The sequence below is a fragment of the Schistocerca nitens genome, chromosome 8 (genome assembly GCF_023898315.1).
Source record: "Schistocerca nitens isolate TAMUIC-IGC-003100 chromosome 8, iqSchNite1.1, whole genome shotgun sequence".
Taxonomy (NCBI): domain Eukaryota; kingdom Metazoa; phylum Arthropoda; class Insecta; order Orthoptera; family Acrididae; genus Schistocerca; species Schistocerca nitens.
Window position 1 is genome coordinate 315,099,536 of NC_064621.1, and position 144,179 is coordinate 315,243,714.

A 144,179-nucleotide genomic window follows, 5' to 3' on the forward strand; every position below is an offset into this window, starting at 1 on the left:
TGCATAGTGACAGGAGGTGAAGATCTTCACGCTCTGCAATTCTGTGTGTTCCTCTCACCAGTCATAAAAAAATTAGCTTCGTCTGTCCAATGGATGGTCCAAGGCCAGCCCTCGTTTAGTTCAACCCTTGCTAGAAAGTGGAGAGCGAAGTCAACACGTCGATGTGCGTCCTGTGATGCAAGCTGCTAGGTGATATGGATCTTGTACGGAAGCACCTTCCGTGAAGTGGACCACGGGATGTTCAACTGTCATGACACAGCAAGGGCACTAACTGACACTCGGGAACTGTACGCAGCGTTGTCTGCCGTAGCAACAACGATTTCATCAGCCACCTGTGGTGCAACAGGTCGTCGGCCTCTTCCTGGAGCGACGCCCAGTTCTCCAGTTGATTCGAACTTCTTCATCATGCTCCGCACACGAGGTGGAGAAAGCGGACCCTTCCATAATCCCTTCATCCATCGATATTCAGGAAGTGCAGCTGCTGCATTTCTGTTGTTTTTGTAACTTCACCATCAATGCCCTGCTCCTTTAGTATAAGCTAATGTTGACACATCAACAAATGTACAGCGACTGGTCAGGTGTGCGGGATTATGAATCACGATGGATGATCACGGTACCTGGTGGCCGTAGTTGCAACTGGACGGTGCCGCCGTGACACATGGAAATCATGAACCCCATACTTTGGACATTAATACTACCAGGTTTAGTACTCGTTCAGTAATTAGTTTTCGTGTTATAAAGTGTTAAGGGAAAGCTTAATTATAACCACCCTATACATTGAGGTGCTATATTCAGAAGTAAAAACCAAAAATGTAGATCTATAACACGCAAAGGACAGGGTACAATATATTATAATTACCGCCAAAAAGCATTCGTCAGATACGCTTAAAATACCCGGCAAACGAACATGAAGAATACCGTAGATTATGGTGTACAAACCCCCAAGAATAACCGCACAGAAAAATTCTTCAAAGGTGTATCTATCTGTATAACTCATGCAATGTGCGTCATCTGTCACTTCAGCGTAGAAAAAGTCCACGCTCACAAGCTGTACACATTGCAACATACTCTGTAAAGGGTGCAAAGTGCTGGCGCCGCACTGACACAATGATGGAATCAGAAGCCACTGATGGTGGCAGTAAGTGGTGCCGAACGCAGGTACAAAGTCACCAATGAAAAATCATAGTAGAAATAGGAAGAAATTCTCATAAGCGAACTACAAACAGGTGAAATAGGAAATAACTCTCATATGAATATTGTAAAGTACAAGAGGCATTGAGTTCAAGTATGCCAATGTAGTACAATTACACAGAAAAGTCTTAGAAACAAGAAAAACCAATGCAGCAGAGGTGCGTAAAACAACAAACAGGGTCGGGAAGCTCACACCAATAAAAAGTTAGAATAAAAAGAAAAATTACTTCATCGTAAGAGAAATCTTCCTAATTACTTTTGAAAGTATGAACTGCGGCTCGAATTAGAAAATACATGAGCGGGAACGCCTGTCAGTAAAGCAATTTCAAAAATTTATGCAGAATGATGTAAATTAACTCTTCTGTGAATAACCTATAGTTTTAGCACATTTACATATCATGGGTCGATTGGACACGTTATGTCTAATTGGAAAATTTAAACAAAAAATGCATTTTATAGATATTACCATGCACAAATATTTTGTTTTAAAGTATATCAGTATAAATATAGGACATCTGTGATAATTTCTAACACATCTATTAAATTAAAAGGAGTACATTTTTTATCCTGAAGAATTTTTATTAAATAAATTACATTATAAAAGCTGAACCATAAGCCACTAGTATTATCACAAACTGTTGTCAGATTGGCGGTTATGGTACTCATAAAGTGTCTAGGGATAGTTCTCATTTCGCAAAATCCGACTATCATTATAGATTCATTACAAACATAAAAAAACTAAAACTAAACCTTCCCCCAAAAAAGCCATGAAGGCCCAACGGTAACTGCCGGCCGAAGTGGCCGAGCGGTTCTCGGCGCTTCAGTCTGGTACCCCGCGACCGCTACGGTCGCAGGTTCGAATCCTGCCTCGGGCATGGATGTGTGTGATGTCCTCAGGTTAGTTAGGTTTAAGTAGTTCTAAGTTCTAGGGGACTGATGACCTCAGATGTTAAGTCCCATAGTGCTCAGAGCCATTTGAAACATTTTGAACCCAACGGTAACGACCGGGTGCCGTGTCATCCTCAGCCCGCAGGCGTCACTGGATGCAGATGAGGAGGAGCATGTGGTCAGCACACCGCTCTCCCGGCCATTTTGGCAGACCACGAGACGGGAGCCGCTACGTCTCAATCAAGTAGCACCTTAATCTGCCTTTCAAGGGCTGAGTGCACCCCGTTTGCCAACAGCACTCGGCAGACAGGATGGTCACCCATCCAAGTGCTTGCCCAACCCAACAGTGTTCAACTTCAGTGACCTGACGGGAACCGGTGTTACCTCTGCGGCAACCTATTTTAAGTTAAAGGGCAGAACGTGTAATCTGTACGTAAAAACATGGGTATTCATCTAAATGCCTGGTATTCTTGACAGCAGCATACAGCATTAAACGGGGTCTTAAGCCTAACGTAGGATTTCAGCCTCGCCAGGCTCATCGCCAATCTTCTGCAGAACCGAAGATTCTTCGTAGACCTCCAAGGATAGCGTAGCCGGTGACGGTTAAAGAGAGATGGCCTTCCCCAGAGAAGTGTATAGGCTCCAGTTCTGTTAAATATATTTTCTAACGATCAACCCATAGTCGCCAGCTGCAGGACTTACTTGTATTCTGATCTCGAACTGGAAACTGAAAGCACAAACTTCGGTTCAACAGAAATCACCCTAAAGAGTGCATTTTAAGATCTGTCAAAATACTACAGAATAAACCAGCTTAAACCAAGCCTATCAAGAACACAAGTGTTTTTCATCTAAGAACTAGGGAAACCACCGTCAAGTTAAAGATAGAAGGACCAGGGGTTAAACTCGAAAACGTGACACTCCAAAATACCTAAGATTAACACTTGACAGACCTGCACTCGGAATAGTTAGTTTGCAATCGTTAAACTTCAGCATTAAACTTGCGCAAAATTTTTATTTTTCGTGAAAGGTAACTTAAGGTATTGGTGTACTGCGGTTCAAGTCCTTGCTCGTACATTTTTTAGTTCAATGGTAACAATTTTGAATCTGTGATAAGTGTTACACTAAATTGAATCAACGAAGTTTTGTTAAATCTTTGAAACAACGTGAGTAGTGAAACTTTATTTCACCACCAATTCCTGCTTGCATTTATTTGAACTTTTGGGCTAGTGCCTTTAGGGTTAATTCGGCTCCTAGACATTAGCGTAGACAACTATCAGAAATCCAGCCACGCATTCAGAGGCCCCATGAACAGTGAAATTAGCCTGAATTATAATTTATTTTTCATGCAGGGGGACGTGGATTCTAAATTGCTAAAAGTCACAGAACAGTGATTTTATAAGATCAACTAGTTGGAATCTAATTTGTACTCAACAACAATGTATCTGTCATGTCGTATCTCCCTCCTTAACGATTAAAACTGTATTTGTGTCATATATATATATATATATATATATATATATATATATATATATATATATATACTATGTGACAAACCCGGCGTTGCCTATGTATTCATTTTGCCAATATTCTATTAGAAACGAGAAGAAAAAATGAACTATATGAGATCGAACATCATTTGTGAAAGACAACTGCCATTTGACTGTACAACACATTTTACGTCACCATGTATGTTTCGGCCTTAGGCCATTAATGTTTGTGTCAGTGGCTACTTGGACACAGTGTAGCAAAGTTTAAAACCTGAGATGTGGTCATGTATTTTATTCCACAAACGTATCAATTGTAACACTTGATAATGTTCTAAGGCCGAAATCTAGATTGTGAAATAAAACTTGTTGTACAGTCAAATGGCGGTTATATCTTAGAACGTTTTATATGACCGTGGCTCCTTACGAAAGGAAACTCATCAATAATTCATTTGCATCTATGTGTGAAAAAAACTTTTGAAACAATTATGAAACGTCATACAAACAAATATGCATCATGTTCAAATGTGTAAGTACAGCTGTTTCACGTGTCAAGAACGCGATTTTGTAGACGTCTGTATGGCAACGATTCTTCATAGCTATATAGATGGCTTTTGTTTCTGTCTACATTGTTTGCACTCAGCAGCTGAAACCTGTCGAAAGCGCTGCCAGGTGTCAGTGATTTTCTTGAATCGACAGTAGGAGTGTCTTAGTAGTAAAATTACTGTATTAAAACTTCATACATGATGCGGCATTCTTCCACTCGTGATACTGTTTATGACATCATATCATTTGAACTTTGTGTCATACAATGATATAATTTTCTAGGTACATTCTGCACCATATATGGATACCGTTTGCGAAATTTATTTCTAATACAGTTAGTAAAAAGAATTAATAAATTTAAACTTCATGCATGGTGCGGCAGTTTTTCAAGCAACTCATTGTTTATGACGTCATGTCTCCTAAACTATGTGCCGTATAATGATATAATTTAGCACTTGCATTCAGTCGTATATGTGGATACTGTCTGTAAAATGTGTCACGCATACAGTTGGTACGACAGAAGGAACATGTTATAACGTCATGCCTTATGGAGTACTTTTACTGCATGAACAGCAAAAAAGTAAGAAGAGGTAATCTTCTTCTTTCACCATTTTATCTGGTTTATTGGGAAGAAAAAAATTAGCAAAAGTTTCAAGTTACACGTAAAGTTTGTTACAAGTCGCTAAGTGCTTTCATCCTAAGGTAATCGATCAGTAGATGGAAATTTACGCGTGAGGGCGTATACTGCTTCTTCATCTCCAACCCCATCCGTTTGATAGATAGGTAGTGCTTCCCCTCACACCGATTGTCATCTGACTGTTAGGAATGTGAGTACCAAGTTCGGCTGAAGTAGATATAGTGGCTGAGAATGAGATACGGATAAACACACTCACACACTATAAGTGTTTTTAAGCTCAGCTAGGGACCGCGATAGTTGAACTTATTTCGCTGATATGCTTGTTTTAATCTCCAAAGGTCGCTTCATGGTCTTGCTGTGGTTTTCCATGTATTGCGTTTTTTTATAAGGAAGTTTCAATCCACCTTAGGCTGCCAAGGAATTACTAGCTTCTTCTCTGGTCCTTAAAAACGTCGCGAGACCATTTGCATGAATTAAACATCGTAAATGCACTTTAGTTTCCTGTAGCAGCCAGTGATTATTGCTTTATTTATCTTTCTCGTGATCTGATAATACTTACTAGAAGAAAAATGACTAACAATGGGTACAGTCCGTCTACCTGTAGGACTCCTGATTTTATAACAAAAGGTTCAGACATTTCACCTTGTCTCCTTTAGTTAGTATTACTTTCCAGGGGTGGGAAACTATTATTGTCATGTCAGGATTCAGGTAATAACAGAGTAACAGTTCTGTGATGCTAAAATGATATTCGTGTGTTACTTAATTTTCACAGTAATTTAATTCGAGACTTTGTGGGTGGTGGCAGGGCGGTCGGAGTATGACGAACAGATGGTAGTGATTTCCTAGCCTAGAGGTATTATCTAAAATTTTTTGCTGGTTGTAATTTCACTTAACTCAAGACTCGGTAATTTTAGCCGATATCGAGTATTCCGTTGTAAGGGTGACCTTGTGCTATCTTGTAACTGACCTTTGCTCATGAAAACGCCAGAGGTTTCACAGAATGAGTTCTGGACAACTATAAGATGCCAGTGTCTGGTAAACTAACATAACTAAGTAGCCTGCCAAAAACTTTGACAAATGAGGAGAGTTAAGTTGTGTCTGAAAACTAAAGGTCTCTGCGTAATCGCTCATTTTCGTCGAATCTCTATGTTTTAAATAAACCTCCAGAGCAAGAGCTGTGCCGCACTTGAAACGGAGCTATTCTGCACCCATGAGGTCTTTCTTTTGCTTGTACGGTCAGTCTTAGCGATTGAGCGTCATATTGAGACAGTTTATCTGTGTAGTACTAAAGCCACTAGAAAGCAAACAAAATATTGCTCAATCCTCGGAGAGACAGCTAATGATCCATTTGCTCTCTACCTTTGATAACCACACCACCCGGAATTAGGATTGCAGCTCGTAATTACATTCGCATCCGAACCACCGAAGCCTCACTGACGTCGTCGAGGTTATCTGCCATATTCTACTGCCATGTGCCATAATTTGGCAGGATCTCTCGCTCGCCCTTAACTGTATGATTTATTTCTTCCTTTTTTTAGTATCGTGTGGTTACTCATGGGCACAGTTTTTCTTAATTCGTCGAGAGTTGTCTTGCGGTCCAGTAGTAACTCTCTGTATCCTGCCGTCTTTGTCATATGTTTTGTTTCAGCGTATTTTTAGGTGGTTCAAATGTGAAAGCTTCGTTATTAATGTCTTTGTTGATATTTTGTTGAAATACACATATTTAACTGTGTCTGTAGTCGAATATTTAAAAAAATGGTTCAAATGGCTCTGAGCACTATGGGACTTAACTGCTGAGGTCATCAGTCCCCTAGAACTTAGAACTACGTACTTAACTTAGAACTACGTACTTAAACCTAACTAACATAAGGACATCACACACATCCATGCCCGAGGCAGAATTCGAACCTGCGACCGTAGCGGTCGCGCGGTTCGAGACTGTAGTGCCTAGAGCCGCTCTGTCACTCCGGCCGTCAGTCGATTATTACTTTAGTAGTGTGGTGCTACCCACTTACATCCTTCGTCTAACGTCACACCTGATCTAATCAACTGTGTGAATTGTCAAATCACGCCTGTGCACATTAGGCCAACCCACTTCAAATCTGGACGATTCAGAAATAGGGAGAGTTATGCGTTCCGACTCCAGGCCCGCGAAATTCCAGGTGTGTTTGTGATATTTATAACCAGTGTAATGACGTATACTGACTTGAAACTAGACATTACTGATACCGTGCGAAATCTTCCGCTACGAAGTTTCCTGTGCGTGACTAAATTTCTGTACATGGTACTCTTACTACCTTAATAGTATGGCTGACGAGTTCCTTTCTTAGTGGACGGTCGTTTTTCTATCATGCGTCAGTGAGACATCACCACGGGAAGACAATTACTGTGCAATAATGGCCAATGTTCTGCAAACAATGACCGGAGCAGTCATCAGTCAGTATAGTTTTGAAGCAAAAAAAATGGTTCAAATGGCTCTGAGCACTATGGGACTCAACTGCTGTGGTTATCAGTCTCCTAGAACTTAGAACTACTTAAACCTAACTAACCTAAGGACATCACACACATCCATGCCCGAGACAGGATTCGAACCTGCGACCGTAGCAGTCGCACGGCTCCGGACTGCGCGCCTAGAACCGCGAGACCACCGCGGCCGGCAGTTTTGAAGCACAGATACGACATAACCAAAGCTATTCTGTTGCCGATTGGTCGGCTTCACTGAGATTTTAGGAGCAAATATTACCGTAAGAAAACGGCGCATGACGTATCATGTTCTGACACCTTCGGATCAACACGTCTCGAGATTTCAGATAATGACTATTATTAAAGATAAACAAATGCCATTTGAGATAACGGATCTGATTTTCGACATATATCACAGTGAACAACAGCGACAGTGAATCTACTCATAGCGATAATGAGGCACGCGACGAATGTGAATACAATTTCTATCGGAAAATGTAAAATATTACATAAAACGTTTCAGTAAGGCAATTTCTTCTAAATAGTTATCATGTTTGAAGTTTTACTCGAATTAGCTAAATTTAGAATTACTGATCAGCCAAGCTGGATCCGATATTCTGAATTTTGTAATTTCGAGACTGGATTTGTAAATCTAAAAACAACGGTTTTGTAGGGTCTTATATCCATTTTCTATTATGTCCAGTTTTAGAAGCGGATTGGCTCATTTTGCTGAAGTAGGAAATGAATTTGATACTTAAGGGGTGACCAAGGCAGGGTATATGGAGGTCGGTAGGTTCCCAAGTCACACAGCTGCGAACGCGGTTGGACCTTTTCACAGTACAATTTTGGTAAACATTTTTGGACTACACTTTGACTATTGTTCAGTCTTGATCACACCACATAAATGTTGTGATCAAGACTGAACTTTAGTCAATATATAACATTTCACAGTAAGTAATAATGGGACTTAAATAATCATCTCAAACGAATCTAGTTACACAAGTGAATCTTTCGTTGGTTTGCAAGCGTTTGTCTGCAATCCTGGTACACAGTCAAGTACGAAAGTACCGTAGCACGCCACATGTATCATACCAAAACATAATAGGGTAGGCCACTGATAAAGTTCAGTGGCATGAGATAATTCGTTTTCGGCAGCAGTGGCAATGTTCGTCGTGTGTCAGGCCAACACGGATGGTAAAAATGTTCTCAGTCCCCTAGCAGTGTCCATCTATACTGAGACACTGTCCCAGGACGCGGACGTGTACCTGGAAAGAAAATTCGAATTATTTGCGATGTGATAGTTAAAACTTTACTCCTTGCAAAGTGTTCCTTAATGTAGTTAAAAAGTAACAGCTGAACCTCAACAATATACTCCGATGCAACTTGTACTCTATGTACACTAAGACTAGCACTATTTAATAATTCCCGAATTCTGTCACGAGATCCAGAATAACTGTTTTCGCACGTCGAAACGGAATGAATAGGTGTCCAGACCTCTAATAATACTATTTTAAAACAACTAATTCCGCTAGGTGTTTTTCCGAGATAGTTACTAATTTTCGAGTGGCTGTTCAAATAGAGACGGGACACACTGTTTCCCATGTCTGCACATATCTATTAGCGTATAAACTGTTAGGAGAATCATATTAGTAACAAGCTAACTAGCTTATGGATATTGTCAATTTACTCTTCGTATCGCAACCACGGTATTTTAGAAAAAAATTACAGTGTAATAACGATCTGCAGACCTTAGGTAATCAATCGAAGTCGGTTATCATCAAGTTGTTGTTATACTGTATTACGATAATGCCCATTAAAATTCGTAACGATATCAATCGATAGTACGGATGATCTCAATAAATTCTTATATCACAAGTTTATAAAATATTACACCCGTCGCATATTCATTTCTTAGCTTTTCTGGCTCTCATACTGTGTACTAGAACTTACTGAGTTGCCTTTATCTGCAAGCAGATGTGTTATTCTTGTAAGTTATGAACAAACCACAAATCTTTAACGGTGTCGTATTTCTTCTTTCATTAATGTTCCGAAATTTGTAAATTTCAAGAAATAGTCTCAACCTGAGAAATGTATTTCGTTAAACGAGGTACTTGCGCTAAACAGATGTTCTATCGACGTACATTGAAATAAATGATGTAATGAGAGAATCTTTTGAAAACATGGACCCAGCTGACTGTTGAAATATTGATCGTACACGTGAAACTATGTGGGTTTTTCAATTATGTTGCGAGTACAAAAGATTATTGCGTCTAGTATCGAAGGAGTACGGAGCTCAAGTGAGAACACATAAAGTTTATGGTAATATTTCTCCAGAGACACGGGAGTATAATTTTCGGGAAACACAAAGTATTATTCTACTCCGAACTCTGAACTGGTCTTCTCACTTCCAGTTAAACGAGATAAACTGATTACGGATGTGACAGCGAAAAAGGGAGACAGAGAAGCTTTTCGCTACATGGTGGCGTAAGTTACAAAATGTCAGAGGAAGTGCGACAGGACTCAGATTTAATAGCCATTGAGATTGGCTACGCTTTCAATATAACTTCATTTGGACGCAATTTAAAGATGAACAACTTCCTACATAAAAATGTTCTGCCCGAAAGACTGACTACAATCGCGCGCAATCAAAATGATACGATGGAAGAAATTGCTAAAAGCTTTTAGCGAAATTTGACAGCTGAAAGAGTCAGAGTGGCAACATTTTCCTCTCAGTAGCTGGCAATGCTCCTATATAGACAGGTTTCTTTTGCTGAAAGAATCTTACTCAATTAAGAGGTAACATTAAGTGCACTATTTTGCACAGCTACTTAACTCTTCACGACCCTGACGTTCTCCGCTCCCGACTCTCTCTCTCTCTCTCTCTCTCTGTCTCTCTCTCTCTCTCTCACTCTTTCTCTCTTGATGGCGATATTACGATTGTAATATCGCCATATTTCTATACATACCTCCACGTGGTGAAATTTCTTAGTGTGTGATTGGTGCTATAGATTATGTGTATACATATGAATAAGAAGTGCATCATACAGTTTACGCTGCTGCAAGATCAGAAGCAGTCTGCACTTCAACATAACGGCGCGGATGTTTCATCGTCACCACTATCCCAAAGAAATTTAATCAGCTTGGGAAACAAATGCGTAAGGTAATGTAAAACGCATCCTGATGTGAACTAGCCGTCTGGATTTGGATCCGTCGGTTCAAAAGCGGTAACGGTGCTATTTAAACAAATAAGTAACATTTTAAAAAGTGGCTCACACCTGTCATCGTCTATGTAAGAGTCAACCTATATTTGGCACTAAGACACGGGCTCAGAATGTCACTTTTAGACCAAGTAGCATAATATTTCCCTCTTACTCAGGAAATTTCAAGGAAGAAATACATTTCATTTCCTGCTGACGTTAGTGTAGAGTACGATATTAAATATCTTGCCTTTTATCCTTCTTGTTAACGGGACTGACTTCATTGAAGATATCTTTGAGCACAAGAAAATTGTTTTCCCACGTGATACCCCAAATTTAAGAGTACATTATAGTTTAACACACGCTGTAATTTGCAAATATTTTTGAAAGGAAAGCGTTACATGTTTTACGTAGTTGTCGAATGCAAACAGTATGTTAAGATGTTAATGACTGCTACGTGTTGCGACTTCTCGAGTGTTTGCCTTTTACATCTCAGAGGGTCGTATATTTATTAAATTTACGGAGTAGTATTTATATGCCATCTTTCTTTGAATCATTACGTAATTATTTAAGTTCCATTTGCTGACTGTACGACTTCACCAACCGTTGACAAGTAAGTAGTTATAAACTATTTCATTTTCATGGCCACTTCAACGTTAAAAATCACGAACACTTGTTGACTCTTCCTCTGTCGATGGAATTGCATGAGTGCTAGCACGAAAACTACGAGGTGCTATCCAAAATTTTCGGGACTGGTGCTGCCATCTGTTGAAAACCTTACTTTGGACTAATGGTCACCATCACCCTCGAAGTAGTTCCCATCCGCACGTACACATCGGTCCCACTGCTTCTGCCACTGGTCAAACGTTTTCTGGAATGTTCTTTCCTTTGAGTGTGTTTATCACCGCCATCGATGCTTCTTGCATGCTCTCTAGAGTGTCGAACCGACGACCTTCAGCTTCAGTCTTAGTTTTTGCAAGTACGTGAAGTCGCAAGGTGCCAAATCTGGCGAGTACGGTGGGTGGGGTACAACCACCACGTGTTTTTTTGCCAAAAAAGTCCTTGTGAGCAAGGACGTGTGACAGGGCGCGTTGTCCTGATGCAGCAGCCAGTTCCCTTTACGACATAGTTCGGGCCGACGTCGCCGCACGTTTTCACTGAGCCGTCGCAAAAGTCACAGTAGTACGCAGAGTTCACTGTTTGGTTTGGGTGGGACCAATACTTTGTGCACAATTCCCTTGGTATCAAAGAAAACGATCATGCTCTTCACTTTGCTCTTCAACTGTCTCGCTTTTTTTGGTCTTGGAGAGACCGGGCTCTTCCACTGCGACTACTTTTGTTTTGTCTCTGAGATATCCTTTGTCCCCAAACACTTATTGAATCATTGCAAGGGTCTGCGTAGCACTTCTCGCGAGATTCGCACAGAATTTGATACACACGCGCTGTTCTGTTCGCGGATCCAACGTAAAATCGCCATACACCAAACACAGTATTACGTAAATCACTGTGTACATGCAACACATCTTCCCAGCTGAATGCCACTCCGCGCACTGACTCATCACATACGTAGCTCTCGCCACCTAGAGGTGCAAAGATATACTAATACAACTTTCCATATGGCAGCACCAGTCCCGAAAATTTAAAAAAAATTAGTACACGATGAAAGACGATGTGTATTTTGATCCGATGAGGCGTATGCCACCTAGATGGTAGTAGGTACACTCATAATTAATGGTTTCAATTAGGGCTGTTACTTTTGAAAATATTGGGAATCCGATAAATCGATGTTTAAAACAGATCATTGGAATTCGCTATATCGAGAAAACGTATCGACAGAAAGACAGAAAAATATCGACGGAGCGGCATATAAAAATATCGGTTGCACGTTGTAAATATACTGCCGGTTTTAGAGCTGAATATTTAATTACTGGTTTCTTAGTAGATATTCTTTACATCAACAAGCTGGCAGCCTGCATATTATACTTAGAGCAGGAACTGAAAGGAAATCATTGTAAGTTCACAACTGACAATAACTACTTTCCTAAAAATGATAACTGACTTAAATGGCACAATGATAGGTTCGTCGTTCTATTTCATCAAATATCTGATTTGTCCGGAAACTACATGTCAACTTCCTTGGTTTTTATTCCTGTAAATGCCAGCGACTTAGCAGTTGGGGTGTCAAAATGTCATGGTGAGGTGAAACATCGCAGTTTCTGTTGGTAGAGTCGAACACCGATTACGTCAGCATTGCCCTCAGACGTCTTAGCCCATCGCAGAGACCAGTCTGGTCATTTACATTATTGTTCATTTTCAGACCCTGAATTTTAAGGATTCAGACGTGAAGAAATAGCGCACTAGTTGATTTTTTTTAACGCAACTTGTGTGCTGTTTCTTCACATTGGAAATTTTATTCTTCTATTTCCACTGCCATCCCCCTTCCGTTCATTCGGATTTCTTCTTTGTGCCACCTACAATTGCTCCACAGAGTCCAAGAGAAATACTGGACGCGATGAAAGCTCAAAAACTAGTAAGACTTCTTCATACAGTGACGTAAATTCATGTTCTACTACAATTTCAAAACAGCAACTGCAAATATTTACCATAATTGTAAAAATTATATAATATAAATTAAAAATATCGGCACTAGATATTGCCATTTCGATACCAATATATCGGGAAAAAATGCTGCTATGTATCAATAACTTTTGGGGAAAATGCACCGATACATCGATATATGATCGACAGCCCTGGTTTCGATGTCGGCCGCCAATAGATAGCTAGTGGCATAGATGTCCTTTAGGGATGCTAACAGCTAGAAGGCTCGGTGTGGTGCAAACGTTTTAAGCAGGCGGGGAACCATGCGGAGACGCTCTCGTGCTCCCTATAGCCAATTGAGCGACTTTGAAAGGGATCAAACTTTGATCTCCCAACTGACGAGGTGATCCTGTCGAAGAACTGCCATACAAGTAGGATGTGTGGCGTCAGCTGTGCAACGATGCTCTTATTAGCGATCATGTGAACATTCTCACATTCTACACGAGTTTCTGGACGTCCACGCCAGGATCTTCCTATTGTAAGGGCCACAGTGGCAGATCATACAGCTACCACAGTAGCGATTAGACGGCCTGTGAGCCCAAATGCGTCAACAAAAACTCTTGTGAACTGGTTATTAGCACGATACTACGGTCACGCACACATGTAGCCCGTCTTCCACTCCCTCGACAGCATCGACGTTCATGGCTCGGGTGGTCCTGGATGAAGCGATGAAGCACCGTGGTCTCCAGCAGTGAAAGCACATTCTGCTTGCATGAAAATGACAGTTGTTTGGGTGTACGACGTAGACATGGTGAGCGCTACCCCTTAGACGGCGTCTGTCCATGACCCACTGGTCCCACTAGAAGCCATATGATGTGAGGTGAGAAGCTACAACTCTTGTTTATCATTGGTGTTTATTGAGAGGACGTCAACCGCGTGGCAAGCGCTGAATGTTGTTAGAATATTTCTTTTGCTGTTCTTCCTACGTGATGGTGATATTCCAAAAGGATAATGCACGCCCATACATTGTTCTTGAAACTCAATGTGCTCTGCAAGACGTGCTGCAACTTCCCTGGCCAACACGATCTCGGGATTTGTTTGAAATCGAGTATGTGAAGGGTATGGTGGGACTCATCAGCCAACAACTCTTACAGAACTACGTGAATAGGTCGATCAGCTGTAGAATAACGTATGCCAGGATTATATTCACCATCTGTAGGATCGACCGACAGAGTCAGCACCAGTCATTGCCGCCTGTGGAACGTGCACCACTCGCCAGTAAGACTTTCTGCATGGGGAAATACCTGCTACCTTACAACAGCTTGTGCTACTGATCTGTAAATGTAATCAGAAAATGTACTCTATATGCACCATTTGCAACAACAAAACTTGAGTGAACTGTAAACCACTGAAGATGCGTACTTTTTTTTGCCAGCATTGTGAACACCAGTGACTAGCAAAATGGTGCTAGTGATGCTCTGTAGATCGGCAGAATTTCACAACAAAGAGAAATTACATTTGTTACATTCAAATCTGTAGTAAGTCGTTTGTGTTGAAATTTAACATTAAGAATATCATGAGTAAATGTGGAGACACAGAAACTTACAGTTTTTAGATGGTGACAAAAGTTAGCCTTTGGATATGAAAACTTCGACCAAGCTGATACTACAGCGACTGCTTTCATGTGAGTAACGAATTATCCATGGCTTAACTACATTCAGCTGCACAAAGTGACAGATACCCGTATAAGTAACGAACTGCCGTAATGCTCTACTTGATTTTTGTGATAGATGTCTCACGTACTGGCGATAATTACCACCGAGAAAGAGCAAAGAGAACATAAAGAAACAGCATAAAAATCATCATCGGGAAGGAATTAATGAAAACCAACTTGCGTGCAGATTATTTAGTGAAAGGTTTTACGCCGTTGACTGACTGTACTCTGATTGACAAGTGGAGTTGAAAGAGCCACCTAATTCGCAACTTTTAATTGATTCTTTGTTAATTACAAGTGAAAGCCTCTGTTTAAGTGAGTTGTACTGCGGAATATTTTTTTTAGAATCTCATTAGGTAAAGTGAAGGCCGCAGAATTTTCGATAATTGTTGACGTAGGGAAAAATCTCAATAAGAATTCTGCTGCTTATCGTAGAACTGGCTCTTTATAATTCAGAGTATAACGAAGTTTGTATTACATCTGAATTCGGAGCCGTAATATGAATTATTCAATATACAGCCCGTTTACGGGACCGACTTGTATTGGCAATCAGCGGCAGGTCTGTTTAAGTTCTCTGCGGAGTTTCTTTCCACGTGCAGGAGATCTCCTCTTTCGAGGAAAAACTCTGCAATATTTCGATACACATTAGAATTTGAGGCCCCTTTTGCGTGGAAAGTACATTACTGGTAAGGGAGTCCCAGAGCTCCAGGAAAGATATGTAACGAAGCATTTCCGCTCATAAAACCTACCACGATAGAAAAAGTTATTAATATTTTGGAACATTGCCACATTAAAATGGTTTCAATTAATGTGGATGTCCTTTACAAAATTTAGTTTTACAGATAAAATGTAAGAGGTTCATTATACTCGATTATAACTGCAAAATCGATAAAAACGTTGACTTTTATATTACACCCGTTCGTGGCCCTTTTTCATTCCATAATCATTTGACTTTTTGGTAAAAAGAATCTCGAGGAGATAAAATCAAGTGACGTGCCATATGGCACGTTTTAGAGAAGTGTAATGTTGGTCACTTATGTTGATAGACGGATGGGAAAAACTAACCGGTTAAAACCGCTACCAGTGCTTTAGTTCTGAATAAGCGGTACTTTTAGTTTTTTTTTTTCACGCTCGGTTGCAACAGATTTTTTTCATTTCGTACTAGTAATCGCATAGAAGAATAAGTGTATCAAATTTGTCATTAGTGTAATGATAAAATTTTTATATTTTAAGAAAACTGTTCTTGCAAACAAATACCGTTTATTCGCAAAAGTTCCGCTGTTCGAAACAGTGAGTGGTTATAGAACTTGGGAGACGTGATCAGCCCTATTTTTATAGGAAGGCCTACAATCAGAAAGTAGAAACCAACACCAGACAGAATTTAAGGAACCATGCATCTGTGGCGGTGTGTGTGTTCCATTAGGCTGTATTCATGTACATACAATACGCAAGATTTGCCCCCACCTGGTCTACTAGCAGTTTCTCGCTGTCATCCTCTGGCATCAGTTATGTTACAGAATGCTATCATTCCTAATTTGGAAGTATTTTACCAAATATGGTAGCAATGAACTACAATGTTCCACTTGCTTAAAAAAGATTAAAACGAAAGGAGGCATTACAAACCTGAGACATCTATAATGAGGAAACGACCACGATGTTCCTTGGAAGAGAGGGTAAATCTAATTTTATTGATGAGCTATAAACTGGGGATAATAACTGAATCCTTAATTCTGTAGTTGCTTCAGGTGAAAAACTAATACCATTCAGGAGTGATGATGCAGGTCATCAAGTTGTTACCTTTCGTTCTCGTTGTTGACACGCCCGTCTCTTTCACCATCACAGACTTTGTTGGACACAGTGAGATGGATTTCTGTGGCAGCCTCCACCCATGGCGATAGTGATCTCCTACTCCTTCACCGGCACTAAAATTTTGTACTTTTGTTCGAAGTCTGCTGTTATTACCAGAAGTAACAGAATTCAAAAAATCGAAAATCGGTTATTTCAGTAATCAATTATTTTGAGCGGTTTTAACTGTCAGGCTAAAGAGAAGGTGAAAAGAAAGGGTATAGCCGAAAACCGGTTACTTAAGAGATCACAACCAGTCTTACCTTGCAACATTATTTCACAACCTTGTAGGTTCCATGGTGGTGGAACTAAATAATAACGTCACGGCGGAACATTTTCCCTTCTTTTACCCACTCCAGTGTACTAATCTTTTCAGTTTCACACACAACCGACTTAAAACCCACATGAGACTTTCTGCAGGCTCCTAAAAAGATTCCTCTCGCCACTGAGACCGTGGTTTCCAGTACCAACAAGCACAAATTTCAATCATCTAGCACGGTGTCTGTGGCGAAGTGTGAGTATAGCACCTCACGGCCTGATGTCGATGAAGCAGTGTTTTACAGGAACAATAGCAGTGAAGTAGTTTAGGTTGGTTGGTTGGCTTGAAAGAGCAGAGATTAGTGAACAAAAGGTCATTGTAGCGAGGCCCAAAACCATATCAACCAAAACCATTAAAAATAAACGCAAAACATATCTATTAAAACAGCACATAAATATTCGCTTGATGCCTTCCTAAGAGAGAGTCTCCATTCCTTCCAAGCTAATTATGTAAGCGTAGACCATATATGGCTCAAATTCAAAGATACAGTATCGACAGCAATAGATAGATTCATAAGGCATAAGTTAATAAGAGACGGGACTGATCCACCAAGGTACACGAAACACGTCAGAACACTGTTGCAGAAGCAACGAAAAACGCATGCCAAATTCAGAAGAACGCAAAATCCGCAAGACTGGCTAAGTTTCACGGAAGCTCTAAATTTAGTGCGGACATCAATGGGAGATGCTTTTAATAGTTTCCAAAATGAAATATGGTCTCAAAATATGGTAGAAAACCTAAGGAGATTCAGGTCGTATGTAAAGTACACTAGTGGCAAAAAAACAGTCAATACCGTCACTGCACGATAGCGATGGAAATGTTACCGATGATGGTGCCACTAAAGTGGAGCTACTAAATACAGTTTTCCGTAATTCCTTCACGAAAGAAGATGAAGTAAATATTTCAGAATTTGAAACCAGAACAGCTGTTAGCGTGAGTGACAAAAATGGAGATATCTTAGGTGTTGTGAAACAACTCAGATCACTTAAGAAAGGCAAGTCTTTAGGTCCAGATGGCATACCAATCAGGTTCATCTCAGAGTATGCAGACACAATAGCGCCTTTCTTAGCAATCATATACAACCGCTCACTTGACGAAACGTCAGTTCCTAAAGACTGGAAAGTAGCACAGGTCGCACCAATATTCAAGAAAAGAAATAGGAGTAACCCATTGAGTTACAGACCCACATCACTGACCCCAATTTGCAGTAGGATTTTGGAGCATATACTGTACTCGAACATTATGAATCACCTTGAAGAAAATGACTTATTTATACACAACCAACACGGATTCAGAAAATATCGTTGTTGTGCAACACAGCAAGCTCTTTATTCTCATGAAATCATGAGTGCTGTCGACAAGGGATCTGAGATCGATTCCATATTTCTAGATTTGCAGAAAGTTATTGATACCGTTCCTGACAAGTGACTGTTAATCAAATTGCGTGCATATGGAGTATCGTCTCAGTTGTGTGACTGGATTCGTGATTTCCTCTAAGAGCGATCACAGTTCGTAGTGATAGACGGTAAATTGTCGAGTAGAGCAGAAGTGATATCTGGCGTTCTGCAAGGTAGTGTCATAGACTCTCCGTTGGTCCTGATTTATATAAATGATCTAGGTGATCATCTGAGCAGCCCCCTTGGATTGTTTGCAGATGACGCTGTAATTTACCGTCTTGTTAAATTATCAGACGATCAATTCCAATTACAAAAGGACGTAGAGAGAATTTCTGTGTGGTGCGAAAAGTGGTAATTAGCACTAAGCAGAGAAAAGTGCGAGGTCATCCACATGGATACTAAAAGCAATCCGATAAATTTAGGGTAGACGATAAGTCGCACAAATCTCAGGGCTGTCAGTTCGACTAAATATCTAGGAATTACAATTACGAGCAACTTAAATTGGGAAGACCACATAGGTAATATTGGGGGGAAGGCGACAAAGACTGCAGACTGCGCTTTGTTGGAAGAACACTTAGAAGATGCGACAAACCCAATGAAGGGACAGCCTACATTACACATGTCCGTTCTATGCTGGAATAGTGCTGCGCGGTATGGCATCCTTAACAGGTGGGATTGACGGAGAACATCGAAAAAGTACAAATAAGGGCAGCTCGTTTCGTGTTATCGCGCAATAGGGGTGAGAGTGTCAGTGAGATGATATGCAAGTTGGGGTGGGAGTCACTGAAACAAAGGTGGTGTTCTTTGCGGCGAGATCAACTTACGAAATTTCAATCACCAACTTTCTCTTCCGAACGCGTAAATATTTTGTTGACACCCACCTACGTTGGGAGAAATGATCACCATAATAAAATAAGGGAAATCAGAACTCGAACGGAAATATTTAGGCGTTCCTTTTTCACCGGCGCCATTCGAGACTGAAATGGTAGAGAAGTAGAATGAAAATTATTCGATGAACCCTCTGCCAGGCACTTAAGTGTGAATTGCAGGGTAACCATGTAGTTGTAGAAAGAGGGGGGAGGGGGCAGGGAAGGGGACAAATCTGTTAGATCGTCGGTCCCTTATTCCGAATAAAACTATGTCCCAAGTGTGAGAATAAAACAAGCGCGACTGACAACACAAAACGGAGAGAAAGAGAAAACCACAAGAAAGACGGAAGAGAAACAAACACTTAAATGGACAAAAGGGGACAACGAAACCACAGAACCACAAGAAACAGGTAGAAAAGATTAAAACGACAAAACAGATTACCATGGCTGGCTGGCCATGACACGCGACGCACTCACGCACGCGGCAGTCCGCTGCTCGACTCGCTGCGGCTCACTTCGTTACCGTCGCTTGCGCACGCCAACGCCACTAGCCCAACGCCATGCCGAGAAGCCGGAATGGAGGAAGAGGCAAGATTGCTGCTGCTGTGGAGCTCCTGTTAAACGCAGTCGGGAGCAACGGTTGCGGCAAAAAGACGAAGATGCGGAAGCCTGTGACACAATTACAGTGCTATAAGTGTCAAAAGCTTGGACACATAGCCAAGGAATGCGACAGTGTGGTTGCGTGTGTTAAGTGCGGGAAACCGAACGACACGCGCAACTGCACCAAACCAAGGGGTACTGCCGCGCTGTGCGTAAATTGCGGTCGCTCGCACGCCGCAAACGCGCGCAGCTGCAGCTATCTGAAGACATGGAAGCAGCGGAAGTTGGCCACTACACACGATGAGGTGCCCCAACAAGAAGAAAAGGTAAACACCCCGCCCTCCTACCTTAGTAGGGGAAGCGGGCTGCGCCACCAAGACGACGTGGACGCCTTCCACCAAGCACTGCGGGAAGCCAACGTGGACGCAATCACTGCGCTCAAATCCGCCATGGCGGAGGAGAGAGCGGCCCTGAGAGCGGAGCTAGAAGAGACGTGTCAGGAAGTGACTCAACTAAGGGTCGCCTTGTACCTCGCGTTCCGTACGACGCCGGACATGGCACCGACCCCCACCAGTACGGCGGTTAACGCGGCTACACAAACGACTGCCTATCTGGCCGTCGCGGCAACGCAGGTTGCTAGGGAGGTGGTCATACAGTCGGGGAAAACCACCGACAACAAGGAGACGGCACCCTCGGAAGCAGTCGTCACTCCTGTCTCTGCGGAAACGCAGACGACACAGGAAATGCTGATGGAGACCAGGGGAGAAGAAGAAGACGAGCCATTCGAGTGCCTCCCCCTCCCCAACAAGAACTGTGCGAGGGAGGTGCTCACCAAGATCGCCGATTCCCTGCGAGACGGTAGCTAACCCTATCATGATCATCCTTACCCTTTTACGGTAGACAACATCCCTCCCCTTCCTCACAAACCTTATCGTTTCCACTAGGGGGTGCGAACCCTTGAACCAGAAGCTGCACGGGAGGGAACTCGTCAGGCGTGCAGATCTGGAGCTCATAAACAAGCACCCGATCTTCACGGACGAGGACCGGCTGTGCATGACTGAGCAAGCAGTCAAGTACATCCAGACACAGACGCCACCAGTGGACTACTCTCGCCTGAAGAAAATAGAATTCGGGCAGCCAGGAAGCAGTAAGAAGAAGAAGAACAAGAAGCCGCCGGAATCAGCCGGCAGATAAGTTCCTGCATTCACAGAAACCAGAGGCCAGACCAACAAGCGAAGAAAAACATACCCTACAGAGAGGACTTCAGGAGGAACAGCTCAAACAGTTTAAACTCCGTTACCTCGGGCCAAGGCAGGCCCGTCAATATAGTGAGTGAGTGAGTGAGTGGCTGGCCATGACAATAAAAAGGAGAAGCCAGCCACTCTACAACGCATTAAAACCTCCACCCCAAAAGCACTAGGGAGGAGGACACACAGGGACAAAGGACATGCGCTAAAGCTTAGATCAAATGATAAAACCCACTCTCACGATTTCGTGCACGGCAGTCAAAGTGCGAGAATGCTGCGGAATATGGGCCGTTGTCAACCGGGCGCCGCACCGACACTGTGGCGGGTCTTCACGGCAGAGGAGGTAGCCGTGCGTTGGCCAACCATGGCCAACGCTGAGCTGGCAGAAAACCACAGAGTCCCTGCGAGAGGCCCGCATGGAGGACTGTCACATATTGGTAGTCTCCTTAATGGTACGCAGTTTGTTGTGCGTCATGAGATTATGCCATTCCTTCTCCCAAAGCCGTAAAACCTGGCGGCGTAAAAACGAATGCAGGTCAGTTACTTGAATGCCGAACTCCATAAGTGGTTTCCGTGTGCCCTGTTTACTGAGCCCGTCAACAAGTTCGTTGCCTATGTTTCCGACGTGTCCTGGGGTCCACACTAACACCACTGAACGACTGGGCTGTTCCAGAGCATGGATGGATTACTGGATGGTCGCTACCAAACGATGAACACACTGCAGCCAACGGGCAAGGAATGCTGTTTAGTATGTCCTCCATGGGCATACACGAAGCTGACGTGACCATCAGTCATCGAGCCGTCGGTGTAAACAACTTCATGGCCACGGTACAAGTCAAGAAACGAGATGAAGCGACAACGGAGAGACGTGGGGTGAAATGAGTCCTTGGGCCATGTGATAGGTCCAGGCGAAACCGCTGCCTAGGTGTACACTATGGAGGTGTACACAAATGGACCTCGAGTATTGGTAGTAAAGGCAAGGACAAGTGGGAGGAGGCGCACATGGAGTATCTGGGTGCAGTGTACGTCTGCAGTCTCGACATGGGGCTCTGGAATTACAGTCGGAAGACATGTTCCCGAACTTCCAGCACTTAAAGCACCGCATAGGGGGTGGGACGAATGGTTTAACGTCACAGCGGTAAACCATCAACTTGATATTTTCAGGAAATGAATCACATTCAGAGGCCAAGATGAAGGCACCGGTAGCTACCCAGTTGTCTCTGGGTCCCCTGTAAACGCGCCCGATGAAATGAACACCCCGCCGTTCTAAATTGGTGCGGAGTTTGTCGTCAGACTGCAAGAGGAGATCGCGTTGGAAAATGATCTCCTGGACCATGTGGAGGCTTTTATAGGGAGCGACGGAAACAGGAATATCACTCAACTTGTCACAGGCGAAAACGCTCGAGATTTGGCTGGGGATATTGTCTGGATCAATACAGCGCCGTTTCGCATCTTGGACAGCTCTGTCACTTCTCCAAACTTATCCTCAAGATGTTCAACAAAGCATTCAGACTTCGTAGGGAGAAAGAAGTCCCCATCATTTATGTTACATACTAAAAACCGAGGTGATTATGGCTCTCTGCGTCCTGTAGCCCTATGTTCCTCCCATTGTGCAGCGAGGGAGAGAAACGATTTAAGGTCATACCTGTCAGTATTGTATTCGATCTTGCCCTTCTTAGAGACTGCTGGTGCCGTACTGTCACCAGCAAGAGATGACTTCGTCCGCTTCGTTGCGCGTTATGCGCCCTGATACCACTCACTCCGATCACAGACTCTCCCCACGGGCGCCACCCAGCCATAGCAAAGGCCACCTGACATGATGGCCGTTTCCGGGAGTTCTGATGTCCCAGGAAGACAAGCCCCTATTCCTTGGCATACGTGGTGAGTTTACAGCTCAGGCATCTGCAGTGCGACACCTGTCTTGTCAGAGGGCTACCACCAAATGGATACATGACGGCCCCAGCACAACGGACTGGCTACCATGTTGGGATATTGGGCGCAGCAATATCCAATAATGTCATGGGGGCAAAAGAGGACAGGACACAACGGAAGAAGATGATATACCCTGGAAAGTGTCCTCGCACAAACAATTGAATCGCAGGTGGACAAGAGATTCAGGAGATCGAATCTAAGGGCACCACTTACGGCGTCGTTCCCCAAATGGCCCGCATTACCGTAGAATTTTGAAAGTGGCACGTCAAAGTATAGAGTAAGACCTGAATTCATACAGCTGAAAAGTGTGAGACTCATTTCAGTCGCCTCTTATGACAGGCAGGAAAACTTAGGGCCTGTTGTAGCCCCCGAACTCGCAGGGGGAGGCTGAAGTAGCTTACTGAAAGGGCCTATAGTGATTATAGGTAATTCATTAACCGAAAATATCAAATCGAAGTCGTGCAAGATGCTGCGCTTTAGCTGAAGAAACTTGTCTTCTTTAATATAAGGTGTCGGGTGGACCTCCCTCCTGCCAGAACGCTACACACTCAGTCGACTACGTATTTCAAAGTCTTTTTTAAGCTACGGACAAAAAAAGGACATTGGTACTAGTGCAAATAGTGCCGGCTTTGCAAAATAAATTCATATCAGGGAAGGGATTACCTAAACAGATTCCATGTTAAAGAAGATTCACTTCATTCCGTAATTTATTGGTTATGATTCTTACGTAAGTAAAGATTACAAGTAAATAACACTTATATTCAAATAGAGTAACTATACACATGGAAAGCATTTAATTTGCATTAAAAAGATTTTAAAATAATTGCGAATGAGTAGCAGGTTGAGAGGGATTGAGACAAATTTTTGCTACATTGGTCACACTAATTCAATTTCATCTGTAGCACAGAAATACTTGCATACACCGTGCTGTGAGTACAGGACAGGCATCGATGGATGCAAGAGAAGTTGGTATCACGCAACGGGTATTGTAATGAGTAATCACTTCGGTCAACGAACGTAATATAGAGAATGAAAACCGCGCTGACAGTCAATCACCTCTCAGTTCTTGTCAGTAATTTCTGTAGCCACTATATGATTTTTGAAAATGTTTGCGTCAGAAACGAGTTGATCTCTACAGGATTTTGTGGACGAGAATGTGGCTTGTTGCACGTGCTCCAGCTGAACGAAGAAATTAAAGGAAGGTTTATGAAATAAATCGTGTAAGGTACCACACGAAGTTAGTTAATGGAAAAAGAATTCTCTTTAACAACAAGGGACTGATGGCATAAAATACAAAGAGACATGGAAAACTGTCAAACAGTCGCCAGAACTTTGAAAAACCCCCATCTCGACACATGCGCCTCCACAGCAGAGAAGAATCTAGTACCCGAAAAAAATAAGATGGCCGTTGAATAAATAACGAAATTCCATTTTCATCGTGTGCCATTTTCAGCTGAAAAAAGTACGGAATTTGTTGTGGAACCTCGTCGAATATTCCGCTTCAGTAAAACTGGAAATTTGTGGTAAGGTCTTATGGGACTAAACTGCTCAGGTCATCGGTCCCTAAGCCTACACACTATTTAATCTAACTTTAACTAACCTACTCTAAGGACGACACATGATCCATGCCCGAGGAGGCACTCGAACCTCCGACGGGGAGCCGCGAGGACCATGAGAAGACACCTGAGGCTGCGCAGCTACCCCGTGCGGCCTCCGCTTCAGCCCCTAGACGGAGCGAGATGGCGCAGTGGTTAGCTCACTGGACTAGCATTCAGGGGGAATGACGGTTCAAACCCGCGTCGGCCTTTCTGATTTATTTTTTCCGTGATTTCCCTAAATCGCTTCAGACAAATCCCGGGATGGTTCCTTTGAAAGGGCACGGCTGACTTCCATCCCCATTCCTCTCTTATCCGATGGGACCACTAACCGCGCTGTTCGATTGCATCCAAAAATCCAGGCGGCTCTATAAGTAGTCTTGAACTTGGCGTCCTTAATGGATGTACGTTCCTAGTATAGAGCTGTCATTAAGTATTTTTTTTTTTTACTGTACACCAAAGAATCTCTGATACTCCTAGAGAGTTGGCAAGAGCACGGTGACTCGTCGAGAGGCGACTGTCATTGCAAGAAGGTCGCTCAAACCTGTCCCATCTCCCGCGTGCCGGCCGGCCGCGCACAGCTCTGGAATGTGCGAACACACATTCGAGGTGATAGACGGTTCACAACCACACACGTCGCTGCACAACTGAACGTCTCTGTTGGTAGTGTTGACGCACTCGTGGATCACTTGGGGTACTGAAAGGTGCTTGTTCACTGAGTTCATCTCCGCCTAAAACAAAAAAAGCAACGAAAGAGCCACTGTGCGGTATTGCTTGTGCGTTTCGAGGGTGATAGTGACACTTTTTGTCGAACGTCTTCACTGGCGATGGAACATGGTTCACGACTTAGAACCGGAAACAAAACGGCAACCTGTGGAGTAGCCCCACACCACTTCTCCGCCAATGAAAAAAATTCAAAGCCGCGCTCTCACCCGGTAAGGTCATGGTAACGTCATTCTGGGCCTCTGAAGGGGTTATTCTATTTGATGCCCTCCCTCACGGCGCGACGATCATCTGAGAAGAACGTTGTGCTACTCTCAGAAAAGTGACGAGAGATCTTCAGCGTCTTCATCGCCTTCACCATAACAATGCAAGGCAGCAGACAAGAATGGGTACCCGAGAGAATCTCACAAAACTTTATTGGACTGTTTTTCCATATCCCCTCGCCACCAACAACCCGTGCCCCGCCCAATGAAAGATTCACTCCGCAGGAAGCTATACGAGGATGAATAGGAGATTACAGATGCAGCAAGATGTTGGCTCCGACGTCGACCAGTAGAGTGGTACCATGCGGGCCTACAGGACGTGCCAGTAAGTTAGCGAAATGCTGTCGTATCGAACGGTATGTTGAAAATTAGTGTTTTATAGCCAAAAGAGTGGGGAATAATACGGTGTACTGAAATTCTGCATATAACGAACCTGCTTCCAGAAAAGAAAAGGTGCTGCGTAACGCTCAGATCACTGTAAGTTGAGATATAAACATCAACTCGTTGCAAACCCCGAGTGTGAAGCATTGCGTCAGCCCTATAACAGAAAGACTCTAGAAGCTCACCGAATCACGTGGTACGCCTACACAAAGACACATTTACAAACGGATGTAAAAATCACAATACAATCGCCAAAAATTAATAGTGCCGTACTATTAAAGTGAAATTCTACCGTAAAGAATTGAAAAGTCAGCTGATGCCTGAATGAAACTACATCATCGTAACTCCTGTTCAAACCAAGCGTCGGAGAGAAGCAGCACTTACTCTAGTAATCTGTGGTCTACGCCAAGCCAACATCCAAAGTGACGACAGATTTCTTACTCTCTGTCTTCCGTGCGCCTCAACGAAAAAAAAGCGCATCCAATAGGTCACGCAATGGCCAAATGAGACAGGTGGCCTGTTAGCACCCTATCAGTTTCAGAGGAGGTCGCCGTCGTGAACCCCCGATATACTCCAGAACACAGGCAAAATATGAACACGAACATCTACTCGTTACATTGCGTGACTTACAATAATTTCTCCAAAATGAAATGTGCAAGAGACGCACCTAATTACCCTAAAGTAAATATTATGTAAAGGAGGTAACTAACTGTCATTCCAGCTACTTCTGATATTCTTCCTGTTCCCTAGAACTGGTAGTAATAACGTCACTTATGGAAATTCGATTAAGGTATCTTTGGATTAGACGGTGCATGCTACCTACTGTTAATGTCTTATGTATCTGAACGAAATAATGGAAAGTGAATTATGCCTCCAGAGGTTACACATTCATTGAATAGAAGCTTACTGATATGGGGGCAAAATCCTCTAAGACAGCTATAGATTTTCACTCCATATACATCACTGCATCACTGTTTTTATACTTTCAGATCGTCTTTTCAATTATTCTTTTCTCATAATTAAAAAAGAAAAATCTAGAAAACATTTACTGTCTATATCGCATTCGTATTATGACTGACCACCATCTAAGCATAGTTTTGAAATAGTACGTTTTAAATTCCTGATTATTCAGTTTCGTATTGAAAGTGTCACACATGCAGACATGAACAAAGCTACACAGACATTGTAGAGTTTGCCAGTACAGTGTGAAATAACTCTTATTTTACCACGAGTGTTCGAAGATGGTTGCTTAGTCAGCTGAAATTAATAATCACACTTAATCTATATGTATACATGAAAGGCTTACATGTGAACGAACTGAGAGACTTTTTCTTGGTGGTGGTGATAGACAACCCTTGGTGTACGGCTGTTAGTAAGGGAGTTCGGTCGCGGGGCGTGACAATGAGTGTGGCTAACAAAAGCCCGCAAAATAAGGACCAATAAATACTCCAACGATAAACGATATCCTCTATGACTCATGAACATTACCGTACATTTGACATTGTGTTTGTTGTTTCTTCGTCCGACATAATACTATGCTTCAGACATTAATAACGATGTGTAGTTACCTTTTTGTCAATCATACTTTACCGATGACCACCAGAGACACCAAGAAAGAATCCCAGATAGACTCAAAGATAAAAATACTCTTAAGTAACAAATGAATAACGATCGAATCACCTAATCAACATATTCAAGACTTCTCTACAATGAATAGTTGCAGGTAACTATAAGATTATCAATGTTGTTGATAAACAACGAGTAGGTGGACATGAAGAAAGATTTTGATGGACATCAGGTTAATGCAGTAGCAATAGTATTTGTAGACAGCGAATACAGCCATCGCGATCTTATTATCAACGCCGCAGCAATGAACTGCGAAGCGTTGCTGAAACATCGTAATTATGATATTTTTCAGTGGTGTTCTTGTGGTCTTCAGTCCGAAGACTGGTTTGTTGCAGCTCTCCATGGTATTCGCTTATGTGAAAACCTCAACATCACCAAGTAATTACTGATACTTAAATACTGTAGTCATCTTTTTGACTGCCTCGACGATTGTTACTCTCCACACACACACAAACACACACACACACACACACACACACACACACACTTCCCTGCAATGGTAAATTTCTGATCCCTTTATATCTCAGAATGTATTGTACCAACTGATCCCTTCTAGTCAGGTTGTGCCACAAATTTCGTTTTCCGTAATTCTAGTCAGTACCTCCTCATTAGTTACGTAGCATCAATTCTCTCATTGTTTAAGCTAATTATGGTCCATCTTTGCTTCTATGCATGGCTGTTCTCAAGAGAGAAAAAATCAGAAAAATCTTCTAAAGACAAATCTACATTCGATGTTTACGATTTTCTCTTCTTCAGAAACATTTTTCTTGCCATTGCCGGTCTACATCATACATCCTCTCTATTTCAGCCATCACCAGTATTTTGCCATCCACGTATCAAAACTCATCTACTACTTTACTTCCTAATCTAATTATCATGGCATCACCTGATTTAATTTGACTACATTCCATTATCCACGTCTTGTTTTGCTGATACTTGTATTCTCGTTTCAAGATACTGTCCATTCTGTTTATCAGGTCTTCCAAGTACTTTGCTGCTTTGACAGAATTACAATCTCATTGGCAAATCTCAAAAATTTTATATTTTTTCCATGATTTTTTATTCCTACTCAAGATTTTCCCTTGGTTTCCTTTACTGCTTCCTCAGTGTAGAGATCCGATAACATCGGGGATAGACCACAACTCTGCCTCATTCCCTTCTTCCACTGCTCCCCTTTGATGGCCCTAAACTCATAACTGCTGTCTGGTTTCTTAACAAGTTGTAAGTAGCCTTTCGCTCCCTGTGTTTTACACCTGCTATCTCCAAAATTTCAAACAGTGTATTCCAGTCAACATTGTCAAAACTCTGTGTCTACAAATGTTACAAATGTAGGTTTGCCTTCCTAAACCTATTCTATGAAATAAGCCGTAGCGTCAGTATCGCTTCGCGTGTTCCTTCATCTCTCCATAATCTGAACTGGTCCATTGCGAGGCCGGCATCTGTCAGTTTTTCCATTCTTCAGTAAGGGCTCCGTGTAAGTATTTTGCAACCATGACTCAATAAAGTGATTAATTGGTAATTTTCAACCGTGTCTCCATTTTCTGTCATTGGAATTGACATTACTACTTTCCTCTGAAATCATAGGATATTTCACCTATCTCATACAGTTTGCACACCAGACGGAATAATTTTGTCATGGCTGGCTCTCCCAAGGCTATCAATAACTCACAGCATGTCACCATCTCACTGTCTTGTTTCAACTTGGGTCTTTCAGTGCTCTGTCAAATTTTTCTTTCAATATTACACTTGTCATCTCATTCTCACTTACATCCTCCTCCCTTTCTACATTATTGCTTTCGTGTTAATCTCCCTTTGTATTCTCATTCCGCCTTTCAGCCTTCCCTTCTTTGGTTGGGACTGGTTTCCCATCTCAGTTCTTCATATTCATACAGGTGTTTCTAATTTCTCCAAAGGCCTCTTTAATCTTCCTGTAGCAAGAATTTATCTTCCTCCAGACAAATAAGTTCCCAGATCGTTGCATTTGTCCTCTAGCTTAGCCATTTTACACTTCCTGTCAACTTAGTTCTTTAGACTTTTATATTCCCTTTCAGCTGCTTCATTTCCTGCATTTTTAAACTTTCTCCTTTCATCAATCAAATTCAGTATCTCTTGTGTGATCAAAGGATTTCTACTTGGGAGGTCTTTCTACCTAGCTGATCCTCTGCTGCCTTCATTACATCACCTCTTAAAGCCACCCATCCGTCTCCAATCCTGTTCCTTTCTCCCTGTTCTAGTCATTCATTGCCTAATGCTCGCTTTGAAACTTTTAGAAACCTCTCGTTCTTTCGACTTATTCAGGTCCCATCACATTAGTTTCCTACCTTTCTGCAGTTTCTTAAACTTTAATCTACAGTTCATAAACAATAAATAGTGGTCACAGTCCACCTCTGCCCCCTGGAAATGTCTTACGATACAAAATCTGTATCTAAAATCTCTGTCTTACGATTACATAATTGATCTGAAAACCGGTGTCTCGAAGTATCCTCCACGTATACAGCCTTCCTTTATGATTCTTAAACCAAGTCTTTGCGAAGATTACACTACGTTCTTACTAAAATCTACCAGGCAGACTCCTCTTTCATTTCTTTCCCCCAGTCGCTATTCCCTTACTATTTCTCCTTCCATTAACCATACAGTAGAGCTGCACATCCTCGAAAAAAATTACAGCTGGAGTTACCCCTTGCTTTCAGCCACGCGCACTACCAAGCCGTTTTGGTTGATTTTACAAGGTCAGATCAGTCAATCATCCAGACTGTTGTACCTGCGCCTACTGAAATGGTGCTACCCATCAGGAGGAACCACTTGTTTATCTGGCCTCTCAACATACTATCAAATTCCAGGCCCCCACTAAAATTATATGTTTGTCCCCTTAACTATCTGAACAATTCCTTTTAGCTCCTCTTGCATTGCTTCAATCTGTTCATCATCTGCGGAGCTACTTGGCATATATACTTTCAATGCTGTCGTGGGCTTTAACTTTGCGAATCTTGGCTCCAATATTGTGTTCACTTGCTGTTCATAGTAGCTTACAGGAAGTCCTTGTTTCTTATTCATTATTGAAGCTAGACCAGCAATTACCGATATTTGATTTCGTACTTAGAATCCTGTATTCATCTGACCACCAACGGCGTTGCCTCTATGGCAACACCGATTCCTGTCAGTTCACCGAAGTTAAGCGCTGTCGGGCTTGGTAAGCACTTAAAAGGGAGAGTACCCGGTTGCTGAGCGTTGTTGACAAGCGAGAGACACCCCTCCCCCCCCCCCCCCACACACACATACACACACACAGAGAGAGAGAGAGTTATCTTCACCTGGCGAGAAGTCATGTTCTTCTTGCCACCGAACTTCACTAATTCCCAATATATCTGACTTCATCTTATGCATTTTCTTTTTAAACTTTCTAACATACCTGTGCGACTAAGGGACCAACATTCTACGCTCCGACCCGCAGAACGCCAATTATGTTTCTCCTGATGACGACACCGTCTTGAGCGTTCCCCGCCTTGAGTTCCAAATGGGGGACTATCTTATCCAAAAAAATATCATCATTTAGCCATAGAGTAAAGCTGCACACCATCGGGAAAAATTACAGCTGTAGTTCCTCCTTGCTTTCAGTCATTCGTAGCACCATCATAGCTAGGCCGCTTTGGTAGATGTTACAAGGCCAGATCAGTGAATCATCCAGACTGTTTCTCGTGGAACTACTGAAAAGGCTGCTGCCCGTCTTCAGGAACCACACATGTATCTCGCCTCCAAACAGATACCTCTCCGTTGTAATTGAAAGTAAAGAAAGGATATATATGCCGCTGAGGCATGCAAGCCACCCTACCGACGGCAAGGCCCATGGTTCATAGGCTAATAATTTGACAGTGTGAACATGATTACCACTTCAACATACAACAAGCCAAGCGAACTACAGGCGTCAAAAGGAAGATAAAAGTGTCATCGGTGGAATTCTATGCCTACCGGCTTATTGTTGGAGAAGTTGAATACAAACCCAATGTAAACTGTCAAACTATACCAACAATTTATCGTACATATGTAAAAACTGAGACAGATTTTAATTTATTCGCCATAATCAATGGAAGTTGCGCTCGAATGAATATATTCATTTACGCGACGCCTTGATGAGTACTGGAAATGTGGAGAAAATGGGAAAATTTATCTTCTTGCAGTCCACTTTCACAAATAAGGGCAGAATGCGATGACATACGTCAGAAAACACGGTCGATCTGATTTATTTACCGCATTTACGAGAAAAATTTTCTTGACGGGAAATAAAACATGAATTGTAATACGGGCTGGCGGTCAAAGAACAACACTTTTTTATTGGTCGAGTATTTCGTCAAAAACGGAAAAAATCTTTTGAACCAGTCGTCAAGTATCAAACATTTTGCGCAGTTATCTACTAGACGTATTCCAATGAATGACAGACACGAGAACTCCCACCTTCCCATGCCTTAATTTGGCTTCAAGACGAACTAAACCCTTGTCAGACAGATACCATCATCCATGAAACCTCCTGGCAGATTAAAACTGTGTGCCAGGCCGAGACTCGAACTCGGGACCTTTGCCTTTCGCGGGCAAGTGCTCTACCAGCTGAGCTATCCAAGCACGACTCACGCCCCGTCCTCACAGCTTTACTTCTGCCAGTACCTCGTCTCCTACCTTCCAAACCTTACAGAAGCTCTCCTGCGAACCTTGCAGAACTAGCACTCCTGAAAGAAAGGATATAGCGGATACATGGCTTAGCCACTGCCTGGGGGATGTTTCCAGAATGAGATTTTCACTCTGCAGTGGAGTGTGCGCTGATATGAAACTTCCTGGCAGATTAAAACTGTGTGCCAAGCCGAGTCTCGGCCAGGAAGTTTCATATCAGCGCACACTCCGCTGCAGAGTGATAATCTGATTCTGAAATTTCCGAATCCTAAGAAGAACTCCACAAAATAGTTACGATATTTATGAGTCATTTATGATTCAGTTACTGATAACAACATTTCACCTGACATTTAACAAGTGATTCTATTTAATTCGATTAATGTACCTGGAATGCGGTTGCACTGTCTCAAAATGAAGACTGGGTCGCCAGTAATTTCATTGCATAATCCAAATTCACCAAAACTGTGCAAAGTCATACGACTCTTCATTTCACAACTACACACTAACATCAAGGGAACGAGTGCAGTTAATTGAAAACAAAACGGGAAGACGGTTTTTATACCACGAATACCCTTATCATCTGGGTTGCCCTTCACCTTAACACAGCTGCAATATCCTGTTAAATTACCATACAACATGACCAATAACAAAGCTCAAGGGCAAACATTCAAATAATGCGGCGTAAATTTAATGGAATCATGTTTCTCTCACGGACGATTGTATGTAGCGTGGTCACGAGTTCGATCTCCTATAGATTTGTTCCGTTGCAGTCGAAACAGGTAACCTAAAAATATAGTCTGTAAGCTAGTCTTGTGAAAACGAGATAGTGTAATTATGCATATGTAATGAAAAGTAAATGCCTAATGAAGTAAAGTAATTGCCACTCCTTCCCATCTTCATTTAAATACTATTATTAGGACAGCATTATTATACTAGCTTTGGCCTCGTGGTGGTATCTGTAGTGGACTGTTAAGGCAGCCAGTCCACAGTGACGGGTAGCCGAAAGGGCACACGTACACACACGCCGACTGGCGCGAAGTCTGGAACAGGATTCGTAATGAATGTGATAAAGAAAAGAACGTAGCTACTAGAACACTTAACTTTTATATCGTCCTGTGGTATACAGCATTCTTGATGATACAAGTGAGACTATCTTGAGATACATGCAATGGTACAAATGGCGCCTTGCTAGGTCGTAGCCATTAACTTAGCTGAAGGCTATTCTAACTGTCGCTCGGCAAATGAGAGAAAGGCTTCGTCAGTGTAGTCGCTAGCAACGTCGTCGTACAACTGGGGCGAGTGCTAGTACGTCTCTCGAGACCTGCCTTGTGGTGGCGCTCGGTCTGCGATCCTGACAGTGGCGACACGCGGGTCTGACATGTACTAATGGACCGCGGCCGATTTAAGCTATCACCTAGCAAGTGTGGTGTCTGGCGGTGACACCACAGTATCTGCTGTTAAATAAGCCTGATAACTTAATGTCAGTAGGGATGGAACAGGGTGACGATTGTATTGTCTAGTATATTTACTAATACGGTAAAGTTCAAAGGTCACAAAATATACTGTTTTCTAACTGAACTAAGTGTTCCACATCGCGCATTATATTGAGATATCAGCCAACCACAATAACCCACTTCCAACACCTACAATATGAATTAAAACTATGAGTGAAACACTTTAATGGCTCTATCACCATAACAGTGCATCGTGAATGAAACAATGAAGATATTTTCACACCTATAGTAAAGTTTGTCATTTATTATTCAGCCTTACCTAGGAGTCATCCCATGTAGGCTTTCACGGCCGGCGTCTTTATCAGTAAACACTTCCGGGCTAAGTTGCCGTGGTCGATCTGTAGAAATTCTATGTTCTCCGTAGTTGAGAACGAAACGTCAGGGAGAAGAATTTCTACAGATCGACCACGGCAACTTAGCCCGGAAGTGATTACTTACCTAGGAGTATTTATTGCTCCATAATGCGCGGATTTTTGCCCACCACACTCACTCAAGACAATGCAATGTGACGAAACCATCTTACTAAAGAATAACCACATACATAATATCCAAAAAGAGATATACCTTAGTATGCATCTCTTATCTAAAATGGCACTCATGCCTTGTCCGATGCCGTATATTATGACGTGGGTAATGCCGTGTTTCTCAGTTTTATAATGAACGCAATCTTAATTTTAAGAAAGCTATATTTGATTGTTTTTACTGTGACAATATCAGATGTAACTTTCCTCTTCTAAGCGACATTCGTGTTTACCAGTATTAAATGGAGGCATATTAGACCCTAACGTCTGTATGAAACTATAGTTTCACTATTCCTTTTCTTTTATGGCATGATGATACATCTGCTTGGTTAAATTTATATTATGTCAGCTTTTTTGTTGCTTCGACGTTCATCACACCCGCCAAATGAGATACCTTTATTCGTATAGCAGTATGTTTATTATACAATACAGTGCAGGATATCCGTATGAGGTTGGGCTAAAACGAAATTGAGTTGATATAAATGAAAGCATGCAAAGATGTAGGTAAACTACAATTCAACTCAAACCTAGGTATCTCACTGTACGATAGAAAACGGTAAGAATTTCCAAACCTAAGTATCTCAATGTACGATAGAAAACAGAAAGAATGTTTTTTTCTGGAAAAATCTGAGTTATCATCCAAGCACACCCTTTTGTGACTCAAGGTTTCCTGAGCATCTCCCACCCTTAGGTTTCCTCACAGCGAATCTGTTCCATCTTACGTTGATCTGCATAACAAAGTAGTAGGGCAGTGACAGTTCTAAGACAAAGTGGCTAACTTTTCTTATATGTCCAGGTCACCAGGGCGCAGCCACAGCCAATAGCAAGCTTTCGTCTCATCGTTCATTGTATAGTAGCAATCAGTACAGAGATGTGAATTGACAGAATATAGTTTCCCGAGTCACAGTATTTGTTTGAATACGGTGCTTTATTCATAACCAGAAAATAATAATCCTAAGCTGCAGCTTTATACACAGAAAACTCACGACAGGTAAACATATCAAAACGCATAGCAGCAAAGTTTTCATTTGAGGGGATGCCATCTGAGATGAAATTAATGTTATTTAATGTGCATTCAGTCTTAACGTCAGGGTCAACAAACGTGTCATTAGGTGTAAGATGTTGAATCACGAGTGGTGGTTTTCGAAAGTATTTAGTATACTGATACCAAAGCTATGTTATCCACAGGTGAGTGGCTGCAACTATGTAAGACATCAATCGCCGTCTTGATCCAAGGAAATGCCTACACTCCATCCTTCATACTGGGTGATCATACGATCTTTGAAGTCGACTTTTCACAAACAATTAAACTGCATAACGAGAGATACAGCATCCATATACAAGGGGATATTTGTAAGACTCTAGTGTACATCCGTTACACAATTCCTTATGTTGTAGACTAACGACTACTTATGTCCTTCTCGCTTCCACGCCAGGGTTCCCGGGTTCGATTCCCGGCGGGGTCAGCGATTTTCTCTGCCTCGTGATGTCTGGGTGTAGTGTACTGTCCTTAGGTTAGTTAGGTTTAAGTAGTTCTGAGTTCTAGGGGACTGATGACCATAGATGTTAAGTCCCATAGTGCTCAGAGCCACTTATGTCCTCTAATTCTACAAGAAAATGCGGAACAATCTACTCGAGCTAGCATGCCATGGTGGAATGATCACCTAACTTTACGCTTAATATTGTGTATAAAAGCAGGTTAATATGTGGGAAGCAACAATGTCAGATGTAGCAATAGAACTAAACTCATATTTAATTATGTTCATTACTCTGTTATAATGAAGCACATATAAATAAAAAAGCTATAAAATCCCCTGATTGCTAATGCAACAACACAGTCCTTGCCATGCCAAGTGGACAAATGATCCTAGTTACGAAAGCCTTATAGTATCTGCTACTCCTGCACTGAACACAAGAAGAAGAAGTGATCCCTACTTCCTAATGACATATGTGCTGTAATTATGAGATCGTCTGGCAGCAGGTAGGCCAGTGTAGTTCTGTCTCTATACACGTAGTGACATTCTCCTCTGATCATATTTATATACTCTTGAAACCATTATTTCAGCCTAAATACTGGCTGTTACAAAAGATTTTGCTCTGCTTCGACAGAGAAACCTACGAAACATTCAACGAGACCGATGATATACCACCTCTGGTCATTGAAAAAACAAGAAAATTGAATGAGGGCGGAGGAAGATGAACCTTTGAGGAGACTCTATTTACAAGGTAGCATACCAATATGTAACTGTGTCTGTATACTGCAGACAAGCACAATTTCAGTAAGATGCAATGCAGTCATATCAGGCGAATTATGCACAGTCCAAACAAATGTCAGTGAGCTGACAAAAAATTTGACGCAATCAACACACGGCTAATAGAATTTCACTTAACTATCAAGGTTGCCCCCCCATGAACCATGGACCTTGCCGTTGGTGGGGAGGCTTGCGTGCCTCAACGATACAGATAGCCGTACCATAGGTGCAACCACAATGGAGGGGTATCTGTTGAGAGGTCAGACAAACGTGTGGTTCCTGAAGAGGTGCAGCAGCCTTTTCAGTAGTTGCAGGGGCAACAGTCTGGATGATTGACTGATTTGGCCTTGTAACACTAACCAAAACGGGCTTGCTCTGCTGGTACTGCGAACGGCTGAAAGCAAGAGGAAACTACAGCCGTAATTTCTCCCGAGGGCATTCAGCTTTACTGTATAGTTAAATGATGATGGCGTCCTCTTGGGTAAAATATTCCGGAGGTCAAATAGTCCCCCATTCGAATCTCTGGGCGGGGACTACTCAAGAGGACGTCGTTATCAGGAGAAAGAAAACTGATGTTCTACGGATCGGAGTGTGTAATGTCAGATCCCTTAATCGGGCAGGTAGGTTAGAAAATTTAAAACGGGAAATGGATAGGTTAATGTTAGATATAGTGGGAATTAGTGAAGATCGCTGGCAGGAGGAACAAGACTTCTGGTCAGGTGAATACAGGGTTATAAATACAAAATCAAATAGTGGTAATGCAGAGTGGGTTTAATAATGAATAAAAAAAATAGGAGTGCGTGTAAGCTACTACAAACAGCATAGTGAACGTATTATTGTGGCCAAGATAGACACGAAGCCCACGCCTACTACAGTAGTACAAGTTAAAACTGCCAACTAGCTCTGCAGATGAAGAAATTGCAGAAATGTATGATGATATAAAAGAAATTATTCAGGTAGTGAACGGAGACGAAAATTTAATAGTCATGGGTGACTGGAATTTAAGAGTAGGAAAAGGGAGAGTAGGAAGCATAGTAGGTGAATATGGATGGGGGGTAAGAAATGAAAGAGGAAGCCGTCTTGTAGAATTTTGCACAGAGCATAACTTAATCACAGCTAACACTTGGTTCAAGAATCATAAAAGAAGGTTGTATTCATGGAAGATTCCTGGAGATACTAAAAGGTATCAGATAGATTATATAATGGTAAGACAGAGATTTAGGAACCAGGTTTTAAATTGTAAGACATTTCCAGCGGCAGATGTGGAATCTGACCACAATCTATTCGTTATGAACTGTAGATTAAAACTGAAGAAATTGCAAAAAGGTGGGAATTTAAAGCGATGGGACCTGAATAAACTGACTAAACCAGAGGTTGTACAGAGTTTCAGGGAGAGCATAAGAGAACAATTGACAGGAATGGGGGAAAAATACAGTAGAAGAAGAATGGGTAACTCTGAGGGATGAAGTAGTGAAGGCAACAGAGGAACAAGTAGGTAAAAAGGCGATAGCTAGTAGAAATCCTTGAGCAACAGAAGAAATATTGAATTTAATTGATGAAAGGAGAAAATATAAAAATTCAGTAAATGAAGCAAGCAAAAAGGAATACAAACATCTCAAAACGGAGGTTGACAGGAAGTGCAAAATGGCTAAGCAGGCATGGCTAGAGGACAAATGTAAGGATGTAGAGGCTTATCTCACTAGCGGTAAGATAGATACTGCCTACAGGAAAATTAAAGAGACCTTTGGAGAAAGGAGAACCACTTGTATGAATATCAAGAGCTCAGATGAAAACCCAGTTCTAAGCAAAGAAGGGAAAGCAGAAAGGTGGAAGGAATATATAGTGGGTCTATACTTGAGGACAATATTATGGATATGGAAGGGGATGTAGATGAAGATCAAATGGGAGATACGATACTGCGTGATGAGTTTGACAGAGCACTGGAAGACCTGAGTCGAAACAATGCCCCAGGAGTAGACAACATTCCATTAGAACTACTGACCTTGGGAGAGCCAGTCATGACAAAACTCTACCATCTGGTGAGCAAGATGTATGAGACAGGCAAAATACCCTCAGACTTCAAGAAGAATATAATAACTCCAATCCCAAAGAAAGCAGGTGTTGACAGATGTGAAAATTACCGAACTATCAGTTTAATAAGTCACAGCTGCAAAATACTAACGCGAATTCTTTACAGACGAATGGAAAAACTAGCAGAAGCTGACCTCGGTGAAGATCAGTTTGGATTCCGTAGAAATATTGGAACACGTGAGGCAATACTGACCTTACGACTTATCTTACAAGGGAACCTCCCCACCGCACCCCCCTCGGATTTAGTTATAAGTTGGCACAGTGGATAGGCCTTGAGAAACTGAACACAGATCAATCGAGAAAACAGGAAGAAGTTGTGTGGTAATATGAAAAAATAAGCAAAATATACAAACTGAGTAGTCCATGGGCAACATAGGCAACATCAGTGACGTTGTGAGCACAGGAGTGCCGTGGTCCTGTGGTTAGCGTGAGCAGCTGCGGAGTGAGCGGTTCTTGGTTCAAGTCTTCCCTCAAGCGAAAGTTTTCCTTACTTTGTTTTTGCAAAGTTATGATCTGTCCCTTCGTTCATTGACGTCTCTGTTCACTGTAATAAGTTTAGTGTCTGTGTGTTGCGACCGCACCGCACAACCGTGCGATTAGTAGACGAAAGGACGTGCCTCTCCAATGAGAACCGAAAACATTTGATCGCAAGGTCATAGGTCAACCGATTCCTCCACAGGAAAACACGTCTGACATATTCTGTACGACACTGGCGACGGCATGTGCATCACATGACAGGAATATGTTGTCGACCCAAATAACTTGTACACTTGGCGAATGGGTAAAAAGATTCTTCGACCTTGCCCGATTTAGGTTTTCTTGTGGATGTGATAATTACTTCCAAAAAAGTGATGAAAGCATAAGAGTGTGTCACATAAACTGCAACAAATGAATGCAACAGTTTCACAGTCGCACAGTTTTCTCTGTGCTGTGTCAAAACATATGTTTTTAACGTTTTCAAATTTCTCCGTGTGTAGACCGTCAAATCCTGCATATGTCCAAGCAAATCTGGACATGTCCTGGAATTTTGGAGAGCGAAGTTGGTTATGTGTGAGTGCCTGAACACTGATAATTGTCTGAAAATAGAAATTTAAAGTTTTCACTCGAGGGAAGACTTGAACCAAGGACCTCTCGTTTCGCACCTGCTCACGCTAACCACTGGACCACGGCGCTGTAGAGCTCGCACTATCCCTGGTGTAGCCTATGTTGCCCATGGACTATTCAGTTTGTATATTTTGCTTATTTTTTTTCATATTACCACACAACTTCTTCCTGTTTTCTCGATTGATTTGTGTTCAGTTTCTCAAGGCCTATCCACTGTGCCAACTTATAACTAAATCTGAGAGGGTGCGATGGGGAGGTTCCCTTGTTAGAAGAAAGATTAAGGAAAGGCAAACCTACGTTTCTAGCATTTGCAGACTTAGAGAAAGCTTTTGATAATGTTGACTGGAATACTCTCTTCTAAATTCAAAAGGTGTCAGGGGTAAAATACAAGGAGCGAAAGGCTTTTTACAATTTGTACAGAATGAGAGGGCAGTTATAAGAGTCGAGGGGCATGAAAGGGAAGCAGTGGTTGGGAAGGGTGTGAAACAGGGTTGTAGCCTCTCCCCTATGATATTCTATCTGTATATTGAGCAAGCAATAAAGGAAACAAAACAAAAATTTGGACTAGGTACTAAAATCCAAGTAGATGAAATAAAAACTTTGAGGTTTGCCAATGACATTTTAATTCTGTCAGAGACAGCAAAGGACTTGGAAGAGCAGTTGAACGGAATGGACAGTGTCTTGAAAGAGGATATAAGATGAACATCAAGAAGAGCAAACAAAGGATAATGGAATGTAGTCGAATTGGGCGGTGCTGAGGGAATTAGATTAGGAAATGAGACACTTAAAATAGTAAAGGAGTTTTGCTATTTGGGGAGCAAAATAACTGATGATTGTAGAAGTAGAGAGGATATAAAATGTAGACTGGCATTGGCAAGGAAAGCGTTTCTGAAGAAGAGAATTTTGTTAACATCGAGTATAGATTTAAGTGTCAGGAAGTCGTTTCTAAAAGTATTTGTATGGAGTGTAGCCATGTATGGAAGTGAAACATGGACGATAAATAGTTTGGACAAGAAGAGAATAGGAGCTTTCGAAATGTGGTGCTACAGAAGAATGTTGAAGATTAGGTGGGTAGATCACGTAACTAATGAGGAGATATTGAATAGGATTGGGGAGAAGAGAAGTTTGTGGCACAACTTGTCTAGAAGAAGGGATCGGTTGGTAGGACATGTTCTTAGGATTCAAGGGATCACAAATTTAGCATTGGAGGGCAGCATGGAGGTAAAAATCGTAGAGAGAGACCAAGAGATGAATACACTAAGCAGAATCAGAAGGATGTAGGTTGCAGTAGGTACTGGGAGATGAAGGAGCTTGCACAGGAGAGTGTAGCATGGAGAGCTGCATCAAACCAGTCTCTGGACGGAAGACCACAACAACAACAACATCAAGGCTGCAGCTACGAAAGCCGATACGTATAATCCAGTATGGGACAACTGAATGACGGAGTCCAGCAGTGTGAGCTACATGTTGAGGGAAAAGTTTAAGCAATCATAGGTATCTCAATACACGGTCAATGGAACTGTCTGGTTTCTCAAGGGAATAGCAAGAATGAATCCCTGATGAAGGACACGAATGGATGAGTCCATAAAAGTTAATCTGACATAGAAGATCCAAACAGGAGAAAAACCCATCACCAAAGCCATTTAGTATGCCGTAGTATGTTGAAAAAATGCAAAGTCATCGAAAGAAAAAGGTTACTCGGCAGAAATGACGACTTCTAAAAGTAGAGCAGTTGCAGCGAGATCACTTTAAACCAGTAACAGAAAGTAGGAAATATCTTCCTAAACAACAGACGGAGACAGATTAAGAGAAAAATAAAACGGAGAGGAAGAAAAAGGATACACTATTACCGAAGTAGGTGTCACATATGGGATGGGCTGGAATCAGCCATATATGCTTGGAAAACGTCCTATATGTTTAACCCAGCACATATATCATGATGCGGATGGGGAATTAGAGCGAACACCCAGTGTAGTGGAACTAATGTTCTTAGATGCATCCAACCTCAGCAAGTATTTCCCTAAAGAGATATATGTTGTTGACGTTACTCTAAACTAATCTGAACAATAATTCTCATCTTCTTTCTATTTCACTCCAGTGACCCCCACTAATGCAGACTGAGATTTGGCATTTCTATTTCAAAATTTTATGCCTTCCTACCAGAACCAAACTTTCGACATTCCACGCTCCACCTCATAAAAGGCCACATTTACTACAGATAGACATTGTGTGTGATGAAACGGTTTCCACTGCTATCGGCATCTTCATGTCGTTAATCGTCACTGAGCCTTCCACCTTTCAGTCAGTAATTGACGTGGTGTGACTAGGTAAAAATGAAGTCCACATACGTACATTTGACAATTGATTAGTACGTGGGAAAACAATGCACTTATTATGAGCTGATCGTTCTCAACCGTCTTTGTAGGCTATCTATGTATACTAAAGAGAGACATAAAAAATGGCCCTGAGCGCTATGGGACTTAACATCTGTAGTCATCAGTCCCCTAGAAATTAGAACTACTTAAACCTAACTAACCTAAGGACTTCACACACATCTATGCCCGAGGCAGGATTCGAACCTACGACCGTAGCGGTCACACGGTCCCAGACTGAAGCGCCTAGAACCGCACGGACACACCAGCCGGCCCCGCCCTTAGTGAATTAGCAGTCTAGTTAAAAGTTGATTAACTCTCTACAGTAAATTGATTCCGTAGGATGGATAGGATGTGTGACTGCTGTGTACGGACGCAGGAGGAGCTGGCCACTGTTTGCGAACAGCTGAATGTGTTGATGGCCGCGGTCAGCCGTCTTCAGGCTGCTGCCTCGGAGTGTAGCGGCAGCGGGGAGTCTGGTGCGTCGCATAGTACACACCAGGTGTTACATGCTTCACCCAATGTCCCTGCTGTCGAGACATCTTCGCGGGTACCGGGCGCGGTTGGGCCACCCTCTCCCCAAGGGGAGTGGCGGGTTCAGCAGCGTTCGCGGCACACGAGGCGGAGGGTAAATGTGGAGGCTGGCCGTATGGCATCGCCCGCTCTCCCTGTGAGTGGACATGTGGCTGCTCCTTCAGCAAGGTCCGAGCAGGCACACGGGGGGAGGAGTTTATTAGTTATTGGGAGCTCCAACGTTAGGCGGGTGATCGAGCCCCTTAGGGAAATAGTGGAAAGGTCGGGGAAGAAGGCCAGTGTTCACTCTGTCTGCTTGCCGGGTGGTCTCATCCGAGATGTGGAGGAGGCCCTACCGGCGGCGATAGAGAGCACTGGGTGAACCCGACTGCAAATTGTTGCTCGTGTCGGCACCAATGAAAAATGGTTCAAATGGCTTTGAGCACTATGGGACTCAACTTCTGCGGTCATTAGTCCCCTAGAACTTAGAACTAGTTAAACCTAACTAACCTAAGGACATCACACACATCCATGCCCTAGGCAGGATTCGAACCTGCGACCGTAGCGGTCTCGCGGTTCCAGACTGCAGCGCCCAGAACCGCACGGCCACTTCGGCCGGCGGCACCAAATGACTCCTGCTGTCTGGGTTCAGAGGTCATCCTCAGTTCGTACAGCCGGTTGGCGGAATTGGTGAAGGCGGAATCAGAGCTAACTATTTGTAGTATCGTTCCCAGAACCGATCACGGTCCTCTGGTTTGGAGCCGAGTAGGAGGCTTAAACCAGAGGCTCAGACGATTCTGCGGAGATCTGGGGTGCAAATTTCTCGACCTCCGCTATCGGGTGGAGAAATGTAGGATCCCCCTGAATAGGTCAGGCGTGCACTACACGCCGGAAGGGGCTACAAGGGTGGCGGAGTACGTGTGGAGTGCACATGGGGGTTTTTTAGGTTAGAGAATACCCTCCCTAGGCCCGACAAGACGCCTCCTGACACGCGGCAAGGTAGGAGTAGGCAAAATGAAACATGGAATATCAATATTAATGTGCTAATAGTAAACTGCAGGAGCGTCTATAGAAAGGTCCCAGAACTGCTCTCATTAATAAACGGTCACAACGCCCATATAGTACTAGGGACAGAAAGTTGGCAGAAACCAGACGTAAACAGTGATGAAATCCTGAACTCAGATTGGAATGTATACCGCAGAGACAGGCTGGACAGTGAAGGGGGAGGCGTGATTATAGTGATATGAAGTGCAATAGTATTGAAGGAAATTTACGGAGATCCGAAATGTGAAATGATTTGGCTGAAGGTCACGGTTAAAGCAGGCTCAGACATGGTAATTGGATGTATCTATAGGCCCCCTGGCTCAGTAGCTGTTGTGGCTGAGCACCTGAAGGATAATTTGGAAAATATTTCGAGTAGATTTCCCCACCATGTTATAGTTCAGGGTGGAAATTTTAATTTGCCGGATATAGACTGGGAGACTCAAACGTTCATAACGGGTGGCAGGGACAAAGAATCCAGTGGAATTTTTTTAAGAGCTTTATCTGAAAACTACCTTGAGCAGTTAAACAGAGAACCGACTCGTGGCGATAACATATTAGACCTTCTGGTGACAAACAGACCCGAACTATTTGAAACAGTTAACGCAGAACAGGGAATCAGCGATCATAAAGCGGTTACGGCATCGATGATTTCAACCGTAAATAGAAATATTAAGAAAGGTAGGAAGATTTTTCTGTATAGCAAAAGCGACAAAAGCAGATTACAGAGTACCTGACGGCTCATCACAAAAATTTTTTTCTCAAGTACAAATAGTGTTGAGGATCAGTGGACAAAGATCAAAACCATCGTACAATATGCGTTAGATGAGTATGTGCCAAGCAAGATCGTAAGAGATTGAGAAGAGCCACCGTGGTACAACAACCGAGTTAGAAAACTGCTGCTGAAGCAAAGGGAACTTCACAGCAAACATAAACATAGCCAAAGCCTTGCAGACAAACAAAAATTACGAGAAGCGAAATGTAGTGTGAGGAGGGCTATGCGAGAGGCGTTCAATGAATTCGAAAGTAAAGTTCTATGTACTGACTTGGCAGAAAATCCTAAGAAATTTTGTTCTTAAGTCAAAGCAGTAGGTGGATCAAAACAAAATATCCAGGCACTCTGTGACCGAAACAGTGGATGACAGACTAAAGGCCGAAATAATAAATTACTTTTTCGAAAGCTGTTTCACAGAGGAAGACTGCACTGCAGTTCCTTTTCAAGATTGTCGCACATATGACAAAATAGTAGATATCGAAATAGACGACAGAGGGATAGAGAAACAATTAAAATCGCTCAAAAGAGGAAAGGCCGGTGGACCTGATGGGATACCAGTTCGATTTTACACAGAGTACGCGAAGGAACTTGCCCCCCTTCTTGCAGAGGTGTACCGTAGGTCTCTAGAAGAACGTAGCGTTCCAAAGGATTGGAAAAGGGCACAGGTCATCCCCGTTTTCAAGAAGGGACGTCAAACAGATGTGCAGAACTATAGACCTATATCTCTAACGTCGATCAGTTGTAGAATTTTGGAACACGTATTCTGTTCGAGTATAATGACTTCTCTGGAGACTAGAAATCTGTAGGAATCAGCATGGGTCGTGTGAAACCCAGCTCGCGCTATTCGTCCACGAGACTCAGAGGGATATAGACAAGGGTTCACAGGTATATGCCGTGTTTCTTGACTTCCGCAAGGCGTTCGATACAGTTCCCCACAGTCGTTTAATGAACAAAATAAGAGAATATGGACTATCAGACCAATTGTGTGATTGGATTGATGAGTTCCTAGATAACAGAACACAGCATGTCATTCTCAATGGAGAGAAGTCTTCCGAAGTGACAGTGATTTCAGGTGTGGCGCAGGGGAGTGTCATAGGACCGTTGCTATTCCCAATATATGAATGATGCTATAGTACATCGAGAGGTGTAACAATGGAAAATTGTACTGAAATACAGGAGGATCCGCAGCGAGTTGACGCATGGTGCATTGAATGGCAATTGAATCTCAATGTAGACAAGTGTAATGTGCTACGAATACATAGAAAGATAGATCCCTTATCATTTAGCTACAAAATATCAGGTCAGCAACTGGAAGCAGTTAATTTCATAAATTATCTGGTAGTACGTATTAGGAGTGATTTAAAATGGAATGATCATATAAAGTTGATCGTCGGTAAAGCAGATGCCACACTGAGATTCATTGGAAGAATCCTAAGGAAATGCAATCCGAAAACAAAGGAAGTAGGTTACAGTAAGCTTGTTCGCCCACTGCTTGAATACTGCTCAGCAGTGTGGGATCCGTACCAGATAGGTTTGATAAAAGGGATGGAGAAGATCCAACGGAGAGCAGCGCGCTTCGTTACAAGATCATTTAGTAATCGCGAAAGCGTTACGGAGATGGTAGATAAACTCCAGTGGAAGACTCTGCAGGAGAGACGCTCAGTAGCTCGGTTAAAGTTTAGGGAACATACCTTCACCGAAGATTCAAGCAGTATATTGCTCCCTCCTACGTATATCTCGCGAAGAGACCATGAGGATAAAATCAGGGAGATTAGAGCCCACACAGAAGCATACCGACAATCCTTCTTTCCACGAACGATACGAGACTGTAACAGAAGGGAGAACCGATAGAGGTACTCAGGGTACCCTCCGCCACACACCGTCAGGTGGCTTGCGGAGTATGGATGTAGATGTAGAAGTGGTTCTAAGTTCTAGGGGACTGATGGCCTCAGGTGTTAAGTCCCTTAGTGCTCAGAGCCATTTGAACCATTTTTGAACATTTGTTCTCCAGCCAGGTTGCTGACATGTTAGACGTGAACGCCAGGGACTGCATTTTGAATAGTACACGCTGGGGATCGCATTCTAGAAAGTTCATTTCCTCAAACTTTTTCTATCCCACGCTACGGCAGAGCTATTGCTCAGAGAGCGATTTATTGATCAGATGCTACGTAGTGGTAAGCCCACTGCGGTATTAAGGCTCGTGGCCGTGCTATGGCGCGGTGCTGCCCAAAGTAGGGACGGGCGCCATCGTGAGGCAGTAGAATAGTCTATGGCTGTCAGGCAAGGGTCTGTGGATCACAGTCCGGCTGCTTCGCTGGTCGTTCAGTGATGGATGACGTTTCGATGACTCACCGTCATGTCGTCACACTACTTATGCAGAATGACTGTATCTAATGCGTGTTTGTTGCATTGCTTCTATGGTTTGTTTCTAAGGTATCACGCTGTGAATCTTATCTATTGCTGCGTTTTGTTAGAATAGTGGGCTGCGGTACTGACTAAACGTTCTTTCCTAGAGTGGAGACGTGAGTATTTGGGGACGTTATTGCAGATAGTAGCGGAAGGTCAGAAAATTACATGGTCTTACTTTATTATAGTATTTCCGAATATCTACATGTATTAACTCAGTAATATGTACTGCCATTTTCTTTGTAGGATAGCTCTGCTGCTGATTTTTCATATCTCTATGGTGTATAACCTCAGCTAACTAGGAGGATGGGTTGATGAAAATGATTGTTGTTAATAAACCAGCTCTATCAAATTACTGTTTACAAACAATGCGTCCCATAACATACTTCATTCATATGGAGTATAGAGCACAAATGGACGACAAAACTAACACAAATGGGGTGAAAAGGAGATGGGGGGCGGCACAAAGGACGGAATCCACTGACCACGGCATGTGGTAACAACAGCCCTTTGTACCAGGTGTAGCACGGAAGGGAGGTGGGGAAGGAGGCTTATCTGTCACCTCCGTCTATTAGAACAATGGGGGCCACAGACTGAACCGGCCTGTGTATCGACGATCTCGCCTCACGCTCAGGAGAGAGAATGGGGGTTGGGACTATCTTATCGGTCAGCTCAACGTAAGATCTTTACTCTGGGTTGAAGCAGCACTGCCCTACTACCATTATAATCGTCTTGCAGGGATTGAAAGTTCCTGTTCACGCTTATTTCGTTTTTTTGCGATTTAAATTTGAGGATTTCTGGGCACGGCCTTCGGCAAAACAATATATTTCTCTTTCGATCCACCCAATCATGTTTCCACACCTATGTGCTCCCTTCTGTGAGACTTTTTCAATTTTTTTAACATATCGTACAGAGTTAATGGTTGTTTTTCTATTTTAGCCATAAACATTGTAACATGGGCAGTTTATTTATTTTGTTTCGATCTGTCTACACTGGCCAATCTTGTAAAAATTTCAGAACTAGATATACTGAACACCTCAGAGCCTTAAAATCTTGCAGATCATCAGATATAAGAAAATTACCACAAAAACAACACTGAAAGTAATTAAGATCCTCGAAGAACGCAATAGTTTATCAAAATCCTGTAATAGAAGGGAACTACCACTAAAAGGGCAGTGATGCAAGATGAAGTTCTAAACGAATGCACAACACTGTAGTAAAACACTGTTTTTAACACTTAATGAATTACACAAAGGTACATATGTAAATGCGTCGTTGTATAACTCAGAATAATACTCCAACATCGACAAATATGGATAAGATACTCGTGTCTCCATCTCATCTCCCCCCCCCCCCCCCGCCCCGCCGCATAGCCACCAACCCATCGATCCACATACACATATAAGGACAAACGTACGTACACACACACACGTAATTTATCCCGCTGCATACTCGCCATTAACAATTTTCGACATTAATGCGAAATAGACGCCATATTGAACACTAACAAAACAATGAACATTTCAATCACCCCCTTTCTATATAGCGACGTAAGTGTCTTCTCAGATCTCGTTTTTGTGTAAAATCACGTGAGAGAGGAGTATAAAAATTAATGGGTAACAATTTATAAACCGGCAACTGCAACTGAAAAAGAAAACATGGCAAAGATGCAGAACTGGACAAAAATCCGAAGTAAGTACACTACACACACAAGCATTACTCACGAAAAGTCGTTTTCAAAAATAAGCGAATTCCATAGGCCTGCATCGTAGATGACATTTTGTCAAACGATAAAAGAAATAACAAGATGCTGACCCGCAGAAAAGTAGGTGTAGGTGAGCCATGGAAGCAAAATACAAAAAAACACGTGTTGTAATTTTAGGTTTAAACCAGAAAAATAACTGTGACCGTGATGGTACCCCTTTCCTAAAGAGGCATGCAAACCAAAACATATAACCTTCAAAAGTAATCAACATTTCACCAGGAACCGGCAATGGTAGTGCATGCAAAGCAGGAATCATGGAAGGACTCTCCAAGATGGTTTCATAGCATCATTTACCATAACATTTTATTAACACAATTATTGTAAATTCATTTAAATATACTTAAAATTCTAGCGTAGTACAATTCCTGTTTCAGCAATACTAAGTATTAAAGAGAAAAAAACAACCATGCAATAGCTTCAATTAAAACTGTAAAACAAATATGTGCAACAACCAGGAACCAGATAATGGGAAAACGGACTGCCAAATTAGAACCCTTCACATACACCGAGCCAGAACAACTCCATATCAATGTGCAGTTGAACTCTATAACATACACACACTGCCTGTTAGTTTCTACGCGGAAGATAAAATTGATGATTCGCTGCTCACATGAACACATAACCAAGTACACAACATGACCTGCATATACATAAGGGGTAGCCCACAAGAATTTACTAGCAATAAAGCAGTCTACAAATATGTATATATGTATCACGTATGTATCAGCATAGATCTCCACAAATTAGGAGAAAAATGCTTTAAACAGCTGTGCTTGAAAGTAAATGAAAACGTAACACTTATTTGAAAATTATCAATGAGAATTATAATAAATGTACACAAGTAGCTTTTAGACAGTAGACACAATTTGAAACTCCTTCGAACAAGTGAGGAACAACAGTCTTGAATTAAAACAAATTTCTGATCAAAGCTCAACTGAAAACAGTCTACCCAATAAAATAAAATATTCCCCTCAATTAAGGCAGGGTAAAGATTACTGTTTGATAACCGATAACAGCTTGGATCTCACACTTTACAAATGTGACTAAGCATTAACACCAGCACTGGATCACCAAATCTACAAGCCTTACGCAAAACAGATGACTATGGAGCTTAACTGGTAATTAATTTCAAACAGTCAGAACTGCCAAAGGCAGCCGCGTGCAGCAATTCCATACCAGCGAGCTGTTGTTGCCGGAAGCAATCAATATCCCGAATTACAGCTTTACATCCTCGGCTGATAACAGCAGAAGACCACGTCGAGTTGAATTAGCAGTTCCCGGTGCGTCGTGCAGAACTACCCGGTCTCCAGGATAAGCCGGTCAACTAACCGCACACAGCGGCAGCTCGTTCCAGAGAGCCAGCAAGTTTACACGTGCGGCACTCAACGGCCGCCAACTCGGTACACTCTTTATACGCCCGCTGCCACAAAAAAGGCTCACTAACCACCGTCCCAGCGCTCACTGCTCACCCCGTTCCTCGTCGATTTCAACACCAAAACCGGCCATGGAGTCAAAATCGTGAAAACAGGACAACAGCAAAGGTATCAAAATAAGAATCGAACCAAGCATTTGAACCCCACCGGCTCAACAACCATTATATTCGTGTGATATTTTACAGTAACAAATAGAGACCCACTGTAGTTAAGACGTAGGCATCGAAACATGTTTGATTGAATGGAAAAATAACCACATTGTGTTCTGCAAAAGGCATTGGGTACAAAAAACAAATATAACAAATTATTTGTCGTTTGTTTCGTTTTGATCGTAGTCTGTAGTCAGTTTCTTGAATTAGCAATGAAGTTGTAGCAGAACACTTTTGGGGGAATGTATGTCGGTTTAAAGTTTGCATTTAATCTAGTGTATTACTTCGTGATTATTTGTCGTCATTTCATTACACTTTTTTGTTTACCACTGGAACTAGCAACTCATCCCAGCAAGCGCGATCTGAATGTTATTTGGCCTCTCGAAGTTTATCTAACTGTCAGGTAATATAGTCAGGTACTGAACAGATATTACTGACGCATACGATTTTGCCTCTATGACTTCTCTGAGATAAATTCGTATGGCAAGAACATGGAAGATACCATTTCGAATATGTGAGGTTTCTTACTCGGTTGGAGGTCTACAGTTTCTAAACCTCAATGAGACCACTGGTTTTTCATATGAAGGAGAAATAACAGCTCCGGTTTCAACGAAGGAAGTAAGATATTACTCTCCGCACAAAACGAGGAATGTATGGAGAGTAAGATACAGAAAAGTCGTCATTCATGTACCGTGACGTCCTACGTTGACGACGAAGCAGCTCGGTAGGCACTGTCGCATACTTCTGTAAGGTCATTGTGGAAGTACTTTACCTTTACAAATTTTGCTGACGATCATTGTTGCTAATTGAAAAGTAATCAAGCATCCACTGAAAGAGGCAGAAAAATACCTCAGGTTATATGAATGATTTTGGCGCCTGTGAGTAGGAAATTACTGAATTAGATTTATCGTAATTATAACAATAACTAATATTATTGCTATTATTATTAGATGCCATAGCAGCCAGCTGGATCAAGTAAAGTTATATGATTCAGCATTACGAGTTTCCATATACATGTCACTGATGCTCCGCGAATTCTCTTTCTTTCTTGAAATGATTTTGCTCGTTTCTTCGCACTTTCTTGTTCAAAGTATAGTTCACATTTGTTAATTTTCTCTACGAATTTCTGTTTATAACTTCTGAGGAATATGTACGGACTCTTTCTATATAGTACCAATTCTTAAACATATATGTTCAAACCATGGTATTGTGTTCAGTCGCTTGGTGTGTGTTACAATTTTGTATCTAGAATTTGCTGAAAGGAATCTTTGTAGGTTGCGGTAAGACTAATCTTGTCTTTCGAATGTCTTCTGCGAAGTTATATAATTTCTCTGGTCGTTTCCGGGATTTTAGTCTGCAGCCATCTTACCTCCCGTCTGGGTCGAAGATCTTTCTCATAATACTGTGTGGCATTCTATGTTGCTTTTTTGGTGAAGGAAAAGTGTGTTAGTATGTAACTTACATAAAGGGCCTTTAGTTTGATAAATCTGAGATAAATCCCAATTTTTGTGTGCATGGAGTCATTTTACTTATGGATGTAAGTTCTTCCATAGGTCCTCTTGCGAAGTATATCACATTCATTCTCCAAACTCCTCGCCATTATGCCCTACTCTGTGGACAGGATGTCGATCTAGGGTCTTCAGCATACTAACTGAGTTTCTGGAAGTAAACTTATACTCCGAATTTTTGAGCGGAGCGTTTGTAGGTATCTGCCCGTTTGATTACATTGGTCTTGCCAGTTGCTAATACGACCCAGTACTCCGCGAAGGCTACGCATTCAATTTCGATTTCGTTATGTTGTCGTTCTGAATCTATGACTTTCCAATAGAGTTCCATTTTCAGTTATTTCGGTTGACGTAATGATATCAAACCATTTGAGAGGATCGGAGAAGCACTGGGCCTATTCCTGAAACTTTTTCTGGTTGACGAGTGAGGATTTTCAGTTTGGCGTTTCTGAAGCATTTCCTTGGAAGGGTACATCCACGGATGATTCCAACAGAAGCGCCTTGCGAAGTAATTATGATAATTCTGTCGAAATGATATGAGCTGTTCCTTTAAGAGCTTCCTGTTCATTTGCATGATAGTTTTAGCCAGTTATCTTTTTGTAAAGGTTAATATCCTCTGTTTCTTTTCTGTCATAATTGATAGAGGCATCCTTTCTTTATTTATAGTGGTACAGTGTCTTCTCACATTATGAATTCTAACACTGTTGTTTCATGCTCTTTTACAAGGTGATAAATATTCCAGATTTTTATGATTTTGTTGTTTTTCCTTGAAATTTTGCTATATCATTTATCTAATTTAAATGATTGTGTTTCGTTGTGGTGCACTTTCTCCACATTGAAGTTCATTTTGATTCATATTAAACAGTGATCTACCTTTCCCCACTGGTGGACGTGGACATGTACATCTGTACCCTACAAGCCTTCTTACTGGTGTGGGTGTGTCGAGGAGGATGTCTAGTACCATGTACTACCACCTCTTCCATCCTTCTCTCTTCCATTAGCGAACGACGTGATTGAGGGATGATCGTCGGTAGGTCTCCGTATTAGACCTAATTTCTCGGATTTTCTTCTTGTGATCATTTCGATGGATGTACGTAAGTGGAAGGAAGTAATATATTTGTCGACGCTTCCCGGAACATACTCCTCCAGACTTCCACTATCATTATTTCACTTTTTTTCGAGTAAGTGTGGCTATATATTCTATTTGGGATTCGCGGATCTCGTAGTAGCGAATCTCCAGGTTTTGTGTTTTCCGTTTTCTAGACGACATTCGGAAGGAAGTTATTATGATGTTTTAAGATGACGAATTAGTGTGATAAGCCTTATCCCCCTCTGTTCACGAAATACTGGAACAAATTTGTATGAAAGAAATAGGACACCCGACATGTATTGTCACAGTCGCAGCAAGTCGAGTAGACTCTAAGAAGAAAAAAATCACCACGAAGTAATTATCCGAGTGGGATGGAAATCGGTAGATGTTATATACATGTGGAGACGACCAAGTGGTTACAATTTCAGAAAAAAATCTATGATTTATTCAAACGGAAATATTTTCACAACTTAAGGGTGAAACTTCTGCACTTACGCAAGTAGTTGAATGTTACAGATGTTGAATGTCCTCCTGAGGGATATCGTGCCAAATTCTAACAAATCAACCCGTTAGATCCCCAAAATACCTAGCTGTTTGAAGGGTACTGAACATAACGCTCCGAGCGTTCTCAGTTGGGGGATTTGGGGAGAGAACCGTCTACGTTGCTGGGCTACGTCGAGTTTGGTAGCCAAGCTGTAAAAACTCCCGCCATGTGCAGGCTGGAATCAGGGCTCATTTCCAAGAGGGACTCCTAACTGAAGACAATTCTACTTCAGTCAATGAGATTCCAGGCCGAAGACGTGTGTGTAGACTCCTCGGACAGCGATAGGATACCAATCTGACTGTAATCCGTCATACGACCCAACAAGCAGGAATGATGGTGTGTGGTGCCATTTCCTTTCATAGTGGGACCCATTTTGTCGTCATCCGCTGCGTCCCTACAGCACAACGATCTCGACGATATCCACGCCCATTTATGCCGTTGGCGAGAAAATACAGGTTGTGAAGGTATTTGTACACCCACGGCTTTAGTTGATATTTAATCAGTGTACTAGAACATTGACCTCTAGCGATTTACTTGAATGGTGTTAACATTGTTTACATTTCAAATAATTTACAAAAAATGGCTCTGAGCACTATGGGACTCTACTGCTGAGGTCATTAGTCCCCTAGAACTTAGAACTAGTTAAACCTAACTAACCTAAGGACATCACAAACAGCCATGCCCGAGGCAGGATTCGAACCTGCGACCGTAGCGGTCTTGCGGTTCCAGACTGCAGCGCCTTTAACCGCACGGCCTAAATAATTTACACCTTTTCACGATGTACAGAGCTTCCGACTCGTCTGATATTACTGTATTCCTACAGTGAAAAGATTTCATTTTGACTGTGACATGTGTACATGACGGAGGAGTGTAATGTCTGACGTGTGCAGAGGAAAATTATTTTGCAGTACCACTTGAAAACAGCCCAAAGGCCGAAATTTCAGTTGTACAATAAATAATTTCTACAGTCAAGGACGAACTTGATGTCTTTTAAAAAAGTAGTTGACGAAATCACCAAAACCTGTGCTACGAAGTAACGACTGCTGCAGTTGACCCACTAGGTAATATACTGGATCGATGCTAGACCGTCGGTAGGGTGACATCGATTTGTATCTGGAGTACACTTTCGATTGCGTTTGAAAGTGGAGTGAACGAAAATTTCTGGCCATCCGACAGGCCGCAGCAGGGCTCTCGGGAACCTCGTTACTGGTTATGCGGGCGGCCGTGCTCGACGAGTGCACTGTGGCCGGGATTAGTGCCGTCGCAATCAGGGAGTCCATCGAGGCTGAGTTACATGTTGTCCGCTGCGGTTTTGCGAAATTATTCGCGCTAAGTGATGCGGTGATTGCGGCCGCCTGATGCGTCCCATCGGCTGCGCTCCGGCGGGGCGCAGAGCGGACCCCACGCCACGACCGGCCAACAGCGGCCGGCGACCGTTGACGCCCAGCGATTACAGCGGCAGAGTGCTGCCCGCTGCGCCGTCCGGTTAATGACGTCGGCCAACGGCCACGCGCTGCTGTTTCGAAAAGCGCGCAAATGTCGACAGGTGCCATACAGAATCAAACATTTTGTTTGTCAGGCGCCGGGAAACACTACGCTGAACTGCTATGTGAATCCAGTAGAAGATATTCACAACTTATAATGTTTCGTTAAGGGCATCAGAGTTCAGTTTTGCAACGTGAGCCACTGGGACCCGAATGAAACTTACAGTTTACGCAGAAATAACTGGTTTGATGCGGTCTGCCAGAATTACCTCCCCATAGATCTGTTGTCAAAAATGTATGTCACTGCTGGAGTAACTTCAGACTTCAAAAACAATGAAGTTAAAATCCTCTGGGTCATTAGGCCGCGTCATATTTCTTCAAACTATCGACGTTTCAACCCATCTGCTGGGATCTTCTTCAGGATCTCGTGGTGTCCTCTGTATATTGAGCAAGTCGATAGTTTGAAGTAATTAGGAAATTTTAACTTCACTGACAACGGCCACAAACGTCTGCAGTCTTACATTCGAAAATAGTGTTATTAAGTCCAATTATAAAATGATTGGCTGCCGTAAGATGCACACATTACTTAACCATTAGTTTAATAGATCAAGACAGCAAAATAATGACACGATTTGCACGATGAATACTACAAATAACGGAAGAAGTCGATTTTGAGAAAATCCGTTTTGGGTTCAGGAAAATATGGAAACACAACAGGAAATACAATCCCTGAACCTTATTCTATAACTAACTGAAAGGAACTTCACAGGCCTAGGATGTTTACAAAGCATTTTATTGACTGAACGATTCCCACAGGGCTATATTGTTATCAACGGAAGTTGTGCTTCGGAATTTTCGAAACATCGATCAGTATTAAAAACCGCTTCACGTTGCATATGCACTTCCAATATGATCCAATGATGACAGCATAGCTCTATAGAAACTGCTCATCCAATAAATGCTTTTTTCACGAATCTTGGCTTGTGAAGCTTTCCTCTGTTACCATACATTGCAGATCGCTCCCGTAATGGCCGTTTCAGGAATATGTAATTCAAAAGCATCCAATAAAATGCTTTTTTAGCTGGCTTCGATAGTGAAGTTTTCTTCAGCTAAAATTTTATTCATGACTGTCAATCAGCAGCTATGAAGCACGTTCTAAGAATAGAAATAATCAGTCGTTAGCTGCTCAACTTTTCACTAAATTGACTTCTTGACTAGTTTCGGTAAATTAATTTTCAATCTTCAGATGATCTTACAATTAAGTTTACATCGGAAACCAATCGTCAAACAAATTATGGACGACACAGTCTCAAAACAAAACATGGAATAAGAATTTAGTGGTTACCAGGGTTGGATCACGATTAACAGCAGTGTACAGTAATAAAAAGGTTACAAACCTGAATTCGTTAAAAATTTTACATAGTACTGTCAATCAGTTAAAAATTAACGTAACAGATGCGAAGATTTGGTGACCAAAAAGCTTTGCATTATAAGTAAAATAAATTAATAAACTATGAGACATAGGCTGTTTAGCACCAACAGACAGATAATTTGACTATAAAAGATTCCACTTACGTAAGCAATGAGCGCTAAGGCGCCTAAAACTTTACGAAGACTGAGGGTGCTAATGTCTATGACATATGTCAAACGAAACTGAACATCATCCTTAAAGAAATGAAACACATTTAAGACCTTATGTCACGTTCTAATCAAGCGTATAGTTTTTTTCGACAAAAATGACGTATGTTGTAAAAAGGGCTGAGGAATACGTCTAGTTGTCGGGTTTATTTAGTAATCTGCTGATGTTAATTGCTTTGGTCGATGGAGTAGGGGTGCTACATTAAACTTTCTAGTACGTATGACGACGTAGAATCCGGCCGCTGGATGTGACTGTACAGCGATGCGAGTAAGTGGGCCCGCCCCGGTAGAAGCATCCGGCTCGATGGCGAGTCTGCCATAGTTAAGAAAATATGAACAAATGATGAAGAATACTAGTCAGATTAACAATATTTCTCTTGCTGCAGTTAAGCATGTTAATAAAACGGTTAGCGGTGAATTCACTCAGCAGAAAGTCACATAAAGGGATTAGATTAGATTAGATTTACTTTCATTCCAATTGATCCGTAGTGAGGAGGTCCTCCAGGATGTGGAACATGTCAGAAAAACAACAATACATGACAAATATTTACAACTAAAACAAATAAGCTAATGTACCATTCCACAGGTCCCAAGTGGAATGATCGTCATTTTTTAATGAACACTAAGAGTCATTTTACAAATACTAACGCACTGAATTTAAAATAAAAAAGTTTTTTATTTATTTATAAGGTAATACAACTACTGTAATACTTATTTACAATGAACACATTACTGCACTGAAATGGTGCAGAAGTTAGATTATACTAACACACACACACACACACACACACACACACAAATTTTCAATGAACACATTACTGCACTGAAATTGTGCAGAAGTTATGTTGTACTTATATACAAATCAGTTGGTTTTACTAAGAAATTCATCAATGGAGTAGAAGGAGTTGGCCACCAATAAATCCTTTAGGCTTCTCTTAAACTGAATTTCATTGGTTGTTAAGCTTTTTATGGCTGCTGGCAAGTTATTGAAAATGTGTGTTCCTGAATAATGCACACCTTTTTGTACAAGACTAAGTGACTTTAAATCCTTGTGAAGATTATTCTTATTTCTAGTATTGATTCCATGAATTGAGCTGTTGGTTTGAAAAAGTGATATATTTTTAATGACAAATTTCATTAAGGAATAAATATATTGGGAAGCAGTAGTTAGTATCCCTAGTTCCCTAAACAGGGTTCTGCAGGATGTTCTTGAGTTCACACCACATATAACTCTCACTGCACGTTTTTGTGCCCGGAAAACTTTAGCTTGGCTTGATGAATTACCCCAAAAAATAATCCCATATGACATTATGGAATGAAAGTAAGCATAGTATGCCATCTTTTTCATTTTTATATCCCCTATGTCTGACAAAATTCGCATTGCAAACAGAGATTTGTTAAGACGCTTCAGCAGTTCTGTGGTGTGCTCCTCCCAGTTGAATTTATTATCAAGCTGTAATCCCAAGAATTTAACACTGTCCACTTCTTCTATCTTCTTGTCATCGTATGTTAGACATATACTCTTGGGACACCCCTTACAAGTTCTGAACTGCATGTAGTGTGTTTTTTCAAAGTTTAGTGACAAAGAATTGGCTAGGAACCAGTGATTAATGTCCACAAATATTTTATTGGCTGATCTTTCTAATACTACATTTGACTTGCTATTTATTGCAATGTTTGTATCATCGGCAAACAAAACAAACTTGGCGTCTGGTAATGTTACTGATGAAAGGTCATTGATATACACAAGAAAAAGTAAGGGGCCCAAAATGGAACCTTGTGGGACCCCACATGTAATTAGTTCCCAGTTGGATGAGGCCTGATAGCTTGATACATGTCTCTTTCCTAATAACACCCTTTGTTTCCTGCCAGAGATATAAGATTTGAACCATTTTGCAACATTTCCTGTTATACTATAATATTCTAGTTTACTTAAAAGGATATTGTGATTTACACAGTCAAATGCCTTTGACAGATCACAAAATATACCAGTTGCCTGCAATTTTTTGTCTAATGAATTAATCACATTTTCACTGTAAGTGTAGATAGCCTTCTCAATATCAGAACCTTTTAGAAATCCAAACTGTGACTTTGACAGTATGTTATTTGAGATAAGATGGTTATAAAGACGACTGTACATTACTTTTTCGAAAATTTTTGAGAATGCTGGCAACAGTGAAATTGGACGGAAATTTGATGCTATTTCTTTATCTCCCTTCTTAAACAGTGGCTTAACTTCAGCATATTTCAGCCATTCAGGAAATATTCCACTAATAAACGACTGGTTACATAGATAGCTTAATATGCTACTTAGCTCAGAATCACATTCTTTAATTAACTTCGTTGATATTTCATCATACCCACTAGATGTTTTTGATTTTAAAGATTTTATGATGGACATTATTTCTGTTGGGGTAGTGAGGGTCAAATTCATATTAAGGAAGTTACTTGAAATGTCTGGTCTAAGGTAATCCATAGCAGCATCTACCGAACCTGACAACCCCAGCTTTTCAGTAACAGTTATAAAATGTTTGTTAAAAAGTTCTGCAACACTATACACATCTGTCACCAATGTATCATTTACTCTTAATGCTATTTGTTCCTCTTCATGTCTGGTTCTACCGGTCTCCTCCTTCACTATATCCCATATTGTCTTTATTTTGTTATCTGATATGACTATCTTTTCCTTGTAACATATTTGCTTTGACATCCGTATTACAGTCTTTAATATTTTGCAGTATTTCTTATAATGTGCTATAGCATCAACATTGGAAATGTTTCGGAGTGACAGATACAGTTTTCTTTTTGTTTTACAAGATACCCCTATTCCTCGAGTAATCCATGGCTTCTTTGTAGACTTTGCTCTAACCTTGGTAAGTTTTGGGGGAAAGCAGTGTTCGAATAAGGTAAGCACTTTATTAGCAAAAATGTTATATTTTTCATTCATGCCATGAACGCTGTAAACATCAGTCCAGTGAATGTCTCCGAGGAGTGTCCTAAAATAATCAATTTTTGGCTTACTGATTACCCTTTTGAGCTCAGATTTAACAGATTTTATATCCTGTTCAGTATTAACATTTAACAGAAGGAACTGCATGTCATGGCCTGAGAGGCCATTGACTATTGGTTTTGTAATATAATTTTGTTCATTGGACTTTTCTATAAAGATATTATCAATGGCTGTTTGTGAGCAAGTGGCTATCCTAGTGGGGAACTTTACTGTGGGAATTAAGTTGAATGATAGTGTTACTAACTCAAACAAGTTCTTATTGGGAGAGTCTTTAAAGAAATCTACATTGAAATCACCAGCAACCACTATTTCTTTGTTTTTGGTTGTTAAATGGGCCAGTACAGCTTCAAGGTGGTTGACAAACAGATTAAAGTTACCTGCAGGTGCTCGATATACACTTAATATTATGAAGGATTTTTTGTGAAATTCTAATTCTGTTGCACATGCTTCCGTATGCTGTTCTAGGCAAAATTTATGAATGTCTATGTTCTTAAATTTATGACAGTTCCCGATGAATGTGGCAACTCCTCCTTTCTCCATTTCTGATCTACAAAAGTGAGATGCTAACCTAAACCCTGTAACACTTAAAAGTTCTATACCAGTGGTCACATGATGTTCAGAGAGGCAGATTATGTCAGCTGGGTTTGAAGACTCTAATTCATCTATGCAGATAGTTAATTCATTAATTTTATTTCTCAGTCCTCGAATATTTTGATGCAATAAAGATAGCTGACATTTCTCATTGACTGAGTTAAAATTGGGTGGAGTTAAAATATCTGCTGACAGTTGAAAATTCTTAACCAATGGCTGATTATGCTGATGTAATAAGCTGGAATTATGTTTTTTGATTTCTTTCTCAAACTGAAGATTTGTCTCAGTTCTAACCTCTCTTAAAATTTGCTTTCTTTCTGTCCTCCCTACCCTAAAAAAGGGTCTTTTCTGAATCCTATAACCACTGGTATTTTACCACTCATGACAGTGCCTCCCCCTTTAACTTTCCTGCTATTTCCCCAGCCAATTTACCCTTCCCCTTCCTGTTGAGGTGAAGGCCATGCCTAGTATAATCCCACGTACTGAGAGAATCAACAGGAACCACACCAATGTGTGACCCCGCACCCGACATGAGCAGCCGTTCCAGCTCCAAATTAACTCTCTTGACAGAAGAGTTCAAATGAGGTCGGTCATGGCGCCCAAGAACAGATACAAACTCAACACTAGTATGCTTCGATGCTGTCTCCTCGACGATTATGTTAACAAACCGTTACCTTTCTTCTCTGAGGATAATATTCATCAGCAGAAACCCTACGACTAATATCATAAATAAACTCAAAGCTAGCTTCGGCGCTTGTGATTGCCTTTTTTCCCATAAAGACCGTACGAGATTGTTATGTATGAACCATAAGACTCCAACCCTGAGATAGCAAATGAAAACACATAAAGCACAATAGCCCATTCTTCCGATTGTCAACGTAATTGGTAGCCTTAGCTATTTCATATCTCAAAAAAATGTTATTTCTTATACACTCCTGGAAATGGAAAAAAGAACACATTGACACCGGTGTGTCAGACCCACCATACTTGCTCCGGACACTGCGAGAGGGCTGTACAAGCAATGATCACACGCACGGCACAGCGGACACACCAGGAACCGCGGTGTTGGCCGTCGAATGGCGCTAGCTGCGCAGCATTTGTGCACCGCCGCCGTCAGTGTCAGCCAGTTTGCCGTGGCATACGGAGCTCCATCGCAGTCTTTAACACTGGTAGCATGCCGCGACAGCGTGGACGTGAACCGTATGTGCAGTTGACGGACTTTGAGCGAGGGCGTATAGTGGGCATGCGGGAGGCCGGGTGGACGTACCGCCGAATTGCTCAACACGTGGGGCGTGAGGTCTCCACAGTACATCGATGTTGTCGCCAGTGGTCGGCGGAAGGTGCACGTGCCCGTCGACCTGGGACCGGACCGCAGCGACGCACGGATGCACGCCAAGACCGTAGGATCCTACGCAGTGCCGTAAGGGGCCCCCCCGCCACTTCCCAGCAAATTAGGGACACTGTTGCTCCTGGGGTATCGGCGAGGACCATTCGCAACCGTCTCCATGAAGCTGGGCTACGGTCCCGCACACCGTTAGGCCGTCTTCCGCTCACGCCCCAACATCGTGTAGCCCGCCTCCAGTGGTGTCGCGACAGGCGTGAATGGAGGGACGAATGGAGACGTGTCGTCTTCAGCGATGAGAGTCGCTTCTGCCTTGGTGCCAATGATGATCGTATGCGTGTTTGGCGCCGTGCAGGTGAGCGCCACAATCAGGACTGCATACGACCGAGGCACACAGGGCCAACACCCGGCATCATGGTGTGGGGAGCGATCTCCTACACTGGCCGTACACCACTGGTGATCGTCGAGGGGACACTGAATAGTGCACGGTACATCCAAACCGTCATCGAACCCATCGTTCTACCATTTCTAGACCGGCAAGGGAACTTGCTGTTCCAACAGGACAATGCACGTCCGCATGTATCCCGTGCCACACAACGTGCTCTAGAAGGTGTAAGTCAACTACCCTGGCCAGCAAGATCTCCGGATCTGTCCCCCATTGAGCATGTTTGGGACTGGATGAAGCCTCGTCTCACGCGGTCTGCACGTCCAGCACGAACGCTGGTCCAACTGAGGCGCCAGGTGGAAATGACATGGCAAGCCGTTCCACAGGACTACATCCAGCATCTCTACGATCGTCTCCATGGGAGAATAGCAGCCTGCATTGCTGCGAAAGGTGGATACACACTGTACTAGTGCCGACATTGTGCATGCTCTGTTGCCTGTGTCTATGTGCCTGTGGTTCTGTGAGTGTGATCATGTGATGTATCTGACCCCAGGAATGCGTCAATAAAGTTTCCCCTTCCTGGGACAATGAATTCACGGTGTTCTTATTTCAATTTCCAGGAGTGTATAAACATTTTACACATTTGAAAGTTCTTCGTCTGTTAAGAATAGTAAAGAAATAATTAATTAATTAAAAATGCTAATGTCCTTCTGGCTATTTGCCTGCATCCCTGGACATTACCAGTCTCTACACTAAATTTCCAGTAGAGGAGATAGTCACCATCACCGCAAACATTCTCACCAAATATAATATATTACAGACTGTAGAAATTGAAGAAATGTTCACACCTTTGAAAAATTATTCTTAAGTACAATTATTTCAGTTTCAATGGACAATTGTTCTAACAAAACGAAGGCCTCGCCATGGGAAACTGCATAATCAGGATTTTAGCGGATGTTTTCATTAATCATTTTGAGATCAGATTCTTTGAATCTTACCCCCTCCTGTCTGGTAAAATTTCTTTCTGCAGACGATATTGTTCAAAGGTGGTGTCGATGAGTTCGTGTCTCTCAGTGACGCACGAAATCGCTTTCTCTTGCTTCACGTACGAAATCGATAATCAGTGTCATGAACACAGCTTCATTAACCTGAACTTGTGACTAAAAGGGGGGAAAATTGTCATCTTGTATATCTAAAGAAAACCTACTACGCTTATTAATATTGGCCATGCGTCTCCCTGCCTTCCCTTAAACTGCATTCTTTCGTACTATATTTGACGGATATTTGAGGTCCCTTTAACACCGTCCGCTATTGTAGCGGAACTTAGTAACCTCAAGCATATCGCTGTGAGTGCTATCAAGCAAATGTCGTTCGAAATCTTTACAACTCAAGAACTAATAAGACCTTAAGTATATCTTTACTGAATAAACATAGCCCTACTGCAAAGAAACATTTTTTTATTCCGTTCTTCGGTGATGTTTCCTATTGGATTGCAAGGTTATCTAAAAATTACGGCCTCTGTGTGGCGTTCACCACAAATAATTTCAGTAAGTTTTTTTTTCATAGATAAAGAGGTACCTCTTATTGACAAACATCTTAAAATATGAGATAGCAAAATTGAGTTCAGCGTAATCACCGGCTTGTATACATTAAAAACTGGAAGGGCATTTTCCGTGAACATTTATTGAACATAGACGGCGAGATCTTAGAGCTGAAAAGCACTTACACCCATCGGTTTCGTTACCTAATATGAAAATCATGCACATAGAGGAGTAAGGGTGCAAAATGAATCTTTTTGAAGAGATAGAAATTTATAAGCATTACCGTCTGACCTCCAGAGATCTGCTGAATGATCAGCTCTCGCTAGGAAACAGGTTGTTTTTTGATTGTATGTGCTCCATTTTCAAATGATTTTAACCTGCTTATTTGCTTAAGTAAAAGTTTACATCACATACTAAAAACGACCAGTTGTACATGTCGCGTAAAATTACATGTTAACTCTATTCTTACTTAATGCTGTTGGCTGCATAATGAGAACGACCATTTGCATCTGATGTTTGCCCATTTTTTCCCCCAACTTTCTCTAGTCAATACGTCTTAGTGCTTTTCGAAGTAACTTATCTCTTTATATATATATATATATATTTTTTTAAATTTGTTTCAACAGCGTTGGCTAATCAGGTCATCAGGGCACCTATTTGTATAGTGGTCTATTTGCCTAAGACATTTTCCTATGTTATTCCTGTATCTGCTTAAGGTTTTAATTTACAAACAAAGATGTGTTGTGCTGCAGCTGGTTTTTATGAGAGCTGTAGGCAGAGGTCCTAAACGGAAAGAATTGTAAATACGCACTGGGACTTCGCCTTGTCCACCGAGTGGGATATCTTTGCTGGGGTGGGTCCAGCCTCTACGTGAAGATGTTTGAAAGTCCAATGTAGCACCGCTTCTCCACCGGCCAATGACGCCACCACCGAGCTGATCATATTGTAAGGTGGTCATGCCATTTTTTTATTATTGTATGTTATCGATGTGCATGTCGGGGAGGAAGAGAGAGAGAGAGAGAGAGAGAGAGAGAGAGAGCAAGTTACGTTATTGTTAAACAACCTTTGGACTTGTCGTGGCACAGTCTTTGCTTCTGTGCTGTCTGATACATTCCGAGTTGAAATGTGGTACGTGATGGACGTATTTAGCAGCAATGTGTTGACGTGTGACTGTATCTGTTAGATGAAGAAATACTGACTGTAAAGGACAGCAAGGGTGAATATGACATATGTACTGGAAAGTGAACAGAATATAAATTTAGAATAATTTTATTATTTTTTGAAGGGAAGTGGTTTGATGTAACACTGCAGTACGGCGTATCTAATTTGTAGAAACGATTATTGAGAGCTAATTAACTTGGTTCACGTGCTCAGAGGTGAGAGAAAGACCATCCCACTTTCCTAAATCATGCATTAATGTGTTAACTGATTAAGCTGTTTGGTGTTTACAGAAATTCTCTGTCACACTGCAGACGTTCATCTTGTTAAGCATAGTATTCTTGAGTCCTATATTTTGTGTGAAGATCACGCAAAGTCTTACTCTGTCTTTCTGGATACATACTTCATTCTGAAATCGCTGTCCCGGAATATCATTTCGGGTGAATAAGTACTTCCCCACCCCACTGTTTATCATTACGCATTACCACATGTGACATCCAAAAGTTGAAAATTTTATTTCGAAATAGAATTCTACCTTAGCTGCTGCCTGCTTGCTGTTTACTGTTGTGCTTTCGAGGAATCTGCAACAGTGATGTCAAGATGCGAGGGAAGAGGAAATTTTGATTAGAACCAGATAATAGTTTTACTTCAGTTGCGCATTTAATTCAAAAACAAGCTGCATTTCTATTAGAATTAAGTTCAAATTAGATTCTCTTTAAACAAAGGTTAGCACATGAGTTTATGTTGGATAATGGTTTGTGGGTCCATAGTTTTGGTTATATGTAGACTTTTATGGAGTCGGAGTTTAACGTAGGCTGAATTTCATTCAGAAAGAAGTATGGTGGAGAGATTAAAATTTTCAGACCTTTTTGCAAGCTCAGTCATTTTTGTCTAAAAATTTACACGCTTGATTAGCTCGTCACATATGGTCTTAATGGTGTTTCATTTCTGTAAGAGTGATGTTCAGTTTCACATGATGAACGTTATACTCACTAGCAGCTTCATAGTACTTAGTCTACGTAAAGTTTTACGCACACTATCGCTCTTTACTTCTTATATAAGTAGAGTCTTTTATTGTCAAACTATCAGTCTGACGGTGCTAATCATTATATGACTCAGGGTTTTTTACTATTTTAGTTATAATGCGAAGTTTTTTTGGTCACTCTGCCTTCGCACTGCTTAACTGAGGTATGTAAAAAAATTTAACTACGTTCCCTTTCTAATCAGTTTGTTGTTTTACGCTTGTTGTTATTATCTGCTGTTAATTGTGATTCCTCTCTGGCTATCATTACAGTCTTATTCTATAACAGTTTTTTGTAGGATTCTAAAGTGCAGTTTTTGATTGACTGTGTGTTTCCAAAATAAACTTAATTATATGATCTTCTGAAAGTGCATAATTAACTAATCAAGACGTTAACTGAATAAATATTTGTCACCTGACGATCTTTAGTTCTATTCTTAAAACAAATGTTCAGTTACCATACATTGCAGATCAGTCCCAGACGGACCATGTCAGGAATAAATTAAGAAAGGACAAACCTACGTATCTGGCAATTGTACATTTAGAGAAAACGTTTGCTAATGTTGACTAAATACACTCTTTCAACTTCTGAACTTAGCAACAGTGATATGGAGGAAGCGAAATGTCTACATCTACATCTACATTTACACTCCGCAAGCCACCAAACGGTGTGTGGAGGAGGGCACTTTACGTGCCACTGTCATTACCTCCCTTTCCTGTTCCAGTCGCGTATGGTTCGCGGGAAGAACGACTGTCTGAAAGCCTCCCGCCGCGCTCTAATCTCTCTAATTTTATATTCGTGATCTCCTCGGGAGGTATAAGTAGGGGGAAGCAATATATTCGCTACCTCATCCAGAAACGCACCCTCTCGAAACCTGGCGAGCAAGCTACATCGCGATGCAGGGCGCCTCTCTTGCAGAGTCTGCCACGTGAGTTTATTAAACATCTCCGTAACGCTATCACGGTTACCAATAACCCTGTGACGAAACGCGCCGCTCTTCTTTGGATCTTCTCTACCTCCTCCGTCAACCCGATCTGGTACGGATCCCACACTGATGAGCAATACTCAAGTATAGGTCGAACGAGTGTTTTGTAAGCCACCTCCTTTGTTGATGGACTACATTTTCTAAGCACTCCCTCAATGAATCTCAACCTGGTACCCGCCTTACCAACAATTAATTTTATATGATCATTCCACTTCAAATCGTTCTGCACGCATACTCCCAGATATTTTACAGAAGTAACTGCTACCAGTGTTTGTTCCGCTATCATATAATCATACAATAAAGGATCCTTCTTTCTATGTATTCGCAATACTTACATTTGTCTATATTAAGGGACAGTTGCCACTCCCTGCACCAAGTGCCTATCCGCTGCAGATCTTCCTGCATTTCGCAACAATTTTCTAATGCTGCAACTTCTCTGTATACTACAGCATCATCCGCGAAGAGCCGCATGGAATTTCCGACACTATCTACTAGGTCATTTATATATATTGTGAAAAGCAATGGTCCCATAACACTCCCCTGTGGCACGCCAGAGGTTACTTAAATGTCTGTAGACGTCTCTCCATTGGTAACAACATGCTGTGTTCTGTTTGCTAAAAACTCTTCAATCCAGCCACACAGCTGGTCTGATATTCCGTAGGCTCTTACTTTGTTTATCAGGCGACAGTGCAGAACTGTATCGAACGCCTTCCAGAAGTCAAGAAAAATGGCATCTACCAGGGGGCATGTATCTAATATTTTCTGGGTCTCATGAACAAATAAAGCGAGTTGGGTCTCACACGATCGCTGTTTCCGGAATCCATGTTGATTCGTACATAGTAGATTCTGGGTTTCCGAAAACGACATGATACTCGAGCAAAAAACATGTTCTAAAATTCTACAACAGATCGACGTCAGAGATATGGGTCTACAGTTTTGCGCATCTGCTCGACGACCCTTCTTGAAGACTGGGACTACCTGTGCTCTTTTCCAATCATTTGGAACCCTCCGTTCCTCTAGAGACTTGCGGTACACGGCTGTTAGAAGGGGGGCAAGTTCTTTCGCATACTCTGTGTAGAATCGAATTGGTATCCCGTCTGGTCCAGTGGGCTTTCCTCTGTTGAGTGATTCCAGTTGCTTTTCTATTCCTTGGACACTTATTTCGATGTCAGCCATTTTTTCGTTTGTGCGAGGATTTAGAGAAGGAACTGCAGTGCGGTCTTCCTCTGTGAAACAGATTTGGAAAAAGGTGTTTAGTATTTCAGCTTTACGCGTGTCATCCTCTGTTTCAATGCCATCATCATCCAGGAGTGTCTGTATATGCTGTTTCCAGCCACTTACTGATTTAACGTAAGATCAGAGCTTCCTAGGGTTTTCTGTCAAGTCGGTACATAGAATTTTACTTTCGAATTCACCGAACGCTTCACGCATAGCCCTCCTTACGCTAACTTTAACATCGTTAAGCTTCTGTTTGTCTGAGAGGTTTTGGCTGCGTTTAAACTTGGAGTGAAGCTCTCTTTGCTTTCGCAGTAGTTTCCTAACTTTGTTGTTGTACCACGGTGGGTTTTTACCGTCCCTCACAGTTTTACTCGGCACGTACCTAAAACGCATTTTACGATTGCCTTGAACTTTTTCCATAAACACTCAACATTGTCAGTGTCGGAACAGAAATTTTCGTTTTGATCTGTTAGGTAGTCTGAAATCTGCCTTCTATTACTCTTGCTAAACAGATAAACCTTCCTCCCTTTTTTTATATTCCTATTAACTTCCATATTCAGGGAAGCTGCAACGGCCTTATGATCACTGATTCCCTGTTCTGCACATACAGAGTCGAAAGTTCGGGTCTGTTTGTTATCAGTAGGTCCAAGATGTTATCTCCACGAGTCGGTTCTCTGTTTAATTGCTCGAGGTAATTTTCGGATAGTGCACTCAGTATAATGTCACTCGATGCTCTGTCCCTACCACCCGTCCTAAACATCTGAGTGTCCCAGTCTATATCTGGTAAATTGAAATCTCAATTACAATATGTGCAGAAACGGGACTGCAGTCCAAGGATACTACAGTGAAGCAGTTGTTCAGAGAGAAATTGACAACACTGTTGCGTATCACCGCTGTTATTTAATCTGGTTGTTAAAAGAACTGACAAGAAAGATAAATTTGGAAAATTACGGAATAGTGAAGTACTGAGGGATGGTGAAGTGCGACTGGTGTCATCTAAGCTCGAATATCTGCGTTAATGAATAACACAACACATAATGCAGTTGAGAAGTGATACACATCTCTGAAAAGGGGCAGCACAGAAGGTGGCCAAAATAAATATAGATAAAAGAAATCAAATGCGAAGAAATCTTAGGTAACAGGAGAAAATACGACAGTTGAAGGACGACAGTAAAAAGTAGAAAAATGTCAAGGAAAAGAATGGAGCACAGCAACATATCTCAAAAATGGATGAAAGAAGATCGAAAAGGAAATGTTCGTGGCAATAAAATTGTCGCGAATGTAGGAATTTCAGAACTGCCTTCGATTAAATTAAAAGTAAGGCCATTATTATCAAAAGTGCAAGAGGGACTCCACAGCTAAACGCAGAGTTGAGAAAGGATACATGGAAGAGTGCAGTAAAGCCCCTTCGAGAAGAGGGAACGTCTGTTTTGAGAAAAGAACTGAAAGACGATACGGAGGTACCAGAATTAGTGGCAAAATTTAAAAAAAGCTTCGGAAGAATTGTGACGATATAAGGTGAAAGACGTAGATAACAGTCGTTCGGATTTCTAAACTCCTTGGGAAAAGACTATGAAGTTGGTTTGCATTACTTATGAGTGTAGATGTAATAGGTGTAGAAGTATGAAACCGGAATTTTCGTATAGATGGTGCTAGCCGTCAGTGTAGGGCCCGTAAGACCGCGACTGCAGCGTCATTTGCTTCATGTAAACACATAGTAACCCACGTTCCACACATCAGTATCTATTTCAAACCCGTAGACATGTCGAATTTTGTGCGAACTACAATTTGTACGAACTACAATTTGCGGACATCGTTGTGTTATCATTTGAAGAAAACTGTTCCAGAATCGCACCGAATGCCTGTCGAGGCTTTCGAAGAACATTCAACTGGGAAAACACAGTGTTTCGAGGGGTTCAAAAAATTCAAAAAATGGTGATCTTAACGTGAGAAGCGACGAGCGCGGGAAACTACAGAAAAAGTTCGAAGGCAAAGAATTCCAATCGTTATTGGATGATGATACTCAAACTCAACAGGATCTCGCGGAATAATTGAATGTGGTGAAGATAGCCGTTTCTCTGCAGTTGAAAGCTATGGCAAAGGAGCAGAAATTAGGAAAATAGGTTCCACATGAACTGAATGAAAGACAGAAATCAAATAGAAAGGCCACTTGTAAAATTCTGCTCGCCGGATACAAGTGGAGTGGTTTCTCCATCGAATAGCGTCAGGTGATGAAAAAAGAATATATTTAGAGAATCCTAAGCATCGTGATTCATGGGTGTGTCAATGTAAACCAACGACATCCATTGCAAGACCAAATCACTTTGGAAAGAAGACAATGCTCTGTGTTTGCTTGGATCAGAAGAGTGTCATCTATTACGAGGTGTTAGAAGCTGGTGAAACCGTGAACACTGACCGCTACCAACAGTAAATGATTGATTTAAATCGAGCATTAAGTGTTACATGAGCGGAATATGGAAAAAGCTAACACAATGCCATACTGCTCCATCGTAACGTCCCATCACACACGGCAAAATGGGTCAGAGAAACAATAAAAGCATTCAGTTGAGAAATACTAAGGCATGCGACTTACTCTCCAGACTATACTTCGTCCATTTATCATCTATTTGCATCACTGGATCACGCTCTCGCTAAAAAAAGCCTCAGTTAGTATGAAAATTAACGAAATTGGCTCGCTGACTGGATCGCTTCGGAAGAAGAACTTATTCTTTGGCGTGGCCTTCATAGCCTACCGGAGAGGTGAGAGAAATGGTTCAAATGGCTCTGAGCACTATGGGACTTAACATCTAAGGTCATCAGTCCCCTAGAACTTCGAACTACTTAAACCTAACTAACCTAAGGACGTCACACACATACATGCCCGAGACAGGATTCGAACCTGCGACCGTAGCGGTCGCGCGGTTCCGGACTGAAGCACCTAGAAACGGTCACAACGGCCGGCTGAGAGAAATGTATAAACAGTTCTGGAGATTATTTTGAGTAAAATATTGTTTATCAGTTTCAAGGAACAGACGTTTAATTATTGCAAGCAAATTCCGCTTTCATACTTCTACAACTGGTATACCATCAGACTTAGGGGCAAATATAGTCTACATAATCAACAATATACAAGGCAGGTAAGTGCGAGAACTATTGCACAACAGCTTAACAGTTCATGCACCCAAGTCGCTAACAAGAATAATATACAGAAGAATGGAAAAGAAAATCGAGGGTGTGTTGGATTGCGATCAGTTTCCTTCAGGGAGGGTAAAGTAACGAGATAAGCTCCTCTGAAGTAACGCTTGAAAATTGAAGCAAGACTTTAGAAAAATCAGAACATTGTGATAAGATTTGTCGACACAGAAAAATAAATGTCGACAATGCAATACTCAGAATAATTGTTGTAAGCTTTATTGAAGGACGTGTGTAATACAATATACAAACACTGAGGTTAGAAAAGTCAAGGGATAATTCTTAGTATCGTGTCAGACCTTTTACCCGGCCTACAGTAATATTGAGCCATGCTGCCTTTATATGGTTCAAATGGCTCTGAGCACTATGGGACTTAACATCTATGGTCATCAGTCCCCTAGAACTTAGAACTACTTAAACCTAACTAACCTAAGGACAGCACACAACTCCCAGCCATCACGAGGCAGAGAAAATCCCTGACCCCGCCGGGAATCAAACCCGGGAACCCGGGCGTGGGAAGCGAGAACGCTACCGCACGACCACGAGATGCGGGCGCTGCCTTTATACCCATCCACAACTGCGAATGAGATTCGAGTACTGGATTTTGTGCGCAAATTAACTCCTCGATTTTGTCCCATAAATATTCGATGGGATCCATCTCAGGCGATCTGGGTGGCCTAATCATTCGCTTGAACTGTCAAGAATGTTCTTCAAACAAATCGAGAATAACTGTGGCTCAGTGACATGGAGCATTGTCATAAACAGATATTCATTCAGTGTTGGGGAACATGAAGTCCATCAATAGCTGAAAATGGTTTCCAAGTTGCCGAACATAACTATTTCCACTCAATTATTGCTTCATGTAAACAGCCCACACAATCATGGAGCCAGTGCCTTGTTATCAACTTGGGTCCACGGCTTCGTAGGGTTTGCGCCACACTCTGTAACGTCATTTAAAAAATAAATACTTTATGATTACGTTGAACGAATTTATGAAATGTGGATTGCATACAAAACTGGATACGTAATTCGATTTATCGAGTAGCGTGTTGTAATTGAAAGTTGAGGTCTTACTCTGTGTTACTGTTAGCAAAATCTTTATACCAACTGATTGTGCAATGCAACTCCCAATAACGATAAAGAAATACAATGACTGCAAAATACATTCAGCCGCTTGGTTACTGAATCCTGTGGCCCTGTTCATAAAATGGTAACTTTGGCCCCTGTGCACATAACAAATAAATAAAGTTGTTGTACCTCTAAAGCAGCTACTGTGGAAAGCAATATATTCTGGTCTCTCATGAAAGGTAAAATTTGCTATCTACAGGCTCAGCAGCGTGCAATGCTCGCCATAATAGTTTGAAATGCCCATGAAATTGTTTTGGCTGATAAATGAAAACATCTTTAAAAAACATATGACCTGCACAGGGAGTCAGTAATGACTGTGGTGAATTACTAACAATGATCTCTTTATAGCAAAGTTATATTGTAAGTTAAGTTTGTCTTTTCAAAAACAGCTACAACTGAAGTTAAATTGTTTTGAATAATATATCATATTGTCCGCCTGCTTAGCTGGGTGGTAACATGCTCGCCTCCCACGCCAGCTGACCCGGGTTCGATTTCCAGCCGGGTTGCGGATTGTCTGCACTCAGGGACTGGGACTTGTGCTGTCCTCATCATCATTTCATCCTCATCATCGGCTCGAAAGTCACCCAATGTGTCGTCGAGTTCCTCAGATGCGCCCTCCTAGCCTACGATGCCATATGCTCACTTCATTTCATGTATCAAATTTACTAATTGGTCGACAAACGATGAGACTTTTTATTCAGCAAGTATTATCTAACCTCACTAAACCAGCATAAATGCAATTCCTCGAATTGCCTATAGCTCTGTTAGCGAAACATTACAGGGTAAATTGTCTCCTAAGCAAGATTACTGACAAGTAAATCCTATAAGGCAAAATCAGTATACAATCCTACCATCAAGACAACGATATAGGATTGGGCAAGGGAAAGGAAAAGTCATGGCTGAAGCCTATGAGCTTGTTGAAGTGAGTGCATAATAAATTCTAATACTCATGTAGAAGTATGAATACCAGTAATAAATTTCTCCAATGCTATAAATATAGGAGACCGGATAATGGAAGGTATGGGAAGTTATCAAAGGTAGGGTAGTGGAACATGGCCATACCTACCTATGTCAACATCGCGTAATCTATCTGATCAGAAGAGTTCAGTATTCTAATGAAATTACAGACTGGATGACGTAACAAAGCTTTACATCAGAGTGAATAGACAAAATTGGAAGTGAACTCTGAATAAGACAACATCAGTAAGTGGGACATCAGGCTGCCAAATAGACATAGAATAACCTAGCATGACAGAGAACATCGCTGGTTCATAACATTACTCTGAGGCTTTGATTGGCCTTATATATACAATAATATGACATAATTACTCAAGAAAACCTAACAGCCAAATAGACATAGAATGACCTAGCATGACAGAGAACATCACTGGTTCATAACATCACTCTGAGGCTTTGATTGGCCTTATATATACAATAATGTGACATAATTACTCAAGAAAACCTAACAGTAAAATAAAAAATCGAATGGCTCCAGGTGGCCCTGCAATTGGAATTTATGAAAAGCTTAATATTTAAAACAATTGTATAGAAAATATCAATCAGAGGCTCAAAGTGGCTTTCCTACATACATAAGTGGTGATCTAAATAGTAATCAAATGATTGGGCCGCCAAGGACCTAGCACATGAAATACATGCAAATATTAATGTCTAAAACAGTTGAATAGAAAATCTCAACCAGAGGCTCCAAGTGGCCTTTCTACAAAGATAAATGCTGACCTTAGCAGCTAAAACAATGTTGTAAAAATCAGATTTGTTGCTCAAAGTTGATTAGTTTTACATGAAGTTGATGCTAACCTTCATAACCGAAAATGTGACAGAAACGTTGTTTATGGCTCACGGTGGCCTGGTTTTACATGAAATAAATACTGTCCTTAATAGCAAATATGGGACAGAAATCATCTTTCTGGCTCAATGTGGCCTAGTTTTACAAAGAATTAACATTAAAGCTGAGAAAATATCATAAAATATCATTTACCTATGACTTTATATGGCACTCAGAGGTCTATGGGTAATCCTTAATGAGAATAAGTCAGTCGACGTGGTTCAAATGGCTCTGAACACTATGGGACTTAACTGCTGTGGTCATCAGTCCCCTAGAACTTAGAACTACGTAAACATAACTAACCTAAGGACATCACACACATCCATGCCTGAGGCAGGATTCGAACCTGCGACCGTAGCGGTTGCGTGGTTCCAGACTGTAGCGCCTAGAACCGCTCGGCCACTCCGACCGGCTCAGTCGACATGGCTTTTAGAATAACAAAGTGCGTAAATAGCAGTATTATATGAAAGTATGGCTCTGTAAGGCCTGTATGAGTACATATTAGACAACAGAAACACAGAGTCAAAGTGTGGCATCGTATGAGTAAGGACACCATAGTTATACGTTGTGTAGTACCGTTGGGCCTTCATAAAACTATTTATAAAATGACCTTTATCTCTAATAATGCGCATATCTTACTGGGAAGGTTATGGGAATGATGGATAAGGGCAGAGCACTTTATCTGTGAAGTAAATGATTAACAGTCAATTCATTCATCTTGAGGAAAGAACTGCCATGGCCAAAGCAAAGAAAAAATGTGCTTATCGTATGCAAGCATAAAAAAGGAGTACTAAGTACAATAAAGCTTACTTATTAGGTAAGTGTAACGTATCACCGTAATTCATGAGATTAATATGCGAAGATGAGGGTGAAGTGCAGAAATTATGGAACCTGGAAATGTGACTATTATCGTGGAAAAGAGAGGCAGTCATGCATGCTAACGTAAGACGACAGTATCATATGCAAACTCATAAGGAATGGAAAAAAATGTTTTTAGGTGCAAAGTTTCTGTTCTATACCAATATATCTGTATAATCCTTGTAATTGGAATGCAGCTTATGGAATTAACACTCATTAAATATTCTAATAATACTTTTATACCTAATACAAAATTCAAAGAAAAAATATCGGTAATTCTAAATCTTTATAGACAATCTGCCTAATTTACCTAGTACACCAACAGGAAAATATTTATAAAGGCCTGGCAGGAAACGGAGTGAGAAGTGTCAGTGGTATTTAGTATTCCATATGATTTACTTAAGTTGTGCCTCCTATGTAATGAATTTCCTACGCATTTTTCACAGGTGGCACATTTCACACTTCCATGTGCTTCTATTTATGAGCACAATGTCTCGTTCGGAAAACAATGAGATTTCAGTACATTGGTTCTGCAGAATGTACGATACGTATGAGTATATGCAATGGACTTGAGTTACAGGGTAGCTGCATTGATTTCTTAAATTTACATAGGTGAAAGCAAGTAAACTAGTGACATCATCAAGTGCGAGAGTTACGTATCAGAACAGAGCACAAGACTGGGTGTAAACGGATCATGGCAACATCATAGGATACAAAGAGTAATTAACCTAACAAAAAATGTAGTAATAATTCAACAATCAATAGTCTAGCTTAAATGTCAGTAGTAATTGTTTCTTGCATAGGGTCTGCAATAATGGCAAAGTGGAGTAGCACAGAATTATAAAAACACATTACATGGTATCAGTAAAGACAAAATAGCATCCGAAATAAATGAACATAATATATATAGAGATGATACACCAAATGAATGCAAATTCTTATGAAGGAAAAAAAAAACATGTTTAGTTACAGTTTTCAGCGGTCAGGCCACCAAAGGGACTAGATCCACTGGACACATGACAAGTTAAATGATGTCTCTTTCTGTTGTTGTTTTCATGCTAATGTGTAAGAAAACAGAAGAAAGTGCAAGACCTATACTTACGGTAAGAGGATCCACCTGCAAGATTCTACGAATTTCTTATGTAACCAGTTACTTTATTTACACTACTTATATGCACCAATTTTGGCGACATACATTATTTATTCAGCTCTAAATTCTGTGTACGATTTACGCTCTTCACTTATGCTGGAAAAATGTTCATTGAACTGAGCAGTCTGTTCATTTAGTAGTTTTCGTACGCTGGCGAATTGTTTACCATTTTTGTTAAATCGTTCATTGATATGTGCAGTGAAGGTATATTTTTTTCTCGGATACTGGCGAATTGTTCATCCATTTTATTAAACCATTCATTGAACTGAGTATCCTGTTCGACCATCATTTGCATGAGAGTATGATGCATCACTTTAATATTACTCTGAACTGGTTCGTCAGGATTCACCAGTGTTGTGCTCTGCGCTGTGGACACATCCTCAACAACCATGTTGTATTGTCTGCATAATTACTACTAATGGAATCTGTTGAGTTTACAAACACAGATTTAGTACATATCGCTACAGTGTACTCTGACATACTATTGTCATTCAGATGGACTGTGCAAAAAGTAGGTAAACCACTAGTCCCATTCGACAAACAATCAAGCTTTTAATTGTAAACGTCAGCCATGTGCAGATCAGCGACGCCCGCAAACTATCATCTGACTATGAGTCAAATTTTTGGGTGAAATTGAAGTGTCAGGAATCTGTTCATTATTTTGGGAATCGGTGTGTATATTGTCTGTGGTGCACTGCAAATTAGGCACCGCAGATTTATCACTATATCTGTCAATGTTACATTCAATATTGATATCGTTAAATGGTAAATTGCTCATGTCAGTAGCGTTAACAGTCAAACTACACGCCTGTTTCGTGATAAGACTGCGCGGAATGTTAAATTAAATGCAGAGAACAAGCGAAAGAGAAAAATTTTCAACAATGAAATCAGTGGAAAACAAGGCGGAGCATAATAATTCTGCTGAACTGCAGAAACATTTTGTACAAGTTAGTGAACTGAGTCGCTCCAAATAATTTAACTACTCTTTTCGCAACACAGTGGTTCACTATAGAACTTATATACCTGACTACTTAAGTTTCGAAGATTTCACAAAGTGAATGACTGGCAGAGCTGCCGCTAAGTGTAGCGTTCATTGTAATAATTAATTTTTGATTACATTGAATGAATGTATTAGCTGTGGATAGCATACAAATCTGGATACGTAACACGAATTATCGTTTAGCCTGTTGTAATTGAAAGTGGTGTGCTCACTCTGTGTTACTGTTAGCAAAAAATTTATACGAACTGATTGGGCAATGCAGCTCCCAATAACAATACCGAAATACAATCAATGCAAAATACACTCATCCCCTTAGGTACTGAATCCTCTGGCCCTGTTCAAAACTGATAACATTGGTCTCTGTGCACATAACAAATGAATAAAATTGTCTTATCGCTATAGCAGCAAACGTGGAACGCGATATATTCTGGTCTCTCATGAAAGATAAAATATGCTGTTTACAGGGTCAGTAGTGCGACAAGCTCGCCATAGTACTTTGAAATGCCCATTAAATTTTTTTGGCTGATAAATGAAAACATTTATGAATAATTCAACTTCCTTGATAAACTTATGACCTGTGCAGGGTGGCGGTACTGATTGTGGTGAATTACTAACACTGAGATTGTTTTTAGCAAAATTATATTGTGCATTAAGTTTATCTTTTCAAAAACATCTACAACTGAAGTTACATTGGTTAGAGTAGTATATCATACTTACTAATTCATCCACAAAGAATGTGATTTTTTACAGCAAGTTCTATCTAACCTCACTACAGTAGCATAAATGCAAATCATCAAATTACATATAGCTCTGATAAAAAAAACTTAGAAACAATACGAAAGAAAAATATCTAACTAGTCTTTTTATCAAATCAGTTTACATACATTCTAAGGCTACTCAACAATTAACAATTATCAGCCAACTCATCTATACTAACGCCCTGGCTTGCTTGGTGGGGAGGCTTGCGTGCCTCAGCGATACAGATAGCTGTACCGTAGGTGCAACCACAACGGAGGGGTATCTGTTGAGAGGCCAGACAAACGTATGGTTCCTCAAGAGGGGCAGCAGCCTTTTCAGTAGTTGCAGGGGCAACAGTGTGGATGATTGACTGATTTTGCCTTGTATCACTAACCAAAACGGCCTTGCTGTGCTGGTACTTCGAACGCCTGAAAGCAAGGGGAAACTACTGCCGTAATTTTTTCCCGAGGGCATGCATCTTTACTGTATGGATAAATGATGATGGCGTCCTCTTGGGTAAAATATTCCGGAGGTAAAATAGTCCCCCATTCGGATCTCTGGGCGGGGACTACTCAGGAGGAAGTCGTTATCAGGACAAAGAAAACTGGCTTTCTACAGATCGGAGCGTGGAATGTCAGATCCCTTAATCGGGCAGGTAGGTTAGAAAATTTAAAAAGGGAAATGGATAGGTTAAAATTAGATACAGTGGGAATTAGTGAAGTTTGGTGGCAGAAGGAACAAGACGTTTGGTCAGGTGAATACAGGGTTATAAATACAAAATCAAATAGGGGTAATGCAGGAGAAGGTTTAATAATGAATAAAGCAATAGGATTGTGGGTAAGCTACTACAAACAGCACAGCGAAAGCATTGTTGCGGCCAAGATAGACACGAAGCTCACGCCTACGACAGTAGTACAAGACTATATGTCTACTAGCTCTACAGATGACGAAGAAATTGAAGAAATGTGTTGTTGTTGTTTTTGTTGTGGTCTTCAGTCCTGAGACTGGTTTGATGCAGCTCTCCATGCTACTCTATCCTGCGCAAGCTACTTCATCTCCCACTACCTACTGCAACCTACATCCTTCTGAATATGCTTGGTGTATTCATGTCTTGGTCTCCCACTACGGTTTTTAACCTCCACTCTGCCCTCCAATACTAAATTGGTGATCCCGTGATGCCTCAGAACGTGTCCTACCAACCGATCCCTTCTTCTACTCAAGTTGTGCCACGAACATCTCTTCTCCCCAATCCTATTCAACACCTCCTCATTAGTTATGTGATGTACCCATCTACTCTTCAGCATTCTTCTGTAACAACACATTTCGAAAGCTTCTATTCTCTTCTTGTCTAAACTATTTACCGTCCATGTTTCACTTCCATACATGGCTACCCTCCATATAAATACTTTCAGAAACGACTTCCTGACACTTAAATCTATACTCGATGTTGACAAATTTATCTTCTTCAGAATCGCTTTCCTTGCCATTGCCAGTCTACATTTTACATCCTCTCTACTTCGACCATCATCAGTTACTTTGCTCCCCAAATAGCAAAACTCCTTTACTACTTTAAGTGTCTCATTTCCTAATCTAATACCCTCAACATCACCCGACTTAATTCGACTACATTCCATTATCCTCGTATTGCTTTTAATGCCTACTCCGAATTTTTCTTTTGTTTCCTTCACTGCTTGCTCAATATACAGATTGAATAACATCGAGGAGAGGCTACGAAAATTTAATAGTCATGGGTGACTGGAATTCGATAGTAAGAAAAGGAAGTGCAGGAAACCTAGTAGGTGAGTATGGATTGGGGTTAAGAAAAGCAATAGGAAGCCGCCTGGTGGAATTTTGCACAGAGCACAACTTAATCATAGCTAACACTTGGTTCAAGAATCATAAAAGAAGGTTATATACATGGGAGAAGCCTGAAGATACTGACAGGTTTCAAATAGATTATATAATGGTAAGACTGAGATTTAGGAACCAGGTGTTAAATTGTAAGACATTTCCAGGGGCAGATGTGGAATCTGACCACAATCTATTCTGAACTGCAGATTAAAACTGAAGAAATTGCAAAAAGGTGGGAATTTAAAGCGATGGGACCTGGATAAACTGACTAAACCAGAGGTTGTACAGAGTTTCAGGGAGAGCATAAGGGAACAATTGACAGGAATGGGTGAAAAATACAGTAGAAGAATAATGGGTAACTCTGAGGGATGAAGTTGTGAAGGCAGCAGAGGATCAAGTAGGTAAAAAGACAAGGGCTAGTAGAAATCCTTGGGTGACAGAAGAAATATTGAATTTAATTGACGAAAGGAGAAATTATTAAAATGCAGTAAATGAAACAGGCAAAGAGGAATACAAACTTCTCAAAAATGAGGTTGACAGGAAGTGCAAAGTGGCTAAGCGGGCATGGCTAGAGGACAAATGTAAGGATGTAGAGGCTTATCTCACTAGTGGTAAGATAGATACTGACTACAGGAAAATTAAAGAGATCTTCGGAGAAAAGAGAACCACTTGTATGAATATCAAGAGCTCAGATGGAAACCCAGTTCTAAGCAAAGAAGTGAAAGCAGAATAGTGTAAAATAGCGTATGCTCCTTCTACCGCCGAGCAGTGTGTCAGCAGTGCGCAAGTAGCAGCATTACTGCATTTACTAGGCAATCTTGTATTTTAATAACCGTTTAAATTTTGTCGATTTGTTTGCGCTCTCTGTAGATTAGTTCAGACGTTCTTTGCACAACAGTTTTTAGCATGGATAGGGACTGCAACTGCTGTGTTCGGATGCAGGCTGAGTTGGCATCCCTTCGCTCCCAGCTTCAGGCAGTGTTGGCTGTTTCCAATGGGCATCACTGTGGGGGTCCGGATGGGGGTTTGTCGGGGACGGCCAGCTCGTCCCACGCATCCCCCGATCGGAATATGACTGTGGTTACCCGGGATACTGCCCTCATTCAGGCTGATCCCTCACCTGTGGTAGAGTGGGAGGTCGTTTCAAGGTTTGGCAGGGGGCGAAAGACATTCCGGAGGGTTGAACGGAAGGCCTCTCCAGTTTGTCTGACAAACCGGTTTCAGGCTCTGTCTCACGCTGATACTGATCTTCGGCCTGACGTGGCTGCTTGTCCTGTTCCAGAGGTTGCCCGTCAGTCTGCAAGAACCGGGCGGTCCCAGAGGGTGGGCTTGTAGTTGGGAGCTCCAACGTCAGGCGCGTAGTGGGGCCCCTTAGGGAAATGGCAGCAAGAGAAGGGAAGAAAACCAACGTGCACTCCTTGTGCATACCGGGGGGAGTCATTCCAGATGTTGAAAGGGTCCTTCCGGATGCCATGAAGGGTACAGGGTGCACCCATCTGCAGGTGGTCGCTTATGTCGGCACCAATTATGTGTGTCGCTATGAATCGGAGGAAATCCTCTCTGGCTTCCGGCGGCTATCTGATTTCGTGAAGACTGCCAGTCTCGCTAGCGGGATGAAAGCAGAGCTCACCATCTGCAGCATCGTCCACAGGACTGACTGCGGACCTTTGGTACAGAGCCGAGTGGAGGGTCTGAATCAGAGGCTGAGACGGTTCTGCGACCATGTGGGCTGCAGATTCCTCGACTTGCGCCATAGGGTGATGGGGTTTCGGGTTCCGCTGGATAGGTCAGGAGTCCACTACACGCAACAAGCGGCTACACGGGTAGTAGGTGTTGTGTGGCGTGGGCTGGGCGGCTTTTTAGGTTAGATGGCCTTGGGCAAGTACAGAAAGGGCAACAGCCTCAACGGGTGCGGGGCTAAGTCAGGACATGCGGGGACCAAGCAGCAATCGGTATTGTAATTGTCAACTGTCGAAGCTGCGTTGGTAAAGTAGCGAAACTTCAAGCGCTGATAGAAAGCACCGAAGCTGAAATCGTTATATGTAAGGAAAGCTGGCTGAAGCCAGAGATAAATTCTGCCGAAATTTTTACAAAGGTACAGACGGTGTTTAGAAAGGATAGATTGCATGCAACCGGTGGTGGAGTGTTCGTCGCTGTTAGTAGTAGTTTATCCTGTAGTGATGTAGAAGTGGATAGTTCCTGTGAATTATTATGGGTGGAGGTTACACTCAACAACCGAGCTAGGTTAATAATTGGCTCCTTTTACCGATCTCCCGACTCAGCAGCATTAGTGGCAGAACAACTGAGAGAAAATTTGGAATACATTTCACATAAATTTTCTCAGCATGTTATAGTCTTAGGTGGACATTTCAATTTACCAGATATAGACTGGGACACTCAGATGTTTAGGACGGGTAGTAGGGATAGAGCATCGAGTGACATTATACTGAGTGCACTATCCGAAAATTACCTCGAGCAATTAAACAGAGAACCGACTCGTGGAGATAACATCTTGGACCTACTGATAACAAACAGACCCGAACTTTTCGACTCTGCATGTGCTGAACAGAGAATCATTGACCATAAGGCCGTTGCAGCATCCCTGAATATGGAAGTTAATACGAATATAAAAAAAGGGAGGAAGGTTTATCTGTTTAGCAAGAGTAATAGAAGGCAGATTTCAGACTACCTAACTGATCAAAACGAAAATTTCTGTTCCGACACTTACAATGTTGAGTGTTTATGGAAAAAGTTCAAGGCAATCTTAAAATGCGTTTTAGACAGGTACGTGCCGAGTAAAACTGTGAGGGACGGGAAAAACCCACTGTGGTACAACAACAAAGTTAGGAAACTACTGCGAAAGCAAAGAGAGCTTCACTCCAAGTTTAAACGCAGCCAAAACCTCTCAGACAAACAGAAGCTAAACGATGTCAAAGTTAGCGTAAGGAGGGCTATGCGTGAAGCGTTCAGTGAATTCGAAAGTAAAATTCTATGTACCGACTTGACAGAAAATCCTAGGAAGTTCTGGTCTTACGTTAAATCAGTAAGTGGCTCGAAACAGCATATCCAGACACTCCGGGATTATGATGGCACTGAAACAGAGGATGACACGCGTAAAGCTGAAATACTAAACACCTTTTTCCAAAGCTGTTTCACAGAGGAAGACCGCACTGCAGATCCTTCTCTAAATCCTCGCACAAACGAAAAAAATGGCTGACATCGAAATAAGTGTCCAAAGAATAGAAAAGCAACTGGAATCACTCAACAGAGGAAAGTCCACTGGACCTGACGGGATACCAATTCGATTCTACACAGAGTACGCGAAAGAACTTGCCCCCCTTCTAACAGCCGTGTACCGCAAGTCTCTAGAGGAACGGAGGGTTCCAAATGATTGGAAAAGAGCACAGGTAGTCCCAGTCTTCAAGAAGGGTCGTCGAGCAGATGCGCAAAACTATAGACCTATATCTCTGACGTCGATCTGTTGTAGAATTTTAGAACATGTTTTTTGCTCGAGTATCATGTCGTTTTTGGAAACCCAGAATCTACTATGTAGGAATCAACATGGATTCCGGAAACAGCGATCGTGTGAGACCCAACTCGCGTTATTTGTTCATGAGACCCAGAAAATATTAGATACAGGCTCCCTGGTAGATGCTATTTTTCTTGACTTCCGGAAGGCGTTCGATACAGTTCCGCACTGTCGCCTGATAAACAAAGTAAGAGCCTACGGATTATCAGACCAGTTGTGTGGCTGGATTGAAGAGTTTTTAGCAAACAGAACACAGCATGTTGTTATCAATGGAGAGACGTCTACAGACGTTAAAGTAACAAAAATGGCTCTGAGCACTATGGGACTTAACATCTGTGGTCATCAGTCCCCTAGAACTTAGAACTACTTAAACCTAACTAACCTAAGGACATCACACACATCCATGCCAGAGGCAGGATTCGAACCTGCGACCGTAGCAGTCGCGCGGTTACGGACTGCGCGCCTAGAACCGCTAGACCACCGCGGTCGGCCGTTAAAGTAACCTCTATCGTGCCACAGCGGAGTGTTATGGGACCATTGCTTTTCATAACATATATAAATGACCTAGTAGATAGTGTCGGAAGTTCCATGCTGCTTTTCGCGGATGATGCTGTAGTATACAGGGAAGTTGCAGCATTAGAAAATTGTAGCGAAATGTAGGAAGATCTGCAGCGGATAGGCACTTGGTGCAGGGAATGGTAACTGTCCCTTAACATAGACAAATGTAATGTATTGCGAATTCAAAGAAAGAAGGATCCTTTATTGTATGATAGCGGAACAAACACTGGTAGCAGATACTTCTGTAAAATATATGGGAGTATGCATGCGGAACGATTTGAAGTGGAATGATTATATAAAGTTAATTGTTGGTAAGGCGGGTACGAGGTTGAGATTCATTGGGAGAGTGCTTAGAAAATGTAGTCCATCAACAAAGGAGGTGGCTTACAAAACACTCGTTCCACCTATGCTTGAGTATTGCTCATCAGTGTGGGATCCGTACCAGATCGGGTTGACGGAGGAGATAGAGAAGATCCAAAGAAGAGCGGTGCGTTTCATCACAGGGTTATTTGGTAACCGCGATAGCGTTACGGAGATGTTTATAAACTCAAGTGGCAGACTCTGCAAGAGAGGCGCTCTGCATAGCGGTGTAGCTTGCTCGCCAGGTATCGAGAGGGTGCGTTTCTGGATGAGGTATCGAATATATTGCTTCCCCCTACTTCTACCTCCCGAGGAGATCCCGAATGTAAAATTAGAGAGATTAGAGCGCTCACGGAGGCTTTCAGACAGTCGTTCTTCCCGCGAACCATACCCGACTGGAACAGGAAAGGGAGGTAATGACAGTGGCACGTAAAGTGCCCTCCGCAACACACCGTTGGGTAGCTTGCGGAGTATAAGTGTAGATGTGGATGTAGATGTAGAAAGGCGGAAGGAGTATATAGAGTGTCTATACAGGGTGTCCCAGCTATCTTGTCCACCCAAAATATCTCTGGAACAATAACACCTATTGGAAAACGACTTTCACCGGTGTCAATGTAGGGCTGGGGCCCATGAATGTACATAATTTATTTGTAAACATTCTAAAACGAATGCATATGTGTTTTAAACACAAACTTATGTTTTTTTTAATGGATCTCCTATATTTTTTCTTCAGCAATCCATAGCATGACAAAGCACATACACAATGGCGTTGATTGCATCGCAATATTCCCATTACATCCCGAGATATTGAGACGCGAAGTTGACGCTTGAAACACCCGACATGCGCTGCTAGCGCACGTCCTGAGGCTCAGGCGTGAACCGCATGCTGCCCGTAATCGCGATGTGATTGACATGTGTCATCACACTTCCATACTTATCAAGAGGTCGAAAGGAATAGTACTGTCTGCTGCCATCCTGCATTAACGTCGTACATTCCTGCAGGTATTTATCTCATAGGCTAGGGGTGATGCGGTTCTGTAACATATCTGTGTTCCGCAACGTTAGTCAAATGGCTCAAATGGCTCTGAGCACTATGGGACTCAACTGCTGTGGTCATAAGTCCCCTAGAACTTAGAACTACTTAAACCTAACTAACCTAAGGACATCACACACATCCATTCCCGAGGCAGGATTCGAACCTGCGACCGTAGCGGTCGTGCGGTTCCAGACTGTAGCGCCTTTAACCGCTCGGCCACTCCGGCAGGCTGCAACGTTAGTCACAAAGTTAACTTCGCTTATCGTTAATCCGTTACTAAAAAGGTAATGCCGTTTAACATTAAAACTTTACTTTACTGTAGGTCTAGCGCAAGTGACAGTTAATCATTCACTCGTAATAGTAAAATTCATGTTGATGGTTTTATTAAAACGAGCAAGTGGACTAAAAGTTTTACCGTTGTTTAGGTAAAACTGTTTTGATTTGGGAAGTTCAGGTAGGACACAGAAGATGAATGTAAACATGTTTAACCAATTAGTTTTATTATCACATAATTATCAATCTTATGTTTATCTAATGCGTTAAATGACAAATTGTTGCAAACAAATGTTTCTTAACATCACTGGGTAAAATGACCCTTTGTAGAAACTTCCACTGTGATACCAGCACTACATACTAAACAAGGCGTTCATATCTCATGCTCAAAGTGATGCCCATTGGCTTGCACACATAGGGTCACTCTGCGGATGAAGGATATCCTACTTCGTGCTACTGTTTCTTCTTTGATGGCTGTACAAGCATCAATAATGCGTTGCTTCATGTCCTCTGGTGTTGTTGGTTCATGTTGGTAAACATCATCCTTCACTGCTCCCCAAAGAAAATAATCCAGCGGTGTAAGGTCCGGAGATCGGGCAGGCCACCTAACTGGGCCACCTCGTCCAATCCACCTACCAGGGAACTTACGGTTCAGAAGTCGTCGTGCTCGTAAGGCATTATGTGCAGGGCATCCGTCATGCTGATACCACATGACCATTCTCAGGTTCAGAGGTACGGTGTCCAAGAGAACAGAAAGATTGTGTCGTATAAATCTGGAGTATTGTCTGCCATTTTGGATGCCATTTATAAAAAAAGGTCCGATAATGATATCTCCAATAATCCCACACCAAACATTAACTTTCCACGGACGTTGATGCTCTACCTGACGGAGCCATTTTGGATTGTCTGCGGACCAATAATGCATATTCCTCATATTCACAATTCCTTTGTTGGAGAATGATGCCTCGTCGGTAAAGAGAACATATGCAAAAAAATTTGGATTAGTCAGAAGTTGTTGCAGAGCCCGCCGACAAAATGTTACCCTATTGCGGAAGTCATTTCCATGAAGATCCTGGTGTAAATAAACATGGTAAGGATGAAATTTATGACGTTTAAGAATACGCTGTGCACTTGATTTCGACACACCAACTTCACGTTCCATTTCACGTGTGCTGATTTGAGGATTCACAGCTATGGTAGCGAGCACAGCAGCTTCAGCACGTTCATCTGCGCGTGTTCTAGGACGATGTCGAGGTCTTGGATTTCAGCTTCCGTTTCACGTAGACGAGATGTGAGACGACCAAAGATCCGGCGCGAAGACGATGGCTTGTCAGGGAATCGTCTTCTGTACAGTCGTTCTGCCTGAACAGCATTTCGTCCACCTACAACAGGGTACAGTACAGGTATGTAGAGTAGGGTAGAAAACAGACATATTAACTTAATAATCATAACGTTCGCTAACAGTACTATCAACAAACCAGCAATCACATAACGTATTCTCCATAGATCAGCAGCATTTCTACCACATCTTCATGTGTGTACATTATACTGTTCAGTATAATTTCCACAACACAACGTTTATTCACAATGTGTACTACCTCCGTGCCGTCACTAGATTACTCTGATGCACGACTACACTGGCAAGCGGTGTACTGCACGCCAAAGCAACAACAAATAAGATGCTCGGAGGGTGGTGGAGTACAGGAGTTTGCATGGGTCGCAAATCATAAACAAGGCGAAGTGGTAACTGTGGCAGTAGGGGGAACTACGTTGGACACTTGACTAGGTAGAGCCAGGCCCTGCGCGACAGACACAATGGGTCATATAACGCATTACATAAACTTTATTTTGGGTGTGCAGGATAAATAAGACAACCTTACGGGTGTCCACCGATCGGTACTGGTTCATATTGTGTACGAAGATGCGTAAAACGTGCAAGAGGGAAACCATTATGTACTTATGAAAGTTGATGGCAGCAGACCGCATTATTCGTTTCGGACCTCTTGACGAGTATGGAGGTGTGATTACACATGTCAATCACATCGTGATTACGGGCAGTATGGGGTTCACGCCTGAGCCTCAGGACGTGCGCTAGCATCGCATGTCGGGTGTTTCAAGCGTCAACTTCGCGTCTCAATATCTCGGTATGTAATGGGAATATTGCGATGCAATCAACGCCATTGTGTATGTGCTTTATCATGCTATGGATTGCTGAAGAAGAAATATAGGAGGTCCATTTAAAAAAAAAAAAAAAAAAAAAACATTAGTTTGTGTTAAAAGACACAATGCTCTAGTTTTAGAATGTTTACAAATATGTACATTCATGGGCCCCAGCCTTACATTGACACCGGTGAAAGTCGTTTTCCAATAGCTTTTATTGTTCCAGACATATTTTGGGTGGACAAGATAGCTGTGACACCCTGTATAAGGGCGATGTACTTCAGGGCAATGTTATAGAAATGGAAGAGGATGTGGATGAAGATGAAATGGGAGATATCGTACTGCGTGAAGAGTTTGATAGAGCACTGAAAGACCTAAGTCGAAACAAGGCCCCGGGAGTAGACAACATTCCATTAGAACAACTGACTGCGAATGGAGAGCCAGTCCTAACAAAACTCTATCATCTGGTGAGCAAAATGTATGAGACAGGCGAAATACCCTCAGACTTCAAGAAGAATATAATAATTCCAATCCCAAAGAAAACAGGCGTTGACAGATGTGAAAATTACCCAATTATCAGTTTAATAAGTCACGGCTGCAAAATACTAAAGCGAATTCTTTACAGACGAAAGGAAAAACTGGTAGAAGCCGACCTCGGCGATGATCAGTTTGGATTCCGTAGAAATATGGGAACACGTGAGGCAATACTGACCCTACGAATTAGTTTAGAAGCTAGATTAAGAAAAGGCAAACCTACGTTTCTAGCATTTGTAGACTTAGACAAAGCTTTTGACAATGTTGACTGGAATACTCTCTTTCAAATCCTGAAGGTGGCAGGTATAAATTACAGGGACCGAAAGGCTATTCACAAGTTGTAGAGAAACCAGATGGCAGTTATAAGAGTCGAGGGACATGAAAGGGAAGTAGTGGTTGGGAAGGGAGTGAGACAGGGTTGTAGCCTCTCCCCGATGTTATTCAATCTGTATATTAAGCAAGCAGTAAAAAAAAACAAAAGAAAAATTGGGAGTAGGTATTAAAATCCATTTAGAAGAAATAAAAACTTTAAGGTTCGCCGATGACATTGTAATTCTGTGAGAGACAGCAAAGGACTTGGAAGAGCAGTTGAACGGAATGAACAGAGTCTTGAAAGGAGGATATAAGATGAACATCAACAAAAGCAAAACGAGGATACTGGAATGTGGTCGAATTAAGTCAGGAGATGCTGAGGGAATTAGATTGTGAAATGAGACACTTAAAGTAGTACAAGAGTTTTGCTATTTGGGGAACAAAATAACTGATGGTGGTCGAAGTAGAGAGGATATAAAATGTAGACTGGCAATGGCAAGGAAAGCGTTTCTGAAGAAGAGAAATTTGTTAACATCGAGTACAGATTTAAGTGTCAGGAAGTCTTTTCTGAAAGTATTTGTATGGAGCGTAGCCATGTATGGAAGTGAAACATGGACGATAAATAATTTGGACCAGAAGAGAATAGAAGCTTTCGAAATGTGGTGCTACAGAAGAATGCTGAAGATTAGATGGATAGATCACGCAACTAATGAGGAGGTACTGAATAGAATTGGGGAGAAGAGGAGTTTGTGGCACAACTTGAGTAGAAGAAGGAATCGGTTGGTAGAACATATTCTGAGGCATAAGGGATCACCCATTTAGTATTGGAGGGCAGAGTGGAGGGTAAAAATCGTAGAGGGAGACCATGAGATGAATACACTAAGCAGATTCAGAAGGATCTAGGCTGTAGTACGTACTGGGCGATGAAGAAGGTTGCGCAGGATAGAGTAGCATGGAGAGCTGCATCAAACCAGTCTCAGGACTGAAGACCACAACAACAACAACAACCTTTCTTCTGAGAAGACTTCTGCTTAGATGCTGTCTTAATTCCTACATTAATCTAACACTTGATGGCCTCACAAAGCACACGACTAAAATTGCCTATTTCATGCTCTTTCGCTTAATTATTACCGTGCGCCGAACGCACTATCTTACTACAACACCACAGTCTCAGACCGGAAGCAGTATCTTTGGGTCTACGGTCGTACACAGTCAGCTATCCGTAGTATAAAGCCTATCAGAGACACACATCTTTTTCTTTTTCTTTTTTTTTTTTACGACCCTATTGGATCACTTTAGTTCAAATCTTGTAGTCGTCCTTAGCCGTTTCATTTGTTTGGCTGTTTCTTCTTTCTTTTTAGCCCATATTTTTTTGAGCCGTTCCGATCTTCGTTTTCTTTCCTCCTCTGAATACACCACATTTCGTCTCTGCCTTGGTTTGTGCGTGAGTGTTATTGTGTTTGTTTTTACCCATTCGCTGTATTTCTGTGATTTTGTTACAAGATCCTCCTTCGAGATTCCTAGTTCTTCCATGTCCTTCTGCACTTCTCTCACCCAGTTTGACTTGATTTTTTTATTCCAATAAAAGTCGATCAGTCGTTTAACTAGTCTAGTGTCTTCCGTTCTCAGTATGTGTCCCAGGAATGATATCCTTTTCCTTCTGAAGAATTCTGTTAGTGGAGTGATTGTTTTGTAGACGGTTTCGTTTGGGATTATTCTCCATTGGCCTTCCACTAGGTTCTTCTTGTTTATACACTTTCTTACTATCCTTCTTTCTATTTTTTCTATTGCTTCTATCTCTCCTATTTTATACGGTCCGGAGATTGTCTCGCATGCGTATTGTATTTCCGGGAGAATCACCGTCTGGTAATGTCTGATTTTGGTTTTTGTTGATAGGCATCTCTTATTGTATATGTTCTGAGTTGTGAATAGAGACTTCTTCAGTTTGTCAGTTCTTTCTTTCCAGTTTATTTTCTCGTTATTGTTGTGTGTTATTGTTTCCCCTAGATACTTGAATTTTTTCACCAGTTCTACTTTAGTGTTGAAAATTGATATGTGATCAACGCAGAGAGGATCCCTGACCATGATTTTGGTCTTTTGGAACGAGATTTTTAGTCCAATTTTCCCAGCTATCTCTTCTAGTGTCTCAATTTGCGTTCTTGCCTCTTTTATGTTGTTTGCTAATAGCGCTAAGTCGTCCGCAAAACCTAAACAGTTTACTTTGATTTTTGTTCCTACTTTTATTAGTTCTGGATTAATCTTCCTCCATTCTCTCATCAGATATTCCAGTGCACAGTTAAACAGAATTGGGGACAGCCCGTCCCCCTGTCTTAATCCTGTTTTAATTTCGAACGCGTCTGAGGTTGCTCCTCTGAATTTGACTTTAGAGGTTGTGTTCTCCAGTGTAAGCCCAATCATTTTGATCAGTTTGGGGTGTAAGCCTAAATTTCTCAGTATCTTCTTCAAAGATTCTCTATGTATGCTGTCGTAGGCTTTTTGGAAATCGATGAAAGAGATCACTAGTTGTTTGTTTCTTGATTTGTAGTAGTCGATGATTAGCTTTAGGTTTAATATTTGTTCTGGGCAGCTTCTTCCCGGTCTAAATCCCGCCTGATACTCTCCCAGTTCTTTTTCTAGTTGGTCTCTGACCCTGTTATAAATTATTTTGGAGAGAATCTTGTACGTACAGTCCAGTAGGGAGATCCCTCTATAATTGCCTGGGTCTGTCTTACTCCCTTTTTTGTGGATGGGACATATTATCGCTGTTGTCCATCTTGTCGGTAATTTCTCCTCTTTCCAGATCTTTTGAATGTTCTTGTGGAGGCTGGCCACTGCGTTTTCTCCGGCGTACTTCCATAGCTCTGCCGTTAGTTGGTCTTCTCCGCTAGCTTTGTTGTTTTTTAATTGTTTAATTGCTATTTCCACTTCTGATATTGATGGTGCTTGTATGTTCTCTTCCGGTGTCCTGACTTCTGTGTTAGTGTTTATGTCGAGTATATTGATCGGGTCTTCGCAGTTCAGAAGATTTCGGAAGCTTTCCGCCATAATATTGGCATTTTCTTCATCGTTGTGTGCCGTTACTCCTTCTTTGTTTTTGAGCATGAGGGTTGGTGGTGTAAAGGTTTTGGTTTTTTCCCTAAATGTTCTATAGTATTGCCGTGAGTTGTTTTTGGCAAAGCTATCTTCTATTTGGTCCAGCAGTCCGTGATGATACTTTCTTTTGCTATTTCTTAACGTTCTTTGAGTTATTTTCCTCTGTTGGGTCAGCGTTGCAAAATTTTCGTCAGTTTTGTTATTTTGGAATTTCTTCCACGCTTCATGTCTCTTGTCGACTGCCTCCTCACACACTCTGTCCCACCACTGGTGTTTTTTTCTCTTTTCGGGTTGTGCTATTTCTGCGGCTATTGTTTTCAACTTCTCTGTCAGTTCTTCCAGTTCCGTGTCTGATTGGACTGTGTTTGTTTTCATTGCGTATTGTGTGTTGTTTTGTATTTTTGCTTGGTCGTGGGTTCGTCTCAACCGGTTGGTTCTTTTTTTCTTTTTTCCAGCCGGTGTTATCTTGATTTTTATTTTGGACAGGTAGTGATCAGAGCCCAGGTCCTTTCCCCTCAGAACTTTAACGTTGTAGATTTCTCTGTGATGGTCTTTGTCCATACAGACATGGTCAAGTTGGTATTCGCCCTTTTTCCAATCAGTGTGTTTCCACGTTTTCTTCTTGTGTGGTCTTCTTTTGAATCTGGTCGATTTAATCACCATTCTGTGTTCTCTGCAAATTTCTATCAATCTTCTGCCATTCGTGCTAGTTTTCTTTTGTGCCGGCCAGTCCCCAACAATGTTCCTGAACCTTTTCTCTCTTCCTATCTGCGCATTGAAGTCTCCCATTACGATTTTAGTGTGGTTTGATGGAACATTAGTGAGGACTTGGTCTAGCAGATTCCAGAATCCCTCTACATGTTTCGGGTCAGTTCTGTTCTTCTCGTTTGTGGGTGCGTGCACGTTGACTAACGTGTACGTCTTGTTTGCGGACCTGATGGTCAGAGTTGCTATTCTATCCGTGTAGGCCTTGAACTCCTTGACAGAATTTATTATTGTGTTTTTCACTATGAAACCTGTTCCGAATTGTGGTACATTTTTCATTACTCTCTTTCCAGGGATTCCTTGGTAGATTCTGAATCCCTGTGATTCGTATGGTTCCCGCATTGTGTTTCTCATCTCCTGTATGGCGAGTATTGTTATCCTTTGCTCTATGGCAGTGTCCAGTAGAGTTTATAGTATAACAGTTTCATCTTATTTTAAATGAAAATTATTTTCATATTCGGGCACCTCACACAAGTGTGCCCCAGTAGACTTTTTTCTAGACGAACCCTCCCATCAACTGTTACCAACTGAAATCGAGACCCATCTGTGACCAGGCCAAAGTTTGCCATGGTCTAAGGTTCAACTGATACGATCCGTAACCCACGAGAGGCACTGCATGCGATGTCTTGTGGTTGGCAGAGGCACTCGCGACGGTCGTCTGCTGCAAGGACCTATTAACGCCACATTTCGCCGCATTGTAGAAATGAATACGTTCTTCGTAGGTCTCACGTTGATTTCCGCTGCTATTTCACCCCGTGTTGCCTGTTAACACATACGACTCTACGCAAACGCGGCTACTGTTTGTCGTTAAGTGAAGGCCGCCGACCACTTCGTTGTCCTCGGAGACAAGTATTGTCTGAAATTTGGTATTTACAGCACACGTTTCACATTGGGGATCTCGGAATACTGAATTCCCTAAAGACTACCGAATTGGAATGTCCCACGCCTCTAAATCCAGCTACGATCCTACCTTCAGTGTTTGTTAATACCCGTTGTGCGGCCCTAGTTATGTAGGAAACTTTCTCATGTGAATTACGTGAGCACAAACGACAGCTACGTCAATGCACTAGCCTTTTGTACCTCGTGTACGTAAATCTACCGCCGTCTGTGTATGTGCCCATGACTTGTCAACTCAGTGCATATAGGGTTAACATTAATAAAACCGACAAATTGCAGGGACATATCACTGACTGATAATGCAGGAAGAAAGTGAAATAGTTATATATCACGAAAACTGTAAATTTTAACGTATAATCCAAGAGCATAAGCGATATATCGATTAGAAAGATGTACATGTGAAAGAACGCTGCGAGGCAGTTACCGCTGAGGCAGAGTATGTTTAACAGAGAGCTTATATTAGAACAAGTCTGTTTGTGTAGCCATCCTCCGCAGCAACCATAGAAATACTTGTTTCGTAAGTAGAACAGCCTTTCCCCTCTGGCACTTAATTTATTTTTCCCACATGCGTTTCGCCTTTTTCTTGTTTTAAGGCGTCATCAGCGGCATCTACAACGATACAGTTCGCGTCGCGATTATTTATGTAAGAAAGTAATTAATTACGAACTGGTGATCTGCGTTTCCTCTCATCTTGTATGGAGGTCGCACTACCACTTTAATACAGACATAGAAGCACAGCTCTGAGTTCTGACCTTTTTCACGCTGTTCACTATGTTTCTCCTCTCCTTCTGTGATGTACTATTGTTCTTTTGCCATTCAGTGTAACTATTTCTTCGGACACTGCATTTAACAACACAAATATTGCAACTCTATTAACTGTTTCCTCCTCTTTGGTGTGTCCACCTACTTTGTTGCCAACTTAACGAAGTAAATGTTAGGTCGCGCAGTAGTAGGCAGTTATTGCTCTGGAGTAGCAGGAGTAGAACGCTAGAGGCTGGCAGTGTCTGTTGCGGTGCTAGAGAATAGGAAGTCGCTTAGTATCACACAAACAGGGTAATAATTTCAGTGTTGTCTATTAATGATCTATAGAAGAAATAATATTTTAAGTGAAATTAATGCAGAAAATGTTACAAATACTATTATCAAATTTTGATGAAGAATCTTTCTATATATTGTTATATCGCTCTATAACAAGGTAATCAGTGATCATGTATTTATGCGCTTTCGCTGTAGAACGAATTTGAATGAGTCCAGCTTTATATGTAACTCCCAGTTTTTTATTGCATTTTTTGTAAAGATCATTTGTTTGCGTAAATGTAGTTTTTATAATATGGCCTAACAATTGCAAGTCAGTTTTCAAGTAATATACTGCAGTCATTCCCATTAGTCAAGTTCCGCCTCTCAATTCGTAATTCGTTTAGTAGTGCCAAGAGCAGAACAACACATTATCCAAGGCGACACCAATACGAGGTGAGAAATTAATTCACACAATTTGTGTATTTTGGCAAAGGGACCACTTTTGTGCTAATTCGGATTTACAGGGCCGTAGTAAGGTCGAGCAGATTTGAATGAACTTACCTCTAATTTGTCATTACCGCGCATAGGTTTTAATTAGTTTGCATTTAGTGGTATTGATTTCTTTCTAGTAGACAGATTGTTTAAAACAGGGTGAAGAAAATATACAGATACACGTAATCGGATACACAGTTAGCTCACCACTCGATATAGCAGTTTGTTGTTAGACATAAACATAACATCTTAAGACATTAACGTTATGAAAGTCCTATCAACGTGTGTCCATAAATGCATCATTGCTATGGTAGATGGAGCTGACCGTGTGCCGTGTGTTCTTTGTATGTTACAGATTGTGTGATTGTCGCAGCATACTGTAAGCAGCTGAATGGTCCAGTATTCATGTAGGAAAAAACCCGAGGCAGTGTTTATGTAGTAGTAGTAGTAGTAGTAGTAGCTTTATTCATCCATAGGTCTCTTTTTACAAGGATATAGGCCACGTCAAAATATTTACAAATTTTGATGAATTTAAAATAAGCTAATTAGTATACACATACACTCCTGGAAATTGAAATAAGAACACCGTGAATTCATTGTCCCAGGAAGGGGAAACTTTATTGACACATTCCTGGGGTCAGATACATCACATGATCACACTCACAGAACCACAGGCACATAGACACAGGCAACAGAGCATGCACAATGTCGGCACTAGTACAGTGTATATCCACCTTTCGCAGCAATGCAGGCTGCTATTCTCCCATGGAGACGATCGTAGAGATGCTGGATGTAGTCCTATGGAACGGCTTGCCATGCCATTTCCACCTGGCGCCTCAGTTGGACCAGCGTTCGTGCTGGACGTGCAGACCGCGTGAGACGACGCTTCATCCAGTCCCAAACATGCTCAATGGGGGACAGATCCGGAGATCTTGCTGGCCAGGGTAGTTGACTTACACCTTCTAGAGCACGTTGGGTGGCACGGGATACATGCGGACGTGCATTGTCCTGTTGGAACAGCAAGTTCCCTTGCCGGTCTAGGAATGGTAGAACGGTGGGTTCGATGACGGTTTGGATGTACCGTGCACTATTCAGTGTCCCCTCGACGATCACCAGTGGTGTACGGCCAGTGTAGGAGATCGCTCCTCACACCATGATGCCGGGTGTTGGCCCTGTGTGCCTCGGTCGTATGCAGTCCTGATTGTGGCGCTCACCTGCACGGCGCCAAACACGCATACGACCATCATTGGCACCAAGGCAGAAGCGACTCTCATCGCTGAAGACGACACGTCTCCATTCGTCCCTCCATTCACGCCTGTCGCGACACCACTGGAGGCGGGCCGCACGATGTTGGGGCGTGAGCGGAAGACGGCCTAACGGTGTGCGGGACCGTAGCCCAGCTTCATGGAGACGGTTTCGAATGGTCCTCGCCGATACCCCAGGAGCAACAGTGTCCCTAATTTGCTGGGAAGTGGCGGTGCGGTCCCCTACGGCACTGCGTAGGATCCTACGGTCTTGGCGTGCATCCGTGCGTCGCTGCGGTCCGGTCCCAGGTCGACGGGCACGTGCACCTTCCGCCGACCACTGGCGACAACATCGATGTACTGTGGAGACCTCACGCCCCACGTGTTGAGCAATTCGGCGGTACGTCCACCCGGCCTCCCGCATGCCCACTATACGCCCTCGCTCAAAGTCCGTCAACTGCACATACGGTTCACGTCCACGCTGTCGCGGCATGCTACCAGTGTTAAAGACTGCGATGGAGCTCCGTATGCCACGGCAAACTGGCTGACACTGACGGCGGCGGTGCACAAATGCTGCGCAGCTAGCGCCATTCGACGGCCAACACCGCGGTTCCTGGTGTGTCCGCTGTGCCGTGCGTGTGATCATTGCTTGTACAGCCCTCTCGCAGTGTCCGGAGCAAGTATGGTGGGTCTGACACACCGGTATCAATGTGTTCTTTTTTCCATTTCCAGGAGTGTATATTTCCAGGCATCTAGTTAGAAACAATCAATAGACTTACTCCTGGAATACAATACTTTTTTACAAATAACTTAGTAAATAATGTAATGCCACACTGTTCACTCATATCTCACAATCAGTCAATGCACACACTATACACACATTGTTTCATAACACTTCACTCAATACACACACACACACACACACACACACACACACACACACACACACACACACAAGTTATCTTTGGGACATTTTCTGTACCGCAACTTCCCATTTGCTATCCTGAAAAACTGACTCAACATCCCTCTATAATGAGTGACATGTTGAACTCAGAAAGAGGAAGAGGTGTTAGTATTGTGTCATACAGAGCTTGGGGGTAAGTATTTGTAGAAACGAAAAAACAGAAGGGGAAACAAACATAAAGTGAAGGTGTTATGTGGAATGGTGGATATTTTATAATCATTATTATTATTATTTATTTCTATAATATTTTTATCATACCCCTACTCTGTTTTAGCTAAAATATCCTTTGATGTACAAAATGTATTGCATAATAAGTACTTTCTAGCTGCCTTTTTAAATAAGTGTATTTTTACAATTTTTGTACAAATCTATCCCTTGGTAGAAAATGCTTTTTTCAGTTTTATGTTTATATTTTCTTGGTAAATGTACGTTGAGTCTATCTCTTGTTGCATGGTCATGGACAGAGCTGTTTGTGCAGTAATTACCAATTAAATTTTTTATGTGTAGAACTGACTAGTAAATGTATTCACATGGAGCAGTGAAATTCCGCAGTGTTCTGAACAGATCCTTACAATGAGCTCGACATGTATTTTTGGTTATTATTCTTGTGGCGGTTTTTTGGAGTTTGAAATTTGTGTTCATATTTTGTGCATTTGTTCCCCAAAAAAGATTGCCATAGCTAAGAATTGAGTGTACATATGAGTAATATGTAACTAAAAGACACTGCATGTTAGACGGTGATGATAGGATTCTAAGAGCATATCAAGCTGATGGCATTCTGTTTGCAAGGACCTTTGAGTGTTCACACCACTTCAACCTATAACCAATATTAATTCGCAGAAATTTTAGATTTGTTACAAGTCTATAGAGATGCCATCTACATTTAATTTAACCCTGTTATTTTTCCTCTTCAAACTGAAATTCATGGCATTAGTTTTCTTTATGTTCAATGTCACTTTATTACTTATTGGTTAATCATAGACTTCCTTCAGAATTTCATTTGCTTTCTTGGCAAGGAGTTCTCTTGTTTTCTACGTGACTATAATATTGTTGTCATTTGCGAAGAGGATATTTTCACCATGAGTAACACTACTGGGAAAGTATTTGATGTATATCAGGAACGGTATTGGTGCTAATATGCTACCTTGCTTAACCCCTATATGAATGTATTTTGGATCTGATAAGTGTTTTACTAAATGTTTAGATCTATTTGAAGTGTGTGTTATCTCTTCTCTTTGTACCGTATCTGTTAAGTATGATCAAAGCCAGTCTTTAGCCACCCCTCTTATTCCTAATGCTTCTAATTTATTTAATAGAATCTTGTGGTCGACTGTATCAGACGCCTAAGAAAGATCCAAACATATGCCTGTGAGGCACTCATCTTTATCAAGAGTGTGAAGTAAAACTTTTGTGAATTCTACTATGGCTGACTCCGTATTTTTGCCACTTTGGAAACCAAACTATGATTCGCTTAAGAGATTGTATTTATTCAGGTAATTCATTAATCTGTCTTTCACAACTGATTCTATTATTTGCGAGAGTGCTGACAGCAGGGAAATAGGCCAGTAATTTTCTATGCCTTCTGCAATATCTTTATTAAGCAGAGGTACTACTCTTGCCTGGTGTAACTGCTCTGAAAATGTCACAGATGTGAAGGATTCATTTATTATATTTGTTAAGGGGCCTTGTATAATCCCTGCGCATTGTTTCGGTACACACATTGGTACTTCTTCTAAGCCTACTGACTTTTTATATTTTAGTTTTTGAATTATTTTACTGACTTCATTCTCTGTAGTTGCAAGTAACATCATTGTATTTAATGCAACAGTATTTACTGGTGTTATATCTGTTTTGGCGAATTTTTGCTGTAACTTCTCTGCAATACTTGAAAAATGCTCGTTTACATAGTTTGCTAAGTAATGTGGATCATTTATTACTTTATCCGCCTCCCTTAGCAGTATGTTATTCTGCATTAGCTTGCATCTCCAAGTTTCCTTTTTTATAACATTCCAGACTGATTTGTTTTTATTCTCTGCACTATATATTATTTTGTCATTAAATGAATTTTTTGCAGCAATCAGCACCTTCCTATAGATCTTTTTGTATCTATTATAAAAAATTAAGAATTCTGGATCATTGCAAATCTTTTTCATTGAACTGAGGTGTTTAAGTGTTTGGGAGGACTTATTAATACCTGCTGTTATCCACCTGTTTTTGTGAGTTGTTGATCCAGACATACATACTTTTGGAGATGCCTTTTCAAAATTCAGTTCAAACAATGTGTAGAATTTAAAGGATTTCATATTCACATTGGTTTCCTTATACACTTCATCCCAGTTTTGTTTCTCCAGTTGTTTGAAAAACTCTTTTATTTTGATTCCTGATAGATGTCGTTTGTGGGCTTGTAGTTTAGGGAATGATTCGATGCCTGACTTTACTGTTGTTATTTGACAGAGATGGTATGATAGTCCGAGAACTTTAACAGCTCCATCACATTTTTTGCTGTCCACATTTGTGGCCACATGGTCAATTACTGATGAAGTTGCTGTGCTAACGCTTGTTGCACTATTGACAAATAGGGACATGCCAAAACCTTGAAGGAAGTTTATGAAAGGCACTGCTGGATTCACTTTTTATGTTAATATTGATGTTAATATCCCCACACAGAATTATGTTGACCTTTTTACTTGAGACTTTATCTAGAACTCCTGCTAACGTATTGAAAAAAGTGTCCACACTACCACTGGGAGATCAATACACACAACGAATGATTAATTTCTTGGTGATATGCAGCCCTGTCAATTCAATAGCCGATATCTCAAAGTGTTTGTCTTCACTTACGGTACTGAGGTCATGGCTTCATTTGAACTGTGTTCCTTTTCTGATATAAATGCATGAACCTGCACCCCTGGCAGTAGTTCTGCAGTAAGAGTTTGCCTTTTCATACAATGATAATACTACGTGATGGATTTCTGTGTCTCTACATCAGCGCTCACAAATACAAAATACTGGGCAGTTCAAAGACTGGAGTGATCGTTTCAGCATTTTTTAAAGTGCAGGAGATACCCTTTAGGCAGATTTATCTACATTGATCCTAAAGAAGATCTTCTTTTCCTACCTATGACAATAGGTAATTGACCGTGTGTTGCCCGAGATCCACCCCCTATACTTTCATGGATCAGCTGTACCTATGTTCCCTTCCCAGTCCTATTTAGGTGTAGGTTATGCCTAGTGAAACCCTATCTGTTGATAGTCCCGACGGGCACCAGAGAAACATGAGGAAAGTTGGCTGTCCTCGGAGCCATTCCTAACCCCACATAGATTCGCCTCACAGCTCCATCAAGGTGTGGTCGATCATGACGCCGGAACAGCTGAACAAAGTGTAAGTTGGTGCCATGAGTCAGGGAAGCTATCTTGTCCATGTCACCACCTATGTCATATGCCCCGTCCCTGTCCTAACAGTTTCCAACCCCACCCACTATCACTATATGGTCCTCTTTTCTAAAGTCCTTACATAAAGACCCTAGGTCCTCTATCACATGACTTAGCCCTGCATTTGGTTTGAAGATACTGGTTGTATGGTACGCTGCCCATAAACTTACCTGTAACTGAGGGCCTACACCTCGCCCATGCCTACTACCTAGCAGCAGGACTTTCTTCTTCCTAACACTTCGTACATTACTAGGCTTCTTGGCCTCGGTAGAAGAGTGCTGCACATTTCCTGCTCCTCTATCTGCCTCAGGCTCTTCTCCAATTGACTCTGGCAGTGGTAGATACCTGCTTTTCTTGTTGATGATAAAACTGTTAGATCGCGTTCTCTTTCTTCCTATCCTCCTACCAGCTGCCAGTTCTCAACCACCCTCCTCCCTTATCTCCCTTGATCCTTATGAGTTCCTTCCTTTCATCCTCTAACCGTGCCTGAAGGGCACATAATATCCTTTCCTGTTACCCAAACAAAATATTCCTACAGCATACTCTGCAGTTCTGGGAGAGAGCCTCTTCTGTTCTCCCAACATTCTCCACACTGCACCCCCCCTCCCTCCCAGTGAAAATATTTCCTACAAGATTTGCAATAAATCCTTCTACTCACTACCCCATAGCTTCTCCCACATTTCTCACTCAAGGCCAGTTTCGAAAGAACTATAACGTTTAAAGAACGTTTTCAATTTGTCAAGGAGGCGAGATTGGCTGTGTGCAAACGAAAATCTACACATAGGTCTTACGTGCGGTGGCTTTTTTTTTTTTTTTTTTTTTTTGTACTGATTAAGAGATACAATGACAGAAGAATGAATTTGTAATTAATTTTCGTTTAGAGAATTTACGTTATCAGGCGTGTTTGTTCAGGTTTTTAAACGTTTATAACTCGGAAAATTTTGGCCTACATCGCGTCTAACTAGTAAACAATACGAAATGTGTTACTTAAATACGATTTAGAAACTTCTGATTATAGTTTTATTGCGACAATAGACACTGATGAAACTAGTAGCAGTCTTTTTTAAACGAGTTTTTCACTATCAAGAAAACTTGAATAGAATTTTTTTGTTTTATGTCACGCAAAATTTCGAGTTATGTCGCGAATATCGGGACTCCAGCTAAAGAACAAGTTTTTTCAAGAACAAATTCTGTTGGGACGCTAATATTCAGTTTTATGACAAGAACGGACACTACAGCATGTATAAAAACCAAAGAAAATTTAAATCTGACACTGTTTCCTTTAGATAAATTTTTTTAGCGGACGGCGAAAATACCTGCGATTTCACTCGGCGCCCAGCAAATGGAAACCATCGAGAGGCAGCTCAGCCATGCCAAAACAAGTAAATCCGCAGAGACAAACCACTTCACACAACATTTCAGGCACTTTTTCGGCGTTTGTGTGATCATGGGACCTTTCAACAGAGGAACGTGCAGGGAGGTGGCGGACTGTTCGTACGCCAGATTTGGGGGACCTAGCTCTACAGGATATTGAGACGAACGCTAGTACATGCTCCTTACAAGTGACCAGTGAACTTGATGTGTACAATTTTTTGTGTATCTGCACGGCAACAGCTAGTATTCCTACTAACTGCAATCTCATGGAGATCACTTTGAACATCTGTTGTGACGTAGATGTGACGCAGCTTTGTAGTGTGTTCTGGGACGATTAGTTGTCGTCGCGCGCACACTGCCCATTTCTCGTCATGTGTTCATAGGACATTTTTTTCTTCCACTTTCAGTGAGGAATCCGTCCCTGAAGTCTGTCGGTTGTATTATTGTTGATCTCGTGTATAATATTACACGTTTCGTCCCACGATAAGACCATTATGCAAGAAAAATGGCACATTGTCATGAGAGAGTTGATGGTTTAGGTTTTCTACAGCCTCGTTTGCGCCGTGGTACGGATAAGAGATGCATCACAGGGTGTGACCGAAAGGACGCGGCTACTGGAAACGTACTCCGAAGTTGAACTACGCATGGCAAAACGTTAACTGTGGGCGAAAAGTCGAAATTGCAGTCATATCGCCGCTAGATTCTGCCGGCATGTCGATAGAAAGCATTGTCGTGTCCATAAATAATGAAGTGTTGCCTACAATTTGACCAAGGCCACACAGACATCGCGAAGTTAGACCATCAACAGAAGACAATGACCAAGCAGTCGAGCAAGAACGTCTAGACGGAAGGAGCTTTGCGAACGATGGGGACCACTCAGTGGGTTTCGAGTAGCTCCATGACCGAGGTGTGAATATATGGCGTCGAGCGACCGAACGACTGTTAGAACGTTCTGACCGTTGTTTACAGAATTCAGTAACTCGGTGAAAAAATAGTGTCATGTATCTGTGTCACTTTTACGTCTAGTGCTGCGTTCGATATGAGTTATTTAGCCTGCTATAATATTGAGTAACGTAGTTTTTGAACTCCTATCGTATGAACCAAGAAGGAAGTGCTCGCATTGAAAAGCAAGTAAAATAGGGGTGCTGACTTTCTCCTATACTGTTTAATCTGTACGCCGAGGAAGCAATACAAAGGTAAAGGAATGTTTCAGCAATGGGATTATTGACATAAACGATAAGATTCACGGAGGGTACGCATTTCCTCAGTAAATAGGAAAACAGTCTACTTCTCAAGGTACATGGTAGAGTACAGAGCAGAAAGACGAAAGCGATGAGGAGAAGCAGAAATGATATTAGCGAGAAACTTAATATCACATAGGGCTGATGAGATTATGTTACGTTGGAAGCAATATAAAACATGAAACTTCCTGGCAGATTAAAACTGTGTGCCGGACTGAGACTCGAACTCGGGACCTTTGCCTTTTGGGGAAAGTGCTCTACTAACTTTTTTTTCTCTCATTTTGTTCGATATAGTTCGTTGCGTTTGGTCGGGGCAGACGTAACAAGACATCCGTTCAAGTTGAACGTTGATTCATTTACTCAGTTTTTTTTATTACAGAGAGCACGCAGCCCTCTGACCGAACACGCTGAGCTACAGTGCCGGCTAATCATTACACCATGGAACCGGATATCAACTGAGCTACCCAAGCACGACTCACGACCCGTTCTCACAGCTTCAATTCTGTCCGTACCTCGTCTCCTACAGTCCGAACTTCACAGGAGTGCTAGTTCTGCAAGGTACGCAGATGAGCTTCTGTGAAGTTTGGAAGAAAGGAGACGAGGTACTCGCAGAATTGAAGCTGTGAGGACGGCTTGTCAGACGAGCCAGGGTAGTTCAGTTGGTAGAGCACTTGCCCGTCAAAGGTAAAGGCTCCGAGTTCGAATTACAGTCCAGCACACTCTTTTAATCTGCCAGGAAGTTTCATAACAGCGCACACTCCGCAGCAGAGTGAAAATCTCATTCGGGAATACAAAACATGACGGACGCGGATACCAGAACCTGCAAAGCAAATCAGCACGGGCAAAAGACAACACACTCAAAACCATACACTCACACACCGCTAGTCTGATCCCTAAACATAAATTAAGTTGATATTTTATCTTCACTTATGTCTCGATTTGTTGTTCAAACTTGCGAACTAACAAAAAAAAAATGGTTCAAATGGCTCTGAGCACTATGGGACTTAACATCGGAGGTCATCAGTCCCCTAGAATTTAGAACTACTTAAAACTAACTAGCCTAACGACATCACACATATCCAAGCCCGTGTCAGGATTCGAACCTGCGACCGTAGCGGTCGCGCGGTTCCAGACTGAAGCGCCTAGAAACACTCGGCCACCCTGGTCGGCTGCGAACTAACAATTTGCGAACAAACGTTTAGCTGTAGTACCTGATCGCTGCTTCAGTAACAAAGAATCAGAAAATATTAATGTGTATCCATATGAAATAGCCAAGTCTTTCGAGTTCCCATTACATATCTGTCGATACTAATTAACTGAATGTTTGTATGTGCCATGCTAGTAAGGCGTTTGTGTTATTTGAATGCTTTTCTGTCTGCCTCTCTGCTATCCTGGAATTTCTTTTTTTTTTCTTAAATATTCGTATAGCAGGCATCGGATCAATTCTCGAGCATCTCAGAAGAAAGCAAACACTGCCGTGTGCATTTACACTGGTCGTTGCGTCGCAAAAAAATAGAAGTCTATTTTATCGTGGTTCGTACTTAAATTTTGTAGAAATCCTTTATTGTTAAGTTTGATAAATGCTCGACTGCAGACAACCTTTGCTATTTCCGAGGCAATCAGCATAATGACACAGGGATTCCCATTCCACCAAGTCTTAAACACATACCTTTTGCAACATTGTGTATCGTTCAAAATAGTACACCGATACCTACGCCTATACAGTCACTTAATGTCGACCTCATGTGAATTCAAAACAAATTTGTAGTTTATGTACTCAGAATGGCCGACATACAATAGTAACTTGATAGCAGTACTTCCATGGCCTCCTCCCACGTTAATTTTGTTTCATAGTTTGCCCAACGTAGCAGTCCAAGGACTAAACAATGCGCGCAGCACAGATCACTCAGCGCTTGCAATCACTTTACCACGCAGCATCTACGTATAGTCATAGATACGTTACGCGTGGAGGTAAATGGGTATAGTCCGTTCAAACTATGTGGTAACTGTTAAGTGCATCTTGTATGTTAGAACTTTTAGAAAAAGCGTGTCCAAGTGAATTTAATTTAAAATCGTTTAATAAGAGACAGTAATTTACATTCCGTGCAATGATACTGAACGATTCGATCATTAACTGTCTTTATATAATTCACATTTTAAAAATAAATGTACTGCATCTTGTAGAGAAAATTAATCTTTTATCACTAAAACTATTTATTTCCTGGAATTTAACAATTTCGGAATAGAATTTAGGAAAAGAAGGTTTAATAATCTAGGCCCTATAAGTCTACTGTATTTCTTTCCTTGGTGATGGTTGCCCCGGCCTCCAACAAGAAGCGCTCTCTTGGCACAGATGTGGCGACGACGAGAAAATTATGAAGTAATTGCTGGTAAACCTTTCGGGATGTGAGGTCGTGCTCCAAGAAACTTTTCATGGCTGCGCTGGACGAAACGTCAGGAAGAGAACAGTTTATTGGACCGCGACATCGCATCCCGAAATCTTTAGCAGCAGTTATGTCATCCGGTGGTGAAAGCCTTCTTTCTGTGTTCAGAAGATTATGGACTGCCCTTGCGCTCACTGACGTGCATTTTTGCTGTATTCAGATTCGCGTCAGTGTCGCAGTGTAAAATCTGTTTGCAACAACGAGGTGTAAGGAAGGGACCTACAGACGTAAGTACCTCCTGTTTGATCTACTCACCCGATTATATGTGGTTTTTATTTCTGTGAGAGGTGTATGCGACGTATCACCTGCTCTCACTACTCATCACATTATCTTGCGACGGTAATATATTCTCACCACGTGAGTCATATTCTGTAATCAATTTGCAGTATGACAATAGTCAAGACTACAGAACAAAAGATTCGTCATTGACCGAACTGAATGTTCATCATTTTTTGACAAATTAGGGACACAAGAGACGATCGAACACAAATATCTCGCCTGGTAGTCCAACACCGTGACCTTACAGCAACGACTCCAGATTCTTGCAACGCGTTCTACGTTGCATATCTTGAGCTTCGGCCGCCCACTGTTTCTATTTTTCTTCCTTTTTTTTTCACAGTTCAGTAAACCTTCTTCCTGTTTTCAAGCTTGATCTGTGTTCGGTTTTAGACGAGCTGTGGGGTGTGAGGGGGCGGTGCGTTGTAGAGTTTCCCTTGTCAGTTTCACTAATGTCTCCAGCAGATGCTGATGACGCGTTTTTCATGTTTTCGTGTACAAACTGCTTGAGGTACTTGCAGATGTCAGACTGAATCTTCTTTATCAGACTCAGTGGATGTGTCTTTTCGGATTGCAAAGACGTTAAATTCCTGTACATAATTATTTAAGTAATTAATCTGAATTAGAGAGTGCACCTTTGCAGTTGCATGAAGTTGAAATTTGGGTTAACAGTTGTTGAAACTGCCAGAATGGTGGAACGTTGTAAATAGCCAAACCTTCTTGCGTGCTCTTCTTTATTCCATTTTTAAATTCAACAATCAATTCATTTCTACGTTCTGTTTTTCCACTGCGTCCCGAACACAACTAACTAACGAGATGGCTTTGTTTAGTGTAGCGTAACAGTTCCCTGAAATTTCTTTTGTCAATTTTTCAAACGGTAATAGCATTTCCGCTTTTTCCTTGACGCACACCAACCCGCTGGTAGAAACCATTGAGGGAGCTTCAGGTCTAATTAAAAGTATCGTTCCTACAACGGACGCTACCTCCAGGAATCGTTATCGCCCCCCACAATGGAGACTAACTCCAGGAATCGTTCTGAAATATACAAGCATGAATCCCATCGTGTTCGAACGTCAAGTGTATATATGTATTTATACTTGCACACTTGTAAAATTTGAATTCAACAGGCTAATCAATAAGCCAAAAATTGGTTATTTTAGGACATTCCTCAGAGAAATTCACTGGAGTGATGTTTACAATGCTCATAACACGAATAAAAAATATAACACTAAGTTTCCTTTAATTTACGTCTATGGTCACAAACTTTTTGTTAACAGATTACCGGTTTCGGTCTTTAATGACTATCATCAGATCTGTTTCACAAAAACAAAGTCCTAATGTACTGCAGCAATAGTGGCATCGTCATACCTTAAATGCGGGATCAGCACCAGCATCGTCAAATACATATAAATAACATCACATGCACGAGTCATGTTGTCAGTAGTACTATTAACATCGTGCAGCAACCGTCCATTGTCAACTTCAGCGTTATAAATTAACACAATTTAATCTGCTATTCGTTGCTACTAATAGAAACATAAACGCTCAACGAAACATTATTTCCTTCTTTCGTTTTTGTCACTACGAAGTGGAAACCATGAGTCCATTGTCAACACTGAGCAATATGGGAATTCTTTTCCCCGTTTGGTAGCGCCAGCAGATGGTGTTGTTTAAGCTGCATACAGCTACTTCCTCTGAGTGGTCGCTCTCGTCTGACGAATGCAGACACATACGTGTGCGCTACCAAGGCGACCGGAGAGGTCGCTCCCGTCTGATTAACACAGATACAAACGTCTGCGCTGGTCGTGTACACGTACTGCGCGATTATCCGATAAATACGTGGATAAAACGGGAATCCTTCACAATAAAGATTAAGATTTTGATACGGTAATGTCTGACAATCAGAAAATATGAAGAGCATCTTGTGTTACCAACGGAATCAGTTTCGGCGGAACGAACATCAGGCCAAGAACTGTACTGAAGTCGATCTTACAAAGTACTTATGCAAATGGTTGACGGTAGTAGTTTTCTTCTAGAAGTCGACCGATTAGAGGACAGGAAAGTCATTTTCCTTGGAAGCAAAGAGAAAGAAAGCTAGAAATCGTCTTCCTACTTTCTCATGCATGGAACATTTAGGGGATGTAGCAAGCGGTTTGCACAAATTTAAGCCATGCATGCAGACTTAGGAGGTTCGAGGGACGAAACAAACATTCTTCCTGTTGTATTTGTACTGCACCTAATAAGAAGAAAGACGTCTATGCACACCTCTTTCGTCTGAATAAACAGGCAGTTCATCAGTGGTGTACAAGAAAAGTGAATGTTTATTCTGAAGCAGCTGCGATAGCGGCCCTTAATGACATTTGCCCCTCAAGTGATACAAGTGGCTTGCACTGCGCCACCCTTTAAATACCACTAACTCGTAGGAGAACATGCTCTAACAGCACTTGAGTACATAGGTGAGGGAAAAAAAAGCTGGATAGTGTAGCTCATTGCCGTAAATCTACAATAAGTTGTATTAACAAGAGGTTGCCTACACTTAACGACAGAATCTTTGTGTCTTGAAATAATCATCTGTACTAACGCAACGACGTCATGTAAAATAGGACACAGCTTTTCTCGAACAGTAGGTCTCACATATCTATAATCTGGAACACAAAAATATAAAATAAACTACAAAAACAACTGGACAATCTCTTCATTCTCCTGGTACATAAAAACCAATAATAGGATGAGGCGGTGCAAACCATTGATTCTGTTTTTCTGGGAGGAAGAAGATTTGGTGCGTTACTGATACTCCATTACCGTTGCTCCTCCTATAGTCAATTATTATTCAACAATTAACAGTAACCTTCGAATTACAGTAACATTATTTGAACTCGTATACAGAGAAATTCTGCTATACAGGGTGATCCATTGATCGTGACCGATCCAAATATCTCACAAAATAAGCGTCAAACGAAAAAACTACAAAGAACGAAAGTTGTCTAGCTTGAAGGGGGAAACCAGATGGCGCTATGGTTGGCCCGCTACATGGTGCTGCCATAGGACAAACGGATATCAACTGCGTTTTTTGAAATAGGAACCCCCATCTTTTTATTACATATTCGTGTAGTACGTAAAGCATTATGAATGTTTTACTTGGACCACTTTCTTCGCTTTGTGATAGATGGCGCTGTAATAGTCACAAACATATGGCTCACAATTTTAGACGAACAGTTGGTAACAGGTAGGTTTTTTAAATTAAAATACAGAACATAGGTACGTTTGAACATTTTATTTCGGTTGATTCAATGTGATACATGTACCTTTGTGAACTTATCATTTCTGAGAACGCATGCCGATACAGCGTGATTACCTGTAAATACCACATTAATGCAATAAATGCTCAAAATGATGTCCGTCAACCTCAATGCATTAGGCAATACGTTTAACGACATTCCTCTCAACAGCTAGTAGTTCGCACATACATTGACAATGTGCTGACGCATGTTTTCAGGCGATGTCGGTGGATCACGATAGCAAATATCCTTCAACTCTCTCCACAGAAAGAAATCCGGGGACGTCAGATACGTGCTTCGACGACCAATCAAATTGTCATGATATATGCTATTCAATACCGCTTCAACCACACGTGAGCTATGTGCCGGACATCCACCGTGTTGGAAGTACATCGCCATTATTTCATGCAGTGAAATATCTTGTAGTAACATCGGTAGAACATTATATTGGAAATCAGCATACATTGGACCATTTAGATTGCCATCGATAAAATGGGGGCCAATTATCCTTCCTCCCATAATGCCGCACCATACATTAACCCGCCAAGGTCGCTGATGTTCCACTTGCTGCAGCAATTGTGGATTTTCCAATGCCCAATAGTGCATGTTACGGTGGGTTGCGTTACCGTTGTTGGTGAATGACGCTTCGTCGTTAGGTCGTCACCATGCAATACCTGGTGCATAGAAATATGGTACGGTTGCAGTCGACGTTGATGTAGCATTCTCAACACCGACGTTTTTGCGATATCCGATTCCCGCGCAATATGTCTACTGCTGATGTACGGATTAGCCGCGACAGGAGCCAAAACACCTACTGGGGCATCATCATTTGTTGCAGGTCGTGGTTGACGTTTCACTTGTGGCTGAACACTTGCTGATTCCTTAAATAAAGTAACTATCCGGCGAACGGTCCGGACACTTGGATGATGTCCAGGATACCGAGGAGCATACATAGCACACGCCCGTTGGGCATTTTGATCACAATAGCCATACATCAACACGATATCGACCTTTTCCGCAATTGGTAAACTGTCCATTTTAACACGGGTAATGTACAGGGTGTACAGAAAAGGACTCCCTGATTTCAAAATTGAATAGATCGATAGAGGCATGCAGTAAACGGTATGTTTGTTGTGAAAGCTGTAAGAAGTTTATACAGCAGTTTGAAATAATAGTTACAAAAGCGGCTAACAGATGGCGCTGTAGTCGCCATACGTAATGCCTAGTATAAATAGTGATCCGAAGCCCAGAGCGATCAGTTCCACTATTGAAACGTGAAAGGAGGTTAGCGTACCGAAGGAAGAGATTAAAACCATGTACTCCATTGAACAACGCGTTTTTCTGGTGCTAGAGGACCACAGGTTAGAAGAGAGTCCTACGGCAACAAGGCGAAGTTTTCAAGCACGATTTAATGTTCCAAAAGGACCCGATGCGAAAACCATTCGTATTTCAACGAACAGGCAGCGTAACTGATGATCTAGTGGGGCATGTTGGCCGCAAGCAAACCGCAGTTACGCCTGAAAATATCGCCACAGTTTCTGGAATTATTCAGCGAAATCCAATGTCATCCGTCCGTAGGATTGCATTTGAGACTGGTTTGAAACGTTCCAGCACGCAGAAAATACTGAGAAAGAGCCTACACATGTTTCCATTCAAAATTCAAACGCACCAGGCCATACCCGTACGAGCTGTGCAACAAAGGGTTGTCTTTGCTAATCAGATGCTCACAATGATTGATAGTGAAGGATTTGATGTTGGCTGCATCTGGTTAACAGATGAAGCACACTTCCACCTGAATGGATAAGTGAATAAGCAGAACTGGCGATTTTGAGGTTCCGAAAAGCCATATTGGTGTGAAGCGAAACCCCTGTATTCTGCTAAAGTTACTGTGTGGGCTGCAGTATGCAGCAGAGGCATTATTGGCACTTGTTTCATTCGAGAAACGGTCACTGGTGAACGTTACGTTGCAATTTTGGAACAATTTGTCGCCACACAGCAAGCGTTAGAGGATCGACCAGGTACTGCATGGTTTATGCAACATGGAGCCCGACCACATCGGACAACACAAGTGTTTCGATTTCTTGAGGAATACAACGGGAATCGAGTCATTGCTTTGGAATATCCCAAATTTACTGGTACAGGCATGGATTGGCCTCCATATTCGCCGGAATTGACTCCCTGTGACTCTTTTTGTGGGGCACAGTGAAAGACATGGTCTACCCGAGCTTGAATCGCCGATCTCTGTGGCATGTGAATCCATTTCGGTTGAGACACTACGAAATGTGATGGCGAATTTCATTCTTCGTTTGCGCCACCTCTGTACTGCCAATGGTGAACATTTTGAAAACATTGTGATGTGATTGTTTGCAAAGACTGTTTTCATACGATTATTATACTTATGTATGCTCATATGAGCTGTACAGCGTACAGCGCCATCTGTTAGCAGCTTTTATAACTATTATTTCAAACTGTATAAACTTCTTACAGCTTTCACAATAAACATACCGTTTACTGCATTCCTCTATCGATCTTTGTTTTCGAGATATTTAATTTTGAAACCAGGGAGCCCTTTTCAGGACACCCTGTATCACGAAGCAAATGCTACGTGATACCACGTACTTATACGTTTGTGGCTATTACAGCGCCATCTATCACAAAGCGAAGAAAGTGGTCCAACCAAAACATTCATATTTCTTTACGTACTACACGAATATGTAATAAAAAATGAGGGTTCCAATAAAAAAAAAAAAAACTCCGTTGATATCCGTTTGACCTATGGCAGAGCCATCTAGCGAGCCAGCCATCAAGCCATCTGATTTCCCCGTTAAAGCTAGACGAGTTTCGTTCTTTGTAGTTTTTTTTTTCGTGAGATATTTGGTCCAGTCACTATAAATGGTCACCCTGTATATCTGTCATGGTGTGTCATGTTGCTTTTGAATTATTCAGCAGTTTTCTAATTATAATACTTAAGCCTAGTACGGTGGTTTTGTTTTCATTAAGAAAGGATTAGATAGGTTAACTTTTTATAAACATTACAACAAATGGAATCCAACCTCAGTGCCGTAACACTAGAACAGTACTTCAGAAACGATATTACACATCTTTCGGATTATTAGATTACAATTATTTGGTGGTTCAAAAATCTACACAAACTTGCTAAAAGTGTCATTCTCTAGCCGTAAAAATCAATTCGCTTCAGTATAAAACTATCACAAATATTCATCGACACGCCCGCAGTCAACTACCAGTTGTAGCTACGAAATTTTCTTAAACGGAATTACATAATAATCTAACGTTAAGCAATTAACGTAAATAACACATATGGGTACAAAATTCATTACTGGGTGCCCTGTGGCATCGATACAAGCCTAGCATGTATCAACCCACTGTCAGATATCTTCTTCTGACAGACTCAAGGCGTTCATCCTTCAGTTTCGAATTCTTTTGGTTTAGTTTCTTTAGGTTGATTTATTGTGAACATACTCGGCCTCCTCCTAAGTCTACAAATTCTCCTGTACCTTACATTCTTTCTTAGCCTTTCTTTTAGAATTTGTCGATCATTTTGTTCATAGAGCTAACTTAAACATAATGGCCCTCCGACTAGGTAATCAGTTATTATGCTTTCCGGTCTTTCTAGTGTACTGTTGTAGATTTTATTAATATAATTTGCAACGTCATTCTTTCTTACAAGAAAAACAACAAATATCCTCTAAGGTTTTTTCATTCTCCTCTATCACTCTATTCAACATTAAATTTAAACTACCAACAGTAAACCTTTTTTAAGTCACTATTTTGGTGTTTTTGCAATATTTAGTTATCATCTGCGACTCTTAAGAGTTACGGTACAAGGATGTGTAACTTCATGTACTGCATACCATGCGGGTAAAAGAATTTCTTAATAAGTCTGTTACTTATTTTACTTTTTAAATGACCTCCGGGTAAAACTAAATCTCGAACTTTGCATTATGTACGTTTCCACTTAACCTGAAAGCGTTTAGCTCGCTTAGCTGCTCGAAATGCCAAATTTTTATTTATTAACTCCGTTATTTCCTTGTTCTCCGCAATTTCAGTGTTTCGTGCTGGTGATTTATTCGCCATATTAATGATAGGTGTATCCGTTAGAGTAGCAATGCCTTCTGAATCTCGATCACCTTTGCTAGATTGACTCTTATTGTCATAAGCAACTTCCGTCGTAGTAATATCAGCCTTATTCACTTTTACTACAGTAGAATTTTTTTTGTTTTATCTAACTTATTGTTAACGATTCCATTACATCCTCTGAAATGAGCAGTAACTCTTTCGTTATTGCTTTCGATTGATCGTAAACGTGTTGCCTAAACAAACTTATCGTGATTTCTTGGGATTGCTAATGTTTCCTTAACTCTTTAGGAAGAAACGATGGCGTTCTTACCGCTGCTATAACTTTCTTATTAAGTGTTTCATGTTTTTATTATTTAAATGACCATTTTACTTTTTAATTCTTTATGATTTTCTCTCAATTACTTCTTTAAATCACGTTTAACTTGAGCAGAAGTTACATTGTCGTTGTTCTCTTTAGCACTAATTCGTATCTTATCATTAAGCTCTTCTCATTAGCCTCCTTCTTGTCAGCGTCTAATCTGGCAAACAGCTGCACCTATATATGTCTTTCGTCACTAGCCATTATAAATAACTACCAACTCAACGTTTAAATGACGCAAAACCACAATATTTATACTATTCTATAGCGCTCAGAAATCACGTCGTGCCTTCAACAGCCTGCCGACTAATAATCCACAACTTAAAATTCCAAAAGTATCTACTTCACTTCACAGGGAACACCTCTTCCAACTAATCGAGAGACTATCAACCAAATTACTCTAAAGTACTTATAGTTTCCCGGTAGTTCCTCCGCGTTACCATAATCAGCTGTACCCGTTGCAGCTATTGGGGATGCAGGCGAAGCCGACTCCTCTGCAGCAGTTGCTGCTGCTGCCGCATATTACGCAATAGCTGCATCCGTAGGTGAAGCCGATGCAGATGGAACAATCGCAGCTGCCCGATATGCAAGAGCTGCACCCGGAGGTGAAGCTGAAGTTGTAGGTGCTGCACCCTCGGCCTTGTGATGAAGTTGCCCAGCTACGTTTGGTCGTACCTGTACAAACTGAATTCCACCAACAAGATTTCGACAAATACCTTTCCACAAGAAGACTTGCTTCCGTAGATACTTGAACTCTGCAACTCATAATCGACCAAATCGACGATTCTATGTCGGACTTAGTAGAAGACAAGCCTCAAAAAACTTCATACCCACTCCGAGAGCACTAGGTTTCGATAGTAGCACATCGTGGACCACTGAGAAGGCAACTTTGTACCGCGCCACCCTTTAGAAACCACTAAATCGTATGACATATACTGTATGAAGAGGCTGTAACAGCGCTGAAATACGTAGGTGAAAAGCAACATCGGACAATGTAGCTCACTCTCGTAACACTACAATAAGTTGTACTAACAAGACTTTGCCTATACTCAACGACGTAATCGGTGTGACTTGAAACAATGGTCTGTACCAACACAACGACGTTACGTAAGATTTGGTATTCAGCTTCTCACTCTATAAATCGCATTGCAGCTCGCTACTACATCACTATGTACAGAGTATAGACACAATAACAACTTTCGTGGTATAACTGAGTCGGTGGTAGGTATCTAGTTATTAATTAGAACAACTCATCTGACGTTCAAGGTTCACTAGGTTCGAAAGATAAACTACCACCAAAGGTAGTATCAGTCATCAGCAAAATACTCAGTACGGGAGTCTATGGGAAGTAGAAATGATATATTTACTATACCAATAACAGCAACCCACAGAAAAGCTTAGTCCGTGTACTCTGACAACACCATTAAACACTTTCTCAACGATGTAGGTACCAGAAACGACTTATTTCGAATATAACTGATAAATTTGTCATATCGATCAGTTGTACCTTTTACCTGATCGTCTTTAAAAGTTTCAATCAGTGCGATGACTATAAATTTTTACGTAAATTGGAGAATACTTTCACAGTGTAAAGATACAATTCGATACTGTTTACCTTTCGTTGTACATCAACGATAACCTATATAAGTAACGCCTTGGTACAACAAAATCCTTGACACCATTGAAATTTTATCGTAATAAACTATTTCGTCAATCTCAACCTCTCAGAATTAAATGGAATAACTTTTCATTTATAAATAATCAGTTTTCAATAAATCGTAAACTTGCTATCCCTAGCTAAAAGAGAATTAACTAGCTTGCTTTTCGTTGCAAGTTATTAACTGGACAATACTATTCCTTCCCTTAAGATTTTAATGTCTTTGAACCTTGTTTTTAGCAATATGACAGTCTTTCGATTTACTTGGATACAGAAAGATACATTCGAGATACTAGTATTCTATGAAATTAACATTTGAATGTTTTTCTTGTAATAGTTTAGGGATAAAACACAAGTCGGGTACCGATTGTTTCAGTTTAAAACAGTTGATTCCTTATATCTTGCCAATAATTCGTTTACATGTATCAGTGAGCGTTTTACCCATGAAGAGGAAATATAATAAAATAAAACAGAAAACCTGGGTGCCACCGCCAATTTCCGACTATAAGAACTTTAAGCAATCAAATAAATTTCGACCGCTTCAGGCGCTGACTCCCGCGACCACTCTAATATTTAAAAGTCAAAACGCAGCTCCCGACGGTTTCTTTAGAGCGAATTAGCGTATTCTCTAATAAATGGTTCTTGATTTGCCGTTTAGGGATAAGGGGAAACGACATCAAATTCTTCATAAACTTCCAATTGTTTGTCGAAAACACATTCAATGCAGCCAACGAGAGTTTACTCTATTACCATGCTCACTCCGAAGTCACACAATAAATCCTAACTAAATATCGCTAACTCACTATTCCCCAGTGTTTACGTACACCTGTGCAACCACAATAATGCAATGCAACGCTACTATCCCATAATGAGTGCTTTAATCTTCAACCACAAAATAACTGAACGACTTCGCGTGAACACGTCTCTTCGCTTATACTATCAAACGGAATATCTCCCACTTACAAACGAGCAGCTGCTAAGCACCATAACGCACCTTTAATCAGAAATAGGAGAATCAAATCTCATACTTCAAAAAATTGGTGTATTTCCTATAGCTGGTAAGTGTACATTCTACCAGAATCGGTGAAATAATCACTTTCTACACAAGCCGATAATCCTCTCAAACAATCTTTCTAATCGACTAAGAACTCCTTTGAACAAATTTGCGTTCTATCCCCGATGCAGTCTAATTCACATATCGTGAACCGATCTCATCACACTCGTTGATAATCTCTTTCGTGGCTCACTACTGGTACAATACTCTCATACTGAACTAAAAAAAAAATGTTCAAATGTATGTGATATCTTATGGGACTTAACTGCTAAGATCATCAGTCCCTAAGCTTACACACTACTTAACCTAAATTATCCTAAGGACAAACGCTCACACCCATGCCCGAGGGAGGACTCGAACCTCCGGCGGGACCAGCCGCACAGTCCATGACTGTAGCGCATCAGACCGCTCGGCTAATCCCACGCGGATCATACTGAACTAAAATTTTAAAAGGACCATCCAATAACCATTCTCTGCGAACAAACACATCACACTAATTCTCTCTTTAACAACAAGTGGTTTTTTTTGGTAGCAGCACCCCACAAAGATTTCTAGTGACCCGTTGTTCTGTAGCTATCATCTTTGCCGCACGCTGCAATTCAGTAGTCGGCTGGGCATTGAAAACTCGCTGACTTGACAGGACACAGCTTTCCTCGAACATTAGGTGTCACATACCTACATTTTAACACAAAAATATAAGAAAACCTGTCAAATCTCTTAGTAAAGTCTTCATTCACTCAAAATATTAAACTAAGTAATAAGTAGAGTCGATATTAACAAGCGATGTGCTTTTTCAAGCTGAAGGCGTTTGGCCCATAACAGTCTGGTTTTTCCATATGAATCAGAGTTTATAGAGAAAAGTTCAACGTTTCGGTGTAACAGACGAAGATTTGAGACTTCACCTCAAAAAGTTTGCAGTCATGGCATACGTAAAACTGGAGGACGCAAATAATGGCTGGATTGAGATTCATGCACACGCTTTTGATAACGACAGACTCAACTCTGTTTTTGACTATTTTGCGGATACCTGGCTACAGAATGACGTTATTTCTATAGCAATGGGGAAATCCCACGAAAAAAGGCTTCGAACGACGAATACTGTTGAACGGTGCCACAACATAATAAATAATATTATTACATGTCCACACCTTAGAATCAACAACTTGGTGGAATGCTTGAAGAAGGAAGCGGAGCTCATAAACTGTATTTACAGAGTGTTGGAGATGAATCTAGAAGGAATGAGGAGAAAGACGCCATATTTGAAGGAGGATCACAGTGTAAATAGAACTGTAAAACAACGTGAAGAAATAGGCGACGTCAGGTTCTGCTTGAAAGCTATTGTCCACACTAGGAAGCTAGATAAAGATCTACTCACAAGTATTGTATTAAAAAGCTATTAAAACTACTGAAACCTTGCAGATTACTTGATTAAAATTGTTAATTGTATTGAAGAAATCTTAACAGAATCAGTTTTAACTTATATTTTAAAAAAAGTGTAATGCAATTGTAGCATAAGACTAATGAAGCCCATTTCAATTACGCATCGCCGATACTGATAATCTTCCATAGTAAGCAATTCGTTTTAAAATTACCTGTTTACTGTAAATAAAGTCTGTCCTTGAAGTAAGCTGTACTTGAACCACGTTTAAAGTTTAGTTTCCGGTTCTTTCAACGTCCATAATAATTGTTTATTTGGCTGTGTACGGGTTGTTTGCCTCTGTAAAACTTTAACTGTACAAGGTGAGTCAAAAAGGACTTTACAACTTCCAAATGATATAGAAAGTTATAGAATCGGTAGGTATGTCGTTAAGTATCAAACAACTTCAAGTTTCACATGAAAATGTCAAATGTTGTTTTGCTTTGATGTGACTACCACACCACCGGTAATTAGTTTCTTTCAACTGTCGTTGCAGGTTTCTGGCGTAACTTGTATAACGGCAGCGTAGATTCGATTTTTCTGGTCAGCTAAACTGTTGGGTAGGGAAGAAACATACACACGGAACTTAACGAAGCCCCAGACAAATAAATCTAGTGGTGTCAAGTCGAGGGCGTGATTAACGAGGGCCGGCCGCGGTGGCCGAGCGGTTCTAGGCACTACAGTCTGGAACCGCGCGAACGCTACGGTCGCAGGTTCGAATCCTGCCTCGGGAATGGATATGTTTGATGTCCTTGGGTTAGTTGATTTAAGTTAAGTTCTAGGGGGCTGATGACCTCAGAAGTTAAGTACCATAGTGCTCAGAGCCATTTGATTAAGGGAGGCCCTGAACTTCCGCGAGGAACTGAGGTGGTGCACCGTCTTTCGGATAGTAAACCAACCCCTCTCGGTCTTCTTCATCGAACTGTGGATTTAAAAATTTTCAACCTAATTCAGATACACAATACCAATGGCAATTTTCTCCATGAAAGAGAATGAAAGAGAAAGAACCGCAAGGCTTTAGATTGTTAAGGGCATGGACGTATTCCAGGGTTGCATGTGGACTTTCGCTAACCCAGATTCTTGCAGTTGTGGATGTTCAGCAAGCTGCTGATATGAAACATTGACTCATTGCTGAAAATTATTTCATTCAGGAATGTCTTATCGTCCTCTCTCCGATGCGACATTTTCTCACAGAATTTCTCACGAGCAACCTTCTTTATGTCACTTATGTGCTGTGCCATTGTAAATCTGTATTGTTTCAAGTGTAAACGTCTACACAACACTCGCCAAAAAGTTTTTGTTGACTGCCAGCCTCGTAGGACGCCGGTACTGTTGATTTTTGTGGACTGGGGCCAAAGCTCTCCCTTAACTGTTCGGCATATTCATCAATATGCGAGCAAACTGGTGATTTATCACGTCGCAGTGAACAACTCGCCTCAACAAAGTTATTGTGCCATGAGTAAATTGTAAGCCTGTTAGGATAATCTTCAGCGTATTCGGTGCCAAATTTACGCCAGGCAATATTTTTAGAGTTCGTGTCATGAAACCAAAATACATAGCGAGCACACTCCGCCCCAGTGAAAGTATCAATTTTTACTGTGTACTACGCTTACGCTCCTGGTGGCGGAATGGGGTAATGTTGCACTAGGTGAATCAAACTTCACGTTGTTTCCTACAGAATGACACATCCCTGATTCTGTAAATTACCTCAATAAATTTTTATATAATGATCATTTACTTGTTTCTTATTGCAGTTTCGTGATGATATACTCTTATCTACCATGCTAGATAAGTCTAGTTAGTAACAACCACCACGAAGTCGATGCTAAAATAATCGTGGTGGTTTTTAACATGAAACAGGCGAAATGTTCAAATAATAGTCCGTGTTTTCTAGTGCATAATCAAACAGAACTCATTGCTTGGTCTCATAATATGTCTGAAGTAACGGTAGATGCCTCCATGAATGTCTTCGTATTACTTATTTAAAACAAAAAAAAAAAAACCTCCTTAAATTTTTTGGAACATTATTTGAATATAAAATTTTACGTGGCATACGTTTACGCAATAATAATTGAAACGCAGAATAAATTGCGGAAAGGGGCCAAAATAAGGGGCTGTCAGTTACACTCAAACATACAACTTTATTATTTAATCAAACATTACAAGAGCCCAAAAAAGTTTTTTTTTAAACACGCAGCTTTATTCTTTGGTACTTAATTACTTTAATTCAAAATACTGGTGCATTTTCAATGGCAACTATTATACAAAAATTACAATCAGATCATCATTACTGATGGGGATGTCGAGATAACTATTCTAATCACAGCATTTTTGAAGGAGCTTGCGCAGTGATCCTTTGCTATGATCGTTGCTGAGTATCGAAAATAATTTCTCTTTAAAGCTTCATTGTTTCTGAGATGATCAATATTTTAAAGGAACGCATTTTGGAAATCATAATATAGTGTATTGATCGGATACACGGTTTTCCTACGTTCTAACCCCTACACTCTTGTGTCGTACACCAACATATATTTTTATGACACATTGTTAAGTAGCGCGAATGCAATTCAAATTTTTTGCATGAAATCGAGCGAATGTAATTGTTATGGTGAGTCAGATTCTTTAAATTGTCTCGGACTGAGCATGTTATCAACAATAATATTTGTGCAAAAACCCTCACACCGATATTCTTGTATTAGCGTTTCCTCTTCTCGACACATTAAGTTCATATCAACTGGTATCTTACAAATTTGTACATACTTCATTGTTTCCTCCAACTCCTACGCTTTCTTCCACTTGACTGATGAAATCATCCATTTTTACGGTATGTGGCTATTCAGGCTTGGCATGTAGTAATTCCATGGAAACCTTGATCGCTAAAATCTTTACTTAGGACGCGTTTCGATTAATCATCAGATAACCATGGCAAAATTTATACCGAAGATAAATTACAGAAGCTTGTTCATAAATATAGGTAAGAATGCAAGAAAGACGTACAGTGCCATGTGCGATTTCTGTTAGATGTATTTGTAGAAAATGTTATTTTGGGACGTCACAAGCCAGACTGAAGGGAGCAGACTGGAGGGCCGTATTGTTTCAACTTGGCGCCAGATGGCGTTGATCTCAAAGATCGAAACAAACTAGGACATAGCTTTCTTAATATGCAAAACAACATATATATTCCTTACCACAAATAATTTATCCTTTTACAATAAACATCATATCATCGAAGAAAAAATAAAACATTGAATACTTATGAGTCAGTATTAGTGATGAGACATATAAGAAGATTATACAGCACAATAGGCACAACGGCAGAATATTTCATCCTGGGTGAGAAAGAAATGTAAAGCCCTTCATTATTAACTTCAACGTATTGACACCACAATGGGTTCTGTCAAGAAACAAAACATTATCACGAAGTAGTCAATTTTCCAAAAGTGTCAGAGTGGGCTTGGGATAGATGGTAAATGGGAGTGAGGTGGCGGGAGCACTAGGGTCACGCTAGGGGGCAGAGGAGACGGATTTTTAGTTAGTAGGGGGAAGGGGACGGACGATGGAGGAGATTAGGACAAATAGGCAAGGAATGGTAAAGAACCAGGAACTAGAAGGAAGGGTAGCATGAAAGGACGGATGTGGATATAGAAGGAAGGGGGAGGGAGTGCTACTCCAGTGGTTCGCTTTCTTCTGATTATACACTGCTGGCCACCGTAAATGCAACACCCTGAAGGAAGTATCCGAATCAAGTGAAATTTACACCACGTGTTTGGCAGCGATGAGATATGCAACTGATTAGAATTTCAACGCAGACGCACATCACGCGCGCCTGTGGCGCCACCTCATAGCGCCATTTAAGGCTTGGCGATTTCGACGAGTGTACGTTCGGCACATGTGTTTACCTTGTCGTTGTTTCGCAAGACGATCAGTTATGCCTCGTAGACAACAGCGAACATCTTTTGATCAAGTATCTGGGTTCGACAGAGGAAGGATAGTGGCTTACCGATATTGTGGATTATCATACAGAGAAATCGCTAGTCGTGTTGAACGAAACCAAACAACTGTAATGCGGATATGTGACCGTTGGATGCAGGAGGGTACGACGCACCGACGTGGTCGATCGCATTCACCTCGATGCACCACTGCACGTGCTGATAGGCAAATTGTGCGCATGGCAGTGACGGATCGCTCAGTGACATCCCGAACCATAGCACAGCACATTGCGTCTGTAACGCATCATCCAGTGTCTGCGCGTACCATTCGACGCCGTTTACAGCAGAGTGGTCTGTCCGCAAGACGTCCATTGCTTCGTCTACCATCGACGCAGAACCACAGACCTTTCCGTCGCCAATGGTGTGATGACAGACGGATGTGGACGGCAGAATGGAATGACCTTGTCTTTACTGACGAGGCACGCTTCTACCTGCAGCACCACGATGGTCGGATTCGAGTGTGGAGACACCGTGGAGGGAGGATGCTGGACAGCTGCATTATGCACCGCCACACTGGCCTTGCACCGGGTATTATGGTATGGGACGGTATTGGATATTACTCTCGCACGCCTCTAGTATGCATTGCCGGTACTTTAAATAGCCGGCGCTACATATCCGAGGTGCTGGAGCCAGTTGTCCTTCCTTACCTTCAGGGCTCGGCCACAGCCACATTTCAACAGGATAATGCGCGACCACACGTGGCACGCATTGTCCAAAGGTTCTTCGTCAATAAAGAGATTGAATTGCTTCCCTGACCGGCTCGCTCTCCGGATCTTTCGCCGATAGAAAACATGTGGTCCATGGTCGCTCAACGAGTGACCCAGATTACATCCCCAGCTGCCACACCAGATGATCTTTGGCAACGTGTGGAAGCTGCTTGGGCTGCTGTACCCCAGGAACACATCGAACGTCTCTTTGACTCAATGCCGAGACGTGTGGCAGCGGTGATCTCCAACAATGGCGGCTACTCTGGCTACTGATTCTGGCAGGAACCACATGTCACAGATGTCTGTAAACGTAATTATTTGATACTTAGTCAACATGTTATCTACAAAATAAATCTTGTTGTGCTACCTCTTGTCTTTCTTGGTGTTGCATTTACGGTGGCCAGCAGTATATGTAAGAAACGATGTTATTTAAAGTTATATTATATCAGAATTGACCATACTTTTTTGAGTATATTTTTCTCTTTTTTAGGTAGATAATTAAGCTAAAACATGATAAACATATTTACAATACGTTTACGTCGTTAGAGTGTATTACTGGGACGGGAAGAGTGGGCAAGAAGAGGGGAGGAGGAAAGGTGGACGAAAAGCGCAATATGCAAATACGTAACATTATTCAAATATAATATGCAGCTCCATAACATTATTCAGGTAAGTATTATTTGAAGACAAAACATTGGGAGCATAACCCACATATCATAGGAAAGGAATTCGGTTTGGTATAACATTTAAAATGATTTAATATGGTGAAACCCACTAAGATCACAGATGGGTCATGTCAAAAGGGAAACCATTATAAATACCAAAGTTTCCAAATGAGTTAGAGTGGACTGGTGATAGACAGACATAGAGATAGAAGGGGGGGGGGGGTGGGAAGGTTTGAGGGACGACAGTAAGGGCAAGGAAGATGAGACAGTTGTTCAATTAGTTGGAGCGGGGGGAGTGGGGCAAAGCGACAGGATTAAAACAGGCAAAGATAGGGATGTTGAAGGCGTGAAGAACAGGAAGGAAGAGTGGCACGGACGGAAGGGTGCAAAGTGGGAACGGCAGGGGAAGTTACTCCGGTAGTACCTTTCCACATTTTTTAAATAATATAAAGGTAATGGTATTTAAATTTATAATGACACTTAGTTTAAAAAAATAGTCACTTTATGTTAACGTAATTTCCATTACTAAATCCTTTTTCTAGTTTCTAATCATGAAAATATTTTTAAGTACATTGTTATTCAACACTGTATTGTCGGTTAGGGCATGTTTGTCAGTTCCATGCTGCGAGCTGACATATGCATGTATCACGGTAAGATCTACTTCTGACTGCTGACAATGTATCTTAATTCTGCACCAGATTTCAGATTGTTGTTCAAGGAGAGAAATCTTATATATCGCCTTAAATTCATTGTACTGACGCTGCATGTCATTGTGAATATCAAGAATTAAGTGTTTTATTCATACCTCTTCTTAATATTTTGATTATAATCAAGGAGTTTTTTGTTCAAATGTCCATTAATTTTTCACTAGGTGTCTTCGATTGCTGCTTATTGTCTCTTCAGTATTGTCATCTTGCACTGTAGTTAATTATCTGTTACCAATTTCCGATAAGTTTCCGTTAAGTTTTCAGTACCTGCCTTCTCATCTGCGTTCAGTATTTGTAAAAATTGAATCAACACATCCTCCCTTCTTATGTTGTGAATAAAACTGTTGTCTATCCCTGACACTCACAATTCAACATAAGCACACAAATTTGAACGTTCGTTTTCAGTTACACCTACAGATACTGTTAATTAGCCTTGATTCATTAATAAAATTCGTGTTCAGACTATCCTGTTCGACATTCCCCACTTTTATTTATTAAAGTCGAATCCCACTTTGACTAGTAATTTTTAATGAAATGTGTAATCTGCGTATGCAGTTGATATCGATATAACGCTAATGTACGTATGGTTTTTGCCAGTCTGACAGGATGGCACTGAAAATTCAAATTCACTCTCTTTACCTTGGTGCTGCTGACTGGGCTCCATATCTAAAGACAGTTGCAGGATGCGACATCCATATAAAATTTCTAAGTCCACGAATAGAGGTTAATGTAAATTAATACCTATTTCATTTCTTTTCATAGTATAGTATTTTCATAGTATAGTATTCTTCTATTTGTTTATGACTTTCCACGTTCATAAAATGAAGGTCTAGATTTTTTGTTGAGTTATACTGCTCCATTAAGATTCAGAATATTTCAGATCATCCATTTCAGTTCTACCAATCCGCTAGTCGTCTTCAGGATAATTATTTATTTCGTCCATGGGATTTGAAGGATGTAACAAACGTAATGCTAAACTTGTGCTGAATACAAACCTTTCATTTCTAGACAGGTTAATATTTTACTGCTCACGAGAAAAAGCAGTTCACCAAATATCAAGCTTTGTTACACAGCTGTAATTTCTAGGAAAGTCAGGGACAACGCCTCTGAGAATAATGACATTTATTGGGTGAAGAAATTTTAGATGTCTGGTCACATGAACATACATGTAGGCAATATTTACACAGCGACGCTTCGATTAACACAGCGGTGACACAAAATTCTGCTGACATTGAGAAAACGCTTGTTTTTGTAGATACTTAAGCATTTAATAATAATTCGACTAATAAGTGAATGCAGATTACAAAATGTATACCATTAATCACAGCAGAAAATGAAAACGAATAATTTTGCTTCTACCATGCAGCAATAAATATTATGTGTTAACATATCAGTGTAATGTGGAAAGCAGTTTTCCAGTGTCCAAAAGACAGTATCGCTAACCGACATAAATTTAAAACGAAAATTGCTAAAAACTCTTTTCAGTAGTGTAGTTGTCAAATACTAAATCTGGTTTCCTCCTGTGTGACGAGCAACTACATAGAAACTGAACAACATCTACTCTGCAAAAGATAACCTCTCTAGTGGCAAAAAAACATGTTACATAACTCGAAACAAGTTACGTGCCAAACACAAAAAAAAAATTGACGAATAGAAATCTGATTGTAAAATTTGATTAATTTCTTGAAATTTCAGAAACACTGCAATTTGCGACCATGTACCAAAGCTGTTTCCATGAAAGTATTCAAATAAGGATATTTAACTGAGTGAACATAGAAGACGGAAGGTGGCATGTTTTTGTAGACATCTACCTGCTAATGCGATACATTTAGTTTCGTAGAGATAGCATTGATCTTCTCATTTGTTGAACGGGTGTATGCGAATATATTGATGCACTGAAATATTTTCTATCTTTTGCTGAATATGCAAAAACTGTAGTATGTACACTCTTTGGTTACCAAGTTGAATCACTAACATAAAAAGGTATGTGTAATATTGAACGCTATGTATTCGTGATTTAGAAATTTGGAAAGAAATAAGTTTTGTTAGAACACAACACATACATCTGATGAAGATGCAAAATAGTTTTCACGGGTTTGCCGCCGGATCACTTTGTGCAAATCCGTGAAGACTATTTACAACACATGCCCAGGGAAAGCTTGAAGAGTCACAAGATGTAAACGTAAATGCTGAGCTTCTAAAATGCAGTGTTGAACAAGGTACTGCTGCTTACAATTTAGTAAACATTAAAAACCTGCACTCATAGTGTTTTGAATGTACTATAATCTTCTTGTATTAAAATGTGGAAGGTAAGGAGATCCGAGATTTCGAAGTGGTGTTATTAGTTGGTTTTTGAGGCTACATAGAATTAAAGATTGTAAAACCAATATCGATTAGAAGTAGGTTTATGCTGTGTAACTATGTATCTGTGACTACGATGTGGTTATTCTTTATTAGTGAACGTCATTCATTTGTGAAGTTTGCAATGTATATACGAAAAAGTTAAATGATATTTCCAATAACGAAATTTTATATGTGTATGTTCATAAAGGAACATTTATGTATTGGAAGCTGGTTCATGCTTAGGTATCTTGTATTGTAAAATGTGAAAGCAGCAGGGAATCCCCTCCTCAACGGAAGTGGCTGGGCGCGAGGTAAAAGGTGGTTTTGGCGATCGGACTGGGCGGTTTCTTGGTGGGAATGGTACGCAGTCAGTCGTTAGTCATTCCACGGTAAAAATCGAGGGTGCCAAAGGAGGCATTTCGAAGGCGTTTTGTACGGAAGTTTGCCTCGGATGTGGATTTGGCTGTTGGATGGTGCTCTTGGGAATACGATATGGCTCTAATACGATAAAAATCCGTCGCCGAGAAGAAATTGTAATGATCATTCAACATCAAGAGCAGTGAGTACAGTTAGCCGCTACATCGCCACTGCTCCACCAACTTCAGGCACACAGATATGTATCATAACATGGACCAGATAATTTGTGTTGGTGTTTTCGATAATAATCGAAGTTCTATAAACCTGTGTTTGAATCCTAATGTTATCCTAATCACGAACCGATGTAGGATAGTCTCCTAAGTGTGCAGAATACCGAGAACCCTGTTCCTATCGAAATAGACACTGGAGACAGAACAGTGATTATCGCCTAAGTAATAACATCCGTAGTAGAGAAAATCGAGAGCATAATGAACAAACTAAGAACAAGTGTTACCAAGTAAATATGTTGCAAAGAGGTAGAGGCAGAGGTCGTCGTAAAATGTCATTTCAGGCTCGGGGGTTTGTACCGCGAAATTTTCAAAACCGAAATGGCACAGAAGATTAAGGCCCGTGTGTTTTAAAGGTCACATTCGCGCAAACATAGATTATGGGCCAAAACTAAAGAAAGTATACAAGAATAAGCAAAGAGAATTTAAGCAGAACGGCAGGTGATGGCCTGTATGAGTCACGTATAGGTTAAAATGCGGCAGGCAGTAGCAATTGAAGTTGCAAAAATTCCCCCAAACAATTATATAACACCTGTAAATAATGTTGCGCTAAATACAATGATATTACTTCCAACCACAGAGATTGAAGTCCAGTAATACAAATTAAAGATAAAAAAATAAAAATTCAGTAGGCTCAGATGAAATACCAATTAGGAATAAGAAGGGTAGATAATGACTGATTTCGGTACAGATAGGGTACAAAGGGTAGAGATAACATATACTTTAAATAGATCGAAACATTTAGTAAAATACTTATCAGAACCAAAATACATTAACATAGGGTTTCCGCAAGATAGCATATTTGGACCAATACTGTTCCTGATATATATCAATGACTTTCCCAGTAGTGTCACTCATGGTGAAAAAATCGTCTTCCCTTACCGAGAAAGCACATGAAACTCACAAGGAAGTTTATAATTGGTCAATAAGTAATAAAGTGACATTCAACACAAAGAAAACTAATGCCATGAATTTCAGTTTGAAGAGGAAAAATGACAATGTTAAATTAAATGTAGGTGGCACCTCTATAAGAATGTGTAATAAATGCAAAATTTTTAGGAATGAATATTGATTCTCAGTTGAAGTGGTGTGAACATACAAACGTACTTGCAAACAGACCATCATCAGCATGTTATGTCCTTAGAATCCTATCATCTGTGTGGAATATGCAGCGCCTTTTAATTACATATTATACATATACACACTCAATTCTTAACTATGGAATTCTTCTTTGGGGAACAAATGCACAAAATATGAACACAATTTTAAACTCTAGAAAAGAGCCATAAGAATAATAACCAAAAATACTAATTGAGGTCATTGAAAGGATCTCTTCAGTTGTAAACATCAAAAACAACGTTGGTAATTACTGCACAAACATCTATGTCCATGATCATGCAACAAGAGATAGACTCAACTTACATTTACCAAGAGAAAATAAACATAAAACTCTAAACAGCATTTTCTACCAAGGAATATAACTGTACAATAAATTACCAAAAGAGCGTAAAGAAATTGCCAAAATACACTTACTTAAAAAGGCAGCTAAAAAGAACCTGTTATGCAATTCATTTTATACTTTGAAGATTACGTAGCTAAAACAGAGTAGCGGTTTGATAAAAAATGTTGTACAAACAAATAATATGATTAATAATGATTATAAAATATCCAACATTCCATATAACACCTTCACTTTATGTTTCTTCCTTCTTTTTTTCTTTTCTACAGGTACTTACCCACAAGGTATGCATAGCACAATACTAACACCTCTTCCTTTTCTGAGCTCAACATCTCATTCATTATGGACCTAAGCTGACTCAGTTTTTTGAGATAGCAAATGGGAAGTTGCGGTACAGAAAATGGCCAAGAGATCACCGGTGTGCATGCGTGCGTGCATGTGTGTGTGAGTGTGTGTGTGTGTGTGTGTGTGTGTGTGTGTGTGTGTGTGTGTGTGTGTGCGCGCGCGCGCGCAGTGAGTGAAGTGTTATGAAACAAGGTGTGTACAGTGTTTGCAGTGACGATAGTGAGATATGAATGAGCTATGTGGCATTACACTAACTAATAAGTTACTTTTAAAACATTATTGTACACCAGGATTGAATGTAATGAATGTCTCTGACTAGAAGTCTGTAAATATATGTCTATAATAATTAGCTTATTTAAATTCATCTAAATTTGTAAATACTTTGACATGTCTTATATCCATGTAAAAAGATATCTACGGATGAATAAAGTTTGAAAGCTCTCTGTTGGATTCCTTTCATGTTAATTTCTTAAATCTGTTGTCATTTACGGCATAAATTCCTCTTCTAAATTTACTGTGGCGTTTCTGACTATCTGGGAGGAGACTGAGTAGCGAAACGTGTTACTTTTACACATAAACAAGAACGATCTGTCACACTACTAATAATTTAAAAACAGTTTATATGTAATTCATGTCACACAGTCTCATACGGAACCTACATCCGCTTTCTTTTATATACTTTATATGATAAGATACTGTCATCCCCCTTCCCTTCTGTGTGACAGGATGAATGAGCAAATGTGTGTCTAGTAGCATGCTTGAGGGCAGCAGACAAGCCTGTCTGCTAGAGAACAGTAGGACCAACGTCGGAACAGGTAGCTACGCTTTCTAAAAGCAGAGAGGTTTCCATTCTTAGCATGTTTCTGTCTGTCCCTAGTCATGTTGGCATAGGAAGCTGTCTCTCTGGTCACTTCCGTTTGTATCTGGGAAGCACGCTCGGTAGGAGAGCAGGTCAGTCTGTCCGTAGCGAGCGTCTGAAGTGGTAAGATCTCTGGCTAAGCGCGTGTCTGCTAAGTCCGCAGGACAATGGATTTCTTAAGTTCAGCCTAACTGAAAATTTAATCATCTTTATTTCAGGTTTATCTCTAAAATATCTAATGTTATCTTAAATTGCAACGCAGTGTAATTCGCGTGTGAAGTTCAGAATATCTTCCGGTAGTTGCTTTGTGACTATTTTTTGAGTAAAGTGGTTCCACGTGTGGATCAGTAACTCTAACTAAGATCATCAATCTTAAATGCGAATGCTCGTGTGATTATAACGTCTCGTCTTGACAATATTTTTTTTTATATAGCAACTTTTCTTTATGTTCAACCCACGTGGGGTGTACTTTGCGAGACCAGTACCATGTGCTTATATAACTGTTTGAACCATCAGGTTAGTGGTAAGACGATAGTAACAAGTTCAAGGTTTTTCTTTTGTAAATTGCGTTTCGATGTAATTTATTTTAATTATCAAAATTATTGTGGAGTTACACTCTTTGTGTAAACCAAGTTGACCACGTGAAGCATGTGGTTGGTTGGTTGGTTGGTTTTGGGGAAGGAGACCAGACAGCGTGGTCATCGGTCTCATCGGATTAGGGAAGGATGGGGAAGTCAGCCGTGCCCTTTCAGAGGAACCATCCCGGTATTTGCCTGGAGTGATTTAGGGAAATCACGGAAAACCTAAATCAGGATGGCCGGACACGGGATTGAACCGTCGTCCTCCCTAATGCGAAGCATGTGGTGAAAGCATCAACGTAGCCCTCAGCTATTCTTCTCGGGAAGATTTCACAGAGCGTTAGTATGAATTTAGTATACCAGTGTGTGGTAATTACATGACGGACAGGATTGCGCTACGAACATAACTTCTTTGGGTGAAAATTGAATCGGTTGGTTGTGGTTAATTTCCTCTTGCATATGTTTCAACGTTCTTTGTGTGTTATTTTATGAATTCAGTGTTGTATGTAGTCTCCCAATCTTGGCTCCCTATTTGATGTCTTCCGTAAGATTACAAACTCACATTTTCACAATCCTAAATAAGGCACCACCTTAGTAATGAATCAAGTTTAATATGCTGAAATTTCAATGATCAATGTTAAAATAAATTTCCAAACATAAACTGATTTATTTCTTTTTATTTAAATTCTCTTTTTTATATACATATCACTGGTTGTTGTATGACTATTGAAAGATTATAATTAATGTTAGTCTGGTTGGGAATTTGGTAAGCTAGACTGGATACCTGGTGAAACAGTTGCGCAGTAATGCACGGTTAACTTCCCCAGACAGCTCACAGCTTTAACCTGCTTTTATTGTCTATTGGCACCGATTTCATAGCAAATTAAAGTAATAACGTTACACATGGCGACCCTGTTCTGTCATTCCGCTAGACTCTGGAATCTCTGAAACAGATTGCGAGCGTTGTATAATCTTAAATTTTTTTTCCCTGCAGCGTTCAAACAACTTCTGCGTTGTTTCTGAGAAGACTTTCAAAAGTTTCACGGTGTTGTTGAGCGGCGTTGTGTTGTTTGTCTTGTTTTGTTTTCTATATTTGTGTGTTTTATATGTATGTGTTTTTCTTCTCGCTTGTAAATTGCACTGACTTCGATCAAAGATATAAATTTGTTTTGCTTGTGAAAAAGTGCGTACTAAGTTGGGTACCTTTCGTGTGACTGTCGTAATTTTTGGGGGATACATTTATTCTGATTAGTGTGTTGCGTACCGGGTAAAAATTAAACCAATGCAGACTCGTAACCAAGCTAAAAGTAGACGGTCCAACAACTTATGCAACATGGACCAAGGGGATATTTCGATTTCGAATATTAACACGTCGGACGGTTCCGAAAATGCAATGGGGAATACTTCAGAGGAAACGCGAAAGAGGACGAACGGGCTCATAGCAGAGCCAGAAATTAATTTGCCTCCAACTAACCCAATTGAATTGGCAGAACTCATAAAAGCCTTATTGCATCAAAATAAAGAAAACGCAGAGAAATCAGAAAAATCGTTTCGAGAACAAAAAGAATCATCCGAAAAATCGATCCGAGAGCTAGGTGAACAAATGTCGCAGAAATCTGAAAAATCGATCCGCGAGCTTGGCGAACAAATAGACGAAAAACTAATCCAGCAGACAAATAAAGTCGACAAGTCGATGCAGAGAGTGTCCGATGATATCTCCCAAAGAATAAACAATCTGGCAAGTGAAATAAAAAGTGATATTATGAAAGAATTAGGCCGTACATTTGAACAAATCGATGATCGTCTGCAATCCTTAGAACATGGCAAACGGAGTCGCGATGCGGAATCGAAAGAGCGCGAAGAACAGCTACTTAGGAATTTCCAAGCGCTGAGAGAAGAATGCCAAAGCGAACACCAGCAGGTACTTTCCAGGGTCCAGGAGGCGGAAACGCATTGTCCCGCGTCCTTTAGCAACACAGTAGCGGACAACGGTCGAGCGATTCACGCACTCGAACAGCAATTAGAACAATTGAAGCAGACTGGGGTGGAGGACAACAGACAAATACATGATAATATTGCGGCATTAGCGGACATCGTAGGCACGATGAAGGTGACGGAAAGCGAGAACAATTCTTCACCGGTAGCGGCCGCAGAGACTGAAGAAGTGCTTTCGCTTCTTAGATTTCAGAAGGGACAGTTTGAAGTGAACAGGCGGCACAAAGCTGTAACAGGCGAATTACAAGAATGCGTGGCGCATCTGGAAAACCGCATGGCGTGTGATTCCGAACTTGCCAATAGCACTAAAAATAGCCGTACGAACAGTACAGAGAGGAACTCCGGCCACGAGGGAGATTTTGACGACAGGGAAGAATGAATTTTGAGGGGCAGATATGAGAAAAATAGAAACATTCAAGGGCCTCGCCGGGAGGAAATGCGGGGATTTGATTTCAAACATTTCCTTACGGTGAGAAAGTTTGAGATATTTCGAAATTCGCAAAAAGGAATACATCCACGAGCATGGCTCGAGCAATTTGAGTTTTGTCTTCCCCCCGACTGGGCAAGTTCACATAAGATAGAATATATGTGTGGCTATTTGGAAGGCGAACCGGCGATTCACATGAGGTCGGCAGCGCGTCACTGCAACTACACTCGGGAGTTTCGACAAGCCTTTCTCTCCGCCTATTGGTCGGAAGCGGCACAAGATAGGGTCAAGCATGGCATAATTATGCTGCCAAATTTGAACCAGTCTGGTTTTGGCATCCCAGCACGCCTATTCGACCACATGCTGCAGGCGAATCAATTTCTATACGATCAATACGGACCTGCGGAACTAATTAGGATATGCATCACCAAATTACCGATGCACTTGCGCCACGTCATTCTTGCGGGACGATGCAAAGAGGACGTGGAAACGTTTAAGACACTTCTCCAAGAGTTGGAAAATAATACAGCAGAATGCCCGCCTAATCAGGCACAAAGTTATTACGGGGCACAGCAGCGCGATCGCAGTCGTGGCCGTCGTACTAACCAATGGCGTGACTGGTCGTCGCGACGCGAACGGAACAATAATCGGGACAGGCCGTATAGAAACTGGGGTAACAGTCGCGAACACAGGTGGAACAACGGAAATGATAGAGGACGTGGACAGGATCGTGAACGCAGCAGTTATGGCAACCAGAATCGATACTACAGTGAACACGGTGGGAATAGGACTGTAGGCAGAGCACCACGTGATGTTGAAATTCGGCCGGCTAACCCTAGACATAATCCAGCAAATGGAAATGAACAAAACCGGCAATGACAAACGATTAGCGCAGAAGACGCCCAATCGGAGCAAATGAGCGACATGGCAAATAAGTACATAGGGTTTATTGAGAGGAGAATGAATTGATTAGTTTACATTTGTGACACATGCATTTTGAATAATATGTTGGTAAAAATAGTGATAAAGATGTTTCTATGTGATTCATTGAAGTGATGTTTGTAGTTTTTTTTTTCTTTCCTTGTGCAATTAGGATTTAGGTTGGTTCAAATGTGAACATAAAAGGTTTCTTTGTGAACGAGTGAAATGCTGTTTATGTTTTTTATTTGTGTGTAAACTGAAACGAGTCGCTCCTGAGGGTAGCAAGATCTGTGTTGAAATAATGCAAAACTCAGGGGAATATCCGATCTGTGGGTATTATGGGTCTGGAAAACCCAGGTCCCCAGCTGTTAGTAGCCGTGTTTCCGATTTTCTGCTTTCAGTGCTACTACCTATCTATTACTATTCTATATCTGTCGGTATAAATGAGGATCTATTACTATAGTATGCGTGCTGTATGAATATTTTAAGATAGGAGAACTCTGAGAAAGATATGAGTAAGTTTGGAATCTTGAAAACAGGATGCGATAATACGATTGTTTAACCAATGGCTTCCCAGTATGCGATGATATGTTAGTATGGATTGTATATGTCTTTTTATGTTCTTTACAGCTGTCTGCTGTCTGTGGATTTCGTAAGTAGATTGATTCCCTTCAAGTGAAAGAAGAGTTGTGGTTTGTGTAATTTACGTGGCCCTGAAATAATATTATGGCAGTCAAATGACGAGAAGTTTTCCAGAAAATGGAGAATGGAACAGATATATGGTTCCTTTTTTTTTTTGTAGTCTTGACTGATGTTGACCCAGAGTCTGAAAAATTGTTCTGCTTTTGGTCCTAGAAAAGAGACGTTTTTGTGTTTTGCTGATGCTGTGAACATTACAGCTTACTGTTTTCGCTGGTGCGGGATGCACTGCAGCCTATATGATTTGTACTGAGGAAATTTCCCTCTTGAAGGTAGAGGAAGATTAAATAATTTTGATTATGGGACCGAAGGAAAGCTTGGTTTAATGTAATAAGGATTAAGCAAAATATTTGTCATTTAAACTACTGGAGGATTCGGATCTTTTGTGTCTGTTGCAAGTTCAATATGTTAAGATGAAACTGTTTTACAGAATAGAGGTGACCACAATTTTGCCATTCATGATAAATGAATCCAGAATGACCACCACAGGCGAAATAACTGATTTGAAAGCGAAAGGTAACTTAAAGAAGGAACGAAATGGGTAAGAAAACGTAGTATAACCTGCACAGTAAAAATTTTTTTTACCCTTCTCAGAGTCATCTGTGTGATTAATTCTTGTGATAACATAATTTTAGATGAAATTTTCTTACTGTTTTATGTGTAAACATATGAGTATGATAAATGTATAATTGCGAGTCTCTTATCAGGTGTGTCAACTGGTATAAATGTTTTGGCGTGTAAATAACCATTGTTCTTTTTACTGTGTGTGTTTAAGGAAAGTTTCTCCATATTTAACATGTGACAAGACATATGCCGCGAGCGTCAGGAAGAGGACGAATTAGAACAATGTTGTAGTGGTATAAACACTGTGTTGGAGTAGCATTGAAGTAGCTTGTTGGATTAACTAGTAGTGGATTGAAGTAGAATTTTGAGTAATTCATGCTTATGGGTAGTTAGTTTGTAGAATAGTCAACAGGTGTGCATGTGTGTGTGTAAATAACATTTGAACCCTATGCTGTCCTAACCTATACGTCCACAAGGCATAATCCTATTCATTTTAGTGAATTAATAAGTAGCATTTGATTTATTGAAACGGAAGTGAATCACATTAGTGATGTGGATTTAGATATTATATTATCAGTTCATTTAATTTTTATTTTTATACTGTCAAGTCATTTCACTTAAATTTTTTATATTGTCAAGTCATTTAACTTTTATTTTTATATTGTCGATTCATGTAACTCTTTTTTTAAAAAAAATAAGTCCCACTTTTGTTCTTAAAAATTGTGAAAGACAATACTAAGTGGTTTATGTATGACATTTTGTAATCACATAACTATGATTAACAATTTCTGTGAATGCAGTTGACAACGTGAAAACGAACCGGCTAAACTCTTACGAGGCAGTGGGAGCAGCGAGGAGGAGGACTAGTTGTAAACAGTAAGGTTTCCCAGCAGGACATACTGTCAACCGGGCCACTTCGGGATCACGGTCGACCACAAAAGAAGGGTACACGGCAAACACTTTCCCTTGCACCCGGAGCTAAAGGCCGGCCGCACCAGTGCAACCCTCCGTCGAGGCGATGACCTAGATGGCCGAGCGGACCACCACGCGGAAATCCATCTGCTGGCAACGCACCACACGCACGCGACCGTGACGAGACGGCAGCGGTGAAACGACAAAAGACAGTGGATAAAGGGGCGTGGAGCCTTTTGACAGGTACTGTCCAGAGAAACTTGCAGACGTCAACGACGTCTATCGACATTTCCCGACGGATGCCTACTGTCAAACGACAGTATATCATGGTTCGATGTGCTCTGGTCGCTAAGGGTGGCACAAAGAAGAGCCATTAAGTGTCATCCTTGCCCAGGAATATCAAACCGGCGAGCCAATTGAGGATAACTCAAGAATTTAACAATACAAGGGGCGTGGAGCCTTTTGACACATACTGTCCAGAGAAACTGGCAGACTTCAACTACGCCTATCAACATTTCCTGGCGGATGCCCACTGTCAAACGGCACTAAATCATAGTTCGATGTTCTCTGGTAGCTAAGGGTGGCACAAAGAAGAGCCATTAAGTGTCATCCTTGCCCAGGAATATCAACCTGGGATGTCAAACGAGGATACCGCAGGAATTAGACAACAGAAACATGGAACCAAATCTAGATGTACGTGACACGGGCCACCAAGAGAACTTCATGAGAGGGCAGAGACGGCGGGATTGCACGCAACAGATGGACAAAAATCCCTACTGACAGCTGCAGCGACGACCCCCTCCCCCTCCTATATTGTGCCTCGGAACAGTGGAACTGCTGAGTGTGTCAGTGAGCAGTGATTATACGGTTCTTAGTTCAATGCATATGTGTTTCTGTCAGAGAAACCTTGACTCGTGTGTTTTGCAGGGGTTCGATTTATTGGTGTTTATTAGACTGACTCTTGTACTCTGCAGGTGCTCAATTTTTTTTTTTAGACTTTGACTCTTGTATTTTGCAGGTGTTTTATTTATTGGTGTTTTTTTTTAGATGTGACTATTGAACTTTCAGAGCTGTTTTATTTCTCAATGTTTGTTTTTGTGTGATGTATTAGATTTGTGATATTTTGTTTCGTAAATGCATTCCTGTGGCATTGCTTCGTTTATCAGTCAGATAGCTATTCATTCTCATGGGACTGTGATCGATTAGCCTTTGCATGGGGCATATTTATAGTGAGGAACCCCATAAGTGTAACAATCACATAATTAATTGTATTTTCAGTATAATGACACAGTGCTCATTGTTTGCTAACTAACTGAAATATAGTAAATTGATTTAATTAGTACCACAAAGTTATTTTGATTCTACAAATTATAAGTTTTATAAGATATACAATTTTTTTGCGATAACCACTTTGTAAAACATGTTTTTTTTTCTCTTATTATCATTTTCTTTGGCTTTTTCGGATTGTGCATTGTAATGTTCTGCTTTATAATACTGTTGTTATTTTCATGTTCTTTTTTAATTGCTGTGGCAACTTTGCTATTTTCGTAAATTTTACTTGTTAATAAACAGTCATAAATTTTCCTGTGATCAGTTGGCTCTTGCAATGAGCAAATACTGGTGAACTCCATAAGGGTAACAACCAGAAATTGTTTACATATTACTGACACAGGAACCATTGTTTTTACTTGCTGACCGAAATAGGTCTACACTATGTTTGAAATAGGTGCCACAGATTGTGTTCTTTTTCTGTTTGAAATTGGTAGATTTTAAAGATTTGTTGAAATTATTGTGTTTTAGCAAGTAGCTGGTGACCTTTTGCCTTTTCTTAACATTTTTGGTTTAAGTTGGGTGTGAGAAGCCTGCTTGGGAATGTCCTAGCATGACCAGAAAATTCCCTGCACAGTCTTTTCCCAGAGCGTTGGGGTTATGGAAGGTCTCTGTTGGATTCCTTTCATGTTAATTTCTTAAATCTGTTGTCATTTACGGCATAAATTCCTCTTCTAAATTTACTGTGGCGTTTCTGACTATCTGGGAGGAGACTGAGTAGTGAAACGTGTTAATTTTACACATAAACAAGAACGATCTGTCACACTACTATACTTTAAAACACAGTTTATATGTAATTCATGTCACACAGTCTCATACGGAACCTACATCCGCTTTCCTTTATATACTGTATATGATAAAATACTGTCATCCCCCTTCCCTTCTGTGTGACAGGATGAATGAGCAAATGTGTTTCTAGTTGCATGCTTGAGGGTAGCAGACAAGCCTGTCTGCAAGAGAACAGTAGGACCAACGTCGGAACAGGTAGCTACGCTTTCTCAAAGCAGAGAGGTTTCCATTTTTAGCATGTTTCTGTCTGTCCCTAGTCATGTTGGCATAGGAAGCTGTCTCTCTGGTCACTTCCGTTTGTATCTGGGAAGCACGCTCGGTAGGAGCGCAGGTCAGACTGTCCGTGGCGAGCGTCTGAAGTGGTAAGATCTCTGGCTAAGCACGTGTCTGCTAAGTCTGCAGGACAATGGATTTCATAATTTCAGCCTAACTGAAAATTTAATCACCTTTATTTCAGGTTTATCTCTAAAATATCTAATGTTATCTTAAATTGCAACACAGTGTAATTCGCATGCGAAGTTCAGAATATCTTCCGGTAGTTGCTTTGTCACTACTTTGTGAGTAAAGTGGAACCACGTGTGGATCAGTAACTCTAACTAAGATCATCAATCTTAAATGCGAATGCTCGTGTGATTATAACGTCTCGTCTTGACAATATTTTTTTTATATAGCAACTTTTCTCTATGTTCAACCCACGTGGGGTGTACTTTGCGAGACCAGTACCACGTGCTTATATAACTGTTTGACCCATCAGGTTAATAGTAAGACGATAGTAACCAGTTCAAGGTTTTTCTTTAGTAAATTGCGTTTCGATGTAATTTACTTTAATTATCAAAATTATTGTGGAGTTACACTCTTTGTGTAAACCAAGTTGACCATGTGAAGCATGTGGTGAATGCATCAACGTAGCCCTCAGCTAGTCTTTTCGGGAAGATTTCGCAGAGCGTTAGTATTAATTTAGTATACCAGTGTGTGGTAATTACATGACGGACAGGATGTCGCTTCGAACGTAACTTCTTTGGGTGAAAATTGAATCGGTTGGTTGTTGTTCATTTCCTCTTGCATATGTTTCAACGTTCTTTGTGTGTTATTTTATGAATGCAGTGTTGTATGTAGTCTCCCAATCTTGGCTCCCTATTTGATGTCTTCCATAAGATTACAAACTCACATTATCACAATCCTAAATAAGGCACCACCTTAGTAAAGAATCAAGTTTAATATGCTGAAATTTCAATGAACAATGTTAAAATAAATTTCCAAACATAAACTGATTTCAGAATGAGATTTTCACTCTGCAACGGAGTGTGCGCTAATATGAAACTTCCTGGCAGATTAAAACTGTGTGCCCGACCGAGACTCGAACTCGGGACCTTTGCCATTCGCGTGCAAGTTCTCTACCAACTGAGCTACCGAAGCACGACTCACGCGCGGTACTCACAGCTTTACTTCTGCCAGTACCTCGTCTCCTACCTTCCAAACTTTACAGAAGCTCTCCTGCGAACCTTGCAGAACTAGCACTCCTGAAAGAAAGGATGTTGCGGAGACATGGCTTAGCCACAGCCTAGGGGATGTTTCCAGAATGAGATTTTCACTCTGCAGCGGAGTGTGTGCTGATATGAAACTTCCTGGCAGATTAAAACTGTGTGCCCGACCGAGACTCGAACTCGGGACCTTTGCCTTTCGCGGGCAAGTGCTCTACCAACTGAGCTACCGAAGCACGACTCACGCCCGGTCCTCACAGCTTTACTTCTGCCAGTACCTCGTTTCATATCAGCGCACACTCCGCTGCAGAGTGAAAATCTCATTCTGGAAACATCCCTCAGGCTGTGGCTAAGCCATGTCTCCGCAATATCCTTTCTTTCAGGAGTGCTAGTTCTGCAAGGTTCGCAGGAGAGCTTCTGTAAAGTTTGGAAGGTAGGAGACGAGGTACTGGCAGAAGTAAAGCTGTGAGTACCGCGCGTGAGTCATGCTTCGGTAGCTCAGTTGGTAGAGCACTTGCCCGCGAAAGGCAAAGGTCCCGAGTTCGATTTTCGGTCGGGCACACAGTTTTAATCTGCCAGGAAGTTTCATAAACTGATTTATTTCTTTTTATTTAAATTCTCTTTTTTATATACATATCACCGGTTGTCGTATGACTATTAGAAGATTATAATTAATGTTAGTCTGGTTGGGAATTTGGTAAGCTAGACTGGATACCTGGTGAAACAGTTGCGCAGTAATGCACGGTTAACTTTCCCAGACAGCTCACAGTTTTAACCTGCTTTTATTGTCTATTAGCACCGATTTCATAGCAAATTAAAGTAACAACGTTACAAGGTACTACTACTACTACTAGTAGTCCACCGCATGAATCGAACTTGGCGGAGCGATCAGCTGGACAACATGAGGCTCCAGTAGCGGCAGTAGGACGAGATAACATAACAAAGGAATTCAGTGGACCTGTTTTGGTGGAGAATATCACTGAAATGAAAGGAGAGTCGGACATGTTATTAAGCAGAAGTGAAAAGATACACAAGTTGTGCGAAGGGGACTCGTCAGGGATCGCAGAAGTGTGTGATATTTTGATTCACAGTATAGAACAATATGAGTGAGAAAATTTTGAAGAAGATTATATATAGCCAGAATTAAAGTCGAAACGTTGGGAAGAGGACGTTGCCCGAAGATGAAAAGGTTGTGGAAGTAGTCAGCACAGGACAAGGTGCGCGAGCAGCAATTTCAGAGGAAGAGGTTAGGGAAATGGGGAAAAAACTGAAAAATGGTAGTTATAAATAGGAATCTGGAGGAGGATTAAATCCCCAATAGTGCGGATGTGATCCAGGCTGATGAAAACCTCGTACAAGCAAATGCTGGTGATTGTCATGAAAATATAGATTCAGGCGAATATATGCGAACCACTAAAATCCTAGGCGATTGTACAAAATATGAAGTTAGAGTTTATGTCATCCGAAGTGATATTGAAGAAATACCTGTGACCAAAAGTGAAATAGCAATTTTAGGAAAGGATCAGATACGTGAAAATAATGGAAATAACGAAAGATCAAACTATGAGCTGCCTCGTTGCCCTAGAGTAGCATTCATGCTAGAATCAATGTGAAATGAGTGATGGTTCAGATGAATAAAACGTTGAAATAGAGGTAAGAGAACAAAGCATTACAGAAAATATATCCAAAAAGCACAGTGAGGTTTTTTCTGAACAGAGTCCGGTGGTAAATACCGATCTGAAGAAGAAAGAGCCACCCGACAATATAATGCCGGGGCAAGAGTTGATGAGAGTTGTAAAGGAAGTAGAAATCAAAAAAACGAAAAAGCCCCCGGATTCATAAAAGTTGCCTGTGAATAACATATCTTGGACCGATCTGATGGTCAAACAAGATTTGTTATGGGAGGAACAGGAAGCTGCGGAAACTAGAACAATTAAACAATCATCGCAGTCGAAATTTACGGTATTAATTTGCAGGTACTTTTAGACACTGGATCCCAAATTAGTGCTATTTCACAATCCTTCTTTGAACACATTTCAAATAAACCTGGGTTAGTTATGATGTCAGTAGATGGTGTGAATATTGTAGGAGTAAGTGGCAAATCCAGTAAGCCTATTCGAAGACTAGTATATAAAGAATTTGAAATTAATGGACAGAAATTTGAAGACAGCTTCCTCGTCGTACCCGAGTTGAGTGTTGAAGTGATTTTGGGTATTGATTGGATAGACAAACAAAAAGTATTCATTGATTGTGGTAGCGGTATTGTCAAAACTTAATAGTAAAGCTGACATTCTGGAAATTAGGTTTGCTGAAAACGAAACTTCACAAGACACCAAAGTAAAGTCATTGGTATTAGAACTAGACCTGGGAAATGATGCTTTGTCTAATTTATATGAAATATGCCATGTGAAGAACGTAATGATTGATGACACAAAAACCGATGCTTTTAAAAAAGTTATTGAGGACATACAAGAACAAACGTCGGAACAAAAAGCCGAAATTTATAACATTTTAACTGATAAACAGGAAGTGTTTTCACATAAACTAGGGATGGTAAAGAATTTTGAATACGGTACTGAAGCAGTAGAATACGAACTGTTTTTGCCAGACTTTATCCGTTAGCACTATCTAAGAGAGAAGCCGTGCAGGTAAAATGCTTGCATGAGGGGTTATAGAAAGGAGCCATAATGAATATAATAGCCCTCTTCCTACTGTGAACAAGAAAGATGTAGGAGTGTGAGTAGTAATCGATGCACGAACTCTAAACAAAGTTGTCAAAAGAGAAGTAGCTCGTCCGGAAAATTCACACAATATGTTGCAAAAGTTCCAGAATGTGAGATATTCGACTAACTTAGAACTCACGGCGGGGTAGTGGCAAAACCCACTACATAATGAGTCTCTAAAGTATTCCGCATTTCTATTAGTGGGAAAATGTTACCAAGATAAAGCTGTTCCTTTAGGTCTCAATACTTCTGTTTAAGTCTTCATTAGTGCTTTAGATTCTCTACTACGAAACGAACTCAGTGCTAGATTGACAATCTATGTGGATGACTTGTCGATTGCCACAGGAAATTGGACGTAAAATTGTGGATTTTTAAAGAAAACTCTTTCTGCTCTTCAAGCAGGAGGAATGAGTTAAAATTGAAGAATTGCGAGTTAGTAAAACAGGAAATAAAATTCTTGGGACATATTGTTACTACTTTTGGGATTGGAATGGGCCCATGGAAGTTAAAAGCTATTGAAAAATGCCTGCCACCTAAGAATCGAAAACAGTTAAAAGCGTTTCTCGGTCTCTGCGGATTTTACGGCAAATTTGGGAAGGGGCAAGGGTTTAATAGTCCTTATTTAAATGGATTGCTTAAGAAGAATAGTGCATTTATTTGGACACAAGTATGCCAAAAAGATTCCGAAGATCTAAAGAATGAGTTCATAAAAAACAATATTTTGGTTCACCCTCTTTTGATTGAACCATTTCTAATGAGTGCGTATTGGATCGGTACAGAAATTTTCCAAGAGGACATAGAATGAGTGGAACCAAAACGCAGGACAACAGCTTTCGCTACTCGAACACTGACTAAGTACGAAAGAAATTACACAATTTCAGAAAAGGAAGCTTTGGCTGTCATATTGGATTTGAAAGAATTTCGGAATTATTTATTGGGGCATAAAACCATTGTCCATACTCATCACAAAGCATTGACGTTTCTTAGACTGCCGCTTATTTACCGGCAGATCAAGCCGTGGGGCACTGTACATGCAGCAGTTTGAATACGAAATTTTCTATGTTAAAGGAAGTGTTATTCATGTAACAGATACTCTACCGGAAGGAACAGACAGTGTGCCAGAGGAAAATAACGTACATGGCACTTTTTATATGAGATTCATCAAAGAAGTTCAGGGGAAAAATAAAATAGAACAAGTTTGCAAAAATATGTAGTACCAAAACGAACATCAGTTAAAGTAAATTTTGAAATACCAAATATCCTCAAATCTGTAAATTTAGTAAGATCTTCAAAGGTATTTTATACAAAAGGAAAGATGCGAGTAGAGAGGAGTGGAAAGTATGTTGGCCATCTAAATTTGAGACCGAAGTAATCGATTACTTCCACCTCGCCTTAGGACACTGTGGTCCGAAAAAGTGTATTGAAAAACTCTCTGATGTATTAGTAATAAATAACAGTGCTACAAATAAAATAACAGATCGAATTAAATCATGCGATATTTTCCAAAGGGCAAAAGTTACAAACCGAACCAATCCAGGCTATATGCAGAACAGTGTACTGGAAGACACTTTTTGCTTATTGTCAGTGGATTTGTATGGGCTTCTGCCGAAAACTGTGCGGTTTTGAGGCCGAAAACTTTTTCATCAACTATTGTCATCAACAAAGGTTCTACAGTGTCTCGTATTTTCATTATTTCGGTATCGAATCTACCACTGATGTCATTTATCTGTCCCTGGATATTGTCGACATTGTTATTGATAGTGTCTACCTTGATTTTTAAGTCCCTGATAGCACTGATTTTAACCCCCTTGTATTTGAATTTGATGGCCTTGTGCTGTAATTTGTGCAGACGACATTTTTAACAATTCTGTCATACCCAGTAGTTTCTCGCTTTCTTGGTCTAAGGTGTCTTCATATTCAGATTCTACTTTTCGTGTTTCGCTCGTTTCACTTTAGACTTTAGAAGAATAGAAAATATCCATCGAGTCGTTAACGTAACCACTGTCTTCAGTTGTGTAGTCTTTCATGCCCTTTTTTGCGACGATTCCATCATTTTAGTTTGATCGTATAAGTGCGTGTGGTACTCCACGTAAGCCTGTTGCCATCCCGTGGGGTCATCTGTGTTCTTGTCTAACGAACTACTGAAACGTCCCCTTTGAACAATATACACGACTGTCCTTAAACTGATACACAGTATTTTTGTTAGCGCAACGCAATCTGACTTTCAAAATCTCTAGAAGAGAATGGCCCTGACTAACATTAAACTATCTCTTTCACAAATCACTTACCTCACAAAAATCTTCGCTGCTCAAGCTACTGCAATACAGCGAGCGCCACTACTGCCAGCTAAATAAAAGATTCAAACTTGATATCATGACAAATTACAAAACTGCGCCATCTCTCTCCCCACATCCACCACTGCTGGCGGCACACCTCCAACTGCCCAACGCTACGCGCTGTTCACAGCCAGCTGCTTAACACTACAATGGTTGAGTATTACAACAATGCAAAGCAGCCACAGACTGCACACGGCACAGCCGGTGATTTTCATACTGAGGTGGCGTTACCAATAAAAAAACCTAAACAGCCTACTTACATAGCCCCCATGCTCCCCACAAAAAATTTTACAAATTTTGTTGGGCACTGGCCAATACATATTTGTTAAAATTTTTCATAATCGTAATTACAATAACAAATAAATCAAATGCACACACTTATTGATACAATGTTGGTCAAAAGCTAAAATTTTCTCACAGTCCCTAAAGACAGTCCTGATCATTCATCACATTGCAGTGTTTTTCTCAAAGTCTGAGCAGTAAAAGACAATGCACACAGACGTAGTGGATTTCCATGC

General features: G+C 41.1%; 1 protein-coding gene across 1 annotated transcript; it reads left to right on the forward strand.

Moving 5' to 3' along the window:
• The first annotated feature begins 19,747 nt into the window (after window positions 1-19,747).
• LOC126199543 (uncharacterized) lies at window positions 19,748-20,554 on the forward strand. The gene has a single exon (XM_049936464.1). It carries the CDS (start codon window positions 19,748-19,750, stop codon window positions 20,552-20,554), a length of 807 nt encoding a protein of 268 aa, XP_049792421.1.
• Window positions 20,555-144,179: the final 123,625 nt, after the last annotated feature.

Bases quoted from the DNA above. Each gene is read 5' to 3' on its own strand.
- LOC126199543 (XM_049936464.1), top strand. From the start codon at position 19,748: ATGCGGAAGCCTGTGACACAATTACAGTGCTATAAGTGTCAAAAGCTT.